The sequence below is a fragment of the Aethalodelphis obliquidens genome, unplaced genomic scaffold, assembly GCF_003676395.1.
Source record: "Aethalodelphis obliquidens isolate GAN/ISIS:26980383/991018 unplaced genomic scaffold, ASM367639v1 scaffold28, whole genome shotgun sequence".
Lineage (NCBI taxonomy): Eukaryota > Metazoa > Chordata > Mammalia > Artiodactyla > Delphinidae > Aethalodelphis > Aethalodelphis obliquidens.
In genome coordinates this window covers 5,563,617-5,707,795 of record NW_020837972.1, presented here as the reverse complement: position 1 = coordinate 5,707,795, position 144,179 = coordinate 5,563,617, and the positions used below count along the sequence as shown (strand labels likewise).

The 144,179-nt window shown below is 46.5% G+C and overlaps 4 protein-coding genes across 7 annotated transcripts in view; 2 read left to right on the top strand and 2 right to left on the bottom strand.

Annotated features, from left to right (window-relative positions):
* Positions 1-9,822: 9,822 nt before the first annotated feature.
* LOC113630078 (piwi-like protein 1) lies at positions 9,823-26,556 on the bottom strand. The gene is given in 14 exon segments (XM_027125286.1): positions 9,823-9,939; positions 10,625-10,778; positions 11,884-12,012; positions 12,721-12,826; positions 12,829-12,873; positions 13,259-13,329; positions 15,539-15,642; positions 15,768-15,835; positions 15,838-15,952; positions 21,902-22,013; positions 23,666-23,687; positions 24,086-24,194; positions 26,406-26,469; positions 26,471-26,556. Coding segments are annotated over 14 exon segments (1,302 nt in total).
* An 18,702-nt stretch (positions 26,557-45,258) lies between these two features.
* Positions 45,259-125,708, top strand: SGSM1 (small G protein signaling modulator 1). Its single transcript, XM_027124449.1, has 25 exons — positions 45,259-45,363; positions 45,461-45,504; positions 67,178-67,253; positions 70,633-70,795; positions 73,241-73,393; positions 76,265-76,332; positions 76,609-76,754; positions 76,887-77,018; positions 78,317-78,441; positions 83,103-83,170; positions 84,337-84,500; positions 84,689-84,821; positions 91,472-91,601; positions 94,082-94,146; positions 96,024-96,169; positions 99,592-99,720; positions 104,623-104,805; positions 106,049-106,117; positions 107,435-108,025; positions 109,578-109,702; positions 111,939-112,021; positions 115,345-115,454; positions 116,798-116,894; positions 117,992-118,159; positions 121,114-125,708. Exons 1-25 carry the CDS (start codon positions 45,345-45,347, stop codon positions 121,200-121,202), a joined length of 3,276 nt encoding a protein of 1,091 aa, XP_026980250.1. The 5' UTR covers positions 45,259-45,344; the 3' UTR covers positions 121,203-125,708.
* Positions 125,709-128,619: 2,911 nt separating this feature from the next.
* Positions 128,620-131,383, bottom strand: LHFPL7 (LHFPL tetraspan subfamily member 7). Its single transcript, XM_027125258.1, is given in 2 exon segments — positions 128,620-129,219; positions 131,257-131,383. Coding segments are annotated over 2 exon segments (390 nt in total). The 3' UTR covers positions 128,620-128,956.
* A 10,998-nt stretch (positions 131,384-142,381) lies between these two features.
* The window catches only part of KIAA1671 (KIAA1671 ortholog), a 186,345-nt gene continuing 184,547 nt past the window's right edge, over positions 142,382-144,179 (top strand). For 3 of the 4 annotated variants that reach the window (XR_003436668.1, XM_027124447.1, XM_027124443.1), the window contains exon 1: positions 142,540-143,041. The gene's annotated coding sequence lies outside the window, so the exon portion shown is untranslated. Of the gene's footprint in view, positions 142,488-142,539; positions 143,042-144,179 lie in introns of those variants that run through there. The other variant, XM_027124446.1, reaches the window with a different exon arrangement.

Genomic DNA, 144,179 nt, shown 5'->3' with positions numbered 1-144,179 from the left:
CCCGTGCAGTCAGCCCATTGGCTATTTTAAGTGCACCCCACATTGCAACACCCTCTTCTCAGCCCAGCTTTGATTCGCTTGACTCCCCTAGACTCCCCTAGGAGGCTGGTGAACAAAGAGAACAGACGTGTGACCTGGGAATGAATTGACACCTCTGCATGGTCTTCTCCCAGCAACATATCAATAGTTCTCTCAGTTTTTGTTGTGTTTTCCAGGATCATGACTCGGGTACCAAGAAGAAAAGGAAGATTATAAAGGAATCAAACACAGGATGCACAAGAATATCATCTGCGATCAAGATAATCTGCTGGCCATCCGCAGCGGTGGTTCAGACACATCAGAATCAGCATCTGGCCAAACAACAGGGTGGGGACACAAATATCACCCCCACTAACCACTCCATTGAAGGTACTGTGGAAATAATACCAGCAGGTAGATTCAGGAGTAATGGCTGTAGTTTGTACAGCAGAACTTGGATCTGGCTGAGGGAGGATTGGGCAGGGAAGGTGCCCACTCAGAGCCCGTGCAGCCACTGCCCGCTCTTAGCCAGGCCTTAGTCCAAGCTGCTCAGACAATTGGTCAGTTTCTAGTCAGTGAGACCCTGGGGGCCTGTAAACTTCATCTGTTAAGCCACCAAAACACCAGCCCAGTAGACCCTGTTCCCAGCTCATGAATATTAACTGCTCATCATCCAGGTTTGATCAGTTGAAGATGATGCTAATTCTCTGTGCAACTGTCATGTGGGCAGTTGGTTTGGAATGTCCTGAGTTCTGAGTCAGTTAGGGAGTCAAGTAGACTACTGGTCATTCAGGGTGGTCACCTGACCACCAGGAAGTCTCACTGCAAGTCAGCTGCTAGAATCAAGTGCTGAGGGGGAAGGGAGGGGAGATGCACACATATTTGGATACCCTGGTCCATCAGGGGGTCTGCATTTGGGGGAAAGGCATTGTATTGGGGGTCAGGAATTGAAACGTAGAGCCAGGAGTTGGGTCCAGATTTGAGCCATTCTCTTGGGCCAGGCACCTCCTCCGAGTACCAGCTGTCTCCTTGCAGCATCCTTGGGGCAGGAGGATGTGGGAAAGGGAGTGAGGAGAGCTCCTGGTTTTTGTATCCAGGGCATGATCTCATGTCCATGTGTTCAGGAATCTCTATCCCCAGGGAATCAACTCCCTCCCCTGCCTTAGACCCATCACTCATCAGTGTTGTGACTCTGGGCAAGTTACTCAATCTCTCTAAATTTCAGTGCCCTGAACCATAGAATATGGGCCACAGCTCCTACTCTGTCCAACCCATAGTGCTGATGTGAGAATCCCAAGAAATAACAGATTCTCTCCACTATTGAAAGTTGAGTATTGAAGTTTCTCACTATTATTGTTGAGGAGTCTGTTCCTCTTTTCAATTCTGTCAGTTTGCTTCATGTATTTTGGAACTATCTTGTTAAGTGCAAAATGTTTATAATGTTTCCTCCTTGAGAAATGGACCCTTTTGTCACTCTAAAATGTCCTTACTTGTCTCTAGAAAAATTGCCATAATGTTTATTTGTCTTATACAGTAAAGCCAGTCTAATTCTCTTTTGGTTAATATTTGCTTGGTATATGTTTTCCCACCTTTTTACTTTAGATGTCTTTGTATCTTGAATTTAAAGTGCAACTCTGTAGATAGCATACAGCTAGATCATAGCTTTTCATCCATTCTGCCAATGTCTGCCTATTGGATTGTGTAAACCATGTATGAATACATTTAATTTAATCACTAATCAGGTAGCATTGAAATCTGTCATTTTGCCATCTGTTTTCTGTATGAGTTATATCTTTTTGTTCTAATATTCCTCCATTGCTGCTTTCTTTTGTGCTGGTTATTTTCTAGTGTACCAATTTAATTCCCATGTTGTTTCTTTTACTATAGATTCTGAGTTATAGTCTTAGTGGATTCCCTGGGGACAATTAACATCTTAATTTATAGCATTCTAATCTGGATTAATACCAAATTAATTTCAGTGACTTACAGAGACTTTACTCATCTGTGGATCTGTTCCACGTACCCTTCTGTATACTGTTACTGTCATATAAATTACATATTTTATATGTTGTGTGTTCAGCAATGTAGATTATTATATTCTTAGAGTGTCCTTTTTAAGCAGATAGAAGAAAATAGTACATTGTTTATATGTTTATACTATATACATCTTATGTACTTATATTTACACTTTCTTTTATATTTACATATGTAACAATTTCTTCATGTAGATTTGCGTTACTCTGTTGTCTTTTCATTTCAGCCTAAAGGACTCCATATTTCTTATAGGCCTGGTGATAGCAATGGAGTCTCTCAGGTTTTATTTATCTGGGAATGTCTTAATGTCTCCTTCATTACTGAAGGGCATCTCTACTAGAGAATTCTTGGCTGACAGTCAATGTCTTTCAGCACTTCTTTGTGTTTTTTTTGGCCACGCTGCGCACAGCTTGTGGGATCTCAGTTCCCCAACCAGGGATTGAACCCGGCCCCTCTGCGGTGAAAGCGTGGAGTCCTAACCACTGGACTGCCAGGAAATTTCCTTTTTTAGCACTTTTACTACGTCATCCCACTGCCTTCTGTTCTCCATGATTTTTAATGAAAGTCGGCCCTTAAACTTAGTGGGGAGCCTTTGCCTGTGATTAGTCACTTCTTTCTTGTTGCTTTCATGATTCTCTCTTTGTCTTTGACCTTGAACCATTTTAGTGTGATGTGAGCTTATTCAATTTGATGATCATCGAACTTCTTGAATATTGATTGTGTTTTCCATAAAATTTGGTGAGATTTTGGCTGTTACTTCACATGGCCTCCCTTTCTCTCTCTCATGCCTTTTTGGGACTCTTCTTTATGCATGTGTTGGTATGCTTGATAGTATTACCCAGGTCTCATTAGGCTCTGTTCATTTTTCATCCCTATCCCCCCCCCTTTTTTTAACTTACTGTTCATCAGACTGGAACTCAATTAACCTGTCTTCAAATTCGCTGATTCTGTCTTCCTGCTGCTCACATCTGTTCAGCCCTATTGTGGGTTTGTGTCCCCCCAATTATATATTAAATCTCTAATGCCCAGTACCTGTGACAGTGTCCTTATTTGGAAATAAGGTCTCAAGTTAAGATATGGTCATATGGGATTACTGTGGGCCCTAACCCAATGGCTGTTGTCCTTATAAGAGCAGGGAAGTTTGGATACACAGACACAGAGGAGAGAAGGCCCCGTGATAATGAAAGCAGAGATTGGAGTGATACAGCTGCAAGATAAGGAAAACCAATGAGTTCCAGAAAATACCAAAAGCTAGAAAGAAGCAAGGAAGAATAATTTTCTAGATCTTTCATAGGGAGCATAGCCGGGCCTACAGCTTGACTCCAGACTTCCAGGCTCCAGAAGTGTGAAACAGTAAATTTCTGTTGTTTTAAGACATGTGGTTTATAGTAATTTGTTACAGCAGCCCTGGGAAAATCTAGCCCCTCCAGTGAAATTTTCAGTTATTACTGTCCTTTTCAACTACAGATATTCCATTTGGTTCTCTTTTATAATTTTATCTTCTTTATTGCCATTCTCTACTTGGAGGAATATAATTTTCATACTATTGTTTAGTTTTTAAAACATGATTTCTTTTAATTCTTTGAACATACTCAAAAAATGTTTCAGGGTTCATAGCAGCACTATTTACAATAGCCAAGACATGGAAGCAACCTATATCTTCATCAACAGATGACTGGATAAAGAAGATGTGGTGTATATATATATAATGGAATAATACTCAGGCATAAACAAGAATGAAATAATGCCATTTGCAGCAACATGGATGGACCTAGAGATTATCATATTAAGTGAAGTCAGACAGAGAAAGACAAATATCATATGATATCACTTATATGTGGAATCTAAAAAAATGATAGAAGTGAACTTATTTACAAAAATAGACTCACAGACATAGAAAACAAACTTATGGTTACCAAAGGGGATAGCAGAAGGAGGGAGTAGAGATAAGTTAGGAGTTTGGGATTAACATATACACACTACTATGTATAAAGTAGATAAACAGCAAGGACCTACTGTATAGCACAGGGAATTATATTCAATATCTTATAATAACCTATAATGGAAAAGATTCTGAAAAAGAACACATATATATATAAACCAAACCATGTTGCTGTACACCTGAAACTAACACAACATTGTAAATTCACTACACTTCAGTTTTAAAAAATGGTTTAAAAAAATAGCTGATATAAAGTATTTGTCCATTGTCAGGAGTTTCATGAAGATACTGTCTACTAGGGTTTTTTTCCCCTTGTGTGTCAGCCTGTTTTGGGGGGGCGTGAAAACACCCCCAGGCTATGTGATTCTCTCACCGAACTCAGTATATTGTCATACTAGTTGCTATCATTTATTACAATGACAGCACACGAAGCAAAATAAGCTCAGGGGAAAAGTGCATGGAGGAGGTCCAGAGGAAACCAGGCACAGGCTTTTAGGAATCCTGCTCCAGTGGAGTCACACAGGCACACTGAGCTCCTCCAACAAAACTTGTGACAGCACATGTGAAATGCTGTCTTCCAGGGAACCTCATTAGAGACTGTGTGCCCAGAGGTTGTTACTGGGGGCTGGTCATTTAGTCATCCTCTGCCTAGCACATACCTAAACTCAAGAATTTCAGCAGGAAACAGATGTTCAGCATAAAGCACAGTGTTTGCAAAAACAGCTTGGGCACAGTGAGCCACTCTTACTGGAGAATGGTGGGGACTGTCCTGATTCCAAGTTCCCAGACTCTGGCCAAGGGCCAATCTAGCAAGCAGGCTTTTCTAAGGAAAGCAGTCTCAACCCTACTATGTCAACTCTTTTCCGGACCACGTAGGACCACACTTTTTTTTTTTGGTGGGTGGGGGGCATAAACTGGACATTTAAAATAATATCACATGGAAACTCTGAGAATCAGATTCTCACCCCTCCCCAGGATTTGTTGTTATGCTGTTTTCTTGTACTTGTTGTGTTTTTGGTTTTTGGTTTTTGTTGTTGTTGTTGTTTTGCTATTGACTTTTCTGAGCGAATTCACTAAGTGTATTCTGTGTCGTGTGTGACCACTGTCGTCCCTGTTTGGTTACTTGGTGGTCATTTGTTGATTGGATAGAGATTTCATTAACAGCCTGGAACCAAGAAGTCACCCAGTCTTTACTGAGGGGCTCTGTGAGCATGGGGATTTTTGTCTTAGCACTCAGCCAGGCAGCGGAAATCCCCACCTAAGCCTTCACTTCCTGCTTGTGCAGAACGTCAAGGTCAGCCAGAGGTGAGAGCTTAGAACCTTCGCAGGTCTTTCCTGAGCATGTGCACAGCCCTGAGTATGTGAGCCAATTCCTCATAATAAATCTCCTTCTACCTCCTTCTATCTCTGTTTGTTTCTCTAGAGAACTCTGACTAGCCCAGGCTCCACATGACCTCTACAGCCAAATGCATACTTCGTAGGGTGTGTCATCTTTACGACATGGCTGCACCCTTCCTTCCTCTCATCCAGACTCATCTAGAGTCACTTCTCCTGACCCTGTCCCCACTGCCATCTGCCACACTTAGGCCCAGTGCAAATTCTATTATTTACTTGGATGAACAACCAAAAAAATTTTTTGTTGTTGTTGACATATGCTGTTACCAACACCTAGAGCATTTTCCCCCTCATTTCTCCTTCTAGCTCATTTCCATAAATCCTAAAGATATCACCCTCTGGGGTCAGGTTTTTGTGTCCTAAATGCTTCCCCCAAGCCTAAACCCTCACTGGGGATTTAACTCAATATGTGCTCCCACGGCACCCTTCTAATTCTCACACTGTTGTGTTCAGGGACTGGTAGAAAAAGGTGAAGGTGGGGCTTTGGAGGCACAATTGAGGAGACTGACATCCAAAAACATAAGCTGTGTGAGAGCATTACTGTTCTAGTGTTAGGGACCCCAGGAAGTGGCCAATGTATGCTGTAATGGTGGGTAATCCACAGGACTGAAAAATTAGATGATTGCATGGAATTTAAAGATTGTTAGGAAGAAGTTGGGTAAGTAAATGTCCCTTTAGCTATTCTTGGCATTGTTTACAGTTCCTTTATGGAAAAAATCGGAGGTTAAATAAACATATTTAACCTAGCTCCTCTTCATTAATAAATACATGTAATACACATCATCAAGTAGATCCCAGTAGGTTTAGAACTGTGCTGCATATAAATATTTTTGAATGAGTAATTCTAAACATCCTTAACTGGATTTATTGAGTTTTGTTGGCAGTCCCAACTTTAAAAAGCCCCTTCAAGTACCCAGTATTGTCTACTCCATATCTCCTCAGGGATCCGTTGCACCCCGATGCTCTGGGCAGCGAGTAGGTAGCCTGAAGCCCAAAGGTCTTTCTCTCACTTCCCTGTGGACCTTGAGCGCAATGCAAGCACTCAGCTGCTGTCCCATGCTGAGCAGTAATAATTAGCCTCATCTCCAGGCTGGAGACCAGAGAGAGAGAGGCCAGTCTGCCTTGACCCAGAGCCCACGAATCTCTCTGTGATTCCTGAGAGTCGGTTAACATAGTTGTGGGTCAGGAGTTTGAGGACACAGCCTGAGTGTTGCTGCAGCCAAGCTGCTCCCTGGTTGCCCATATTGTTGCTATTTCCAGTACAGGTGATGGTGGCCATCTGTCCTGGGCCCTTGGATGCTGAGGGCGGCTAAGTCAGCCCTGCCTGGGCCGTAGACCCTAGAGGGAGAGAGGGAACAGTGAGCCAAGTGAATGAGGGTACAGGGCAGAACTGAGGGGTCCCCCACAAATATTCCACCCAGAACAGGTCAGCCCTCACCTGCTGCAGAGAGGGAGGAGAATGATGAGGAGAGGGGTGCAGGTCATGGGGCAGGTGCTCAAGAGCTGTGCTGCCTGAGACTCCAGTGGGTGCTCCCCTAAGTCTCTCTTATTCTGAGGCACCCATGGGAGGGAGGAGTTCCTACATTCACATGTGTCCCTGTTCCCCGACACGCTCAGCCCTGGGCAATGTCTCTGTGGCAGGTTGATGGCCCCTCCAAAGATGTCTATATTCTAATCCTTGGATTCTACCCAAATGTTGCCTTATATGGGGAAAGGGAATTAAGGTTGCAGATGGAGCTAGGCTGCCTATCAGCTAACATTAAAATAGGGAGAATATCTTGGATTATCCAAGCGGTCCCAACATCATCACAAGGGCCATTAAAAGTGGAAGTGGGAGGCAGAAGAATCAGTGTCAGTGGGATATGAGAATGACTCCATTGGCCATTGCAGGCTTTGAAGATGGAAGCGGGGCCAGGAGGCAAGGAATGCAGACAACTTCTGGAAGCTAGAATGAAGGAAACAGACTCCTAGAGCCTCCAGAAAGGAATGCAGCCCTGCTGACATTTATTTTAGCCCAGTAATGCCCACATCAGACCTCTAACTCAGAGTCAGGAAATTCATTATTCTTAGATTATATATTGTATTGCTGCTTAGGCCAAATTCATTCCTAACCTACTCAGTAACGTGAAACTTAGGTACTATGATACACTGGAGAAAGTCTATCTGTAAGCCTTTGGAACAATAAAGCTTTCTCCTAGAAATATTTGATACCCAGTTTCCTTCATCTAATTTATAAAGGACTAGTAGGCTAATAAAGTCAGATGGTGTCCTGGTCACAATACTTCTGTTCATCTTACAAAAGCAACAATTTTTTCTAATCAGTAGATTAAGAAGCCTAAGACCATATTTTTAAGAACAAGACTGAATTCAGTGATTTTAACATGAATACCTTTATTGAATCACATTTTAAATTTATAATTCTAGACATTATAGTTTTATGAATAATATTTGTATTGCATTTATAGGAAATGTTCAGAAAGTGCTCATTACTTTGAATTTGTTCCAAGTGATTTTTGTAGCTCTCTAAAAATGTACTACCATAAATGTATTATCATAAATCAAATTCTAGCTTTAGAAAAGAATGTGTTATCTTTAATCATGGAGACCATATCCTATATTTATCATTATTAGCAATACAGCTAGGTAGGACGTTACCTGGATTACAGTATATTTAAAAGACTTGTTTTAATTTTATTTCTTATAAGATGGGTTCAAATTGCAAACCTAAATTGATTAACCTATAATCAAAGCAATTATATTGTTTTTAAACATATCCTTTCCGACGTATTTGAAGCCCCCTAACTACCCTACCTCAAAAGGAAAAAATACCACTCTAGGAGTATAAGAGAATGAAAGTTTCACATATTGTTTTTTTAGTTAATTAAGTTATTTATTTATTTATTTTTGGCTACGTTGGGTCTTTGTTGCTGTGTGCGGGCTTTCTCTAGTTGCGGTGAGCGGGGGTTACTCTTTGTCATGGTGCGTGGGCTTCTCATTGCGGTGGCTTCTCGTTGTGGAGCACAGGCTCTAGGCGTGTGGGCTTCAGTAGTTGTGGTGCGTGGGCTCAGTAGTTGTGGCTCGCGGGCTCCAGAGCGCAGGCTCAGTAGTTGTCACGCCCGGGCTTAGCTGCTCTGCGGCATGTGGGGTCTTCCCAGACCAGGGCTTGAACCCGTGTCCCTTGCATTGACAGGCGGATTCTTAACCACTGAGCCACAGGGAAGTCCCACATATTGTTTCTTAAGTCTATTTACAGATAGTTTTAAGTGGAGAGAGAAAAAAATTGTGTCTGCTTTCAGGAAAAACATGATAGCTTCATTTAAACAACTTATTCAAGACTTTCTTCTGATGATGGTACAGCTAACACAATAATGTCACACTTAGAACATGCACAAGAGAATGAATTAAACAGAAATGCTAACAAAGCCCTTAATTTACCTTCTTTGTGGAAAAAGTGACAAAATGTTACATTCCTGAGCCACCAACTTTTAAATCGCAAAGCTCTCCTTACTACAGCTCCACCAGAAAAAATTCAGATTGCCATGCAGGTACAAAGAACAAACTATTTCATATATAGGTTGTTTCTTTCATACAAAATATTAAACACAAATAAATTCCCATTTAATTTTGCCACTTTTATGTCTTCGCTGTCCTTGAGAAAAAGGATGTTACAAAAATAAAGTGCGTATGATTTTCCAAGTAGAATTTACTTGTTCATAGATATATATATTCTCCATGTGACTAATGCCCAACCTTTTTTTAAAATTAATTAATTTATTTTTGGCTGCGTTGTGTCTTCATTGGTGTGTGCAGGCTTTTCTCTAGTTGTGGTGAGTGGGGGCTACTCTTCATTGTGGTGCGTGGGCTTCTCATTGCGGTGGCTTCTCTTGTTGCGGGGAATGGGCCCTAGTGTACATGGGCTTCAGTAGTTGTGGCATGTGGGCTCAGTAGTCGTGGCTCGTGGGCTCTAGAGCACAGGCTCAGTAGTTGTGGCGCATGGGCTTTGTTGCGCCACGGCATGTGGGATCTTCCTGGACCAGGGCTCGAACCAGTGTCCCCTGCATTGGCAGGTGGATTCTTAACCACTGCACCACCAGGGAAGTCCCCCAACCTTTACAATTAGAGCAGCATTGCTTGGAGTACAGAATATTCAGGCATATTTAATCATAAAGTCCTTGTAACACATTTGAGAGGTAAATTCTAAAACAAAACTCTCACTGTCAGTTCTCCAGCCTGGAGAAGAGAAGCCTCATGTTAAGTTAGTGGTAGTATTGAAAATAGCATAACACACTTGGAGTCTCGTCCATGTCCAGTCAAGAATGGTTTTAAACTCTGATCGTGCATCTAGGAAAAAATTTCAGATATACAGATGCAGAATGAGAAAATAAATTTACAAATTGTGGTTTTCAACATCCCATCATGCTTTCTTCTCTATGTTAAAGGTAAAAGAGACGTTTTGACAGAGACCCATGTGGTTCTTGGTGAAGACTCTGGCCCACCAGGTAAGCCAGCTTATGGGCATAATGGCAAGGAGCAGGGACTCAGATGATACCCTTTAGGAGAAAGATCAACCAAAACAATTTTCTCACCTTTATGTCTACTTTCCCTAAGTTTAAATTTTTATAGATATCCAAGGTTCAAAAAGCAGATTCAATTTTGAACAGTTTCACAGATCTGAAGGAAAATCAGTATCAAAAAATACTTACCACAGCCACTATGGAGAACAGTATGGTGGCTCCTTAAAACTAAAAACAGAGCTACCATATGACCCAGCAATCCCACTCCTGGGCGTATATCCAGAAAAGACGGAAGCTCTAATTCAAAAATATGCATGTACCCCAATGTTCATAGCAGCACTATTTACAATAGCCAAGACACAAAAGCAACCTAAATGTCCATCAGCAGATGAATGGACAAAGATGTGGTATGTGTATACAATAGAATAGTACTCATTCAGAAAGAATGCAATAATGCCACTTGCAGTAACATGGATGGACCTAGATATTATCATACTAAGTGAAGTAAATCACAGACAAATATTATTTGATATCACTTACATGTAGAACCTAAAAAATAGCATACAAATGAACTTATTTTTATTTACAAAGTAGAAACAGACTCACAGACACAGAAAACAAACCTATGGTTACCAAAGAAGAAACTGCAGGGGGGAGGGATAAATTAGGAGTATAGGATTAACAGATGCACGTTACCAAATTAAAGAAAAAAAGTACTTACTGAAAAATTGTAATACATGTGGCATAGTTTGTAAGTTAGACTCTGTACTGCATCTGGGCTCAAGTAAAGCGTGTCATGGATGACATTATAATGAGTGGGAGTGACAGTACCAGTGCCTTCTTTCACAGACTGACTCACAATAAAAAAGTCATACCTAGAATTATAGAACCTAATTGGTATCAAGCTTATTTTAGAAGAAAAACAATGTAGCAAACCTAGTCTCTGAAGTAACAATTTACAGAAATCTATGATACAGAGTTTCCTTTATATTTAGAAGCCTGGCTAACTGTTGAGCAATGATTTGCTAAAGCAAATCTACAAAGGACAGTGAAATCATTGACAATTAATAACGCTCATGGGATTTAAACTCAAAAGCATATGCACTGATGCCTAGAGGCAGCAAACCTCAAATTAGCACGTTAGACATGGTCATAGGTAATGTGATTCAGAGATTCAGGGAAAGATGGGAATATCCATCCCTGCATATCACCAGAATATATTCAAACTCCCTAAGTTATATAAGTGGTAAGCTTAACCAATTTATTGTAAATATTGAATGTTTATATCATTTTATGTTATACTTTATGTTAATTGTACTTTTCATTTGCTTTGTTTTCTTCAATCCTTTCATGCCTTCTACTAGAAAAATCAGTGTTTCTGCCTTTCTTCAAACTTAATTCATTTCTCCCTATCTGTTGGTATGAATGTCCTGTTTTATTTCTTGCTGTGGTTTTGCATAACTTTCTCATTTGCATAATTCACTTTACAAGTCTAAAGTTAACCAGAAGTTCTAGCCTTCTTCCTAACAACGGAATCATCTTAGAATGATCAATAAATATTTGTCTGTTTTTAAAATTCTCTGAGAGGGCTTCCCTGGTGGCGCAGTGGTTGGGAGTCCGCCTGCCGATGCAGGGGACACAGGTTCGTGCCCCAGTCCGGGAAGATCCCACATGCCGCGGAGCAGCTGGGCCCGTGAGCCATGGCCGCTGAGCCTGCGCGTCTGGAGCCTGTGCTCCGCAGCAAGAGAGGCCACAGCAGTGAGAGGCCCGCGTACCGCAAAAAAATAATAATAATTAAAAAAAAATAAAATTCTCTGAGAAACAAAATGATTGAAGACAGAAAAAATTATCATCTAATATACCTATCATTTTTAACCTTCTTTAGGTCAATTCTTCCCTTTCTCGTCCAAATCATGCAAACCTTAAAAAATTCTGTTACTATTTGAATAAAAAGGAATCTTTAAAATAAAGATGGCTTACCATTCCATCCTAGTCACCTCTAAATCAATAACCGTTCCTGGAGATGGATTGTCAAGTCTTCCTTCATCCTTTTCAATAAAAAATCTGATGTTTATTTGTTTCTTCACCACGATGAAAGTTACTCTGATACTTAAAAGATTATGATCAGTGTCACTCTGTTTGCTCTGCGTTATCTCAGAAGCATTCAGAATGTCGAAAACAGCCCACACGTAGGAGTCATTAAAAGGAGTCTGCAGATGTTAGCTCTCCACACACCCCAATTTTACTGTCTTAGATCCAAGAGCCTAATTCAGGAAGTAAAGGAGGAGGTTTCTATTCATAGCCATTCAGATCCTAGGGGAAGGGTCCCTTCCTCCCAAGGTCAGGATTACTTGTACTGTCTATGCTGGGCACCAGGCTTCACTGACAAACAGGTGAGGCCAGAGAAGGGAACTGAGAGTAATCCCCAGTCCTGGGACGTACAGAACTCCAGGATAAAGGAGCTGGATAAGTACAAACCATTGATTGGCTATGTTCATGGACTTTTAGGAATATCTGAGGTTAGCAAGCCCTCCTCCATCAAGGTTTGGAAGGAGATTGGAAACAGAGAAAGAATCATGGGGTTCCATATGGGGAAACAACCTGCTACTGCAAGGCTTCAGTTCTGCTTTCTCCTCTGACGTGGGCGTGGAACACAAAGGGGGAAGGGTCTGTTTTTTCTCCCCACCCCATCCACTGAAGCCCTCTGTATCCAGCTTTCCAATTCACACATCACAATTGTTGTAGATATTTCCCCCTGCCCCCGGAAACTAAAATGTAAAGCTTACAAAATCTGCACTTCAAGAGTAATATACCCACTTTTGTCCTCTGTAAGCATTTTCTAAGTAGGACTCCATCTGTCTTAGTTCTTGGTCAGTCAGTGCTTGAAGCTGTCCATCTCCCACTCCATCTCGATACACAATGGTGAATGTGGCAGAGATGAATTTTGTTCATACCAGAGCTTCAAGGCAGCTGAAAGGAAGTCAGAAACACATATAAATAAACCATAACTTGGAACAAAGTGGCCACTATTTTTGACAACTTCTGTGTTCATTTGTCAACATGGTAGCTTTCAGGACACTGCTTAAGTCCTCAGTCTAGTCCATACTTAACAAGAGTATGAAAATTTTGAGCCAGATAATTCTTTGTGGTGGTCAGGGGCAGGGAGTGTTGCTGTCCCATGCATGGTAAGACATTTAACAGCATCCCTAAACTTCTGTCCACTAGATGCCAATAGCACCTCTATCCCCATTGTGACAACCAAAAGTGTCTTCACTCATTGCCAGATGTCCCAGGTGGGGGAGCAGTATCTCCACCAGTATAGACTCAAGCCCTCCAGCCTCCACCAGGCACTGACTGTGCAAGCAGGTCGTCAGCCCATTGACAAGCTCCTGCCCCGATTGCTGGATGATGCATTGAGAGAACCACCTGTATGGAGAAAAATAAGCCATTAGTTTGGAAAACAAGATTAATTCAGAATCAAAATGATGACATTAATCTATGACCAAAAAAAAATTCACTATCAGTAGTTGAGGATCCAATTAAAGATCCTTTTTTTTTTTTTTTGCTGTACACGGGCCTCTCACTGTTGTGGCCTCTCCCGTTGCGGAGCACAGGCTCCGGACGCGCAGGCTCAGCGGCCATGGCTCACGGGCCCAGCCGCTCCGCGGCATGTGGGATCTTCCCGGACCGGGGCACGAACCCGTGTCCCTTGCATCGGTAGGCGGACTCTCAACCACTGCGCCACCAGGGAAGCCCTAAAGATCCATTCTTCATCCCGCTGCAGAGATCCAGGTATTGGTCTCTTCACATATCTTAGGCATTTTGTAACGTTTTGAATGCACAGAAGGACTAAGATAGAATGGAAACATTTGTTAACGTTAACTACAAATTATACATGCTTTGAATACATATGACTCATATTGTTTCAGCTCCTGGGGAATCCCACAAAGTGCAAACCCAGTGTTTTTCTGGAGACTCCTACTTTAGTTCAGTGTCTTAAACAATGGTTCATCCACATGAATCTGCTTTGGAGGGAGCAGTTTGCTTCAAAACAGTAATAGCTATTGTGACCACTGCTCGAGGTATCGAGTAAAATCACCTGTTTGTCTCGAGTTTCTATCCCCTTATTGCGTTTTTGTTTACTTCAGAGTATTAGGATGACGTGATAGGGTATGATGTATGTTTGCCTCTTCATCTGAATCTGTACTCCAATGGATGGGATCAGGTATTTTGGCTTTATATCTTCACTGCTGCATTCTCAGTATTTACACATAGCAAGTGCTCAAAAATATCTATTGCATGAATGCAAGCTTAACTTTTTACCTATTATCACAGCATTTTCTACTAAAAAAGGCAGAGTAAATCCATGTTACTGTATTTAGAGTATGACTAGAAAAAAAAAGATCCTTAAAGGATACTGTGGAATTATACCTGGTGGGCCACAAACAGCATTGAACATAGTAGTGGTTTGTGACTGTCCCACATACCATAATGCACAGGAGAAGAATATGCAGACCCATCTGCACTATGGGTTTTATTTTCTACTCTAAGCACAGAAAATAAAAGGTCCCTGGAGAAAAGGAGAATCATAGGATATAGAAGCACATCTCCTTATTCAGGTACATTATATACAAATGTATGAAGACAAGATCTTATTATACCTACAGGCCACTGAAGGTATAATATGTGTCTTCACCCACATATATCCTAAGTGCTTCCTCATGTGTCCCTATGCAGAGGCTTACTGATCAAATTCTGCGGTTGGCAGAATTCTACCTGTCCTCATCCTTGGAACTTGTGAACATACTGAGATCTGGCCCCTGTGGTGATGTTATATGGCACAGTTGACTTTAGGATAAGGAGAGTCTCCAGATGGATGATATCTGACCTCATGAGCTCCTTTAAAATCAGCAAGTTTTCTTTGGCTGATGACAGAAGAGGAAGATGGAGAGATTCAAAAGAGAACAATAGCACAGTGTGAATTGGCGGGTTGGAAGTTGGAGGGGAGGCAGGGAGCACATCAGAAGGAACGTGGATGAAACTCTAGAAGCTGAGACTAGCTGTAGGTGACAGCCAGCAAGGAAGTGGGGTCCTCTGTCCCACAATCAAAAGAAAATTGACTCTGCCACATCGACGTATGCTGGGAAGAGGATCCCAAGCCTCCAGGTGAGAATGTGGCTTATGTGACACTTTTCACTCAGCCTTGGGACTTCCCTGGTGCTCCATTGTTTAAGAATCTGCACTTCCTCCGCAGGGGCCATGGGTTCGATCCCTGGTCGGGGAACTAAGATCCCGCATGCTGCGCAGTGCAGCCAAAAAAACAAACAAAATCTCGGCCTTGTAAGGCCCTGAGAGCCATGCAGTGCCCAACATCTGACCCACAGGACTGTCCATGGTCATGTGAGTGTCGTCTTAAGTTGCCATATTTTGTCATGGTTGTTAGGCAGGAATAGAGAATGATCAGAGGCTTCCATACAAAATGTTCTGGGAGCCTAACTTTGCCAGAAGATCAGGAGAGCACATCTCTAAGAACAACTTGTCCATGGAGCTTGCCAATAATGTGTGTTAAGTCCACCTCTCCTATCTGGCCTCCAGATAGCTCCCCACTAAACACTGTCTGCCAAAGCTTACCCACCGCGTCAAGTCTGGATCGATGCTTGCCACAAATCCTGCGACTGACTTCCATCGATGTACAATACCGTGGAAACAATCGATACCGATGAACATTGCATTCTGCAACTTAAATTTTAAACAAGGTAGCAGATTGAGTTAGAACACGAAGCAAATTTCCAATTAAGTAGGACCATAACAAATTCTACCAAAGATAGATGAAAGCAAGAGAAGGCAACAAAATCCCCACGTACTTCTCTATCCACCTTCCAGAGGGCACCTCCTAGCTTGCAGTTCATCTGCAGGGCAATCTTTGTAGCGGTGGTCTCTCTAAGGTCCGTTTCAGCACACACTGGCTTGGAATCGGGTAATTGACACACAGGTGTCTTTTTATGCCATCACAAATTTCTTTATTTTCAGTGGGCAGCAAGAAAAGGACCTTGAAAGAAAGCAAACATGACATTCCCCAAAATGCAAGAATGCAGTGACGTGAGAAATGGATGCGTGTCGAGGAAGCTATATAGGTGGAGCACTGACAAAGTAGAGACTATTAAATAGACATCTGAATCCATGAGGGTGAAGGGTCTAGAATCACACTGCATTCAACAAGTGTGAGTGTGAGTGTATGGAAGAGACAGGCTGCGAGACAGGCATTTGGAAATATGCATCGATCCTTTAAACTTGCAAAACGCTTTCATCCTAGTCATTCCATTCCCAGGAGTCGTTCCATTTCCAGAAGTTTATCATGAAGTCAACATGGATGGGTTAAAAACATAGACTGAACTATACCGTCCTCAGGACAGTCACCGTCGATGGGATGATCGCTGTGTGTGGGGCACTTCCCAAGCATTCTACTTGATTCAGTTAATTCTCTCACCAATCAACTGAGATAAATACTGTTATGTGCCCCCACCAGCAAACAAGCTTGGGGGCTGTTGTGGAAACTGCCTGATTTACAAGCAGCAGAGCAAGTTTCCAAACCCTCGCCAGGACCTCCAGTAGGACACTGAGCAGTTAGGAAGAGAGGCTACTGCTTGGCTTGTTTCTGACTAATGGGAAAAATCATCAGTGTATATATATATATATATATATATATTTTTTTTTTTTTTTTGTGGTACGCGGGCCTCTCGCTGCTGTGGCCTCTCCCATTGCGGAGCACAGGCTCCGGACGTGCAGGCTCAGCGGCCATGGCTCACGGGCCCAGCCGCTTCACGGCACGTGGGATCCTCCCAGACCGGGGCACGAATCCGTGTTCCCTACATCAGCAGGCGGACTCTCAACCACTGCGCCACCAGGGAAGCCCAGTATATTCTTTTTAACATAATGATGCTTATAGAAGTTTTTGGCAGACGTTCTTTTTCAGATTAGGGTAATTCTTTTCTCATTGTAGATTAAGTGAGTTTTTCTTTTCACATGAAAAAGTATGAGATTTTATTAAATGCATTACCTGCGTGGACTAAGAGAAATATTCACCACACTATAATTCACCACACTAACCAGTTTTTAGAAAAATATAAACAACCTATTTCAAACTTAGTGGCCCACTCTAGCCCATGGTGTTCTCCTAATATTTCTTTAACCCCCAACTATGAACTTTGGAAATCACACTTCCCATTTCTTATAGCTTTTGTAAAAAATAAACAAACCTCAATTAAATAGAGTCAGGAGACCAGAGGGGGAGCTCTCATACCCTGCAACGATAGCAGAGCCCAACAAGAAGAAGAAAGACTTCTTTTCTTCCCTGGCAAGACCTTGGCCAATGAAAAGCAATGGACTCTTTGTTTACTAAAGCCCTTCCAACTTGCTTTTCTCTTCTATGAAGGGGTTCTCCTTTCCTCATCAAGTGGGACTTGCACGTGGCTCGCCAGGGTTGCAGACCCCAAATTGCAATTCTCCACTGATCCCAAATCAACCCATCTTTGCTGAAGAAAAAACCTGCAGTCTATTGTTTTAGGTCCAAAAAACAAGTCAGTTCTGTTGTCCCTATTTCCATTATTTGAAAGGTAGGATTGCGCTTACTTTCTAATGCCTCATCTATGAATTCAGCAGTTTTCCCCAGATCTCATTACAACCCTATGACAAAGTTGTCATCTCTTATGAGACTCAGTTCCCACCAGGGCATCCTGAGACTACCCTAGTCATTCAACTATTTCAGCACATCCATTTCACTCAAGTAAATCTGCTGGAACCATTTTCTTACGTTTACATGTAAGACTCTATATATCAACACATGCCATGAAGGTAGTTTGCCTTAATGTGACACACTCCCTCAAATTATTACTAATCCCACTACTCTGTGATGCTAACATGCATGAATTATCTATTACAACCTATGTGTATGAACTACTATGTGCCAGTCATGGTGTAAGGTATAAGAGATATGTATTGCAAAGAGCAGAATCATAGCTCTCCTAGTCCTATGAAACTCATAGTCTGTTGGGGAGGGGAGAGATTAATAAAATCACCCAAATATATAATTACAAACTGGGATAAGTGTTATGAAATACAAGTACATAACAGAACAGGGTGACCTCACAGAGGCCTGATGTTGCAGGTCAGTGTATGCACGAGAGGGAGGGGTACTGTTGGGTTATCCAGAATGGCTCTTTTTAAAAACATTTTATGAAGTATAGTTGATTTACAATATGGTATTAATTTGTGCTATATAGCAAAGTGACTCAGTTATACATATGTATATTCTTTTTCATATTCTTTTCCATTATGGTTTATCACAGGATATTGAATATAGCTCCCTGTGCTATGCAGTAGGACCTTGTTGTCGTTCCATCCTATATATAATAGTTTGCATCTGCTAATCCCAAACTCCCAATCTTTCCCTCCCCCACTCCCTCCCACTTGGAAACCACAAGTCTATTCTCTGTATCTGTGAGTCTGTTTGTTTCATAGATATGTTCATTTGTGTCATATTTTAGATTGCACATATAAGTAATACCATATGTCCATCGACAGATGAATGGATAAAGAAGATGTGGTGTATACACACATACACACACAATTGAATATTACTCAGCCATAAAAAAGAATGAAATAATGCCATTAGCAGCAACATGGACGGACCCAGAGCGGCTCTTCTTAGTCAAAGATCTTTGAGATAAAATTTGTAGGATGAACAAGCAAACGTCAGCCTAGGTGGAGGAATCAGCACACATAAATTGAGGAGAGAGGTCCTTAACTCTCTCACAGCGTCACCTCCCTTACTTCCCCAGCTTGCATTCCATAGCCTGTCACAATTACGTCCTCACAAATACCATTCATTCCTTGACTATGCCTTGATCATGCTACGTTGGCAAGTCTCAAACCCTGGTAAAACCCAGCTGTCTGTTCTGCCCATGCAACCAACAGCCAAACCCTGCTGAGTGGTTCTAGAGTTAGTCTGCCACAATCTAAAAGGGGTGCTCTGTTCAGATGCCCTAGTTATGCTTCCTACCCATTCAAAAAACCAACATTTCACACTTTCTCATCTCTTCTCAAATCTCCTATACATCTCCCTCATCGCTGCCCATCAACTAACTCAGCCGGTGATCTTGCTTCATACTTCACTGAGAAGTGAATATCTGAGGATTCAGACAGGAATACACTTATATTCTGCCCGGTGTTTGCCTTCTCTCTACACATATGTATGTTCTTCTTGCCTTCCGATTACTATGGAGGATATGTCCTGCTCCAGAAAAGGGTCCGTAATCTCTACCACAGCTATGGATTCTAACCTCTTCTTTCCTTCAGGGATTTTGTTCCTATCATTACCCCTCATTTATCTTGCCTTCTGTATTAACAATTTCTCCTTCTCTATCGGACAATTTATACCAGGATAAACACATACTGTAGTATTCTCTAACTTAAAAAAATCCTTCATCTACATAACATTTCTCTTCCCTTCTACAGCAAGCGTTGCTAAATTTTTCCTTCAGTACCTTCCACCTGGACTTCAATTGCCACCATTACACAATTTGCTCTTGGCAGTGAACTCCATGCTATCAAACTCAATGTACTCTTCACTGTGTGTTTTTCCCCCAGCTCTATTGAGGTATAATTGGTATACAAAAATCTGCCCATAATGGGTACAGTTTGGTGAATTGGGGCATATGTATACACTCTCATTTAACCTCATCTTAACATTCTACAGAGACGCATATCCTTCTTTCCTGAAATATTTCATTCTCTTGGTCATCTATATATTCTGCCTAGGTGACTGATTATCAAAATCCAAGGACTAGGTAAGAGCTAATAATTCCCAAAATGAAAACTCCAGGCTTTACACCCTGGGACTCCTGACTCATCCGCATGCCCAAAGAGCATACTTTATTTACACCCTTTGGCAGAGAGATGATACTGAACTCACCACATCTGTACACGAAAGAAAAGAGTGTCCACTTAGGTAGGTTCAGGCTGTAGGACTGAATTTTAACAAAGAAATATGAGTGAAAGTAGTGCATCAGCCTATCACTTTCAGTCTAAGGGACCTAAGAGCCAGTATGCTGCTTCTACCTCTTTTCTTCTAACATGACAACCTTGGAGTCCTCTTGTTGAGATGGTAGAGCCACAAAATGGTAACAGATGAGATCACTGAGTCTCCCTGACTCTCATTAGACTTTATTCAAGCCAGAAATAAGCCTTTTAAAATTAACTTACTGATATATCAGTTTGCAATTCCATCTGTGCCTATCTCATCCCAGAACAATCCCCTCACTTATTACAACCAAGCCTTCACTATGTCCTCTCCATTTTCACCTACTTCTCCCACCCTGCTCCAGGCCACCATCATCATTTAAGTCAACTGATTTAATAACCTCCTCACTGGTTTCCCTGCCTCCATTTTTACCCCCATACAGCCCATTCTCTGTATATTAGACAGAAATCTTACAAATATCTACACAATATGATTTGACAATAAAATCCAATTTACTTCTCTAGAGAACACTCCAGCCTAGTTTGGGCTCTGGGTACACAATGCCCACCCCGAAAATAGTGCCTTTGTACTACCTCTTCTCCCTCATCCGCACCTAGCTTGCTCCTTGCTTCCATTTACATATCAGCTTCGCAGAGAAGCTTTCCATGACCTTGCAGACTAATAGCCACCAGGTATTCTCCATAATACCACCCGATTTTAATTATCTCCATATCCCTTATAACTGTTAGAATAGTTTTCTTCTTGTTTGTCATCTCTCTGTCTGCCATGAGAATGCAAGTGCCTTAAGAGCTGAGAACTAAATTGTCTTACTAATGTATACCCAAGATATACAATAGGCACTAAATGCTCTTGGGATTGAATGAACAAGTAATAAGTGTGAAACACAAATGAGGATAATGTCATAATAACCCTCCCTTGAAGGGATGTCAGAGGGCTGTGTACCTGCAATTGTTCCAAGTAGCTATGTTTTGAGTCCCAATATAATACAAGCTTTTTTTAAAACATCCATTTATAAGTTCTTTCCATTTGCCACAAATATCTGCCATTCCTTTAATTACCTTTCTCTCATCTGCTAAAGCTAGAAAACCAACCTCACCAACTGGCCTGAGTTTATTTGTGAGCACGCAAATTAAAAATATAGGAGGGAGGGCTTCCCTGGTGGTGCAGTGGTTGAGACTCAGCCTGCCGATGCAGGGGACGCGGGTTCGTGCTGCGGTCCGGGAAGATCCCACATGCCGCGGAGCGGCTGGGCCCGTGAGCCATGGCCGCTGAGCCTGCGCGTCCGGAGCCTGTGCTCCGCAACAGGAGAGGCCACAGCAGTGAGAGGCCCACGTACCGCAAAAAAAAAAAAAAAGGAAGGACTTCCCTGGTGGCGCAGTGGTTAAGAATCCGCCTGACAATGCAGGGCACGCGGGTTCGTTCCGTGGTCCGGGAAGATCCCACATGTCGCAGAGCAACTAAGCCACCGCAATGAGAAGACCACGCACCGCAATGAAGAGTATTCCCTACTCGCCGAAACTAGAGAAAGCCCGTGCACAGCAACGGAGATTATGAGATTTAGCACGTAATAGACATCATTTCAGATTGTAATTGGTCATTTTTTTCTTCTTTTTGAACCAAGTTCTGTAGGGCTGAAACTCCTACATAAAGTTCTCATTCCTGAAGTCTTACCATATTTTATTTTCTACCTAACAATCCATTTACATGTTCAAAACTACCATAGCCACTTCTAAGCCTGACAGGGAGGGCCATCTTGGAGCCATTCTAATTATGTGACATTACCCTATACACAAAACACTCTATACATGGATAATAGATATAAGCCAAGCTATAATACCCCAAAAGGAGAATATATACAAATACATATATATGTGTCTAAATAAGACTTGAGAAATATACTTAACTGTATAATATGAAAAATTTTAAGACAAGTATGTTTGAAGAAATAAAATTTCATACCTCCCTGTAACAGTCTACAAAGGAGGTTTCACTGCCATCCGATCTTGTAAATGTAGAGCTGGGAGGCTTCTCCCAAGTAATACCATCCACCCTATAGGTTCTGTTGTCATACCTGTGGAATAATCGTAATATATGGTATTATTCCTGACGTTATTGCATGGAAGCATGTAAGAAAGAAGTGGTTTAAAATCCTACAGGTAATTGCAGGATATATAGCTTTACTAAGATTAATTCACATAACATGCAATTCAGCCATTTAAGTGTGCAGTCCAATGGTTTTTAGTATACTTACTGAGTGGTGCAACCATCACGCGATTTTAGAATATTTTCATCACCCAAAGAAGAAACACCTGAACAATGAGCAGTCACTCCTTGTTTCCACCCAATTCCCCCGGTCCTTAAACCACCACTAGTTCACTTACTGTCCCTATGCATTTGCCTACTCATCACATTTCATATAAATTGAGTCATATAATATGTGATCTTCCCTGACTGGCTTCTTTCACTTAGCATAATATTTTCAGGGTTCATTCATGCTGTAGCATGTATTGCTACTTCATTCCATTTTATTGACAAATAATATATCATTGTATAGATATACCACATTTGTGTTTATCCATGTACCAGTTGATGAACATTTGGGTTGTTTATGCTCAAGCTAGTATGAATTGTGATGTTGTGGACATTCATATACCAATTGTGGTGGATATGTTTTTATTTCTTTTGGGTATATAACCTGGAGTGGAATTGCTGGGTCGTATGGTAATGCTATATTTAGCACATTGAGGAAATGCCAGACTGTTTCCCAAAGAGGCCATACTTATACCAGCAGTGTATAATGGTTGGTTTCAATTTTTCCACATCCTTGCCAACACTTGTTAACATCTTCCTTTTTAACTTTTAGCAATCCTAGTAGATAGGAAGTGGCATTTCATTGTGGCTTTAATTTGCATTTCCCTGATGGCTGATGATGTTGAGCATCTTCTCATGTGATTATTGGCCATTTGTATATTTTATTTGGAGAAATGTCTATTCAGATCCTTTGCCCATATATATGATATATGTATATATCATATATATCCTCACATATGAGTATATATAATAGTTTAAGCCCTGGTCCGGGAAGATCCCACATGCCGCGGAGCAACTAAGCCCGTGCACCACAACTACTGAGCCCACGTGCCACAACTACTGAAGCCCGCACGCCTAGAACCCATGCTCCACAAGAGAAGCCACCACAATGAGAAGCCTATGCACCACAACAAAGAGTAGCCCCCGCTCGCCACAACTAGAGAAAGCCCAGGCATAGCAACGAAGACCCAATGAAGCCAAAAATAAATAAAAATAAATTTTAGAAAAATCTTGCAATATGTAACAACATGAATGAACCTTGAAGACAGTCACAAAAGGACAAATACTGCATAATTCCACTTATACATTGAAAATAGTCACACTCAGAAGCGGAGAGTAGAATGGTGCTTTTCAGGGAGTGGGAGAGGGGAGATAGGGATTTGCTAATCAACAGGTGTAAAATTAGAGTTATGCAAGATAAGTTAGTTCTTGAGACCTGCGGTACAACATTGTGCCTATAGTTAATACTGTGCTGTACATTTAAAAATACAATAAGAGGGCAGAGCTCTATTGTTCTTACTACAATAAAAATTTAAAAAATGTTTTAAAAAGGTGGTTGGAGAATCAGATCTAAGGTTTCACTGCATTACCCAAATCCTTGGCAAACGACAACATCTGAGTCTGTGGGCTTACCTGTATAATGATAACCGTTCACCTGTGAGGATAATACAATGTAGGTAAACATTTGAGGAACTGCTCAACCTTTCAGTATAGCGATTCACGAACCCAAGAAAAATCTTGTTCCCCGAACTAGTTAACTTATAGTTGTCATATCAATGCATTTTCTAAATTTGAAAAGCAATTACATTGAATTAGCTAATGAATAATGACCTCTATTTCTTTTTCCATAAGCCTTAAAGTATAAGGGGAATAAAGCATTGATAGCCAGATAATTCACTGCAGGAGATAGTTGAGAGCTGTACCTTCTTCCCATCCTGCCAAACATCACGGGAACACCGAGGCTATCTGTCTAGAATTTTATCGCTGTCATGTACCGTCACATATTAAGTATCCTCTGCCCCTCAGCATATCTTTCTTCTTCCCTCTTTTTACCTGAAGGCTGCGGTGTTCCTTCTGCTTCTGTTGGTGGTCCAGCCCCAGCCACGTGGCTAACACCCCACAGCTGCTTGAGTCTAGGCTGGATTTGATGAGGTTGCTGAGCCTGCAAGTTTTTGGAGATAAAAATAAAGAGTAATGTTATCCATATGTTCGACCGTCACCCAAAAATTATCATATGCCTGCCATGTGCCACGATGCATGTATCAGAGCATAAAGCAAAGGAACTTCCTTGAAAATCTCATATTCCAGTGACAGAAAATAAATTGATGACTAACTTATATGGCATGAATATGATAATTGCTAGGGAAATGAAAAAAGTAGAACAAAGCCAAGTATGGAAAATTGGGAGTTATTGGGAAGGTGGGGTATGAAAAGGGCTGGTTGCATTAATTCATGGGAGACAAAGCAGAGCCTCAGTGCAAAGTTGACGCTGAAACAAAGACTCAGAGGCAGTGAGTTAACAAGGTTACACAAACCTCAAGTGGAGGAAAGAGCAAGCTCCTAAGGAAGAAATGTTGAAGGGAGAGCAAGATGAACAAGGGAGGGGGAAGCAGGGGGACCCGGAGAGGTAGTGGGAGGGAGGCCATGTTAAGGAAATCTCCTGTGACTCTGAGAAAATGGGAACTCTTACAGGCTGTGGGTTGAACGTGAATCCAATTTACTGGCTCTGTGCTGAGAACAGACTGAGGATGAGACCAGGGCAGAAGCAAGAAGACCAGTTATGAGGCCATTTGTGGGGTCCAGCCAGGGATGCTGGTGGTTTGGCCCAGAGGGTAGTAATAGAGGGGATGAGAAATGATCAGAGACTGGATATTTTTTGAACGTCAGGGACAACAGTATTTCCTGGTTGTTTATGTGAAGGGTTTGAGGTCAAGAGAGGATGAATCCAAAGACTTTGGCCTAAACAACTGGAAGAAAGGGATTTCATCAGATGAAGTAGTTAGGAATTGTCTGGGAGGACAAATCAGGAGCGTGAGACATGCATGGGGATGTTCGTTTAGTGCAGGAGAGGGAACTTGTCCACATACCAGATTGCACCTAAAGCCATGATACTGAAAAGATGACCAAGGGTGTGAGTGCATGTACCAAGGAGAAGAGGCCCAAGGACTAGGTCCTGGGCATATGGACAGGACAGGAGGAGAACCCAGCCAAGGGAAGCTACAGCAGTGGCCAGTGAGGTTGGCGGAAAACCAAGGGTGTGTGGTGACCTGACCACTACATGGAAGGAGTTAATCAAGGAGAAAGGAGGGCTCAACTATTCCAAGTACAAGTGATAGGCAAGACCTAGGACGGACCTGGGGATTTGACAAAGTGGAGGATACTGAGGAAGCCTGACAAGAGCCATTTCAGTGGAGCAATGGGGAGAGCACCTGATTGGAGTGAAGGGACAAGAGGGAGATAAGGATTGGAGTTCAGAATAGAGACAAGACTTCGTTGATGAGAAGCAAAGAGAAAGGAAGTAATTGTGAGGAAAGCAGATCCAGGAGAGCATTCTCGTTGGATGGCAGTCAACTCAGCTGGTTGTAGGCAGATGGGGATGATCTAGGACTTGGGAGATAGGAGAATTGCAGGAGAGATGCCAGGGGATAGAGAATTGGCTAAGGGGCCCAGGAGATTTTTCCTTTAGGTAGGAGCAGAGCCAGTGCCCTAGGGTCTCGGGTGAGGGGCCAAGGCCAGGATGTGGAGATTCAGTGAAGACAGCATTGAAGTTCTGCTTTGATGCTTTATTTGTCTCAGTGACATAGGAGTTGATGTTAAAGGCTGAAAATTAAGACGGGGGAGGAGCAGCAGGAAGGATTGAGGCTTGAGCAGGTGGGGGAGGCGAAGAAACAGGACCTGATGGGGTCATGTGACTGCTGGCCAGCACTGGGACCCATCAAAGTTCAAAGCAAGACCCCCTAAAGCATGCAAAGTGGATGCGGGATAAGAGAGGACAGAAGTGCGTAGAGACAGCAGGGATAGCAAGTTTTAAACAAGACTAAAAAATTCTATCCAACTCAGTCTGTTCAAACACTCGCCTGAAATTGCCCATTTTGAAATCACTCCCCAAAGAGAAGTCACTGGCTGAGACCAAGAGATGTAGATGACTTTCCATCCACTGGGGTTTGGAAGAAAGTCTGTTTGCATCTATGAAGATGCACATGAAAGGGAAGGGGTAGAGAGGATATCCAGGTAGATAAAGCCTACCCACATCGACAGCCGTGGAATCTGACTTTTCTTACAAGATGCATTACTTCCCTCTCAGCAGGAGAGAACTCTAAACCTGAACTGTACTGACTCAGCAAGGCATCTTTAGGAACATTAGGAAGCTCACTGCTGTGCCACGTCTCACTATGTCAGCGAAGCTCCGTGGTGGGTCGGTTCTGGGTACTTCAGGACCCCCTAGCCACCTCAGGCTTAGCAGGCTCCACGGATGCTGGATTGCGCGCTCTGCCTCGGGCTCGAACCCTGGCCCTGCCGGTCATTGCTGTCCTGAAGGCGATGACCCTGAAGAGGGGAGGCCCTTAAAAAACGTGGTTTTGTTAAACATCTCTGCGTAGTTGCCTGGGAACTTTTTTTTAAACTACGACTTCAAATAAAGCATCAGGTTTCTAGCTACACACGTTTTCCAGTCACAGCAACAAGAGGGACTGCCCCTAAATTGTCAGAGAAGTGTCCTGTAGTAAAAGACAGGGGACCTGGGAAGATACTCATGGGAATTTAAGAAAATTGTTGATTATGATTCTTTTCCACACACAGATTCACGAGACACTATGGTCAAAGTGCTTGCTAGTACAAGTCAGGTGTGTACTGGGTTCTTCTTACCTACTAGGCATCCCCATAGCACAGTGAGGAGCCTGGGTGTCCCCTAGACTTTCTCTAACACACACACACACACACACACACACACACGGTGTCCCCTAGACTTTCTCTAACACACACACACGGTGTCCCCTAGACTTTCTCTAACACACACACACACACACACACACACACACACACACACATCTCTGAACTGCTACTCCACCCACCTATCTCCAGTCTTGGTCCTAAGCCCACACAGCTCACCTACCCTCCTTCCTCTTCTGCAATTAGGAAGATCTGTGCGTGATGCACCCACAGTTTTGTGCCCTCGGGTCCCTCTCCTCCAGCCCCACAGTGTCTGAGCGCCGATTTCTGCAGGGTTAGAGGTGCAAAGCTCCTTTCTAAAAGGGTTAGCCCTTCCCAGGACACAACCCTGTGCCCCCAAAGCAGTCACCAAGCAGGGGTGGGATTGGAAGGAGAACTAGCCTGGCCGCTTTGTGGGATGCGCCTCACCCCAAGCAGGGCAGGTGCCCGGTGCAGGCCCACCTCAATTTCGTTTTCAACCCTGCTGCCCAGCCTCTTCCGGCGCCGCCTCCATCCTGACCCAAATGCAGCCAACTCTAAGCTGCACCTGGTGAATTAAGAGATGCTCCGAGTGTCAGTGGGATGGGAAGGTGGGAGGGGGAGTGGCTCTGCCTGCCCTTGAGCCCACCTGATCCCACCCATCAGCCATCCGCGGATTAACCTGCCGAGTGACTTTACCAAATGATGTTCACTTGGAACTCCAGAAACTTATGTCCTTAGCACTTGACACTTGAACTAAATCCCTGCTGTGGCCAATATAACTAACTCAGTTGTAGCTACTGTGGCTGTCTTTGGACTCAAACCTGGGCTCATCCCTAGTTGTCTCCCTGGCACAGATCCCTACAAGTGGATTTGCAGTGATATTTAAGCTAACTATTGGAGGTTGTTTTTGTAAATGATATTTGTTTTATCAGTCCTTTTGTTAATTGCCTCCAGGTTCTGTCATTCTTTGGCTTTGCCATTTAAAAATTTTATTAGGGCTTCCCTGGTGGCGCAGTGGTTGAGAGTCCGCCTGCCGATGCAGGGGATGCGGGTTCATGCCCCGGACTGGGAAGATCCCACATGCCGCAGAGTGGCTGGGCCCGTGAGCCATGGCCGCTGAGCCTGCGTGTCCAGAGCCTGTGAGAGGCCCGCAGCAGTGAGAGGCCCGCATACCGAAAAAAAAAGAACTTATGACTTAAAAAAAAGTTATGACTGAGAACCATAAACAAAATGAAAAGACAACCTATGGAATGGGAGAAAATATTTGCAAGAGCTTTATTTCCAAAATATACAAACAACTCATACAACTCAACAACAACAAAAAAACAAACAACCCAATTGAAAAATGGGCAGAAGACCTAAATAGACATTTCTCCAAAGAAGACATACAGATGGCCAATAGGCACATGAAAAGATGCTCACTTTGTTATAAAGCAGAAACTAGCACACCATTGTAAAGCAATTATACTCTAATAAAGGTGTTTAAAAAAAAGAGAAAAGATGCTTAACATCACTAATTATTAGAGAAATGCAAATCAAAACTACAATACAAAGAGGTACCACCTCGTACCAGTCAGAATGGCCATCATTAAAAAATCTACAAATAACAAATGCTGAAGAGGGTGTAGAGAAAAAGGAACCCACCTACACTGTTGGTTGGAATGTATTAATAAGTTGGTGCAGCCACTATGGAAAACAGTATGGAGGTTCCTCAGAAAACTAAAAATAGAATTACCATATGATCCAGCAGTCCCACTCCTGGGCATATATCTGGACAAAACTATAATTCAAAAAAATAAATGCACCCCTGTGTTCATAGCAGCACTATTCACAATAGCCAAGACATGGAAACAACCTAAATGTCCATTGGCAGATGAATGGATAAAGAAGATGTGGCACATATATACAATGGAATACTACTACTCAGCCATAAAAAAAGAATGAAATAATGCCATTTACAACAACATGGATGCAACTAGAATTATCATACTAAGTGAAGTAAGAAAGTGAAGGACAAATACCATATTATATCACTTATATGTGTAATCTAAAATGCAGCACAAATGAACCTATCTATGAAACAGAAACAGACTCACAGAGAACAAACTTGTGGTTGCCAAGGGGAAGGGGGGTGAGGGAAGGATGGACGGAGTTTGGGGTTAGTAGTTGCAAAATATTACATGTAGAATGGATAAACAACAAGGTCCTATTGTATAGCATAAGGAACTATATTCAGTATCCTGTGATAAACCATAATGGAAAAGAATATAAAAAAGAATGTATATATGTATAACTGAATCACTCTGCTGCACAGAAGAAATTAACACATTGTAAATCAGCTATACTTCAATAAAAAAAATTTAAAAAAAGAAGCTATGACTGAAAATCTTGGAAACAAGGAGAACACATATGCTTGTTATGTCAGTAACAACTAAGGAAGCCAATTACAAGTTCTAGTAAAATAAGTCTATGCAAGAAAGTCATGGGCCAAATAGGAGGCCAATTAAAATGAGGCATGACTTTGAGCCTGTGATGGGTTATAAATTTAGAAAACCGTTTGATACTTGGATGGAACAATTTCCTTAGAATGACCCAGGACTGGTATTTCATTGTGTCCAATGGAATATTATTCCATTGTGTGTGTGTGTGTGTGTGTGTATGACATATATATGTGTATATATATATATATATATATATATATAACATTTTCTTTATTCATGCGTCTGACGATGGAGATTGCTTCCTTGGATTAGCTCTAGTAATTGATGCTGCTATGAACATGGGTGTACAAATATCTCTTTGAGATCTTGCTTTCAATTCATTTGGGTATACACCCAGAAGTGAAGTTGCTGGGTCATGTGGTAATTCTATTTAAAATTTTTTAGTAACCACCACACTGTTTTCCATAGTGGCTGCAGCATTTTACATTCCCACCAACAGTGCACAAAGTTTCCAATTTCTCCACATCCTCACCAACACTTGTCTTTTGTTTCTTTGATAGTAACCATTCTGATGGATGTGAGGTGGCACCTCCTTGTAGTTTTGATTTGCATTTCACTAATGATTAGTAATGTTGAGCATCTTTTCACATGCTTGCTGACCATTTGTATACACTTTTTTTTTTTTTTGCGGTACGCGGGCATCTCACTGTTGTGGCCTCTCCCGTCGCGGAGCACAGGCTCCGGACGCACAGGCTCAGCGGCCATGGCTCACGGGCCCAGCCGCTCCGTGGCATGTGGGATCTTCCTGGACCGGGGCACGAACCCGCGTCCCCTGCATCGGCAGGCGGACTCTCAACCACTGCGCCACCAGGGAAGCCCTGTATACACTTTTGAACAAATGTTTATTCAACTCCTTTGCCCGTTTTTGAATGGTGACATTAGTTTTTTGTAATTGGATTGTAAGAGTTCCTTATATATCCTATTAACCCCTTATGAATGATTTGCAAATATTGTCTCCCATCCCCTGGGTTACCTTTTTCACCCTGTTGATTGTGTCCTTTGATGCACATAAGTTTTTAATTTTGATGTAGTCATTTATCTATTTTTATTTTGTTGCCTGTGCTTTTGGTGTCACATCCCAGAAATCATTGCCAAACCCAACGTCATGTAGATTTTTGCCCTGTATTCTTCTTCGAGTTTTATAGGTTTAGCTCTTACGTTTAGATATTTGATCAGTTTTGAATTAACTTTTGTATATGGCATAAAGTGAGAATCCAACTTTATTTATAATTCCATGAATATTTGTGGCTTTTCTGCTTATTTCTCCCTCAGCCTTGGCCATTACACATGGTTCCCACTCACTGCCCGTGTGGATGCCTCCTCCGAAGCAGCTTGTCTGTACCTGGGATGAAGAGCCACTAGGTGGCGCTGTTTTCACTCGTGAGTTTCGGCGACGATACATCTACACCAGCCTCTGTAGCGAGGGCTTTAATTTACATAGGTTAAATCATTTAATCCTCACAATGACCCGGAGAAGGAGACAGTGAGGCACAGAGAGGCAAAGTTGCTTACTCAAAGTCACACAGCTAGGAAGTATCAGAGACAAGATTCAAATCCATAAGCCAGGGGCAGAAGGTTTCTGCAGTGAAATTGTCAGTGTACAAACACCAGCTGTCCCTGCCCGGGAAAGGCCTTTTTTTTTTTTTTTTTTTTTTTTTTTTTAGGGCTGAAATTAGGTCCTTCCTATCCTTTAGGTGTTAAGATGGTTTTTCTTTTCATTTTTTAATTTATTTATTATTTTTGGCTGCTTTGGGTCTTCGTTGCTGCCCGCAGACTTTCTATAGTTGCGGAGAGTGCGGGGCTACTCTTCGTTGCGGTGCGCGGGCTTCTCATGACAGTGGCTTCTCTTGTTGTGGAGCACGGGCTCTAGGCGTGCGGGCTTCAGTAGTTGTGGCACGCGGGCTCAGTAGTTGTGGCTCGCGGGCTCTAGAGCTCAGGCTTAGTAGTTGTGGCACACGGGCTTAGTTGCTCTGCGGCATGTGGGATCTTCCCAGACCAGGGCTCGAACCCCTGTGCCCTGCATTGGCAGGCGGATTCTTAACCACTGCGCCACCAGGGAAGTCCCGGTTTTTCTTTTATGAAATGATGGAGACAGTGGATGTGTGGTGGTTTTTTGCGTCCTTAACAACCAAAATTAAAAATTTCCAGGAATTCCCTGGTGCTCCAGTGGTTAGGACTCCACGCTTTCACTGCTGAGGGCACAGGTTCAATCCCTCGTCTGGGAACTAAGATTTTGCAAGCCACGTAGCACAGCCGGATAAAAAAAAATTTTCCTATCCAATACATATTCCCCTGCAATTTTCAGGCCCCAAATATGCAAGATCAGGAACCATTTCCCTTAATGAACAAGCTATGGTGTTCAGTTAGGAAATTCAAGTGTGTACAACAATTCTGTTGGTCACTCAGTCCAAGTGGAATACAGTCAGTAATGTGGCACATATATTTATAAATGCACCAAACAATGAGAAATATAACAAAAATTTTTTGTATCATACCCAAAGCAATAATTTATGAAGAGGAAGAGATAAATTTCAAACAGAATCAATGATTAGGCTCTTGGATTATTTGATAATCAAGTTAAGAAGAGGAGTAAACCCTAACATATTGAAGGAATATACAAATTTCTGACCGGTTTCACAAGAAATCAGGATAACAGAAAACTATAGGTTTTCATTATAGGTTATTAGCATTTTTTATGTATATTTATTTTTTACCTTTAAAAAAAATCATAGTTCATTTACAGTGTTGGGTTAGTTTCAGGTGTACAGCAAAGTGATTCAGTTATACATACATATATGTCTTTTTCAGATTGTTTTCCATCTATGTGGAAAGAAAAACAGACCTTTTTGAATCAGGAGTTTGTGACAAACCACAGCAAGGCATTCATGTGGCATTAGGACATTTAAACAAATTAATCCTGTAGGTGGATAGTTGTGGCTTCCTCGATGTCACTGTGGGATTCCTCTTCTGAATGACAGTAAAACCACTTTGGTACACCACCACCCATATGTGCAAGTGTAAGGCCATCTTCCTAGGAATAAATGCTCAATTTGAGTTTAATTTCCTTACCATTTGTTTTCCTGATTTCACAGGGTCACCCCTTTAAGCCTCCAAAAATCACATTAACTGGATCCTTTTTTTTTTAAACATCTTTATTGGAGTATAATTGCTTTACAATGGTGTGTTAGTTTCTGCTTTATAACAAAGTGAATCAGCTATACATATACATATATCCCCATATCCCCTCCCTCTTGCGTCTCCCTCCCTCCCACCCTCCCTATCCCACCCCTCTAGGTGGTCACAAAGCACCGAACTGATCTCCCTGTGCTATGTGGCTGCTTCCCACTAGCTATCTATTTTACATTTGGTAGTGTATATGCCACTCTCTCACTTCATCCCAGCTTACCCTTCCCCTGCCCCATGTCCTCAAGTCTATTCTCTATGTTCCAAAATATAGTAGAGGGAGGGACACTCCCAAACTCATTCTACGAGGCCACCACCACCCTGATACCAAAACCAGACAAAGATGTCACAAAGAAAGAAAACTACAGGACAATATCACTGATGATCATAGATACAAAAATCCTCAACAAAATACTAGCACACAAAATTCAACAGCACATTAAAAGGATCATACACCATGATCAAGTGGGGTTTATCTCAGGAATGCAAGGATTCTTCGATATACGCAAATCAATCAATGTGATAAACCATATTAACAAATTGAAGGAGAAAAACCATATGACTATCTCTATTTAGGTAATATTGATTATCTATTGAGATGCAGAAAAAGCTTTCGACAAAATTCAACACCCATTTATGATAAAAAACCCTCCAGAAAGTAGGCACAGAGTGAACTTACCTCGACATAATAAAGGCCATATATGACAAACCCACAGCCAACATCATTCTCAATGGTGAAAAACTGAAACCAATTCCTCTAAGATCAGGACAAGACAAGATTGTTCCTAACAAAGGCTCTGATGCTAATCCTAACTAAGGCCTGACACTACTCCTAACTCAGGCCATGGCACTAATCCTATCTCAGGCCCTGACACTGTCCCTAACTAAGGACCTGACACTGCTCCTAACATAGGCCCTGACAGTACCTAACAAAGGCTCTGATGCTAGTCCTAACTAAGGCCCTGACACTGTCCCTAACTAAGGCCCTGACACTACTCCTAACTCAGCCCCTAGCACGATAACTAACAAAGGCTCTGATGCTACTCCTAACTAAAGCCCTGACACTGTCTGTAAGTAACGCCTTGACACTACTACTAACTCAGGACCTGATACTGTCCCTATCTAAAGCCCTGACAGTACACCTAACTCTGGCCATGACACTGACCCTAACTAAAGCCCTGACACTACTCCTAACTCAGGCCCTGATATTATACCTAACAAAGGCTCTGATGCTAGTCCTAACTAAGGCCCTGACACTGTCCCTAACTAAGGCCTGACACTGTCCCTAATTAAGGCCCTGACACTACTCCTAACTCAGGCCCTGCTAGTCCTAACAGGGCTTTGAGAAGGATAAGTGTTAGCTCATCTCTAAATGTTTGATAGAATTCACCTGTGAAGCCATCTGGTCCTGGGCTTTTGTTTGTTGGAAGATTTTAAATCACAGTCTCAATTTCAGTGCTTGTGATTGGTCTGTTTATATTTTCTATTTCATCCTGGTTCAGTCTCAGAAGGTTGTGCTTTTCTAAGAATTTGTCCATTTCTTCCAGGTTGTCCATTTTATTGGCATAGAGTTGCTTGTAGTAATGTCTCATGATCCTTTGTATTTCTGCAGTGTCATTTGTTACTTCTCCTTTTTCATTTCTAATTCTATTGATTTGAGTCTTCTCCCTTTTTTTCTTGATGAGTCTGGCTAATGGTTTATCAATTTTGTTTATCTTCTCAAAGAACCAGCTTTTAGTTTTATTGATCTTTGCTATTGTTTCCTTCATTTCTTTTTCATTTATTTCTGATCTGATCTTTATGATTTTTTTCCATCTGCTAACTTTGGGGTTTTTTTGTTCTTCTTTCTCTAATTGCTTTAGGTGTAAGGTTAGGTTGTTTATTTGAGATGTTTTTGTTTCTTGAGGTAGGATTGTATTGCTACAAACTTCCCTCTTAGTACTGCTTTTGCTGCATCCCGTAGGTTTTGGGTCATCGTGTTTTCATTGTCATTTGTTTCTAGGTATTTTTTGATATCCTCTTTGATTTCTTCAATGATCTCTTGGTTATTAAGTAGTGTATTATTTAGCCTCCATGTGTTTGTATTTTTAACAGATTTTTTCCTGTAATTGATATCTAGTCTCATAGTGTTGTGGTTGGAAAAGATACTTGATATGATTTCAATTTTCTTAAATTTGATATGTGACCCAAGATATGATCTATCCTGGAGAATATTCCATGAGCACTTGAGAAGAAAGTGTATTCTGTTGTTTTTGGATGAAATGTCCTGTAAATGTCAAGTAACTACATCTTGTTTAATGTATCATTTAAAGCTTGTATTTCCTTATGTATTTTCATTTTGGATGATCTGTCCATTGGTGAAAGTGGGATGTTAAAAGTCCCCTACTATGATTGTGTTACTGTTGATTTCCCCTTTTATGGCTGTTAGCTTTTGCCTTATGTATTGAGGTGCTCCTGTGTTGTAACTGGATCTTTTAAGGCCCACGTAGCTTCCCCAAATTGTCTTTTGAGCTTCAAAATTAAGTTGTTGAGAGAACTCTTCCAGCCCAGGAATTCTTAAGGACCCCCTATTTCCTATGGGATAATGGGCGGGGGGCTCACCTAAAAATAAGCCATGAAGGAGGTGCATCCAGGTGTCAGTGACGTGGTTCCCTGGTGAGCAGATTATTGTTTGTGTGATGGTTCTTCTTTTGTTTTTTGTTTGTTTGCTTGTTGGGTTTTTTTGCAGATCTGCCCCAGATATGAACTGCCCCTTTGCAGCATTCAGCATTACAGCAGAAGTGAGTGGGTCCCTGAGAACCACAAGCTGCAATGGGGGAAGCGTGGCCTGAACACCTGGGGCCCCCCTCAGCAAAACACCTCCATAGCGACCACAGGACCTGGCACTAAGAATAACCCTGTTTTTGCAGGCACGATTGCCCCTGCCTTAAGTCAGAACCTGGAGGTACTCCAAGGCAGAGCCCCCTTGTTGCAAGTAGGGAGCCCGGTGACACCAAAGGCAAGACTGTGCTGAGATGTAGGCTCTGGCCTTTGCTACCGGTGGCCCTGCTTCTGCCGAGGGCACAGTGAGGAGCAGCCTTGTCATTAGGGTCCCCTCATCACCTGCCCAGGCTCTTTTGGACACAGAACTGTCAGGCCATCACGCAGCTCATTTTCCTCTGGTTCAGGATCCACACTTCTGGAGTCTAGGAAGCAAAAGCCGACCTGAAAGAACAGTTTGCTTGAGAAGCAGCCAGAGCTCGGGTTCGGGTATCCTGGACCTGGCTTCTGCTCTGTCTTCGTTTCTTTTATAATTTTTAAAAATTTATTTATTTATTTATTTATTTTTGGCTGCATTGGGTCTTTGTTGCTGTGCACAGGCTTTCTCTAGTTGCGGAGTGCGGGGGCTACTCTTTGTTGCAGTGCACGGGCTCCTCGGTACGGTGGCTCCTCCTGTTGTGGATCACGGGCTCTAGGTGCTCGGGCTTCCATAGCTGTGTCATGCAGGCTTCAGTAGTTGTGACTTGTGGGCTCTAGAGCGCAGGCTCTGTAGTTGTGGCGCACGGGCTTAGTTGCTCCGCAGCATGTGGGATCTTCCCGGACGAGGGCTTGAACCCGTGCCTCCTGCATTGGCAGGCAGATTCTTAACCACTGCACCACCAGGGAAGCCCTCTGTCTTTGTTTCTAACACAAATTTATCTCTCATTTGTGCATTCCTCCAGGAAACTGGAAACCCAAGACCTCGAAGGGAGTGTGAAGAGAAGGAGGCAGAATGAGGCCAAGCAGAAGATACCTCGTGCCCAGATCTTGGTTTCTAATGCCACACTCCAAAAGAAGAAACTAAGGTGTCCTGGAGAAGTAGCTGATTCACAAGGAGGCAAGATTCACAAAACAGGCCGGTACTTGCAATTCCTGCTGAGACCCTACCCCATCATCTTTATTATTATCATTATTATTTCCTATTTTGTGAAAAGGTAACATATGTTCATAACAATTTTTTGAAAAGCACACTGCTGGAGGGACTTCCCTGGTGGTCCAGTGATTAAGACTGTGCTCTCAATGCAGGGGGCACAGGCACGGGTTCAATCCCTGGTTGGGGAACCAAGATCCCACATGCCGTGTGGTGCGGCCAAAAAAAACCGCAAACGTACTGCTGGAAAGAGCACACAATTCAAAGTAAGTCTCCTTCCCATGCATTAGTAAAGGGAGAAAGACCCATCAGCAAAGAGAATGGAGCCACACACAGCAAGAGAAAATCATTAAACTTCACACAGCCAGAGATGCTATTTGGCTTGTCCTTTTCTTCTGTCAAATCCACCCCCCATATCTTTCCATCAATTTAAGTGACTCAGAGTGAGTGTCTTTCCTGTCTCAAGAGCCTTGACTGAGATCTGCTTTAGCAGCTCAATAACATAATTTTATCACTTCAGTAAATTAACAGTCATATGTACTTACATGGCATGTACACCAAGAGTCTCCATAAACACGATGTCATTTGATCCTTGTCTTCACAGGTGCACTGGGAGATAGATAGACAAGTAGAATTAACACCACTCCCATTTTATAGATGAGAAAAGTGAGGCTTAGAGGATAAGGAATGATGTTCAGAAGGCAATGCCTGTGGCACAGGAACCAGGACATCCTGGAGCCCTCAGAGACCATCTGGAACACTTTTCTCTGCCACCTTCTCTAGGCCTCACTCATAGGCACACTCCTGAGCCACATACTCTTCGTTCTGCTTCAGTAACAATGTTCACACCAAATAACTTCAGCCCTCTGGCTACAGCTGACTGGAGCAGATAGGGCCACCTGACCCAGGATAGAGTCAGTTCATTGGCTAGGCTAAGCCAATCAGATTTTGAAGTTTGGAGACTGGAGACGGGTTTTTTTATAAATTTATTTGTTTATTTTTGGCTGTGTTGAGGCTTTGTTGCTGAGTGTGGGCTTTCTCTAGTTGCGGCGAACTGGGGCTACTCTTCATTGTGGTGTGTGGGCTCCTCATTGCAGTGGCTTCTCTTGTTGTGGAGCACAGGCTCTAGGCATGTGAGCTTCAGTAGTTGTGGCATGCGGGCTTAGTAGTTGTGGCTCTTGGGCTCTAGAGCACAGGATCAGTAGTTGTGGCGCATGGGCTTAGTTGCTCCGCAGCATGTGGGATCTTCCTAGACCAGGGCTCGAACCCATGTCCCCTGCCTTGGCAGGTGGATTCTTAACCACTGCGCCACCAGGGAAGTCCCTAGAGACTATTATTTCTTGAGCATTTTCTGTATGCCAGGAATATAGCACTTGGCATCCATTTCATTCTCACAACAAGCTTATATTGATCATTATTGCCCCCATCTTATAAATGAGGAAACTGAAGTTCAGGAAGGTTAAGGGACATGATCAAGGTCACACAGCTGGCAAGTAGCTGAGTTGAAATTCAGTCTTGTGTATGTCTGACCAGAGACTGTGGTCTTAACCAGTATATGGTGCTGCCTCCCTGAGTGGACCCCAGAGCTTTCTCAGCCACCCCACTTTCAACACCCCAGTATTCAATTTACTGACCAACATGTAATTCCCCAAATGTATCATACTGGCTGTCACCTCTGAACCCTGCATGTATTATTCCTTCTGCTTTCCATGCCCTGGATCTGTCACCTCCTAACAGCCAGACCTTGGGCTTTGTTATTCCATCTCATTGATCTCAGTTTCCTTGTGTGTAGAATGGGAAACACTGATTGTAACCTTTACCTCGTAAGGACAATATGAGGACCAAGTGATGACTGTGAAAACACTTTATAAACTTTGGCAATACTCCCCCAAACTGTCTACAGATTAGTACAATCCTTAGGGAAATTCCCAACACTATTTTTGCAGAAATGAAAAAACTGGTCCAAAAATTCATATGGAATATCAAGAGTCCTCAAATAGTCAAAACAATCTTTAAAAAGAACAAAATTGGTAGATTCACACTTCCTTACAGTTATCAAAACTGAGGTGCTGGAATAAGGATAGTTATATAGATCAACTGAATAAAATTGGGGGCCCAGAAAGGAGACCACACATCTATGATCAATTGGTTTTCAAGAGGCTGCCAAGACCATTCAATGGAGAAACAATAGTTTCTTTTTTTTTTAATTGGAGTATAGTTGATTTACAATGTTGTGTTACTTTCTGCTGTACAGCACAGTGAATCCGTTATACATATACATATATCCACTCTTTTTTAGATTCTTTTCCCATATAGGTCATTACCTAGTATTGAGTACAGTTCCCTGTGCTATACAGTAGGTCCTTATTACTTATCTATTTTATATATGGTAGGGTGTATACGTCAAGCCCAATCTCCCAAGTTATCCCTCGCCCCACACTCCCCCCCTTGCTAACCATAAGATTGTTTTCTACATTTGTAACTCTACTTCTGTTTTGCAAATAAGAACTTATTTTGTAAATAAGTTCTGTTTTGTAAATAAGTACCATTTTTTAAAATTCCACATATAAGTGATATCATACGATATTTGTCTTCTTTGTCTGACTTACTTCACTCAGTATGACAATCTCTAGGTCCATCCATGTTGCTGCAAATGGCATTATTTCGTTTGTTTTTATGGCTGAGTAATATTCCATTGTATATATGTACCACATCTTCTTTATCCATTCCTCTCTTGATGGACATTTAGGTTGCTTCCATGTCCTGGCTATTGTAAATAGTGCTGCAGTGAACACTGGGGTGCATGTATCTTTTTGAACTATGGTTTTCTCTGGATATATGTCCAGCAGTGGGATTGCTGGATCATATGGTAGCTTTATTTTTAGAAACAATAGTTTCTTGAAAAAAGGGTACTGGGACAACTGGATATCCAGATGCAAATGAAGTTGGACCCTTACCTCACACCATATATAAAACTTAACTCAAAATGGATTGGAGACTTAAATATAAGAGCTGTACCTATAAAACTCTTAGAAGAAAACATAGGGGCAAATAGGCATAACCTTGGTTTTGGATATGGTTTCTTAGATATGGCATCAAAATCACAAGCAACAGGGACTTCCCTGGTGGTCCAGTGGTTAAGACTCCATGCCTCCAATGCAGGGGCACAGGTTCGATCCCTGGTTGGGGAACTAAGATTCCACATGCCCTGTGGAGCGGACAAAAAAAAATTTTTTTTTAATCACAAGCAACAAAAGAAAAAATACATAAATTGGACTTTATAAAAATTTAAAACGTTTTTTGCACTATCTCAATAGGCTGCTATCAAGAAAGAGAAAAGATAACCCACAGAATGGAAGAAAATATTTGCAAGCCATATATGTAATAAGAGTCTAGTATCCAGAATACATAAAGAATTCATACAACTCACCAACAAAAAGACAATTCAATTTAAAATGAGCAAAAGACTAGAATAAAACTTCTCCAAAGAAGTTATACAAATGGCTTACAAGCATATGAAAAGATGTTCAACATCATTAGTCATTAGGGAAATGCAAATCAAAATCACAATCAGATACCACTTCACACCCACTAGGATGACTATAATTTTTAAAAAGGAAAATAGGTTTTAGCAAGGATGTGAAAAAATTGAAATCCTTGTACATTGCTGGTAGGAATACAAAATGGTACAGTCACTATGGAAAAGAATATGGAGGTTCCTCAAAACGTTAAGCATAGAATGACCATGTGACCCATGTCTTAGTCAGTTTGGACTGTTATAACAAAATACCATAGACTAGGTGGCTTATAAACAACAGAAATTTATTTCTCACAGTTCTGAAGACCAGAAAGCCCAAGATTGAGGCACTGACAAATTCAGTGTCTGGTGAGAGCCCACTTCCTGATTCATAGATGGCTATCTTCTTGCTGTGTCTTCACGTGGTGGAAGGGGCCAAAGAGCTCTCTGGGGTATCTTATAAGGGCACTAATCTCATTCATGAGAGTTCCATCCCCCTGACCTAATCACCTCCAAAAGGTCCTACCTCCAAATACTGTCACACTGGGGATTAGATGTCAACATATAAATTTAAGGGGAACATCAACACTCAGTCTATAGCACCCAGCAATTACACTCCAAGCTAAATAAAAATATTTGTCCACATAAAATCTTGTACACCGAAGTATACAGCACTATCCATAGCAACATTATTCACAACAGCCAAAAAGTGGAAACAATCCAAATGTCCGTCCACTAATGAATGAAGAAACAAAATGTGGTATGTCCATAAAATGGAAATTCTTAAGCCGTAAAAAGGAATGAAGTACTGATACATGCTACAACATAGATGAATCTCAAAAATATGGTGTGTCAAAGAAGCTGGACACAAGGCTACCTACCTACTGATCATTTAACTTACATAAAATCTCCAGAACAGGCAAACTGATAGGTACAAAAAGCAGATTAGTGGTTGCCAAAAGTTGGGGGAAGGGGGAAATGTGGAGTGACTGCTTAATGGGTACAGGGCTTCCTTTTGAGATGAAGAAGTGTTCTGGAACTAGAGAGTGGTGATGGCTTCATCACATTGTGAATGTACTAAATACCACTGAATTGTCCACTTTAAAATGGTTGGAATGGTGAATGTTATGTTACCACAGTAAATTAAAAAGGCTTGCTGATGGATAGAATGTGGAATGAGAAGGTAAGAAGGAAATCAAGACTCTCCTGGGTTTTTTTAGGGAGTTATGGACTGGAGGAGCCTTAAGTACTCACTGTGTTACAGTCTCCACCACATCCATTCTCTTCTTTGTCTAGGCATGCTCATTCCCGCCCCAGGGGCTTTGCACCTGGTCTTCCATGTGCCTGGAATGATCTAGATCTATATTTATTGACATAGAGAGATGTTCTTTTTTTTTTTTTTGTGGTACGCGGGCCTCTCACTGTTGTGGCCTCTCCCGTTGCGGAGCACAGGCTCCGGACGCGCAGGCTCAGCGGCCATGGCTCACGGGCCCAGCCGCTCCGCGGCATGTGGGATCCTCCCAGACCGGGGCACGAACCTGTGTCCCCTGCATCGGCAGGCGGACTCTCAACCACTGCACCACCAGGGAAGCTCTAGATGTTCATTTTCAAGTGAAAAAGCAGGTCACTTTTTTTTTTTTTTACAAATGTTCATGTAAACAGATGAACACATTACATAGAATAATTTTATCAGCAAGGTGTTTTCAACTGCAGGTAAGAGAAAACTCTAGGTCAATGACTTCACAATAGGGTCATGCCGTTGTGCCAGTAATCAGTGTATTGCTTTTCAACTCCAAATTCTTTCTTCCATAGTGAATGGAAGTATTCAGGGGTCTTTGGCCATAAGCCACAGAAGCTGACTTTGGCTACCTAAGAAGAAAAACGGGCATTCCCGGAGTCCAAGGGAGGCTCCTCCATAATAATCAAGACTGCATTAAGATTGTCTTTTATACTGAGCACGATGCTGAGTTTTCTCAGTAGAGGGCGCTAAAGAGACACTGCAGGAGAAACAGGCCTTTCTCGCTGGTTCCCGCAGCTGCACCAGTGGTCAGCAGCACAGGTATGAGGCAAAGCCTGGGTAGCTGTGAGTCAGATGGTGGAATTCTCAGACCCTGAGGAGGGCTTTGGGATCTTTCCAAGCTGATCTTAGGTGATGGCGCCCCAAGTGGTGAGCGGTCTAACTTCAGCGGAGAGAGCCAAGCTCGGTTCAGAAACCTGAGCAAATCCAGGCCCCACAGATGCCCATCTTCCTGTTGCTATTAAAGCAAGCTTCATCAAGTCCTTCTTTTTGGAAGAAAAGCTCCAGGTTTTCAAGGAGGGACCATCACAGGTCACCTATCCATGCCTAGTGCTTGGCAGAAGGAAAAACGTGGGTTTTGAGAAATGGCTCCCCATAGTGGGACCTGGGCATCCTACTTTTCTAAAGTACCACAATTATCCTAGGGGCACAGTCAAGGATAGAACCACTGGATCAATCTCTTGAGCCCTGAGGTCAGAATTCTGACTGCTGTTCACTTCGTATATTACCTTTTCTTTTTTTTTCTTTTGCCAATAGACAACTGTTTCTCATATTCTGGGCACCTGCACTGGAGATAGTGAGGTGCTGAGGTTCTCCCACAGAAGGAGCAGGCTGTGTGACCCAGGCCAGACCAATCAGATGCTCCCTCTCTGGAGCAGGGCCTTAAATAGGTGGAGCTCCTGTCACCTGAGTGGTGGTGCTCTAAAGTCTTTGTCAGACGACTATTCCCAAGAGTCTCTTTCTGGCCTTCCAGAGCTGCCTTGGTTTTCATCCCATTTCTGAGTCTTCCAGCCTCCCTTGGACTCTGGGAATGCCCATTATCCTTCCAGTCTATTCCCTTTTGCTAAGTTAGCCAAAGTCAGAACCTGTGGCTTATGGTCAAAGGCCCCTGACACTGACAAATGGAAAAGAGGGGACTCTGGATCCACGGCTGCAGGGAGAGGGCACACTCTGAGCTGTCCTCAGTCCTTCTGAAAGGAAAACTGAATAGTGGGGGCCCCTCTGGGGCAGGATGCAAACCCTAAAGTGGACTTCAAGGCCTTACAGGACTTTGGCCCACCATTGTGCTCCTTGTTTGTGCCACTCCAGCCCCACTGGCTTCTCAGCTTGTCATCACACTCAGTGGGTGCACTCCCACCTCAGGGTCTTTGCACTTGCTGTTCCCTTTGCCTGGAATGCTCTTCCTCCAGAAATCCCCCCAGCCTACTCCTTTGCCTTTGCTCAAATGACATCTCTTCAGTGGGGCCTCTCTCAGCTACCCCACTTCAAAATACAAAGCCCACCCGTCTGGGCCCTCCCTCTCTGCTTTGCCTACTTTATTTTTCTCCAGAAGCTTCCATCCTACTATATCATCTGCTTATTTATTTTGTTGTCTATTCCCTAAGCCCCACAAAGTGAGGCATTTTGTCTGTCTTGCTCACTTCAGTATCCCCAGCACAGTAACCTGGCACATAGTAGGTGCTCAATAAATATAGACCTGCGATGCATCCTGGGTGGATGCAGTCAGGAACTTTGTGGAACAAACCTTGGTCCCAAAGAGCCCATTGCCTGCCCAGCCCTGGAGATCCTGGCTGACAGGTGCCCCTATTGGGGTCCTGCCAGGACCCCACTCTCCCAATGACCTGCATGTGGGGGAGGGAGCCCCTCAATGCCTGGCATCTCCTGGATGGAGAACCAGTGTGCCTTGGAAGATTCTTTTTGCGATACGCGGGCCTCTCACCGTTGTGGCCTCTCCCACTGCGGAGCACAGGCTCCGGACGCACAGGCTCAGCGGCCATGGCTCACGGGCCCAGCCGCTCTGTGGCATGTGGGATCATCCCGGACCAGGGCACGAACCCGCCTCCCCTGCATCGGCAGGCAGACTCTCAACCACTGCGCCACCAGGGAAGTCCCGGAAGATTCTTAATAATACTGCATACCTCAAAGATATGGTGGCTTCAGTTCCAGATCATCACAAAAAAAGCGTGAATAGCAAAATAAAGCAAGTCACACAAATGTTTCAGTTTCCCAGTGCTTATAAAAGTTATGTTTACACTATACTGCAGTCCATTAAGTGTGCAATAGCATTATGTCTAAAAAAATGGACATATCTTAATTTCAAAATACTTTATTGCTAAAAAATGCTGTCATCCAAGCCTTCATTGAGGAGTCAATCTTTTTGCAGGTGGAGGGTTTGAAATATTGTGAGAATTACCAAAATGTGACAGAGACACAAAGCAAACGAATGCTATTGGGAAAATAGCACCAATACACTTGCTAAATTCAGGGTTGCCACAAACTTTCCATTTGTAAAAAACAAAACCCACAATATCTGCAAAGTGCAATAAAGGATATAAGACACAAGCAATACTTTAGTTGAAAATAGACTGAAATCTATAAGTTGACTGGGAAAATGTGAACACTGACTCGATATTTGTTGTTATTAAGAATTTAGTGTTAATTTTTAGGTCTGATAATGAGATTGGGGTTTTGTTGTAAACAAAAAGAGTTCTTATATTTCAGAGATACACTGAAATATTTATAGATGAAATGATAATGGTGTCGGGGGTAGGACACAAATGAGGTATAAAAAAGAAAAGATTGGCTGTATATTAATAATGGGTAAATCCTGTTTATTATGCTATTCTCTCTACTTTTATATATGTTTGAAAATGTCCATGGTAAAGTTTTTAAAATGAAAAAAAAAGCAAAGCAGAATAAAACGAGGTATGCCTGTAATAATAATAACAACAACAGTAATAGTAGCAGCACAGCTATCTTTTATGGTTGCTGGCCTTTTTTTCCTAGGTGTGTGCTAAGCGCTTTACATTCAGTACTTCATTTAAGTCTCATATTATTCCCATGAGGTGATCATATTATACCCACTTTAAAGATGAGAAAACCGAAGCTAGTAGGGTGTCGATAGTAGCCCCACCGTCTCCCGCCACTTCCAAGCCTCGCACACAGCAGACATTGAATAAATGATGCCGTCCTTCCCGGCCGCATAGAAGGCGGGTGGGCATGGAGGTGGGGGGGCGGTCCCTCAGGAGGGAGGTCCAGGCGCGGGATGCGCGGGATACGCGGGACGCGCCGGATGCGCGGGGGTGAGCGTGTGTGTCGGGCCGCGCGGAGCCTCAGCTAGGGCCTGGGCGGCCCAGCGTGGCTCTTTGGAGGGTGGGGCAGCCGCGGCCCGGCCTGACGTCTGGCGCCTTGACCGTCACTCGGCGCTCGCCCCGCCCCGCCGCGGCCGCAGCAGCCGGGAGAAGCCCCTAGGAGCCACCGCCGCCGGCCGCACTCGGATCGCAGCGGGCGCAGCCATGGCTTCAGGGCTGGCGGGTAAGGGGACGCGGGGCGCGGGGGCGGCGGGAGGGCAGCCCCGAGCCGCGGGCCCCAGCCCTCGGCTGAGCGGCAGTTCCCCCGTGTCACCCCACAGAGGCGGAGACCCGGCAGAGGTTGCTGCGCACCGTCAAGAAGGAGGTAAGTGCCGAGCGGGGGCCGGGGGCGCGACCCACAGGGCAGGGAGCCACCGCAGCCAGCCCGGAAAGCGTCTGCAAAGGAGCGGTGGCCTCCTGGGATGTGGAGCTACCCTGCGTGGGTGCTGACCCCACGGGGCTAGAAGCGGGTGAGCTTGGGGGTGAGATTATTGGTGGGGGGCCCTGGGTGTTTTTGTGCTGTGTGCAGGGGCGACTGCTGTGTGAGGGCCCTCCAGGTGGAGGCACACCTGGATGTGTCTGAGTAGGACCCCCTCTTGTGGAAGAGCAGGTTGGTGGGTCTCGCCAAGGTGAGAAAAGCACTTGGCGGGGCTGACAGGGCATGTTGCTGGGGGCGGGCTGGATGGGACTGCAGCAGGAGCACCAGACTTTGGGAAAGGGGAGGAAGTCACTACGGGGAAATAAAGCTCCCCACCTACCCCTCCCCGAAATTCTCAGTCCTTGGAGCCACCCCCAGGAGCCAGGGGACTCCCTCCCTGAGAGTCCCAGGTCAGTGGGTTACTCCATTTGAGGCATGTGCGCATGCTCCCCTGGCAGGCAGGCCCCCCCTGACCCCCACCCCACCCCACCCTCGAACGAGGGTGAGAATTAGTCAGGGTTCAGCTGCCCCTCTGCCCCTTCACTCTCCCTGGGGTTAGACGGAAGCCCAGTCTAGCCTTAGAGTTAATAGTTCATGACTTCTCGGAGAGTGGGAGAATCTATAGTGATGGGTGCCTGGGGAAGCATTTAGATACCTGGACTGCGTGTGTTTTTTTGTGTGTGTACGTGCATGCACATGTCTGTGTGGGTGAGGACATGTAGCTGTGAGTATGTGTATCTGAGAACATGTGTGCATCTGCCTGGAGATATCTAAGTGTATCTCTATGTGTACATGCATCCGTGTGTCTGTGTGTTTATCTGTTTTTGTGATTATGATGTGTATCTGTGTGATGTGGGAATCTCTGTGAATGAGTGAGGTTGTGACTGTGTGTGTGCATGTGACATGGGATGCATGAGTCTGTGTGTGAATGAGTGAGCTGTGACCATGTGTGTATGAGTGAGGCTGTGTCCGTGTGTGTGCATCGCCCTCCTCATGTCACCCGCATCCCTCCACGTGGGACCCCATTGCTGCTGAGCCTGCCTCACATCTGCATCCTAAGTGCTCAGCCCTAGACCAGGAATGGCCGCAGACCTCGGGGGCTGACCTGATCCTGTGCCTCTGTGTATGTTGAGGGTGTCAGTATCTGGTAACAGTGCTGTCCACCAAGAAGCCCCTCCCCGCACGGTGGCAGATACCACCAAGGGCAGCCTGGAGGCTGGAACCTGTTGCTGCCCCTCCCCGCTTGGGGAGCGTGGGCATGTGTCTGTGCATATGTCTCAGTGTGTGGCATGTCCCATTGTTGCTAAAAGAATCAGCTCCAGGCTGACTGCCCATTCTAGCGTTTCTGAATAAGGAGACATACAGGCTACATGGAATCCCTCAGAAAGGCCCAGAACTTTTCAGCTCAGGCCTCTTAGAGACCCCTGTGGGGACCTGAAGAAAGCTCTGTCTAGACCCTCTTTCCATCAAAACCTACATATTCTGATTGTTTCGGGGGGAAGTATGTATAGACCTCCCGCCCAAAACCCTTCAGGTTAAAAACATACAATTTTTTTGTTCATTGTTTAATTAAACCTAGGTGTAATATGTGCTCCCCAAATGTTTTCACCTGGAGTGGCTGTGTTTTTAAGGAAATGCTTGACTGGTTCAACAAGAGGTTGGGGGAGGGGACCTACAGGCAGAAGAGCTTGTGAACATCTTGGAGGGAGTGCTTCCCTGGTTCTGGGCAGGCCTCCAGCTGGGGCCCTGAACCCAGCTCTGCTACCAGCTCCCTCGATGCCCTGGACGAGTTCCTTCCCCTCTCAGGGACACAGTTTCCATATCTGGAGGAGGGAGCATTGGTTCAGTGTCCCTGGAGGTCCCATCCATGTCAGTCTAGTTTGGGTTATTGGCCAGGCTGTGGGGGACTTTTCCCCTGGTGGCCAGCGGTCTGAGGCTGCATTCTCTCTCCTGGGAGCAGCTGAGTTTGGGGCTTGGGATGAGCTTTCTGCCTGGCTCGAGGCCGAGGCCATCTCCTGGTCAGAGGGACCTCTTGGCATCCTGCTTGATGCCTGGGTGGGGGGCAGGGGGGGCGGGGGTGCAGAGGCAGAACCTTGCAAGTTTCGGCAAAGGACCTCGAGTGCCCATTGACCCCGATCTGCAATCAGAAGGCAAGACTTATAGTTGCAAGTTGATAGCTGTTTCTAAATTTTGCATTTCGTGGGGCACATCGTTTTAGTAATTAGTGCTTCCACTTACTGGGGGCTACTCTGTGCCGTATCCTGTGTGCACAGTAATTTTATGAAGTAAATGAGGTTGTTCCCATTTTCAGACAAGGAAACTGAGGCTCAGAGAGGAGGAGTGAATTCCTCAAAAGCACACAGCCCAGAAGGGACTTATCCCCCTGGCCTGTCTGGTGTTAGAGCCAGGCTGTCTTACCCCCTAAATCACAAACATGCCCATCCACATCTACACAGTGCCACAATCTCAGCATGTGTGGGTGGTATAATTTCCATTGTACACAGATAAGAAAACTGGCCCAGAGAGAGTAAGCGAAGTGTTTCAAGGGCACAGAACCAGTGAAGGGGAACAGTCTTCTGTCTGTGAGCCCCCTGTTCAGCATGGGTGCCCCCAAGGGCGTGGTGACAAATCCATGCCCCCCAAAGCAGATCTCCTCTCTCCTTTCCTTCCTCTGCCTACCTCTTTGGAGAGCATCTCCAATGGAATGGTGAAGGGGAGCTCTTTGCTTAGAAAACTGGGAATTGATTGAGGTCTTCCTTCTCTCCACCCTCTGGGTTCAGAACCACATCCCTGCCTGTCACAGCCTCGCCCAGAGGCCCCTCCCATCCTTCTTTCTGGAAGGGGCGGCTTAACAGTCAGTTTCTGTAGATAAGCCAAGCAGGTCTGCAAACTTTGTCTGAGCCACTGAAGCTACAAAGGCTAGTAGAGCCTGTGGGGCTGGAAGTTCCGTCTAGTGCTGACTCAGCTGGGCTCTGTGGATCCCACAGTGAACAAGATCGGCCCTGCCCTCTGGGGGCTTACATTCCAGTACGGTGGACAGACCCTGACAGACATCCGAATGTAATTAAAAGGATGATTGCAGGCTGTGCACTGAGGTCTGAAGTAGAAGCACTTGGCATCACAAGAACATATAACTGCATGCAGGTGGCTCAGGAGGGCTTCTCGGAGGAAGTGATGTTTAAGAAGATGTGTGAAGGATAAGTAGGCTTTTTAGGTGAAGGTATGAGGTAGCAAGAGACAGAGGAAAACCATTCCTGGCAGAGGGAACTGCACATGCAAAGACTTTGTGGCTGGAGGGAGCACTACAGACAAGGAATGGAAGGACTAGGAAGTGGCTGGAGTGCAGAGAGAAAGGACAATGGTGCCACATGCAGAGGGGGCAGAACATGTGGTCCTCTCCTAAAAGCAAGAGGAAAGGAGTGGGGAGGACATGAGGAATATGGAAAGAAGAGGGTGGAGCCGAAACTCATTGCTTATCAATTGTACAACTTGGACAAGCATCTGTCTTTACCTTCACACGTATCTGGGTTTCAGTTTATTCATAATGGGGGTGAAAATTACTCACCTATCAGGGTAAACCATGTGAAAACACCCACCACGTTAGTCTGAGCTTCTCCAGGACAGGAATCTTTTTATTTTCTGTCTCCCCAGCACCACCCAGGGAAAGCTGGGGACAGCGTGGCCTCAGCATAATTTCCTCCAGTTAAATCCAACCAACTCTATCCTGGCTCCTTCCTGGCTCGATTAGCCCTCCCCTCCTTTTCCCTCCCCGCCTCCACCCCTTAATTTTGTTTTGGTTCCCAGAGCCTCAAGGACTGGCTTCCCGTTGCCATGACGACTGCCACTAAAGGAGCTAGCCACCTGACACGAGTTGATAAGGGAAGCAGAGTGTCTAACTGCCTTGTTTTCCTGCCTCAGGGCTGGGCCTGGGAGGCCTCTTAATTGGAGGGGAGAAGGCAGGGGCTTGTGGGCCGGAGGAGAGACCCTGGGAAAGAGGCAGGGGGATGAGGTGGGTGCTAGAGAGGAAGCTACGCTCTGCACACTGGAGCTGGTGTGAGGGCTGTCCTGGGGAGCCATCCTCACAGTGGCTGAGCTGGGCTTGTCTGGGGACTCAGCCTCCCAGCTCCTGAGTGGGGGATCATGAGAGGGGAGGTAGGTGGGACGTGTTGAGAAGGTTGGAGGAAATCAAGAGGGAAACAGCTGATGTTAGTACTAGGACCCTGTGGTGGTGTCAGTCTAACCCGGTGGCTCTTAGTGAAGGAGGGGGCACAATTTTGCCCCCCAGGTAGGATTGCCAGATAACATACAGGTCACACAGTTAAATCCAAATTTCAGATAAACAACAAACAATGTTTTAGAATGAGTATGTATTGCTAAATCTGGCAACCCTACCCCAGGGGACATTTGGCAACATCTGGAGACATTTTTGGTTGTCATAGCTGGGGGTGCTACTGGCATCTAGTGGGAAGAGACAGGGATGCTACTCAACATCCTACAAAGCACAGGACAGCCCCTATCACAAGGGAGTATCCAGCTCAGAACAGCACTGCTTTACTGATTGGTCCCCACATGCCACCTTCTTTACTCAGAAAGACAGCCCTAAGAGGGAGAATAACCATCTCCTTCACTTTATAGAAGAGGACCTGGAGGCACAGAGACGGTAAGCAGCTCGCTTTAAGGTTGCACAGCCAGCCTGTGGAGAAGCCAGGATTCAAGTCCCACATTCTCAGGCTCTGAAGGGTGGCCTCATGGCCCCTGATTCACAGAGGGCAGAGGTAGGGAGCTACAAGCTACAGCAGAGTCCCCGGAAGCAGGCTTGGGGGTCAGATGTGTGTAGGGGAAGGAGATGAGTCAGGAAAGGTCCATTAGCCCCAGCTTGTGCAGGGCTGTGGATGCCAGGCGGCAGCCTTTGCTCCATCAGATAGTAGGGAGCTCTAGAAGATTTATGAACAGGGGAGGTCTTGCTTGGAGTTGTACTTCAGGAAGTTTCATTTGGCAGCAGGGGCCAGGACAGACCCTTTCTGCCAGCTCTTAGAAGAAAACTTCCTCTCTTCTTTCCTTCTTTCCACAAATATTTATTGAGCATCTACTAGGTGCCAGGCACTGTTGTAGGAACTGCAGATTGAGAAGTGAACAAAGCAACATCCCTGCTCACGTGCTCTCGTGAAGCTTACAGTCTAGTTGGGGGACAGATAACACAATAAATATAGTGACAGGAGCTATGAGGAAAATAAAGCAGGAAAGGTGGTGGAGAGTGGTGAGAAGTGCGCTCCAGAGGGGGCACTCTGGGATGGCCTTTCTGACAGGGTGACATTGTCTGCTTGGCAGACGTCTGTGGGAAGAGTGAGGGAACAGCATATACAAAGCCCTTGAGTGGGGAACAGTGAATAGCGAGGAGGCCAGCGATGCTGGAGCAAAGGGAAAAAGAATGAAGGAGGATGAGATGAGGTCAGAGAAGGAACAGGAGGCCCATCGTGCAGGGCCTGTGGCCCTCGGAAGCTTTGGCTTTTACTCTGAGTGAGATGGGAGCCGTGGGGGGATTTTGAGCATGGGGGGAGTGTGAGTTCACCTATGTGTGGCTGCAGGTAGGCAATACATGGAGGGGACAAATGAGGATACAAAGTCATTAGGCAAGAGAGGAAACTTTTATCTAGTTCTTTCCGAGCTTTCCATTCTTGGGCTGGAAATCACAGCCCCACACTCCTCTGCTGGGCCAAGTGGAGGTTCCGAAAACTCTTGCTGATCGAATGAACAAAAGCAGGAATACTGGGTGGGATATTTTGGGGCTCCCTGTTGCTTGCAGAGTTGACTCAAATCAGTCGGTGTGTGTCGTGTTTTCGAACTTAAAACGGCAGAAGTTCTCATGAATAATGCAGCTATATCCACACATAGTCTGGTTTGATGCTTTTTTTGTATCTCTGGCAATGCGGCTTCCGGGAGCTTTGGATAGTGGTGGGCTTGGGTTCAATGTGATGGGGGTGGCAGGAGGGACTCTGGCTTTCCTGCCTAGATATGTCTCCCGTGAAGTCTGGCTGGGTCCCCCCTGCAGTAACATCCTGAGGGGCTCTGCGAGAGGGCAGTAGCTTTTGCTGCTGGTTGGCAGGTGGGAAAGTGCATTTCTGTCACCCAGTTGGACCCACAGTTGTTGGCTGCAGACCCCAGGATGGGAGGTGAGGACACCTCAGTCCTTGTCCCAACTCTGCGCCTAACGACCTGTGGCCTCCTAGCGGGTCCCTTCTCCCTGTCTCATTCTCCTGCTTTCTAAGTGGACAAGGTCGGACGGCTCAGGGATTCTAAGAACATCGAGCCATCTAATTTGACCGGCATCTCTTTACAAGAGCCAAGTCTCTCCTGTGTTTTCTCTACTCTGAATTTGCCAAGTCTGTATTTAAGACTCATTATACTCAGTAGCTGATAAGACTTTTGGGGAGCCTTCACTCAAGGAAAACAAGGGCTCGACTAAAGCCATTCTAATGGGATCAAGTTTTTTTAAACAGCATTTACTGAGCATTTTATATGAATGACTTCATTTAAGTATCTCAGTGCCCCGTGGAGTGGATAAAACGTTCTCCCTAATAGAGAAGGATATTGAGGCACAGAGATGGCAAGTAACACCCCTGCGGTCGTGGAGACTGTAAGTGGTACAGCTCGGGGGTCTGGCTCCAGGACCCAGCTCTGCACTCTGGAGCCAAAACCAATGTGGTTATAAGCTGTGATGAGAGTGTGGAGTTAGGGATAAGGCCAAGCTTTGGAGCCAGACAGCCTTGAGTTCAGGTTGCAGCCCTGCCGTTTAGGAGCTGTGGGAATCTCTCTGGCTTGAGTTTCCTTGTGTATCAGATGGCCAGGGCATCATCTACACTCGTTTATGCTGTCACACGGGGGTTTGACAGTATTTGTGGAGGGACCAGGCACAGTGCTTGGCTCACGCAGTTAAGAGTGAGATGGAACTCGTTTGCAGAAGGACATTTTGCTGCCCTTTCTGGTCACGTTGAACTTGCAGATGCTCTCAGCATGGGATCTTGATCTCCTTGGGTAAGCCTCGGGCTGGGGGGTGCCAGGACCACAGCAGCAGTGCTGTAGCCTAGGAAGGGGATCCAGTGGGACTGAGCCCTTGAGTAGGAGTCTGCAAGGCTGAGTCTTGACTGATGGCATTGCCATCCTCGGGTGGGCAGCTGGAGGTTCCCTCTGTGTCTGACTGCTCATCGACCCCCGTGGAGGTAATCCCTCAGCCTCAGAGGTCAGAAACCCTCGTGAGCCTGCTGGCCCTGCCGCTTAGCTGCTGTGAGCCCCCAGGTGAGGCAGCTAGGAGGGCTGAACTCCAATGGGGGCAGCGTATTTTTCTTTCTTTTAGTAGTACAAGAAGATAGGAGATGAATAGTTTTTTTGTGCTTTTTCTTTACAAAATCTTGAAGGAACTCAGATTCTGGGCATTTGTGAAGGACAGTAACAGGTCCTGTTGCCGTAGACCCCATACAAAAATCGGATAACTGAAGCACCAAGAGATCCAGGGACTTGGCGATACTTGGGGCATTGAATGAATTCTCCTCTAATTATTGTTATTTAGTGAATTATGTTGAAATAGAAAGTTAGAATTAGAGCAGCTATCATTTCTTTTTTTTTTTAAGAAATAAAGACATTTTTACTACTACCATTTATTAAACGCTACTCTAAGTGCTTTACTCTGTCTCATTTAATCCACAAAGCAATTTTCCTATAGAGTAGGTACAGAATAGCAACTCCTCTTTACTGAAGAGGAAATTGAAGCTCATAGAGGTTGAGAAACGAGACTAAGGTCACACAGCTGCAAAGCAGCAGAGCAGGGTATTTTAGCCAGCCCCGTCCAATTCAAGTTGGATGATAACTTGCTAAAAAAAAACTAGTTAAAACAGTAAATAAACATATAAATATAAAGCAGAAAGGGAAAGAGAGGCTAAGAAGTGGATCTATTGGTTCAAGGGTTTGGGAAGTTTGTAGTGATCCGGCTTTATGTACAGCTGTATCCAGGGGTTCCAGTGATGTTATCAGGACCATCTCTCTCCATCTCTCTGTGCTGCTTTTGTCTGTGTAAGCTTTATGCTTCCTCTCTATGGGGAGGTAGAGGGTTGCCCAGCTGCTCTCAGGAAACAATATGCCAGGTTGACATCGAGACAAACAGAGCTTCTCCTTCCCCACGGTTCTAGCAGAAGTCTTAGGATTATATCTCATCCGACCAGCCTGGGTCATGTGCTCCTTTTGCGCCAATGGCTGTGGGATGGATTGCTCTGATTGGTCAAGCCTGGAGGGGTGAAGTGTGGAGTCAGCCCTGTGAGAGTAAAGGAGGGGACCCAGAGGAGAGTCAAGGTGAAATGACCAGACAGGGAGATGGTAACTAGGCCAACAAACCACAGACATCCACCTTCACAGCCTGAGGGTCCTGCATTTGGAGCTCAGCCCCTAACAGTAGAGGTGGCCACTCTGATGCTCCGTGCCTGGCTGTGATCCCAAGTGCTGCCTGGGGACCTGCTGTGCGCAGGTGTCTGCTGGATCAGAGATTTTTACTCTGGGGTGTGCAAAACCCTGAAATTGTACAAACACTTTGTACTTGCTGTATGGAGAGGGTATCCTCCATCATCCTCAGGACCTGTAGAGGATCCACAACCCAGATACCCTAATACAGTTGGTGTCCTTTAATATGGTTTTAAATAAACCTTTCACAGATTAAAAAAAAAAACAAAACATCCTGAAAGATGCTGGGATACAAAGGTGAATACAGTACAGTTTCCCAACCTCCACGTGCTCAGAAATGAAATAGTGTCTCCTAATTTCTAACCCAGTGAGTCCTCTAATAATAATATCAATCTCTAATAATAATCATAATGAGCATTTATTGGGCACCTACTATATTCTAGACCTGCACTGTCCAATGTGGGCTACTAGTCACGTGTGCCTATTTACATTTAAATCAAGTAAAATTACATTTTAAATACTGTTCCTCAACGGCACTAGGCACGTTTCAATAGCCCCACGTGGCTAGTGATACCATATTGGACGATACAGGGATACAGCATGTCCAGAAAGTTCTATCTTGTTCTAGACGTTGTGCTAAGTGCTTTATATCCATTAACATATTTGATCTTTAAAAAATCCTTAATAAATAGGACCTACCCCTACCTCAGAGGTAGGGGTAGGTCCTATTTATTGTCCCATTTTACAGATGAGTAAACTGAAGCACAGAGCAAGTGAAGTGACTTGCCCAAGGTCGGAGAGCCCGTAAGAACCAGGATTCTAACCCAGCCCTTAAACACACTATCTCACTGCTTTTCCTCTTAAGGTTGGCTGGAGGTGGTTAGTCCATTTTCCGGTCCATCCTGAGTGTGAACCATCTGGGAATTCCGTTTCTTTCTTTCCTGCAGCCGCCCAGACCCCCAGATTTTGGACAGCTTTCCAGAGAATCTCGGCACCCTCTGGAGTCCGTGTGTGCCTTCCTCATCCTTGAGGCCCGTGGGTCTGTGGAAACGGGGCATGTTGCCAGGGGAGCCGCCACACGCAGTAGGCAGAGCAACCGGGAGAAAGCTGGCGGGTGTCCATGGTGTGGGCTGAGAATGTGAAACACGCGGGCCCTTTTTCCTGGGGATGGGGGGCGGCCGGGGGATGGCCTTCAAGGCTTCTCCATGTCCATCGGGGCTGGGTGTGGGAGTGTTGGCCGGAGGGACCTTTTGGCCAGGATGTCCCCAGGTGAATGGTCTTAGAATCAGGCACTGGGGAAGACTCCTTGTCGAGGGGTCTGGGGCACCTGTGCAGGGTGGCGATGACAGACCTGTTGGTGGGAACCCCATTCTCAGCCCCGGAACACCTCTCCTTCTGGGCCCCGCTGGCTGGCGGGTCTTTCTGCTCTTCGGAAACAATGCCTGGTGCCTATTTATAGCACGTCAGTAAACTATTAACTGGGGCGGGACCAGCAGCAGCCCGGGAGAGGCATTTGCTTCTCCTGCAAGCCCCATAGCCACCTTTAGGGCGTTTAAGAGTGAGGAACCGGAGGGAGGGCTTTTCTAACCCTCTGAAAATCCACATGCCACCACTTCATCATTTATTTATTTATCTGCTCATTCCCATCACACGGATGGGACTGCAGAAGGACACCCCTGTGGCTTTGCCTTCCTTACCTGTGTGGATGTGGTGGGCCGGGTGGAAGGATGTGGGCGTGAGGGTGGGGCAGATCAATCCTGGAACTGCAGGCGAGAGAGAATCCGGAAAAGGAAGCTTGATCCATTCCCTGTGGTTGCTGAGGTCCTAGTGCCAGACACCTTCAGACCCCTGCTCTGCGAGGCCCCAGAGCGCCCTGCAGACCACACAGGCTGAAGGCAAGGAGGAGTCTCTTTGAAAGGAGACTCAACCTGTTTGCCCAAAAGCTGGGACCCCCGCCGACATCCTCCATGAGTGGCAGAGTAAGGTAAAGACATTTTTTTAAGAAACAGACTTTATTTTTTTAGAGTAGTTTAGGTTCACAGTAAAAATAAAATGAAAAGTACAGAGATTTCCCTTACACTCCCCACCCCACACATGCACAGCCTTCCCCACTATGGACCCCCCACCAGAATGGGACATTTGTTACAATGGAGGAATCTGCATTGACACATTATCACCCCAAGTTCACAGCTACGCTAGGATTCAGTCTTGGTGATGTGCATGCTGTGGGTGTGGACAAATGCATAGGGACGTGTATCCACCATTAGAGCATCACACAGAACAGTTTCACTGCCCTAAAATCCTCTGTGCTCCACCCTAGTCATCCTTCTCTCCCCCCAACCCCTGGCAACTACCCATCTTTTTACTGTCTCCATAGTTTTGCTTTTTCCAGAACGTCGTACAGTTGGAATCATACAGTATGTTGCCTTTTCAGAGTGGCTTCTTTCATTTAGTAATAAGCATTTCAGCGTGGACATTCTTTTCATGACTATGATTTTCCTTCGGGAACCGACGTGTGGCAGAGAGAGGGAGCTAGGAGGTGCCTGGCGAGCTGGGAGAGATGGGTCATGAAAGATGATGGCTGGGGCAGAGGTGGAGCTGGCAGGTGCTGCTGGACCCTGGCTGTGACTGTGACATTGGGCTTCACTGGGCTGAGGGAGCTGGTGCATTGGCCACCTGGCTGCTAGCGTCCCCACCGTGACTTGGGACTCTGGAGCAGGAGACCTTGATTCAGATCCCAGCCTCTTCACAGGCCAGATGACCTTTGTCCCTCCCAGGTCTGCTGCTTCGTTGGAAAAATGAGAATAGTAGCAATGACACCTATATTATTGTGAATCTTTGGGCTCACATATGTAAAGCTCCTACCCAGCTTGTGGGAAGCATCCGTAGGTGTCTGTTGAATGAATGAATGAACCTACTGTGTGCCAGGGTCGGTGCAGAGCAGGTAGTCATGGGTTTGAATCCCTGCCCTGCCATTTGAAAACCTTGTGCTCTTGGAAAGTCATTTAATCTCACTGAGACTCAGTTTCCTCGTTTGTAAAATGAGGAGGCTAATTGTATCCATTTCTCCAAATTGCCACAAGGATTGGATGAGATAAACCCCCTATACACAGTGCCAGGCACACAGTGAGCACTTTATAAATAAATGCTGGTTGTTCTTACATAAAACAAATGCATAAAGCACCTACTATGTAGCTGCTATTGTGTTTAATGCTTTATATTGAGTTGTCTGAGGTGTTTATATATATTTTGGATATCAACCCCTTATCGGTCATATCATTTGCATATATTTTCTCCCATTCCGTAGGTTGTCTTTTTGTTTCGTCAATGGTTTCTCTTGCTGTGCAAAAGCTTTTAAGTTTAATTAGGTCTCATTTGTTTATTTTTGCTTTTATTTCTTTTGCCTTCAGAGACAGATCCAAGATATATTGCTACAAAATGTACAAAATGTATTATTTTATGCCTTTGAGACAATACTAATCTCTAATACAAATACTAATATAACACTAATATGAATAACACCATTTTATGGATGAGAATGCTGAGGCTCAGAGAAGGGACATGAGTTGCCCGAGATCATGCGTGCATGAGCTGGGATATGAATTCTGGAAGTTTGATTCCAGAGTCCAGTGCTCATGGCTGTGCAGTGGGTGTTACTCTAGGAGTTGGGAAAGGGAGGGGGCATCACATCAACTCGAGGGGGTCTCAGGAGGGAGTAAGAAGGTCACATTATCTGGTTCTGGAGCACTGGGTGGTTTTTCCAGAGCTGGAGGTGGATGTAAGGGTGGGTGGGGATGTCAGGTGGAGGGTACTGCAGAAGCGAATGTCAGGTGGTGGGAGTCACATGGGTCACACAGAAGGAATGCACGTGTGACTGGGAAGGGACAGGATTTGGCAGGAAAGGCAGGTGGAGCCACACCATGGGAATAGTTATAGCTTGCCAGGCGGTCCCATCCAGCCCCCACATCTGTGTCTGCTTTGGAGCTTCCCAAAATATTCCTTTCCCTCCCCCCGCCCCGCCCCACCCATCAGCCTCAGCCCTGTTCCAGCCCCTCCCAACTCTCACCTCCTGCGTGCCTCGCCCATATCAAATTAAAAAATACAGAGCCGCCAGCTATTCCCATGTAGTGCTTTTCCCTGCCACACTGTCCGTACATCTGTTCCTTCCTTTGAGCTCCAGGGCACCTCTGTGGGGGCAGTAGCAGGAGGAATTTTTTTTCCCTATGCTTTAGAGTTGGTGAATCCGAAGCCCAGAAAGTTCATTTCTACTTGTACTTCATATCTTGAGCGTCACCTCCTGCAGGAAGCCCTCCCTGACCTCCCCACCCACCCAGTTTCCTTGTTATCTGTTCTCATAGAACCAAGTTCTTTCACTGCAGAGAACTGGTCTCACTTCGTCATTATCTACCCGTTGGTGTGATTTAGTTAATGTCTTTCCACCTTGCTTGACTGTGACCTCCATGAGGACAGGGACTCTATCTGCTTGCCACCTAATGCTGCACACATAGGAGGCGCTCTGTGAATGTTGACTGACTGAGCAGTCAGTTTTGACAGTTTTGGTTCATGTGATACGTTATGGGAAGGCAGGTGTTAGCGGAACGTGGAAGAGGCATGCTTATCCCCGCTTGGGGTATGGAAAGTCCAGGAAGGCTCCCAGGAGGAGGGGACCCCTGGGCTGAAGCCTGAGTTGCAGTTAGCCAGCTGGAGCATGCAGGGAGGGGCATCTGGCAGAAGGCACCACCTAGGCAAAGGCGTGGAGGTGAGCCCATTGCGTTGCCTTTGGGGACCTACGTTCTGAGGCAGAGCTGGAAATACTGGCCTCTTAAGGTATCGGCTTCTTGTTCTCAGCATCCGGGGTGCCTGCAGAGTGGCCCAGCCTATCCACCTCTCACCCCCCTCACCCCAGTCATTGTCGAGGGGGCCTTTGAGCCACCCCCCTTTTCTCCCCACTTTCCCCACATGCTGAGAGTTTTGTTTTGTTTTTTATTTATTTTTGGCTGTGTTGGGTCTTCGTTGCTGCACGCGGGCTTTCTCTAGTTGCGGCGAGCAGGGGCTACTCTTTGTTGTGGTGCACGTGCTTCTCATTGTGGTGGCTTCTCTTGTTGCGGAGCACGGGCTCTAGGCGCGTGGGCTTCAGTAGTTGTGGTGCGCTGGCTCAGTAGTTGTGGCTCACGGGCTCTAGAGCACAGCCTCAGTAGCTGTGGTGCACTGGCTTAGTTGCTCCGCGGCCTGTGGGATCTTCCCAGACCAGGACTCGAACATTGGCAGGCGGATTCTCAACCACTGCACCACCAGGGAAGTCCCTGAGAGTTATTTTTAAAACCATTTCGAAGGCCCTCCAGGCATCCTAATCTAACAGTCCTCTCCACCGTGAGTTTCTTGTAGATGTAAGAGTCAGGCTGCCTAGGGGCCTCCATCTCAGAAGCTGTTGCTACCTAAGCATTACTCACCCACCTGCACCACCAGGCACCTACCGCCTGAGACCCCAGCTGGTGTGCGGATGCTCTAAGGCCTCCGCCGAGCAGGTGGCAGCTCTGGTGATGTTTATTTAGGCCTCCTATGTGCCACAGGCACTGTGCTGGGTGCTTTAAAGCAGGGGTCCCCGTGGCCCAAATGCAGCCTGTTTGTGTGCTGCCCTTGAGCCAGGAGTGCTTTTTACATTACAGAGGGTTGTAAAAGCAGAAGAGACTCTGTGACGTAGACTGTACGCGGTCTAAAAAAGAGGTTTGCCAGATTTAGCAAATGAAAATTCAGAAAGCCCAATTACATTTGACTTTCAGGGAAACAGTAATGTTTTAGCAAAAGTATTTACCATTCGCTATTTGGAACATACTTATACCAAATATATATATGTATTTCTTGTTTATCTGAAATTTAGATTTTACTGGGCATCCTGTATTTTATATGGCACCGCTATCCTAAAGCCTGAAGTATTTGCTGTCTGACTTACTACAGAAGAAGTTTGCTGACCCCAGCCTTACACACATAGCAAACGAGATCAGGCATCAAAGGGGCTTAGGACACTGCCTGGAACCCAGCTCCATAAGCATCGGCTACTGGTATTCGTGTTATTGGTATAATCAAAGTGATCACCAAATATATATTGAACTGCTTGTCCGAGGGGCTCAAGGTTTACTTGGGAGAGACGGACACTGAACGAATAAATCCACAGACGTGTAGTGACGATCAGACTGTGATAAGTTCTAGGGTGCCATGCAAGAGACTCCGTTTTAGACAGGGCGGTTCTGAGCACTGTGCCTGTTTTGTCTGTGGAATCCTCACATAGCACCCCTGTGAGGTGGTGCAAACATCATCCCCATTTCACAGATGAGGAAACCGAGGCCCGAGGTCCCCCAGCGAACAGCAGAGCTGGAGTTTGACCTGGGCCTGGTGGCTCCCAAGCCCATGTTCTTACTCACGTCACTAAAATGCCTCCCTTTATATGGTGCCAGCTGTGTGCTGGGTCTCGTTTGAGGTCCCCTGCCTGTATTTTCCGTAATCCTTGTGACAGCCCTGCATACTGGGCCATGTGATTCCCATCGGGGCTTAGAGGAGTGAACACAGCACAGTGTGGAGAGTCAGGGAGGAGGAGCAAGTCGATTTGGAAGCTGGCAGGGTTCCAGGTGGGCAACATGAGGGTACCTGGGTGTGCGCAGGTGGCAGGTGTGAGGAGGAGAGACACAGGGCAGCCCGGGGAGCCACCAGGAGCCCCCCTTCCGGCTTTGCAGATTGGTCCGGATTTCCCTGTCTCCCTCCTGAGATTAATCCTCCTTTTATGCTGTTTAAATATTTGCAGGTAGAGGGAGGGAGGGATGGGGGAGGGCAGGGCATATTTCTGAATGGTTGCCGGGTGGGGCCAGCGGTGGGGTGGGGTAGGTGCTTTGAGGCCTGATGTGGAGGCACGGCTGGGCCACAGCCAGAGGAAGTTGGGGTTGGTGAATAGAGCTGAAAGGGCCCCTTAGCAATTGGCCATTCACCTAACTAACTAACCCTCATGGATATCCACCGTGGGCCACTCAGTGAACCTGACCGTCACTGTCATGTCAAGAGTCATTACTGTTTGTAGAATCCCTACTGTGTGCCAAGTACAGTCTCCACAGTCTCATTCAAGCCTCACATTACCCCTGTGAGGTAGGGGTGCTAAGACCATCCACCCCATTTTACAGATGGGGAAGCTTGTCTAGCATCATGTGGGCAGTGAGTGGCCAAGGATTGGACCCCAGGTCAGTGACTCCACCTCTTGGGCTCTTAGCCTCTCTCAACTGCCTCCTCACATCCTGTCCTTAGAGCTGAGAAGCTGGTTCCAAAAAGAGTGAGCTCCCCGTCGTTGGAGAAATGCAAGCAGTTGTTGGAGGACTCCTTAGAATGGAGCTGGAGAGGGATCACAGTTTCCCGACCACTGTGACCTTTGAGGTCCCCCTGCCTCTGAAGGGTCCCCACAGTGGGATGTAGTTGGCAGAGTCACATCCAGGTGACCCAGGTCTTCTGACTCCCAGTTCAGTGCCTCTTTCCATCCCCAAGTTGGGAGACACTGGAGAATCCCTCCTCACAGGTTTCTCAGCACCTTGGGATTTCAGAGGGCCTGACCCAGCATTGGGCAGGGCTGGAGGCAGGGCTTCAGGTCAGGCCGTCAGACCTGGCTTCAAGTCCTGGCTGTGTGACCTACAGGCAAGTTGTATAAACTCTCTGTGCCTCACTTTATCCATCTCTAAAATGGGGATAATAATGCTCTCAAGAGGATTAAATCAGACGTTCTATACAGATCACCTGGCACTTCGTAGATGCTCTTAGTATACATTCTCTTTTATTCTAATAACAAAAGCAGAATGACAAAACAAAAGGAGAATAACAGAAGCATTTGGTTCACAGTGGCCTCTGCTTCTGCAGTGACAGACAAAGTATTTGTTAGAACAAAGGCCCTGGGTCTGAATCCTGCTGCCTCTGCATGACCTGGGTCAAGTTAGCTAATGTTTGTGTGTCAGTTTCCCCATCTATAAAATGGGAATAACTTGGGAAATGACCTCATTAAGGTTGTGCTTACAGATAGTCCCCGGAACACAGCGAGTGCCCAAAAAAGTGAGGGTAAGCTTTAGCGTCATAAAGCTTCTACTGTGAGCTAGCCCGGCCTGCCCTTTCACCAGTCACATCGCATTTAATTCTCAGCACAGCCCCAGGGGGTGATAGGTTCCCCTTTACAGATGAGGAAACTGAGGTGCCAGCAGGGGCACGACTCGACCGAGCTCACACTGGACGTGAGTGGCCGGGCTGGGATGAGAATGCAGGTCTGTGTGGCTCTAGAGTGGCGCCAACCATAGTCACTGCCTCTGTGCCGCCCAAATGGGGCGGGATTCCTGGTCCAAAGCTTAGAAAATCACACTGCCACTGCCACTGTCTCCAAACCACCCCACGGTCCCTCAGTCTGTCTGCCTCCAACGTGGACCAAGTTCAAGACCATGTCTGGGGGTGTGAGAGGGGGAAGGTGGTTGAGCTAATTTCAGAAGTCTTCTGCAGCTGCCAGACCCTCTTCCCCCACCCCCAGTGCTGACCTGTCCCCGGGGATGGGTCCCCCCCTCGCAGGAGTGGGCAGCAGCCTCTTTCTTCTTGCGGCGAGACCATGCCCTCTTCTGCAAGACTCTCAGTGACCTTCTGGGGGAGGCTCCCACAGCATTGCTTTTTAATTTCCTCTCCTGGCCTCCGGCTGTCAGCCTGTTATGAAATTCTGGGAAGATATTCTAGCCCACAGCTGGGAGCCAACGGAGGTGGGGAGGGGCCCTCACTCGCTGGAACCCCTTGTTCAGGCTGAGAACACCCTGGGTGCTGCATTCTCCCCTCCACCACCCACCCCCAGATCCATCCCCAGGACAAGAGGCCCAGAGCCAGGCAGCCACGGGCTCCTCCCTGCAGCCGGCTTCCCAGCTGTGTGACCCTTTGAATTTCAGAATCCACAGCTGTAAGCAGAGGGCCTTCTCCGCTCTGCAGATTCTGGAGTTGAGACAATGTGTGTGTGCAGTCAGGGTGCCGATAGGAAGCAAGTGCTTCCCAAGGTGAATTTAATAAAGGGCTGTTGACTAAGGCAAGGGAAGGATGCTGTGAGGCCCCAGGAAGCATGCAGCACCCCGTGATATTAACGTTGGGGAACCAGGACCCGCTACTGCCCCCAGTCTGATCAGGGTGGGAGGGAGAGGTTCCCAGAAGGGGCAGCCTGTGTGGGGAGGGTCCCCAGAGACAGCTGTGACTGCTACACCTCTTTCTTAAGGATTTGGGGGCAGCTCCTTATTTTATATTTTATATCCTCCCCCACCCTTCCCCACTTTCCCCGCCTCTCCTTTTCCATCCCCTTAGATCCTTGAGTACAGTCTGAGCGTGCTTGAGATCACCTGGAGGGCTTGATCACCACCCCAGAGTTTCTGATTCAGTAGGTCCAGGGTGAGGCCGAGCATCTGTATCTCTGACCAGTTCCCAGCCGGTGCCAGTGCTGGTGCTTCTGGGCCCCACCCGAGGAGCTCTGCTGGTCCCCATCGCACTTACCTCCCACCTCTCTTAGCTTGTGGCTCTTTGGACTAAGGGCCCCTTCAGGGCAGGACTGTCTTACTCCATCCCTGCAGCTCTCTCCACCTTGAACTCAGTATCCGAGGGCTGGTTCTCAGAGGGGAAGCCCTCTCCTTTTTTCTTAGTCAGTCCAGCTTAAAGGTTTGTCAATTTTGCTGATTGTTTGAACCAACTCTTGCTTTTGTTAATTTTTTCTGTTCTCTATTTTGTTTATTTCTAATCTTGATTCCCCTCTGCTAGCTTTGGGTTTAGTTTATTCTTTTATGGTTCGTTAAGGTGTAAAGTTAGATTGCTGATTTGGGATCTTTATTCTTTAAGGTAAGTATTTCCAACTGTAAATTTCCCTCTTATCACTGCTTCCCTTTCATCCCATAAATGTTTGCATGTTGTGTTTTCATTTTCTTTTGTCTCAAGACGTTTGTTGATTTTTCTTGTGATTTCTTCTTTGACTCATTGTTTAAGTGTGTGTTTAAATTTTCAGTTATTTCTGGATTTCCCAGTTTTCCTTCTGCTGTTGATTTCTAGCTTCATTCCATTGTGATCGGAAGAGATACTTTCTTTGATTTCAGTCTTTTAAAATTTATTAAGACTTGTTTTGTGCCCTAACACACTAATCTGAAGACTATTCCATGTACACTTGAGAAAAGTGTGTATTCTGCTCTTGTTGGTTGGACAGTCCATGTGTCTGTTAGGTCCAGTTGGTCTATAATGTCGTCCAAGTCCCCTGTTTCCTTATCGGCCTTCTGTCTGGTTGTTCTGTTGACTTACCTTTTAACAAGATCCTTCTGGACACTGTTAAGGCTGTTAAGACAGCCTCTAGGATGTAGATGCAGGGAGACCAGTGAGAGGTTACAGTGTCAATCTAGGAGAGATATGACTTGGACCAGCATCACTGGCACCTGGGCAGTGCTGGTGGAGGGGAGGAAAAATGGTTGGACTCTAAGTCTGTTTCAATGGTGGAGCCAAAAGAGTCAGTGAAATGATTCTGTAGAAATTGGAGCTATAGGTAAAGGAGTTTGCCTAAGCTCCTACAGCTAGTAAGTGGCTGAGCCAGGATTTGAACCCACGTCTGCTTGGCTCCCGATTCTTGGCTGTTGATTACTCACTGTGCTTTCGAAAGTCCTCCCGATCCAGCTGCCTGGACACCCACCCCATGCCTCCCTGACAGTCTACTGTCGCCACTATTTGGCCTGAACTCACTCCCTCTGCCTCTATTCCCAAAGGATGTCCAAGTCTAGGTGCTGGGAGCAGAGAAAAGAGGGAGGCAGGTACCTGAGGCTGAGGAGGGCAGAGAGGGGGACAAATGCTCTGAGACCATGTGGGCTTAACGGCATGTTGTAGAAGGGGCTCAACCCCTGGAGTCGGATAAACCTGGGTCCAAGCCCTGAATCCGTTCGTCACCGGCTGTGTGACTCTGGGCAGGTTACTCCGCCTCTCTGTGCCTTTGTTTGCTCCAGGGGTCATTATACTGCTACTCCGTTTACCCATGATTATAGTGACAAGAAAGCATGTTTTTCAACTAGAATATTCTACCAAAGCAGAAGTCAATCATGATCTTTCAAGCCATTCATTCCTCAAACAGAACTTTATTGAGCACCTACTATGTGCTGGAACCACAGTTGTTAAGCAGAGAGACACGGAGTGCTTGCCCTCATGGGGTCCACAGCTTGGCAGGGGGAACAGATGCTGACAAAATCATCACAAATCTGATGGATGTTACAAAAAGCAGCCACTGTGGGCCCCCAAGCAAGGAAATTTAATCTTAACAGGTGATGTTTCAGGCAGGACCAGAATAACGGTAAAGGAGGCCAGGTGTGAGGTTCTCGGTAGGGCAATGACCTGCATGCAGCTAACGTTTATCACAGGTACACTGCACACCAGGCTCTGTACTCAGCACATGCGGTGCATTACCTTGTGCAGTCCTCCCATTGCCCCTTGTAGGTGCTGTTCCTACAAGCCCTTTACCCAGTGAGAAAACTAAGGTTCAGAGAGGCGACATGAGCTGCCTGAGGAAATACAGCTAGTAGCTAGACGGGTCAGGATATGGCAGCTGGAGCCAAAATGAGAAACATTTTTATAAGTTGGAATTCCAGCTCTGCTGCTTCCTAGCCGTGTGGCCTTGGGTGGGCTAGTTCATCTTCCTGAACCTCAGTTTCCCCATTTGTAATTGGGACCAGTTCCACAGGCTCAGTTAGATAGTTTTCAGACTTTGAAATGCTGCTGGCAAAACCAGGCTTAGAGCTTGCTGGGCTTGGTGGCCGGGAGCTGTTCACGGTGCGGGTGCTGACTTGGTTGTGTCTGGGGAGGTGCTGTGTCAGCTCTCAGGTGGTCACTGCCATGTGTTTTTCCGGAGAACATGGCCAAGGATGCTTTGGGTTCTGTCTTCCCCTCCAGAAGGCAATCAGAAGGAAGGGAGAGAGGGACACTGAGAGCCTGAGACTACTCTCAGACAGGCGCATGGATGGGCTGGCCAGGCCGAGTGTAGGTGGGCTGCAGGGCAGCCAGAAGGGAGTAGGGGCTCATCGATGCGGGTGGATTCCGAATCCCCACGTCACAGCCCCAGAGATGTAGAGCGGGGACCAGGTTTTGAGGTCATCTCTTCTGACCTCCTCAACCTCCAGGTGGGCAAACTGAGGCCTTAGAGGGGAGAAACACTTTGCTAAAGTACTACAGTGACTCCAGACACAGTGGGGCCCAGAATCCAGCAGAGCAGAAGGACATTCAGGCCACCAAAGGGCCACCTCCATAAGCAGGGGCATGACTGCCCTTTCAGCGCTGTGTCCCCTGTGCCTGGCACATCACAGGTGTTCAATAAATATTTGTTGAATGAGTGAATGTAGTATGAAAAACACACAGCCTGGGGGGTCAGACCCAGCTTGGATTCTGTCTCCACTCTGGGCCAGCTCTACGTTTCTGGGTGAATTTCTACACGTTGCTAAGCCTCTGTTTCCCAAAATAAGATCACAAATCCAGCTGGTAGGTACCTGAGCAGGGGTTTGAACTGTGGTCTACAGGATTCCAGGGCTGATTTTTCATACTACACCTTCCTGTTTTTTGTAATATACCCCTTTCATTCATTCATTCATTCATCCACTCACTTAGAAAATATTTATGGAGACCTACTGTGGACCAGGCACTGTTCTAGCCTCCATGGATACAGCCGTGAAAAAAGGCAGACAAGGCCCTGCCCTTGGGGAAATTATATTGTAGAAGATGGAGACAGACAATAAACAAATAGGACAGGAAGTACTCTGAAGAAACCATAACAGGGGATGGAAGGAGTTAGAGGTGGGATGCCTTAGATGATGTGGACAGTCAGGAAGGAGAGGACATTTTTCGTGACACCTCAAGAGAAGCCCACTGTGCAGAGAGCCTGAAAAAATAATTTAGTTCAGTGTGAAGTGTGCAGCTATCAGAGGCCACAGGCCCTAGCCCTACAGAAAACACAGCAGGGAGGATGTGGAAGGAAAGCAGTTACCAAAACATCCCAAGCAGCCTGAGAACACCGTGGGGGGTGATGTAGCCCTTTGAGTGTCTGCACCCCGACTGGGTTTGGGTCTCCCCCTCTGGTGCCTCTGCCTTCCAGGTGAAGCAGATTATGGAGGAAGCCGTCACGCGCAAGTTTGTCCATGAAGACAGCAGCCACATCATCTCTTTCTGTGGTGAGTTAGTGGCCCGTGGCCTTGAAAAGCGGCTTTTTTTTCCCTCTGTGGGCTGCCTTGGGGATGTGGCGTCTTTCTTTGAGCAAAGTTCTCATGTCATTCTTTTGCTTTTTAACTGCGAAGTTATTTTTGGATTCTAAAGGGACTCCATTAGGGAATTTGGAAGTAGAGAAAAGATTTGGAAGTAGAGAAGAAATTAAGAATGACATCTGCACCCTGGGAAAAGGTAATCATGGTTGACACAGAAGGATGCCTTCCCTCCCGTGGGTTCCGTTCGCACTGACCCTACCCCAAGCGACCAAGGGTCTTGCATCTAAGGGATGGGCTCTACATCCTTTCCTCACCCAGGTAAAGAGAGAGGATGAATGAGGACTTAAAAAAATGAAAGGAATCAAGAGCCATAGACACATCCCGAGGGATCTCTTCCAGCTGGCTCAGCAAAGGAGGCAGGCTCAGAGTGTGACTGAGACTTTTCTCCTTGAACCTGCGAGGCCCACAGGGTTCCAGGAATAACCTCGCTGCCAGGTTCTTACTGTACTTTCACAATGGCTAGAGACAGGTGTCTTACCGTGTCCCTGAAGTCAGATTCAGTGCCTAAGCAGTGTGTACGTATACGTGGGAGTTTTTCTTTCTCCCTGAACACCTTTTTATTTCGTGATTGGAGTCTCATAACAAAGGACAAGCTGTAATGCCCCCCTCACGGTCTTGGCCCTAAAGAGGGGCCCATCAGCCTCCATCCAGATGGCCGGGGACACCACCCATGGGCCTGCAGCTGGCCGAGCACATGCCATGACCTGGGAGACCACTGACGTCAGCTCAGCCCCTTGCAGCCCACCTCTGTTCACATCCCACCGCTGCCATTTCTTGGTTGGGTGACCTTGGGCAAGATCTTATTTTTTTAGGTGATAATGCATTTATTTAAATATATATATATATATATATATATATATTGGCTGCACCTCCTGGCTTGTGGGATCTTAGTTCCCTGAGCAGAGATCAAACCTGGGCCCATGGCAGTGAAAGCGCCAAGTCTTAACCACTGGACTACCAGGGAAGTCCCAGAAATATGTTTTATGTATATACTGGGTTGGCCAAAAAGTTCATTCGGGTTTTTCTGTAAGATGTTACGTTATGTATAAAAATACACATTTATGGGCTTCCCTGGTGGCGCAGTGGTTGAGAGTCTGCCTGCCGATGCAGGGGACGCGGGTTCGTGCCCCGGTCCGGGAAGATCCCACATGCCGCGGAGCGGCTGGGCCCGTGAGCCATGGCCGCTGAGCCTGCGCGTCCGGAGCCTGTGCTCCGCAACGGGAGAGGTCACAACTGTGAGAGGCCCGCATACAACAAAAAAAAAAAAAAAAAAAAAAAAAAAAAATACACATTTATGCGTGCACATATATATACACATATATATGGGAATATATATCTCTCTATATAAATATAGATATGTATCTCTGGCTTTCTTTTTTCTCCTGGACATTTTTATTTGCAAAAGACATGATTTGCATGTCTATTTTGGGACTCACTAGCATACCTACCAATTAAAGACTTAGAAGACTAGAGAGTGATAAAAATCATAATAATTCTCTAACTCTGATCAGAGTTTGGGGGTGAGAGAAATCTGCTGGCTCTAAATGAGACCTGAGGGATGTCCCTGAGGTTTCTTTTGTCCATTGTTCCTTATGAGCCATTGTTGGAAAGAATGGAATAATGTCTACCAAGCCAGAATGGATCATGAACTTAATCAGTATAAAGAAATGAAAGTTCTGGGTATGTAAGCAAAACTGAAGATATTTTAGAGATCATCACCCAGAATATTTTAAATCCATGAGCAGATTAGGCAACATGTGAACAATCCTTCAAAGCCAAGTCATTGCTAACAACAACAACAAAAGCAACACAAGCAATTAAACTGAAACCTCTCAGTATTTCTCCTTGCACATGGCATGACCTTGGCCAACCTCCTTTTTTTTTTTTTTTTTTTTTTGCGGTACGCGGGCCTCTCACTGTGTGGCCTCTCCCGTTGTGGAGCGCAGGCTCAGCGGCCATGGCTCACGGGCCCAGCCGCTCCGCGGCACGCGGGATCCTCCCGGACCAGGGCACGAACCCGCACCCCCTGCATCGGCAGGCGGACTCCCAACCACTGCGCCACCAGGGAAGCCCTTGGCCAGGCTCTTGAGTGCTGGTGTGCTCTTCTGAAAAGACAGTAACTAGAACACTTGCTTAATGAGTTTTGCCACGGGGATCAGGGAAGGTAAACCTTAACACTGGCTGAGTAGATGCCCAAGAAGGGGTAGCTCTTATTATAAATTAACATTTTCCCATAAACATTGATTATGCTCCAGTGCATACCAGAGAGCTCCCAGTCTGCTGTGTAAGACGGAAAGTAAGAAGATAAATAAAGGCTGCTGAGAGTATCAGATATAAGATAGGGGCCATCAGAATGGCCTGCACAGGGTCTGTTTCTTAGAAGGGAACACTGAGGACCAGAGGGGGAAAGTTATTTGCCTAAGGTCACACAGCAAGTTAGTGGTAGAACCCAGGCTACACCCTAGGTCTCTTATTTGAGGAGGACTGGGCAGGGCCTCCAGGGGAAACACAGAAATGGGAAGATTATGACTAAATCCTCTCTTCAAAGGCCCTTTGTGGAGGCACAAGTGTTGTGAGCACACCTTGGGTTCAGATGTGGGTTTGAATCCCAGCTCCATCACTCATTTGCTGGGTGGCCCTGGACAGTTCAGTTTACCTCTGGGAGCCTCAGTTTCCACATCTGAAAAATGGATGGTTTTACTTTCTGCCTGGCTGTGGCAGAGCTCAGATGAGATCCATGATGTTAGCTGTTACTGGAGTCACAGTAGTAGTGACAACAGTGTGACTCCCTAACCGGAATAGAGCTCAGCAGTCACATGGTCCAGGCTCCCCTCCCTCACTGACAGGAGTAATAGCTAACATTCGTAAAGCACACACTATGTGCCAGGCTCTGGCAAAGTGCTTTCCGTGCATTTTTTCCACCTCATCCTAACAGTAACCTCACGAGGTTAATGTTCATACCATCCCCGTTTTACAGATGAGGAAACTGAGGCACAGGGAGGGGAAGTAATTGACCCCTGTCACACAGCTGGTTATTGGCCAGGAGAGAATGTGAACAGAGATAATCTGACTTTGGGCGGCCTGCGTGGGTTCACCACTAAGCCCCCTTGCTCCTTTTTGATGGGCTGGATGGTGGAGAGGTATACATGCTTTTTGCTATGATGCTGTCACGAAATTTGTGATTCTGGGGTCCCCGGATCTTCAAGGTACCTGTGTGTGTTGGAAGCTCAGAGCCAGGCTGGGCACTGGGAAGCATGGGCAGGGCCTGCTGATCATTGTGTCCCTGCAGCGGCTGTGGAGGCCTGCGTCCTGCATGGCCTGCGGAGGCGAGCGGCTGGCTTCCTGCGCAGCAACAAGATCGCAGCTCTCTTCATGAAAGTGGGCAAGAGCTTCCCGCCAGCAGAGGAGCTGAGCCGCAAGGTGCAGGACCTGGAGCAGCTGATCGAGAGCGCGTAAGTGCTGAGAACGGGGTACAGGCTAGGGTACCCCCAGAGGATAGCCCCTGCTCCTCCCCGGGCTCGGTGAGAGCCTGCACCCTCTCCACTCTCCATTCTGCTTCTCCAACCCGCCAGGTCCTTTGCACACACTGTACCCTCCACCCAGTTCACACCCCTCATCTTCCATGGCTGGTTCCTTGTCATCCTCAGGCCTTCCGCTAATTAATGGTAAATTTCACCCCTCACCCCTTTTCTCTTTTATATCCCTCTGTGTATTGTCTTCCCAGGTGTTATCACCGTCTGTAATTCATTCATTCATTCGTTTACTGTTTACTTGATTGTTGTCTGTCTCCCCCACTTGACTCTGAACTCCTTGAGGGCAGGCAGCTGCACCTGTGCTATCCCCCATTAGGTCCCCAGTGTCTGAGACAGTGCTCAGCACCTGGGAGATGCCCAAGAAACAACTGTAAAATGAATAAGTGCCTACCCTGAGCCAAACCTGTGCCAAATGCAGGAAGATCAAAGTTTAACATAACCAACATGGTCTCTGTCTGTGTGGACAGATGCTCACAGTGAAGCAGCCATTGAAGGGGATGTTGTCTTAGTGGCTGATTGTGTGTACTGGGGGGAGGCTCATGGCCTGAGAGTGTGCACATGAGGGCCTTCCACCCGAGCCACCCCCAGCGTCCCAACTGCACAGCCAAACCCTCTACCTGGAGCCTGGTCAGGGATAGCAAATAGGTTTCAAACCCATTTGGTCCTAGTAGCTGCACAGAGAGTTGTGTTGTGAAAGATTCTGGAGCTGTGAGTGGACTACATGGGAAAGAGGGCATGGATTGATTAGCCATGCCTGTTATGGGCAACAGAAGGGAGAGAGAGGCGTGCATGTCATGTGTTTGCCCTCTCTGCCATGAGTGGTTACTCTACTTCACTGGATGAGAAATGGCCCTTTCCTTGCCCTTTAGGCCCTGCCAGCCCCGGGCTGCTGGCCAGAACTGCATGATGGGTAAGGCTGTGGATTTGGCATTGCCAACTCCCATTTGGAATCTGACTCCTCAGCCACCTGGTCTTTAGGTGCCTTCCAATCCATCTGCTAAATTCCCAGGTGTTTGCTGATAACTTCTTAAAAGGGATGGATTTCCATGGACCTTCCATAACATTGGGAGCAACTTTCTAATGGAGGAATGAGAGATGTCCATTCCAGGTGTCCATTCATTCATTTGTGCAATTATTCATTCATGGACATATTTACTGAGCCCTTTGTATATGCCAGGCACTGTGCTGGGCCCTGGAGATACAGGCGTGAAAAAGGGCCAAGGCTTGCCACTTGGTAGACTCAATATTTTATTTTAAAAGCAGTTGCATTGTCCATACCCTCAAGGTCACAGTGCGGAGGGGAAGACAGAGAAGTGAGTGGGAAGTTAAGCTGCAGAGGTTGAGGGAACACAGAGGAGGGGCCCCTCCCCAGCTTCAGCTGGTGCAAGAGGGCTTCCTGTAGGAGGGGGTGCCCTCGCTGAGACCTCAAGAGTGAGAAAGAGTCAGGCAGGGAATAGGGTGGGCGGGGGAAGCCGGGAAGAAGCAGCAGCTCACGAAAGTCCTCATATGAGAGCTTCACAGCCTCAGGGATCCACAGATATCTCTGTCTGGCTGGATCATGGGGTCAGAGGCAGAGAGTGGTAAGGAGGTGGCTGGAGAGGCAAACGGGCAAGGTCATGGAGTGCCCTGCTAGTCATGTTAAAAAGCTTCCTTCTCCAGGGCAATGGGGAGCCACCAAAAGATCTATAATCCAAGACTCTTCTTGGCCAGCACTCTTTTCCAGCCAAGAGAGAGAGAAAGTAAGAGAGAGACAGAAATTTCAATAGGAGCAAGACAGGAATAAAGACACAGACCTACTAGAGAATGGACTTGAGGATACGGGGAGGGGGAAGGGTAAGCTGTGACAAAGTGAGAGAGTGGCATGGACATATATACACTACCAAAGGTAAAATAGATAGCTAGTGGGAAGCAGCCGCATAGCACAGGGAGATCAACTCGGTGCTTTGTGACCACCTAGAGGGGTGGGATAGGGAGGGTGGGAGGGAGACGCAAGAAGGAAGAGATATGGGAACATATGTATATGTATAACTGATTCACTTTGTTATAAAGCAGAAACTAACACACCATTGTAAAGCAATTATACTCCAATAAAGATGTTAAAAAAACAAAGACATTTCAGTATGAGCATCTGGCTCACCCATCCACAATGTAGGAGAGCGTCAGTTTTACCACAGCTTCACACTCACTCGGTATTATTTTTTCAACTCTTTTCCCATTCTCCAGGAGCAATATGGGCTCTTGTTGTTGTTCTAATTGACATTCCTTGATTTCTTAGAGAAGTTGGACACTTTCCTATTTGCATATTGATCCTGTTGGATTTCCTCTTTTGTGAATATCTATTCTCTTCCTTTACTGGTCTTGAAGGCGAAACCAGATACAGGGCCTCCAGGAGAATGTGCGAAAGCTGCCAAAACTGCCCAACCTGTCCCCACTCGCCATCAAGCACCTGTGGATCCGTACAGCCTTGTTTGAGAAGGTCCTGGACAAAATTGTTCATTACCTTGTGGAAAACAGCAGGTGAGCGGAAGACACCTGGGTGCGCTCTGCCACCACCTGCTGGCCTTCTTAGGAATTGCACTCTCTCACGCAAAGCTCCTTATCCTTTGCCCCCTTGATATACACTTGATGTGAAGGTGATTAAATAAGGGCCTTCTGGATGTTTGACTCTGAACTAGCCTAGCTTAGAACCTTGGGAATATTTGGGTGCTTAATAGCAATTCAGGGTCTCTGGAATTGGGGTGGGGTGTAAGGATCTTGCAATCTTAGAGATGTTCCTTTTCCCATGAACGAAGCCCACAGTCTATTCACTATGTGGCCCTAGGGGACTCACTTAGCTTCTCTGTGCCTCTGTTGTCTCTTCTGGTGAATGGGACAGGATGGGAATTGCTGCCACTCTGGAGAAGAGGTGAGAAAAGGAGTTAGTGAGTACACAGCATTTTGGAAATGCATAGTGATATTTTTTACATTTTCTCTCCTAGCTCAGATTGACATGGTATAAAGGTTTTACAGTGTAAGTCCTCTTGGCAAACATTCATCCGTGCATCCATTCATTCACCCAATAAATATTTAATGAGCATATACTATGTGCCAGGCACTAACCTAGATGTTGGGGATACACTGGTCTTGCCTGTCATGTTTAAGAACTTGGATATTATGAAAAGAACAGTGGAGATCTACTGAAGGATCTATGATCTGAGACTCCTCGTGGCCAGCACCCCTTTCCAGCAAGAGAGACAGAGAGGATGGAAGAAAGAAAGAAATATATCTGAGAATCTTTCCATCTTTCAGTATGTGAAAATGCCTGTTTAACCACATCCTCACACAGAGTGGGTATCATTGTTCTCATCTTTTATTCTTTGCTAGGAAAATATGTATGAAAGTACAAACCAAAGTCCTTCCCCTCATGAAGCTCACATTGTAGCAGGGAAAACAGGCAAATAATAATTGTGATAATTTGTGATGAGTGTACCAGGACAGGTGGGTGGTGTTTAACTTCCTCTGGGTGGTCAGGGAAAGTATCCCAGAAGATGGGATACTGTGAAACAGTGTGGGGAAGAGTGTTCTCAGCAAAGGGAACAGCAGGTGCAAAGGCCCAGAGGCAGGAGAGGAACTGAAAGAAATCCAGGCTCTGGAGTTCCAGTTCACCTCTTCACCTTCTAGTAAATTATAACACATCTCTGCCCCCTGTCTTGTTATGGGTCCAGGGTCTCTGTAGTTAATTGCCTTTGGCATATGACCTTGTGTTTTCCCGCTGAAAAAGTTGGTCATATTTATTTAGTAATTTATTTGAGCAGCAATACCAACCTACTATTTCTTCATTAACACTGTATTTTGAATTTTAGGTTCACACAGAATTGAAACAGTAGTACAGAGGGTTCTTGCCTACCCTCAGTGTTAACATCCTACATAACTGTAGTACAAGTCTTAAAACCAAGAAATTGCCATTGATGCAATACTGTTAAACCAACAGTATTGGTACATTCTTTTTTTTTTTTTTGCTATATAATTCTATGAAATTTTAACACATGCATAGTTTCATAAAACCAACACCACACTCAGGCTATAGAACTGTTCCAAAGAAACCCATCACCCGGAAGAAACTCCCTGGGGCTACCCTATATAGTCACATCTTGCTCCCAACCTACCTACTATTTGAAGGCATTATTTCCAGGTTACGATCACATAACTGTGCTGATTTTTGGAATAGAATATGAGTGGTGGACTGGAAAGTGTCTCAAAGTATTAGCTTCAGATCTGACACCAAAATGTATAAACTTGATGTTGAGCATGTCCAGGATGTGTCATTCTGCCTCAGTCAATTTTATGGTTGATTGAAGATTTCTTTGGGGTAAAATTACAATGATATTGCCACATTTAGTGAGAACTTCACGGTGTTGGGACTTAATACATGCAGTTGGACATTTGCTCCTCCCAGCATCCGCAAGTGGGTGAGTTCTGTCATTCTTCCCACTTTACAGCTGAGGGCACCGAACGAAGCTTAGAGAAGGTAGTCACCTGCCCAGGGACACACAGCGAGGGAGGGAGTGGCCGAGCTGGGCTCCCACTCAGTCCGACTCCAGATCCTGTGTTCTTCACCCCCTGTTGTAGGAAGGGAAGAAGAGCTAAGCTTGCTGGGTGTAGGCTGCATCCACCTGCTGTGTGGCCTCCAGCAAGTCACTTACCTTCTCTGGGCCTGAGATCCCTCAGGAGGTCAGAACAAGGTCCTTTCCAATTCTGAAGTTCTGTTAGTTTCTAGATTGTATGAGTTTGCAAAGAATTAGAAACCAGTGCACAACAACTCAAAAAACAAAACAGCACGAACGTATTGACAACATTGCATGTTATTTTGGAGAGTCAGAGGCCGGAGGCATTTTTGAGCGTGTCAGGCCAGCGTCATCTGCTTTAGTTTTCCAGACAGGAAGGCCTATGATTACAGCTTTTGAGGACACACCACAGCTAAAAAGCATATGTTTGCCTCAATAATATTGGAAGGGCAGACATCATCTGAGCCTCTAAGTGACTTCATGTTTGAAATGGAAGATGCAAGAGAAGCAGAACAGCCAGGCCTCGGCAGCCTTCTAATGATTTTTCCTGTTACTCTCATCATTAATAATAATGTATTATTAATAAGCCATGTATTAAGCAGTTATAGCCAAGCACTGTGTTAAGTGCCTTACATCTGTTGTCTCTCTCAAACGTCCTTTGGCAGCCCTATGAGACATATTATTATTATCCCCATTTTACAGATGGGGCAGCTGAGGCTCACAGAGGTACTGGGTGACCAGAGAGGCATTGAACCCAGTCTGCTCTTAACCTTCAGGTTGTAGTTGATTGTGCACCCTCCGCTGGTCACCATACAACCCTGCATGTCCTTTCCTCTCTTGCTAGTAAGTATTACGAGAAGGAAGCCCTCCTGATGGACCCCGTGGATGGCCCCATCCTTGCATCTTTGTTGGGTAAGTGGTCCAGTGCTCTGAGCTTCCTCTGGATCTCTGGTCTCAGCTCCAGGGGGCACCTCCTAAGGGCCTCTCTCGCCTCCCTCCAGCCTCTCCCTTCAAAACTGCTCCCTGCCTCTTGCTTTCAGGGTCTTGTGCTGGTTTCTCTTTAGCAGGACCCTGGGTCATGCTAGCTGCCTGGAGGGGAGAGATGGTGAAATAAGTGGTCCATCTGGTGGTAGAAGGGAGGGAGGACTTTCCAGGGAGATGGCTTCCCAGCCCCTGTCTGCTCCACAGTAGGGCCCTGCGCCCTGGAGTACACCAAGATGAAGACTTCCGATCACTTCTGGACGGACCCCTCAGCTGACGAGCTTGTCCAGAGGCACCGCATCCACAGCTTGCACCTGCGACAGGACTCGCCCACCAAGCGTCCGGCCCTCTGCGTGAGTGGGGTGGACGGTGGGGCACTGGGAGGGAGTCTGGCTGAGTTCTGGACTTGGTGTGGAGGTGGGGAGTGGACCGGGGCCTTGGTGGTCACTCCAGACCTCATCTGCCACCTCCCCGCACATTGCCAGATCCAGAAAAGGCATTCGAGCAGCAGCATGGATGACCGGCCGTCCCTCTCCGCCCGTGACTACGTAGAGTCCCTGCACCAGAACTCCCGGGCCACCCTGCTCTATGGCAAGAACAACGTTCTGGTTCAGCCGGTGAGAGTTCATCTTGGGCCCAGTTCTTCCACTGGGGGTCTGGCTCCAGGTTGTAGAGGAGGAGTTCCCTCTGGCTCCTGGTTGCTCATCTATCCATCCATCCACCCATTCACCCATCTATTCATCCATCTGTCAAAGTCTCCACCCACCCACCAGTCTCTGTATTCACCCATCACTCTATCCATGCATCCATCACTATTTCTTTATCCATCGGCCTGTATTTATATCCACCCAACCACCCATTCATTCATCCATCCATCTACCCATCATTACGTCCATACAGCCATCTACCCATTATTACATCCATCCATTCATCTACCCATCGTTACCTCCATCCATCCACCCATAATTATATTCATCTATTAATCCATCCATCTACCCATCATCAATCCATGTCTGCACTTGTCCATTTGTTTTCCAGTTCATCTGTCCATCCATCTGTCCAGCCAGCTGTCTATCTATCATTCTCTGTTGTAATCACTCACTCATTTAGTTCACTCATTTGTACTGAACCTGCTATGCACCGTTTCAGGTGCACTAAAATGTGAAAAAAAATTGTGTATCTTAGAATCGATGAAATACGGCAAAGATGCTTCCTCCCGGGGTTGCTGGCATGTGTGGTTGAGATATTTATGGAGTGGAGCCGTGCTCGGTACACCCTCGGTGCTCAGTAAATGTTAGTTGTCTGTCTCCACATGTTGTGGGGTGAATCTGGGGGGAGGAGGGCTGCCTCTCATGTGTGAGGCTTGGAGACAGCCCCCTCCGCCAAACCCCGCTTGGGATAGAGCAGAGCAGGTGAGAAGCGCTGCAGGCATATTGGGAAGGCAGAGGATGGGGCTCCTGGGTGGGGAGTATGGAGAGGGTATTTGGGGAGGGCGTTCTGGGCAATATCTGTGGAACAGAACTCGGCTGCCATCTCTTTCTCCCTTAAGACTGGACACAGTGATGGCAGATACATGCCTTCCGTTTTGGAAAGGGTGTTATTGAGAGGACAGAGCCCCCTTCCTGGTTCTGAAGATCCCCCCCGACTCCACCCTTGCATCAGGGCTCCTGAGCCACATGAAAGGGTGGGGTGGGCGGCTTTCACAGCTGGACTCTGTAGAACCAAACCCATCGTGGTGGTTGGCTTAGCACAGCCATCTGGAGGGAGGCTCGGGGTCTTCCAGATGGACATGGCCGTGGAGGGAATGAGCCAACCTCTTGGTTCTGGTTGTGTGCCCTTGAGTCACATGGGCCAGGGCCCGTGTCCACTGTGATGCCAGCGCTATGATCAGGCCTGAGTCCTGCTGTCTCTGCAGAGGGATGACATGGAGGCTGTGCCGGGGTATCTGTCCCTGCACCAGACAGCTGACGTCATGACCTTGAAGTGGACGCCCAACCAGCTGATGAACGGGTCTGTGGGGGACCTGGACTACGAGAAGAGGTAGGGTGCTGGGAGCCTCCCTTCCCCTCGGCGCAGGGATGTTTGTGCCCTGTCCCTTGTGCCCCGCCTCTGCCCCTGCTCCGTCTGGTTGTTATGGCCACTTGGTCCAGCCTCCCTGCAGCTGTGGCCTTGTGGGTAACTCAGGAGGATCTGGGAACTGACTGGAAGAATCTTAGGATATAGGTATTAGGCAGTGCCCTGGGCAAACACCACCCGGAGAGAGAAATCGTAACAAAGATCTCGTAAGCCCGCAAATGGCAAATACTCCCCAGTCTCCTGCCACCTTACCCATCACTCAATGCAAAAGGAAGGCCAGAGGTGTTGGTTGTGAGGATCTGGTCCAGGTCTGTATCTCCTGTAATACCCTGCGAGTTATAAGACCCAGCAAAGGCCTTGGAGTCACACTTCAAAGAGACCCGGGGACCAGGGATTCCCTGCCTGCGATCCCCTGTGTTCCAGCGCAATTAGGGAAAGTTTAGGAAAAACACAGGGAAGCCGCCATGCAGAGGTGCAGCCCGCCCGGTGATTTCAGCTGGGGGAGTGTTGGCTGCCGGTGGGGAGGAGGGATGATGGGTTTTGCTGCTCTGAGCCCACATCGGGCTCTATTATTATTATTATACATGTTCTCGATTTCTTCAAAACTTTTGATTATGAGGAATTTCTAACATAAAAATAGAACTCAAGTACCCATGATGCAGCCCTAACAGCCATCCCGTCATCCCCTCTGCCTTTCATATTGTCCTGCAGTAGCAAACAAACATCATGAAATTATAGGATTTCATCTATAAATATATATACATATTTGTAAGTATAAATATATATATTTATATATAAAAAAGAAGGACTCTTTCCAAGAGCCATGACCAGAGCACTATCATTGTATTCTGTGTAGTGTTAAGCCTCAGTGCGATTAACGCCAGGCTTTGGTGTGATTAATATCATTCTCTAAGCTGATCACTTCCTGGGCAAGGGTTACCGTCTGTCCTCAGAGACGGTCATTGGGAGGTGCAGTCAGTCCTCAGCTGGGCCACGTAATTCAGCTCCAGCCAGACTCCTGAGTTTCTGATGGCAACACCTTCTGGGAGGAGCAGCGTGGGAGCCGAGGAAATGCTTCTGCCCTTGAACCTTATATCAGCTTGTTCATCTGAAATCTCTATATCAGGCCTTCCCTGACCTCCCAGCTGAGTTCAGGTCCCACGGAGGTCCCCTGAATCTCCTTCTTAGCATTTACAAAATCATAATAAATCTGTTACTACTTGTGTTCCGACTGTCTCACCCTTTAGATATCAAATAACTGTGAAGCAAAGCAGGGAAGTCAGGGGACCTGGATTCATTCATCAAATGTTAACTGAGTACCTACTGTGTGCTAGACACTGTGCTTGGTCCAAGAGAGAGAACAGATGTGTAAAAGGAGAGGAAAATCGATCTTTCAGAGCTTACACTGTATTTACATTGTACTGAAGGAGACAACAAATAAGCAATGAATAAATGGATGTGATGGGAACCAGTCCTTGCTCGGTCCTCACCTCACTGGATGACCTGGGGTACATCACTCCCCCTTTCTGGGCCTCAGCTTCCCTCTCCTATCAAATGAGGTGGGTGGACAGGATAAGCTCTCCAAAACATGAAGGGTTCCCCAAGGGTCTGCAGGGGTTCCTAAACATTGACGTGTCTTCCACCAAACATCAAAGCTTTCAACAACACAAGGACTCTGTTTGTTGGTTGGACCTAAGCCCAGGATTGTGTGGGCAGGAAACTTTTGATGTTAATGTTTTGGGAAAGACATTGGACCAAATGGTTGCCAGGCACCTTCCCTCCAGCTCAAATCATCGGGACTCTGTTTCTGCCTGTTTCTGCATCATCTTTTCCTCTGTGGACAGGCATATCATAAGTGCTTCAATATTTAGTTCCAGCTGAATCTGCACGTCGAAGGTCACTGCTAATGGGGTTGGGAACTTCCCCAGCCCTGGGCTCTGAACCCCCATCTATCCTTGTTATCCTTGCCTGGAACTGAGGCTCACTGGAATAAAAACAGCCAGGGGTCAGAAATGTGTGTGTTGGCATGGGCAAGGGGGGAACCCAGGGGCTCCAGCATCCCTCTGGGGATCAAGGGACAATGACGATAAGGAGGAGGAGGTTCAGGACCTCTTTCCTCTTTTCCCAGCCAGACTTCCCTCTTACACAGCCAGGATCATAACTCCCCAGCTGGGTTTCCTGATGTTTGAGGGGAAATACCACCAGAAAGGTGGATATTTGGTCTCTGGGGTCAGCCCAGACTTGGCTCAAATCTCAGCCCTGCCATGTGGAACAGCTGGAACCCTCATACACTGCTGATGGTCCAACCACTTTACAAACAAGTTTGGAAGTTTCTTATAACATACCCTTGCTATATGACCCAGAAATTCCACTCTAGAAGCCGTTAGAACATGTAAAACGAAAACAGAAACTCAACTCTTGTTCCTTCCCAGTTGAGTGACCTTGGATAATCAACTTCACCTCCCTGAGCCTCAGTTTGTTCATCTGTAAAATGGGGATGTGGTAATGGAACCTCTGAAGAGACATACAGGGAAGAGTCAATAAGAAAATGCATATAAAGCCCTTGGCAGGAAACCTGGCAGCTGGAAAGGCATCCCGGTCATGGGGTTTGTTGGTGTTAATTTAGGTGGATCCAAAGGACCGTGGCCACAGAGATCCTCCTTGCTGGTGTCTGGTGGTAATTGGAGAGTTGCCTTGTTTCCTGGGCATTCCAGGATCCAGCATTTACCATTCATTATGAACATTCTTTAAGCATTTTGCAGAAGTGAACAAAAAGCCCAGTCCCTCTCCAGGAACTGGGGGCACTCGTGTGGCCCCCACAGCACCCCTTGGAGAGACAGAGGAGAAAACAGGCAATTGCAGCCCTGTGTGATGGGCCTGGTGTGGAAGCCCTGGGAAGGAGCTCCTCACTGAGACTCGCCTTGTGAGGGGCTCGGCAGAGGCCGCTTCTCGGAACAACGCTTGTGTACTTGACCATCGTCCAAGGACATTCACTCCATGGATCCTGACGAGACTGATTCTGGTATAGACCTGTGCAGGAAGGACCCTCGGAGAGCTTATATTCCAACTTCCTTGCTTCACATCAGAGGAAACTGAGACCCAGAGACGGGGAAAGACTGGCTCAACGTAGGTGGCAGGAGTGGGATTTAAACCCTGCCTGACCTTGACGCCTGTGTTAGTGTCTCCAAGAAGCAGACACCAAGACAGGAGTAGACGTGCAGAAGAGATGTAATGGGGGAAGAACCTGCAAAGGATCAAAGTGAGGAGCAGGACGAGGCGGGCAGACCGAGAAGCTGTTCTTATTACTGGGAAGGGATGGGGAAAGGAAGGAAGACTGGCCAAGAAGAATCTCGGACACAGTGCAGTTCTAAGAACATTTGGCCAGATCAGTAGGGAATCCCTGGGCTAAAGTTGACCATTGGAGGAGTCTCCCAGCCCACAAGAATAGACCTACACTGTCACCCCCACGTGCTCAGTCCTGACTAAAAGCAGCTCAAGTGAAGCATGACCTTAGCACAGATGTGGCGGATCCACAGGGGCGGCCTCTGAAGCTGTTGGTTGGTCAGCTCTGCTCCCCACAGCAAGATCTGAAGGAAACTTGAACAGTGCACTCCTGTGGCCCCCACTGTCCATTGTGTTCTGAGGGGAAGGGCAATCTGTTTCAAGACAGCAGTAGGCATTGAGCTGGAAATGGAAAACCTTAAGTAAATCATCACAGGGACTGTTCACCAAGTACCTTTTCATGCATCACCACTGTGTTAAGCCCTTCAAATATGTGATTCCATTTAATCCTCACAGCAACACGATGCAGTAGATATTATTATGAGCCCCGTTTTATAGAGGAGGAAAATGAGGTTCATGGAAGCCTTCAAGTCACCCTGCTGAGACCTGTGCAGTTAAGGCTGTTGAGTGGCTGTTCTAACCACATGGACACATGGTGGCCTGGAGTTGGTCAATACTCTTATCTTAGATGCTGGTGACAGAAAACCAAACTCAAACTGCCTTAATCATTGGCTCACATGAACTGAAAAATCCAGGGTGGTGGCTTCAGGCATGGCTGGATCCAGGGACTCAAATGAGGACCTGAACTCTTCCCATCTCTTGGCTCTACTTTCCCAACTGTTGACTCCATTCACAGGCAGGCTTTTTCTTGCCATGGCCCTCTACATCTCCAGAGTTCTATCTCCTAACCACTACTCTCCTAGCAGAAAGGAGCATCTCCTTCCCAGAGATTTCTAACATAAATCCAATAATTGAGTCTCATTGGTTCTGCTTGCATCATGGGGCAATCTGTGAACCAATCACAGTGGCTGGAACAGTGTCATATACTGAGTGGCCAAGCCAGGGTCAGGTGCCCATTCCTGGAGTCCTTGAGGTGGGGGAGGGTAGGAGAGGTCAGCCTTAGCCACATGGACTGGGGTTAAAGAAATGTGTGTGTAGGGGGGATTCCTTGGAAAATTGGGGTACTGGAACCAGAAGAAGGGGAGATAGAGTCTGGGAAGACTGGGACATGGATGTTGGGGATAGGTGGTCCTGGTGAGGAGGGTGGAGGAGCCCATGGATTGGGCTTCCCCATGGCAAGTTGGGAAGACGTCCTGCAAGCTTGACCCTCCCTCCCCTTCCAGCGTCTACTGGGACTATGCCATGACCATCCGCCTGGAGGAGATTGTCTACCTGCATTGCCACCAGCAAGGTAGGGACTGAGGGTGAGCATGGGGCTGGGGTGTGTTCCTCCTGGACCCCCTGCCTGCCCCACCCACTTATTACCTGTGCAACCTCAGACAAGTGACTTCACCTCTCTGAGCCTCAGTTTCCCCATCTGTAAAATGGAAATCATAACAGTGTCTATTCATGGGGTTGCTGTGAGGATCAAATGGCATTTGTTAAGGGCTCAGCATTAAACCCATGTATCAGGCACAGTTCTCACTATTCACATACTTGTTATCTAATCGTTGCAACAACCCAGTGGTAGGGGCTCCATCGTTCCCATTTTAGAGGGGAGGAAGCAGCGTGGCACATTGATATACTTCCTAAGCTCCCCAGTCTGGTCTCAAACCCAGGCCTTTGTCCCTCCAAAGTCAGTGTTCTGAAAATCAAAGATTTATAGCTAGCGTTCTCCTTTATAGCTCAAGGAAGCTATATTCTGAACAAGCAGAGGGCCATCTTGCTTTATTAAGAAAGGAATCTGTACATCACCAAGACACAAAACACAGTGATTTAAATTATTTAATGAGACAGACGTGGGTTCAGATCCAGGTCCTGCCACTCACCAGCTGTGTGACCTTGGGCAAGTTACATAACCTCTCTGAGCCTCAGTTTTATCATATGCAAAATAGGCAGTAATAGATATGCCTCGTAGTGCTCTTTTGAATATTACAATAAGACAGTGCCTTTAACGTGCTATGCATGTATATAGTAAATGCTTAATACATGCTAGCAAGAGTCAATTACTAAAATAAATGAATAAATAAATAAATTTAAAAAAAAACGAGTCAATTACTGCCCTAAAAATGGGTCTGTCTGAAAGCCTCCATACAAAAATAGGTCAGGTCAATTTGTAGAGTGTGTTTGAGGGGCATAGGGTGTTTGGGGATACCTTTTTCCTTTGGTGGGTGAATGCAGGGAGGCCAAGCACCTTCTTCTTGACCTCGTCCTGTAGTTCCCCAGTTGATGACCTTGGTGGGTGGGATGAGGGGGACTCAGAGGAGGTGACAGCTGCCCCTGAGCTTCTGCCCAGACCTTTCCCAGAGCCTTAGAGCAGGACCGCTGGGTCTGGCTGGGCATGCCTGGGCGGGGGCCCATCACCATGTCTCATAGTGACTTCCTGCTGGGTCTCCTCTGGCCGGGTCGCGGTGGCAGTGGACAGCGGTGGGACAGTGGTGTTGGTCAGCCAGGACGGGATCCAGAGGCCGCCCTTCCGCTTCCCCAAGGGAGGTCACCTCCTGCAGTTCCTCTCGTGCCTGGAGAATGGGCTCCTCCCTCACGGGCAGCTGGACCCGCCACTCTGGTCTCAGCGGGGGAAGGTGAGTGATCGTGGGAGCCCCAGGGAGGCTGGGGTAGGGGTAAGCCATGGGGAGTGGCTGGCTGTTCTTGCCCATGGGCCCTTATGTGGCTGCATAGGCTCTTGCATGCCCCGCAGAGACCCTCGGGCTGTGCAGGTTGTGGAGACAGGTGAGTCCCAGGGACCACGCACTGGGATTTGTTCTTTCAGGGCAAAGTATTTCCCAAACTGCGCAAGCGAAGCCCTCAGGGTTCGTCCGAGTCCACGTCTTCAGACAAGGAAGATGAGGAGGCCACGGATTACGTGTTCAGGATCATCTACCCTGGCATGCAGTCCGAATTCGGTAAGCTGCCCTGGCCCTGGGCCCAGGGATCCACCTGTTAGCTGGTCCTGAAGTTGACTTCAGCCGTGTGGAACTAGAGGACAAGAGATGTGGATTCTGGGGCCAGCAGGGGGACCTGGAATCAGGAAGTTGGGGTCTTGGCAGCCTTGATTTTCCCCAAATGAAAACAAATAAGCACTCTCTACTTAGCTAATAAAGATGTCCATGGGCACAAGGTGGCATGGGGTAGCAGCAGTGATATGGGCTCTGGAATCCTGGTTGCACTTGGGCAAGTCACTTCACCCCTCTGTGCCTTGGTTTCCTCATCTGTAAAATGGGGACCTATTCATAGCACCTATTTCATGGGACTCTTGCGAGGATCAAATGAGATAAAGCACTTGGCACAGAAAGAACATTCACATGCTATTATGTTGTTATTATTATTTTACTTCAATGTATTGTTGTAAGGATTCAATGAGATAATAAGCTGGTCAATGTAATGCCCATAGAATGAGGCCTCGCATACACTAGGCCCTCAATAAATGGTTGTCAAGACAGCAGAGGGGGGGAATTTCCTGGTGGTCCAGTGGTTAGGACTCTGCGTTTTCACTGCTGAGGGCGCAGGTTCAATCCCTAGTCGGGGAACTAAGATCAAGCAAGCCGCGCAGCGCGGCCATAAATAAATAAACAAACAAATAAATAAATAAAAGCCAGCAGAGGGGAAGGGAAGCCCTGGGCGCCGGCACACAAGGTTAAAACATGTGTCCTACAGTTTGCGTGGTGACTGCCATGAAGTAGATGCTTAGTGAATGGGAACTGTTGCTATGAAGATCTTCATTACCAGAGGGCTGTGGTGACGATGAAATGAATTAATATTTGAAAAGTTCTCAGAAGGAGGCCTGACATTTGTTAAGCACTGTGTGGATGTCTGTTAAACAAATCAATAATAAGTTATAGGCTCTTTCTATAAACCTTATTTTAAATATTTAACCCTCTGCAGCCCTGTTCCCATTTGATGGATAATGGCTCTGAGATTCCCTTTGCTTAAGTGACCACGCTGGGCAGTGAGAGGCTCTTTTGAAAGCAGACACCCTCCCTGGCTAGGCTGGACTAATCGTGCCAGGCTGCTTAACGCTCCAGTTCACGTCCACTGCTGTCGGAGCTGGGACGTGGGCAGGCTGGGTGGTAAGGTCTTATGTTGCTTGGGTTAGCCTGTGTTTTCACGTGTATTCAGTTAGGAGCAAAGCCTCATGTTCCTGTGTCTTTAAGAGCCATGGAGCGTCCTGACGTGTATTGCCATATCCGTTCCTGCCCAGGATCAGGGGCTGAAGCCATCCTAGCCTCTCTGCGGTACTATGGCTCACATGGCGCACGCCCCCACCCCCCTCCGCCCCCCACAGAGAGCTGATTTATCAGAGAGGCCAGTGCCCTGTGGCTGCCTTCCCAGGCAGCTCTCTCCACAGGGCCTCATCCAACAAACAATTTGTAGGCTCTTGCTGGGAGCCAGGCTGGGTGCTGAACGTCTTACTTATTTGGGGAATATCCACGTTAGCCTGTTGTGGCCCTGCACGTGCCAGGGCAACAGATGCTAGCTGCACCCACCCACACCCTCTGTGCAGGCAGCTCCACTGCCAGCTGCCAGCCTTAGTGTCTCCAGCCACCAGGGTTCCTTCTGCCCTGGTGGGTGGGTGGGGTGGATTACAATCAGTGCCTCCCTGGAGCAGTCCTCAGCCAGTGTCCGGTAGGAGCTGGTGTATAAATGCCCCAGCTTCCTCACCCCTCAGGTGAGAACACTCTGAAATGTGTGTTCTGCACATGTCCTGGAGGTCCCCCACGAGATCAAGCGCCAGGTGCCCATGATGGTAACTGATGCAGTGACCAGCTTGTTACGCTCTTCGCCCTTCCCCTCCTGTGTCCTTTCACTTGTCCCCTACCTGTGCTTCTTGGGAACATCTCCCAACTTGCACTTGAATCCTTGTCTGCCTTCAAGGAAACCCCAACCAAGACAGTGTATTTAGAACAGGGCTTCTCAATCTTAGCACCACTGACATTTCGGCTGGAGTAATTCTTTGTGGTTGGGGGCTGTCCTGTGCACTGTAGGGTGTTGAGCAGCATGCCAGGTCTCCACTCACTAGGTGCCAAGTAGTAAATCTGCCCCCACCGCCAGCACCACGTTGTGACAACCAGAAATGTCTCCAGACACTGCTAAGTGTCCTCTGGGGGCCAAATTGCCCCTGGATGAGAACTGCTGGTTTAGAGAAAAGAACACATTACTACTTTCAAGTCTGCCACTGCAGTGTGGCCAAGTGACTGGCCCTCTCCAGGCCTCATTTCCTCATCTGTAGAACTGGGATAACAGCAGTCCCCACCCGGGATCATATTCTTAGAAGTCAGCTCAATGATACATCACACACCTAATATGGCAGATGCCCTGTGAGCAACGGTGGGTCTCATGTACTAAGTGACACTGTGTGCTGAGCCCACTTCTGTGCTCTCTCCATGTCTTAATTCACTTAATCCTCACCACAGCCCTCCAAGGCAGGTACCACTGTCATCACCATCCCCCCTTGTTCAAAGGAGGAAACTGAGGCACAGAAAGGTTAAAAAACTGGTCCAGGATTGCCCAGCTAATCCTTGGCATGGCTGGCATTTGAACCCACATGGTCTGGCTCCAGAGCTTGTGCTTCTTACATCCACTCCATGCAGATTGTTTTGATGGGAGGGTAGGGGAGGGCATTGTGGTTTCACTCCCTTCATCCTCAAGGTCAGGTTCAGCCCACATGGAAATGGTGACCCCCATGCTTGGTTGATTTTCTCAGGACCCTGAGCGTCACAGAGTTTACAAAACAGTCATGTTATGATTTTCATCTGTAAGGTCTGTAAAGTTCTTTCTGAGGAAGTGCCTAAATCTGAAATCAGCAAACCCCTTCTTGTGGGCCAAATTCAGCCCACTGCTTGTTTTTGTAAATAAAGTTTTATTGGAACACGGCCACACCCATCCATTTACATATGGTCTGTGGCTGCTTGAAAAGCCACAGCCGCAGAGTTGACTAGTTGGGGCAGAGACCACATGGCCCACAAAGCCAAAAATATTTACTGGCTGGCCTTTTGCAGAAAAAGTATACAGATGCCTGCCTTAAATGATAAGAGAAGAGTTTTCCCCTGTGGGAGGAAAGATGTGGCCACAGATGGTTCTAAACTCCCTTTCCGTGTCTTCTCACCCCTGTCTCCACCACCTGGTTCTGTGCCTGCTTCTTGTGCACAGAGGAGGCAAAGACAAGTTCTCAAGCATTTAGGTGGGTTCACAGTCAGAGAAGGGCATTTCCAGACCCCTCTGTCGCCAAGACAGTCTCTGTACTGTCTGGTATGGGAGGTGTGAGCCGCATATGGTCCTGAGCACTTGAAATGGGGCTAGTCCAAATTGTAAGTGTACGATGCACACTGGATTTTGAAGATTTTGTACCAAGAAAAAGAATGTAAAATATCTCATTAATTATTTTATATTGATTCTGTGTGAAAATGATAACATTTGGTGGGACTTCCCTGGCGGTCCAGTGGTTAAGACTCTGCACTTCCACTGCAGGGGGTGCGAGTTCGATCCCTGGTCAACAATGGTCGGGGAACTAAGATCCCACGTGCCACGCCATGCAGCCAAAAAAAAAAAAAAGATAACATTTGGAGTTTATGGGGTTAAACAGCACATATTGCTGATTGATTTCATCTGTTTCTTCTTACCCTTTTAGTGTGGCTACTAGGAAATTTTAAATTATGCTTGTACCTCACGATGGATTTGTATTGGACAGCACCTGCCCAGTGCAGGGTTTCTCAGCCTTGGCACTGTTGACATTTTGGGCTGAATAACTGTTTGTGGGTGGAGGAGGGAAGAGTCTTATATATTATATAGGATGTTGAGCAGCATCCGTACCCACTAGATGCTAGTAACATCTAGCTAACTCCCAAGTCACGGACAGAATGTCTCCAGACATCACCAAGTGTCCCTTGGGAGGCCAACATCACCCCAGTTGAGAACCGCTGGTCTAGGGCAAGGATGGTTTGGGGAGACAACAGCCAGTAGGAAAACAGCTGAGAGAGTATGAATAGGATCTCGGGGTCTGATCCTCTAGGTTGGAATCCCGGCTCCACCACTTATTAGCTGAGTAGTCTTGGGCATGCTGCTTGAACTCTCTGTGCCTCAGTCTTCTAATCTGTAAAAGGGGATAATGATAGGACTTGAGCTCGGGAAGTGACAGCTCTTCTTAGTGGGAAGAGAAGGGGGGACTTTAGTCAAAAAGGTGAGGCTTTGAGTAAGTTGTTACCATTCTGAGCCTCACTTTTCTCTTCTGCAAAATAGGAAAAAAAAAATGCATCCCTTACAGGGTCGTTAGGGATAAGGCAATCCCCTGCATATAGTAGGGGATGTGCACCGAGCACAGAGTAGGCACTTTATAGGTAACAGCATTCTTTCTTCCTCTGATCAAACACAATCCATGGGAACTAAGTGGAACAGGACAGGGGAAGGTTTCAAGCCCCAGGGAATTGGTTCTTCTCGCCTGTTCCTGTCACCGCAGACCTTCCATTTCACCAGGGCTTTTTATTTTGCCTCTTAAGTTGCTTCCAGTGCTGTGGGTGGCACTTCCCCTGTCTCCGTGGGCCCTGCCTGGATGGTGGTTCCTGCGGGACGGTCCGCGTTAGTGGTGGCCAGGGGCAGTCGGTGGGCGCAGACCAAATGGGACACCACCCTCCCCACATCAAGCCAGAAGCCGCAGCCCCCCAGTAATGTCTGGGCTCTCCCCACCCCTGGGACTGGGTGCCAGCCACCTCTGCCATGTTGTCATTTGAGTCTTGGTCCCGGGGGAGGTGGAGGCAGGAGAAATATTGATGCCCTCACACTGTCCTACCTCCGTGCTGCAGGACGCAGCTTGGAGTGTTGCGGGTTCTGTAGCAGAGGGATCCATTGATGATGTCTGCAGGGTGTGAGAGGCTGGGGGTGGAGGCATGCTTGCCACATCTGCGTGAAACTGATCAGTGCTTCCCTGAGATTGGCTGAGAACTGGGACTTTTTCTAGAACATTTTACAGGGGCCTACTGGTCTTTCTTGTCCAGCTCATTGGTGAGTCTATGGGGAGGAGTAGGGCAACAAGCCACTTTTGGTGGCCTCAAGAACCTCATTCTGTAGGCAGCTTTCTATTCTGTCAGTGGGTGGGGGCAGACGCTGTCAGCTACGGATCTGTGGCGACTAGGGGGCCAGATCCACAGCTCCCCCTCTCCTTAGAGCCCAAGGGAAGAGGCCAGGTATTACCAGTCATCCTTGAGGAGGCATGGCTCATGGGGCAAATGAGTACCCCTCTTAATTTCCTAAAGCAGGGTTTGGCAGACTATGGCCCACGAGCCAAATCCAGTCTCATTCTGTATAGCTCATGAACTAAGAATGGTGTTTACATTTTTTTAAAATCGAAAAAAAATCAAAAGAAGAATAATATTTTGTGACATGTGAAAATGATATGAAATTCACATTATAGTGTCCACAAAGGAAGTTTTATTAGAACATACCCGTGCTCATTTGTTTGCCTTTTGTTTTTGGCTGCTTTTGCATTACAGCAGCAGAGTCAAGTGGTTATGATAGTGGCTTGCAAACCCTAATATATTTTCTACCTGGCCCTTTACAGAAAATATTTACCAAGCCCTGTCCTAGAGAAAACAACTTTTTTGCACCAAGAGGCCAGGAAATTAACTGTAGAAATTCTAATGCCTGGGTCACCGGTGTGTTTGTTCTGCAGCATTGCAGATGCTGAGGTTTCCATGGACCTGGGAAAGAAGACAGTAAGGGAAACTATAAGTGCTATATCCTTGGGAGCAATTGATCAGGAACCACCAGTGTCCAAGAGTTAGGAGATCATTTGTGCCCTCTTGGTTCTCAAATGTGGCTGCTACCTCAAAACTGTTTTTGAAGCACGGACTCAAGGGCTGTATCTCCAGGATACAGCCTGCATATAGTAGGACCTACTTTACTTCAGTAGGTCAGGGGTGGGATACAGGCATATGGCTTTTCCACATGCCACCTCAACATGATTCTGGGGGGTTGCCAACCTATTTGAGGCTCTCTTGGTAGAGCAGCTACAGGCCCAGGACCATGGACAGTGCAGGCACCCTCATCAGTGGGGACTCCACTGGGTCCCCTTGCTGTTGGGTGGCCTGCCTCACCTGTTGAGTCAGGCTTCCTTACATCTCACCACCAGGAGCTCCCCATGAGACCTACCTCTGGGGACTCGAGGCCATCAGCCTTCCCCAGACGTCCCCAGCAGGCTCCCCTTCCTTCCTGCCAGCCTCCTATGAGGACAACTGAATGACAACATGGTGAGGCTTGGCCTCCTGCTCGGGGATTGGGCCTGTTTCCTTGGCTCTGATCTCTTTCTGTCTGTTCTCCTTCTGTCTCTTCAGCTTTCATCGGCTCTGCCCATCTGCTGGGGGCCCGAAATCTTGGTGGTGGCTTTCATTGGCTCGGATGGGCTCAAGGACCTGGTTTGGGGTCGCTGTCTCCTGCTGTGACATTCAGAGTCTTTCCCTATCCCTGTGCTGGTCTAGGGGTGAGCTGCTTGCTTTGGGGTGAGGTTTCTGTGACCCACATAGGCTTTTAACCATGGCTCTTCCTCTGCCCCTGCTACCCACCACAGTCCCCCAGGACCTGATGGATGTCTCCGTGAGCCACCTGCCATCCCTATGGCAACCCAGCCCACGGAAATCTTCCTGTTCACAGAGTGGCTCGGCTGATGGTGGCTCAACCAATGGCTGCAACCATGAGAGGTATGAGGGGCTCGGACTGTGGTTGGAGGGAACGGAAGGATTTACCAGAGATTTGCAGATGCCCATTTCTTGCCTTGCCTTGTATTCAGAGGAGTGAACATAGGCTATAGAATCGTCCATGTCTGGGTTAAATCCTAGCCATGTGAAGTCTAGCTGTTGGAGCTTCCTTACATATATCGGTCAGCATAAACAAGATTATGACGCTGTAACAAACAATCCTGAAATCTCAGTGGCTTATTACAATAAAGGATTGTCCATCGTGCATATTCATGCTGTGTGTCTATCCTGGGTCAGCTGGGGGCTCTGGTTTCTCCACATTAAAGGGCCCGGCAGATGGAGCCACCACCATCTTGAACATTGCGAATCACGGTGACTGAGGGAAATGGAGCTCTGGATGGGGTTTAACCAGTGGTTAAATGCTCCAGCCCGAGTGCAGCACTTACATTTTCACTCACACCTCATTGGCCCCACCAACAAGGGACCAGGAAGTGTGTCCTACCACACTCCTGGAAGGCAGAAGCTGGAAATATTACTTAATGACAACCAAACATGCCTCAGTTTGCTCTTCCAACAAGTGGGGATACTAATGCTTACGTCATGTAGCTGTTGTAAGGACAAATCACATACTGGTTTGAAGTGGCCAGCACGTGTACCTGGCACATGGTGATGTTCAATAAATGACGCTTTTTAATTTATTGCATAAAGTTAAATCCCCAGATCACCTCTCTCCTTGCCCACAGGGCTTTGTCTCCTTGGAACTACGCAGCCCATTCCTGAGACTGGTCATGTTTCCCATTGACCCCGCCTGGCCTGGCCTGGGAGAATGGAATTCTTTTTTCCTTGCTGGGCCTCTGTCCCAGTGGGCGGTCCAGTCTTCAGTCATGGGCGTGTAAATGGGGGCCAGCATCAGATAAAGCCATATACTTACTTCCTGGCCTTCAGGGTGTGGTCTCCGCGCCAGCAGTACCATCACCCGAGCAGATTCTCTGTCCTTCACGCCAGACCTACTGAAGCTGATTCTGCATTTAACAAGGTCCCAAGATCGCGTGTGTACTTTTAAGCTCGATAAGCACTGAAATGACCAGAGATTCTCACATTTTCATAGGCATCAGAATCACTTTGGGCATCACGTACTGCTTCCTGGACCACTTACTGGAGATCGTGACTGAGTAGGTCTGTGCAGGACCTAGGAATCCACATGCTGGAGAAACCCCAAGTGATTCTGTGATGATGGTGCATATGGACAATTGACAAATGCTGCTCTAACCTAGTACCTCTCATAGTATCTGCTTCCACGTCTGTAATGATAGGGAACTCACCACCTTGCAGACGGCCAAGGCCACTGTGGGGCAGCTGTCAGTGTGGTGCTGTCCTTATGTAACCCGAGGAAGCCAAGCCTCACCAGCCTGAGGGCACAAAGAGGGTGACTTTAATGTTTAATGCCTCCACGTGCATAACTGGAGGACTTCAGCCATGCCTCCTTCCCAGTCTCGCTGGGTTTTTAACGGGTGTAATATTCCTCCACTCTGTTTTCTCCAAGAATGCACAACGCTACCTTCAGCAGTCCTGTTTTCTCCATCAATTCTGAGGCCTTCTTTCAGCCAAAACAGTTCCCCCACCCCCACCCCCGCAAATTCCCATGCAAGGAGAAGCTCTGAGGCATTACCGCCTTTGCAGTCAGCCAGAGTCCGAATCGCAGTCTCGCTCCACTTTGGTTCAGCGGGGTCACTTTAGAAGTCGGACATGTGGCTGTGTATGTATGGCTGATTCATTTTGTTGTGCAGTGGAGGCTAACACAACATTGAAAAGCAACCATACTCCAATCAAAAAATAAAAAGATGTCAAAACACTTTCTGCTGCTGAAAGAAACCCACTTCAAACTGGTGCAAATGAAAATCTCTTGATAGAACTGAGACATCCAGAGGTATGGTGGCTTCAGGCATGGCTGGATCGAGATGCTCCACAGAGGGATGTCTGTTTCTTTGGCTCTTGGCTCTGCTTGTGTCTATGATGGTTTCATTCTCAAGCTGGCCCTTCCTGTGCAGTAGTAAAAACGGATCCCAGCAGCTGCTGCCCTACATCCCACTGGCTTAGGAACTCAAGCAGAGAAAAGAGTGTCTGTTTTCTAGTAGTTCCAACAAAAGTTCCAGGGCTGATTTTCATTGGCCCAGGTTGGATCATGTGACACTGCCCCCCACCCCCGACCCAATAACTGTGACTCCAAGCTGAGTCATGTACTGGGTAGAATCAGCTCTACCCAAACCTTAGGGACAGAGTTGGGGAGGAGGTAACTCCCAAGCTGATAGCAGAGGAAGGGGCAGTGATGCTGTGTAGATAGAAACAGTAACACCCCCAGTCTACTTGACTGGCTGGTTGTAATCTGCTCCCTAGAGATAACGAGTTATGCTCCTCTCCAGCAAACCTGGGCTATGTGTGGATCTGTACTAAGTGTCTTTCTTTCCCTTCCTTCCTTCCTACAGGGCTCCCTTGAAGCTTCTCTGTGACAATATGAAGTACCAGATTCTTTCCAGAGCTTTCTATGGATGTGCGTATTGGCCTTATTTGCCATTGTGGTCTCCAGGGAGCATTTATTCAGTGCCTACTGCATGCCATCAATATCAGGGGAAGGAGCCTGACTCCTAGTTCCTAGGTGTCTAGTTTTGGTGAAGTTACATTAACCTTTCTTAGCCTCAATTTCCTCATTTACAGATTGGGCATAAAATGTCTCCCTTGGTCCTAAGGGGAGGCAGTGAACACTTGCTGGAAGGGGTTTGGTTTAATCACCATTGCATCTCCAGTGCCCACCTTAGAGGGTTTGTTTTCAGGATTGAATGGAAAGCGTGTATAAAGCCCCTAGCACCTGGCATTGCATGCAGTCGGTGCTCAGTAAGTGTCAGTCCCCTTCTCCTATAGGCAGGAGCAGAAGAGTAAGATGGCCTGATCCCTTCCCCAAAACTTAAAAACTAAATTCATAATACAGGTGCTCTGATTATTTCCAATTAACAGATGAGGAAACTGAGGCACAGAGAGGCAAAGTGACTTGCCCAAGGTTACACGGCTAATAAGCGACAGAGCTGGGACTCAAACCCAGGCCTGCCTGGTGGCAAAGCCTCTGTTTTTTCCACTCTGCTATTTTGATTCTTAGCAGGTTTTATTTCCTCTGTCTCACAGCCTAGATGGGGAAGATACAATGTGTGTATTTTCAGGGATTCTAGGAAAGTGTTAGTATATCCTGCTGGGGCCTGCGAAAAAACAGTGCAGGTCGTATCGGCCTGGAGAAACAGGGAAAGCATGAGCTCCCCAAGATCAAGGTTTTTGCCTGTTCTGTTACTACCCATCACTAGTGCCTAACACAGGGTCTGGTGTGAAGAAGGCATTGGGTGAGTATTTATGGAACCACAATGGAAGAGCCTCCTGGTAGAAGGGTTGGGGGTTGAGATGGGTCTTGATGTCATCACATGGTGTGGCTCCTCCCTGATGATGGTTGAGAGCCCAGGTTCTGGAGCCAGACAGTCTGCATTCAAATCCCAGCTCAACACCTAGCAACGTGACCTGGGCAAGTGACGCACGCAGACTGTGCCTCAGTTTCCCCACCTATAAGATGGGCGCAGTAAGAGTGCCTGCTTCACAGGGTTGTAGTGAGAATCAACTAAGTTGCGTAAGCTCTGGAAACAGCTCCCTGGAACAGAGTGTGCTATATAAATGTTAGCTATCATATCATCCTCATCGTAATCATCATGATTACCCCTGTTGTTGGTAGGGGTGAGTCCTCAGGCTCCAGATGGTCCAGGGTCCTCTCTGGGACTCGAGGATGAGTTGGGGGTCAGTAGCCAGAAGGAACGGGCATGGTCAAAGCGCACATAGGCCAGCACCGGCTGAGTGCTTCCTGTGGACCCGGCACCCAGGGTGGAGCAAATGAAGGGGGGCAAGTTGGTGGGAATTGCTCGAAGGGCCAGGGCCATCTTTGAAAGCAAACCAGTGCCCTCAGCATCTCCCCAGCTACTGATTGGCCAGGGTCTTCTTTATCCCGCTGCAGTTTGAACGAGTCATCCCCTCTCTCCCATTCTCTTTCTCTTGGTATGGATTGGAGGCACCCCAGGGCACAGCAAGCCCGTGGAGTCACTGGCCTCTTCCTGCCTCCAGCCTGTGAATTAAATGCCTGGTTTCCAGGAGAGGAGGTGCTGGGGCTGAGAAAGGTGACATGACTTCCCCAGGGTCACAGGGCTGTTAAGCAATTAGGCCAGCAAGTGACTTTGCCTCTCCGAGCCTCACCTTCCTTATCTGGAAAAGGAGGATGATGACAGTTTGCTGGTCACGAGGGTTCAATCAGATTGTGGGTAGGACAGTACTTTGGAGACTCCGTGAGACAAGGCAGGGGGTGTTGGATGGTGGACAATGACACTTTTCCTTCCTCCCCGGTAGGGCTTGCCTACTGCAGACACCTGTCCACTGTGAGGACCCACCTGTCAGCCCTGGTCAATCACATGATCGTGTCTCCGGACTTGCCCTGCGATGCTGGACACGGGCTGACGGCCGAGATCTGGGAGCAATACCTGCAGGACAGCACAGTAAGGCTTGGCCTGGCTCGGCCTGCCGTGGGGCAGAGACTTTGCGGGGACAGAGACTATGGGGGGACTTCTTATCATCTGAGGAATAGACCCACCTGCGTGGGGACTCAGGTGTTGTGACATCCTTGGGTTCTCCATACACAAATTGAAGGTCCCCTCCTCGAGAGTTCCAACACCCACAGCCTGCTTCTGCCCATTGGGATGAGGATCAGGGAGGGTGGAAAATACATATGTTTGCCTGGAAGGAGTAAAGAATGAGTCAGCCAGTAAGCATTTATTAAGCATCAGCTGATGCTTGGTCCTGTATGATGTGCTGTGACTTAGCGGCCAGAAGAATTTACAGTCCAGTTGGCTACTTAGAACGATGAGAGTAGCTCAGTTAGAGGGAGGCATCTGGACCAAGGAAACCCCACCACTACATGAAACCCTTTTCTCTCATCTTTGTCTTAGGGCTCGAGAATTCTACCATTAGCTATTTCACCTGGAGATAGATTTCTAAGATTTTCTTATTAGAGTACAAATATTCCTGGAAGGGAAATGTTTACGTGTGAAAAGAGTTTCATGGAGAAATAATTTGGGAAACAAGCTTAAACAGCTTTCTGTATCCTGCAGGACTTGTCAGAGCCTTGGCTATGCTGATATGCTTGTCACGCTCAGGAAATTGGGGGAGTGTGGGAGAGCATATGGAACGTTCCTTCCAATGTATGTGGCCACAGGGACCTTCGTTGGAAAAGTACCACATATGGTGGAAGGCAGAATCCACTCTAAGAAATACTGGTTTGCTGCCAAGTGCAGGCTCTCAGAGGAGATACCCATTTCCTCCACGCTGGGTAAATGCGGTGGCTCCGTCAGCTGCGTCCCTCCTCCCTGGGGAGGGCCAAGCTGGTGAGCACCTGGCTCAGCCTGGCTTCCCCACGTTGGGGGAAGGTGCTATTCTGTGTATTAATCTGGGGATGCCAGGAGACTCAGTGGGAAAAACAAGCTGATTCCCAAACCTGGACAAGCAGAAGGGTGCTTTTCTTTTTTTGCCAGAAATAGTTGTTTTTCTAAGTTACAGGAGGAATGCCTTCTTACTGTAACAATTCAAAGAATGCAGAACACAGGCATACAGAATTTTTTTTAAGTTTTTAAATATGATCTCTCTGCTGCACCCCCGCTAGTTCTGATCCCCTGAATTAATGAATAGTATCAGTTTGGTGTAGACCCTGTTATACATTTCCCGTACTTATACATCCACAGATACGTCTATATAGATAAAACTGAAACTCATTTTTTTAATGAGGTAACATATTTTAAGTGACCAACTTACTTTTATATCAAAGGCATCTTTCAGATCTCTAAGTAAACTATTACACGTTAGAACCTTAGCACCTTATATGTGGGTGGACCATAATTTAGTCAAATCTTCCTCTAATGATGGACTTCTGGGCTGTTCCTTTTTCTTTTTTTTTAATTATTTCAAACAGTGCTGCAGTTAACATCTTTATAAGCATATACCTTTCTGTACTAGTTCTCTTATTTTGAGGGTAGTCCTAGAAATGTAACTGTTTGATGTCCATTTTAAATTTAAATAGATATGCCAGCTTACCTTTCTTGAAAGGTTATAGTGTTCATAATCCCTGGCAGTCTGTGAGAGTGAGTGCACATTTCCTGAGGAATTCGAAAGATTTATCGACTTCTGGGCTCCACTCCAGGGGCTCCAGCTTTACTGATTGAGCACCTCTAAGGGTGGAGCCCAAGAATTTATATTTTGAAAGTTCCCCTTCCCCAGGGAATTCCCTGGCAGTCCAGTGGTTAGGACTCCGTGCTTTCACTGCCAAAGGCCCGGGTTCGATGCCTGGTCAGGGAACTAAGATCCCATGGGCTGCGTGTTGCGGCCAAAAAAAAAGAAAAGAAAAGTTCCCCAAATGCTCCTCGCAATCTCTCCAGTTTGGGAGGCAGTATCCGAAGGACAAATTGGCTGAAACAATAAATAGTCAAAAATGAATATTTTTCATCTAACACTCCTCCAACCCTTTCACAATCTGCTTGGTTGCATCGTTGTGTCAGGGTGGACTGCACTGCAGTAACACATAGTCCCCACTATTTTAGTTGCTTGACACCATAGAGGTGTATTTATTGCTCACTTAACAGTCCTGGGTGGGCATTCCTGGTGAGTGGGCATCTCTCCTCCCTCTCGAGGGTCAGGGATCTCTCAGTCTTGTGGCCCCACCATCTTCTGGGGCCTTGTGGTCATCTGCTTCCAGCCAGCAGAGGGGAAATGGAAAGCGTGAAGGGAGTACACCCGCTTCTTCAAAGCCCTGGCTTGAAAATGGATTACATCACTTCCTCTTACATCCTTTTGGCCAGAACCCAGTCACATGGCCACACCTACCTGCGAGGGAGGCTGGGGAATGGAGTCCAGCTATGGACTCCGGGAGAAGAGAACACAGATTTTTGATGAAGCGTTCACAGCCTCAGCCCCAAATAGCTCCCTAATTTTTATACAGCATTGACAAGGCTGTCAATACAATATGAGTAAAAATTCCTAACAGGAACAAAATGGCTGGTTTTGCCATTGTGGTTGGGTACATTTAAGACTAGTGTTAAGAAATGAAACATGCTTTTAATTTTATAATGTGAAGTAAAGAGGTGGGAGGAAACAGGACCCTAGTTCCCTTCAGGGTAGCCTTCTGGCAACCATTGGCACTTTACACACACACACACACACACACACACACACAGATAGGACCCTCTGGTCCTCCAGCGTGACTGCTTGACAAATTGTATCTGCAAAGCCTTTGCCTGGAAATGAATTTTTAAAAAGAAAGAGGACAAATCTATTCCACAGTACAACAAACAGTTGCTAAAGTCATTCTTGTGTGCACAAAAGCTATTAGTGTACGAAGAATCAGATGGAAATGGTTCCTTTTTGGTTTAATTCGCTTTAAAACAATTTTCTTAGTGCTGAGTCAAGATTAATAACTCCAAGATAATATTCCCCAATAAGCACAGTACACAAAATTGACTAAAAATTAAGTAGAAATGTTAATTCATTATATTCTGACCTTTGGGGTTTGTTTTTGTTTTTTACAAAAGTGGGTTCACCCTCGACCTATTCTGCATCTTATTTTTTACACTTAACAATATACACTGAACGTCCTTTTATGTAGGTTCTCATAAATGTGCCTGCTGCCCAGTTACTCTCCGTGTGGTATTCCCACGTGGGGATGCAGCATTCCCCCATTGGTGGGCAGTTATGGGGGTTCCTGGGGTTTTGCTTTATTGTATGATGCCGCGATGGATATCTGGGCCCATGTGGCTTTGCTTGTTCACAGCATGATCACTGAGGGCTAAGTCTGAGAAGCGGGACTGCTGGGTCACAGAGTCCATCCCCTGGTTTCCTGTTGAGCAAATCCTTTGTTTCCCCGCACCTACCACAGAGTTACCAGGAGCGGGAGCTGCTGCGTCTCATCTACTACGGGGGCATCCAGCCAGAGATCCGCAAAGCCGTGTGGCCCTTCCTCCTGGGCCACTACCAGTTTGGGATGACAGAAACAGAAAGGAAGGAGGTTGGTTACCCCTGATGGGCAGTGGGGTCTTTGGCAGCAAGAAGACCCAGGTAATGTGGGGCTGGGGGAGCTCTGGTCCCATGGTGGACCAAGGTGGGGCAGGGAGATGTTGGGGAGTCAGGAAGCTTGGGGGCAGCGCAGTCCAATAGAAACACAACAAACGCCACAGATGTCATTTTTTTGAATAACTTTTTCATTTTGAGGTAGTGATAGATTCACATGCACTTGTAAGAAATAATGCAGAGATATCTCATCCTTTATCCAACTTCCCCCAGTGGTAACTTCTTGCAAAACTATAATATCACAGCCAGGGTATTGACATTGACATAGATATACTGGCAATGTATCAATCTTTATTTTTACATTAAAGTCCATATTTTATTGCATTTCTTTTTTGTTGTTTACAATAAATATGTATATATTTTTAATTGAGAGATAGTTTATTTGCAATATTATATTAGTTTCAGGTGTTCAACATAGTGATTCAAAATTTTTATAGATTATACTCCATTTATAGTTATTATAAAATATTGACCATATTCCCTGTGCTGTATAATACGTCCTTATACATATGTATGTGTGTGTGTATATATATATATATATCAATCTTAATCAGGCTTTCCATTTTACTTGTACTCGTGTGTGTGTCTATTTAGTTCTCTACAATTTTATCACACGTGTGGGTTTGTGTATCACTACCACAGTCAACATACTGAACATTTCCAGTGCTACTAGGGTCCTCGTGTCCTTTTATAGCCAAACCTCCCTCCCTCCCACTCACTCCCATCCCTAACCCCTGACAACCACTGATCTATTCTCTGTTTCTATAACTTTGTCATTTCAAGAATGTTGTAGAAATGGAATCGTACAGTGTATAACCTTTGGGGATTGACTTTTTCCACTCAGTGTAAATCTGTAGCAGCTCATCTAAGTTGCTGTGCGTATCAGTTCTTGATTCCTTTATACGGCTGAGTAGTGTTCCACAGTATGGATGGACCACAGTTTAACTCCACCTGTTGATGGATAGGCAGGTTGTTTCCAGTTTTTTGGTGATTACAAATAAAGCTGCAGTGAACCTTCATATACAGGTTTCCATGTGAGCATAAGGTGGAATAAATGCTCGAATGCAGTTGCTGGACCCGATGGTAGTTCACACTTTGTTTTGTTTTATAAGAAACCACCAAACTTCTGCAGTGGCTGTACCATTTTATCTTCCCGCTAGCACTGTAGGAGCAATCCACACCTGCATCCTCACCAGTGTTATCACTGGTTTTTATGTTAGCCACTTACAGGAATGTGTACATGGTATTTCATTGTGGTTTTAATTTGCGTTTCCCAATTGACTAGTGATACTGAACATCTTTTCACGTGCTCACTTGCCATCTGTGAATCTTCAGTGAAATGTCAGATCATGGCTTCTGTTCATTTTCTTGTTGAATTGTTTCATTTTTTTATGGTTGAGTTTGGGAGTTCTTTTTATGCTCTAGATATTAATTCTTTGTCATATATGTCATTTGCAAATATATTCCCCCAGTCTGTACCTTGTCTTTTTGTCTTCTTAACAGGGTCTTTTGCAGAACAAATTTTTAGATTTTTGAGGAGGTTCAGTGTATCAATTTTCCCTCTGAGGGATTGTACTTCTGGTGTCAAGTCTAATAATTTTTTGCTCAGCCCCAAATCCTGAAGAGTTTTTCTCCTATTTTTTCCTAAAATGTCCATGATCCATTTTGAGTTCATTTTTGGATATGGTGTGTCATTTAAGTCAAGAGTTTTTGTTTGTTGGTTTGGTTTGGTTTGGGTTTTGCCTCTGGATGTCCAGTTGCTTCAGCACCATTTGTTGAAAAGGCTATCCTTCCTCCATTGAACTGCTTCTGCACCTTTGTGAAAAATCATTTGGGGTACATTTGCAACAACATGGATGAACTTGGAGGGTATTATGCTTAGTGAAATGTCAGGCAGAGAAAGACCAATACTGTATGATATCACTTATACTTGGAATCTAAAAAATAAAGCAAACTAGTGAATGGAACAAAAAAGAAAGAGACTCACAGATATAGGGAACAAACTAGTTGTTACCAGTGGGAAGAGGGAAGAGGGGAGGGGCAAGATAGAGGTGGGGATTAAGAGGTACAAACTACTATGTATAAAATAAATAAGCTACAAGGATATATTGTACAGCACAGGGAATACAGCCAATATTTTATAATAACTATGAATGGAGTATAACCTTTAAAAACTGTGAATCACTGTGTTGTACACCTGAAACTTACGTAATATTGTGAATCAACTATACCTCAATTTTAAAAAAAGTGAAGGAGAAAAAATCAGTGGGGCTTATAGAGTGGCATCTATTTCTGGATTCTCTATTCTGTGCCTTTGATCTAATGCCACACTATAATTAGTAATCTTCAGGTAATACCATACTGTCTTCATTACTGTAGCACATATGGAATTTTAAATGTTTTAGTAGTTACATTTTAAAAAGTAAAAAGAAACAGACACAATTAATATTTTTAAAGTTTTAGTTTTAACATAATTTTAAGTTCATGCCAAGTTGCAAAAGTTGTGATGCAGAGGTCCTAGGTACCCATCACGCCGCTTCCCCCAATGGAAACATCTTATAGAACTATTATATATAGTGTATTATCAAAACCAGCATATTAAGGAAATTCCCTGGCGGTCCAGTGGTAAGGACTCGGCACTCTCACTGCCGGGGCCCTGGGTTCGATCCCTGGTCAGGGAACCGAGATCCCAAAGGCCTCGCAGCCAAAAAACCCCCCAAAAACAAAAAAACAGAACATTAACATTGGTACAGTACAACCTAGGATTTCATTAGTTTTTGCATCCGCTCCTCTGTGTGTGTGTGTGTGTGTGTGTGTGGTTCTATGTCATTTTATCAGGGTGAAATTAATTAATAACATTTTATTTAACCCAGTATATCCAATATATTACCATTTCAGCATGTACTCAATATAAAAATTATTAGTGAGATATTTTACATTCTTTTATTCATACTGAGTTTTCAAAACCCACTCATACTTTACACTCCATGTCTGTGTACCATCCGTGCTACGATTTACTAAGTATTTGTCTCTGAATTGATTCACTTAAAAATTTATATAACTTATTTAAAAAGGCATTTTATATCCCTGCCATCAATGGAAAACCAATATGACTTGCCAAAAGAGAAGGAAACTCCAAAAATAAATAGAATGTGACAAAATGAAATAATTCAGTTCTACCTAGATGTCACAGGCTGCCCGAGGCCTCTCTCTCTTTGTTTAGAAGGGAGATTATAAGGTATTAAGGATGGATTAAAGACACGGTAGTGCCAGACTGGCCTTCCTCATAATCAGAAAAGTTGAATATGGAGACTTTCTCACACTGTGGTTCCGTATGCTGAGGCTGTGCCACGAACTGTCGAAAATGATCTCAGGACCAGCATGAGGATTCCGGTGTGGCAGGCCCCATGCTCGGGACTGGGAACCCAGAGGTACATTAGATGAGGTCTTTGCCAGTTTAGGGGGGTTCATGCAAAATCAGATGGAGGCAAACTCAGGGGCTTTAAGAGCACAGAGGAGGCACCTCCACCGGGCAGAAGCCTACCTGAATTCTTTGAAGAGGTTGCTTTCCAGGCGAGGAGACTGAGGAAGGGCTTCTAGGAAGAGAGACGCCTGCATGATGCGATGTGTGTGTGTCTGTGTGCATTTGTGTGGGGAGGGGCGGAAGGGCGTGCGGATGTGGGTAGCTGGGACGAAAAGGACGAGGCGGGTGGGGGCAGCAGTGAGAAGCAGGGCTGGAGAGGAAACAGGAGGAAGACTGCAGAGTGGGAGATGGACAGGAGGGGCCAGGCTGGGACAAGCAGGTACCAGGAAAGAAGCTCATCTGTGTGAGGGGTCCTGGAAGCCTAGCCTAGGATGGCAGTGGGAACAGGGAAGTGGGCTTAGATGAGTCTTCGGGAGGTCAGTGGGAGGGAGCTGCCCATGACAGGCTTGGGCAGGGTGGACCCAGGTCCTCTCTCTGGAAGTCCTGACTAGCTAAAGGATGCCCGCCCCTCCTAACCCTGGCATGGGGCAGGCTCCCTGCCCTCCCTCTTCTCCTTCCTGCCCCCTCACACCCTTTCGTCAGCTTGTCTGCCCCACATGTGCCCAGAGGTCTGGCAGATTCAGAACCTCAGTTACCTGGGCTGTGCAACACAGAAATGAAGTAAGCTCCGATCTTCTCTGCTGAAATCTCACAAGGGAAACACTAGAAACCTGTGGCCCTTCTCTAAAGCCATTGCTGTAAGTAAAGGAAAGGGTCACTTTTATTCATCTTTGTGTTCTCAGCACCTACCCCCATGCTGGGCACCTGGGAGGCCCCTGGTAAGTGCATTGAGTGACTGGAGGAATGGACAAATGAGGCATCTTGCTCATCTTATGTTTCGTATGCCTAGGTTGGTGCCTAGCACATAGTAGGTGCTTATCAACTTAGATGAACAAGTGAATGAATGAATGAGTGAATGAAGTAGGAAAAAGGAAAAGAAGGTAATAAAGAAGGAAAGGAACAGTCTGCTCACTTTAGTATCCCCAAGGCTTAGTATACTGCCTGGCACAGAGTAAGTTGTCAACAAATACTTGAATAAGTGTATGAATGAATGAATGAATAAAAGAAGGAAGATAGGAAGGAAGGAGGGAAAAATGGAAAGAAAGAAGTTGGCTTGCTCACTTTTGTGTATCCCCAGGGCCTAGCCAGTGCCTGGCACGTAGTGTTCAGTTAACGTCTGTTGGATGTTAACTCCATGAACGTTGGATGGGTGTTTCTAGGGCTCAGGGTCCCAGGTCAGAGCCACCATCTTCTGGGTTGGGTTGGTTGTCCCCTGGGATCCCACCATTCCAGGTGACCGTGCATCTTCCTTGGCAGGTGGACGAGCAGATGCATGCCTGCTATGCGCAGACCATGTCCGAGTGGCTGGGCTGTGAAGCGATTGTGCGGCAGAGGGAGCGGGAATCCCACGCGGCCGCCCTGGCCAAGTGCTCTTCGGGGGCCAGCCTGGACAGCCACCTGCACCGGATGATGCACCGGGACTCCACCATCAGCAATGAGGTGACGGGTGGCTCCCCTCAGGGAGCATGGGGCGGGGCTCTGCTCCATCAGGCTGTTGTAGGAAGGGTGAGGGCTGGGTGTTTGGGGCCTTGGGACAGAGTCTCACCCCTGGCTCTTAGGTGGAAGGTGACTTTGGAGTCAGACAGACCTGACTTCAAACTCCAGCCCCTTCATTTCTTAGCTCTGGGGCTCAGACAAGCACCTTTACTTCTGGGCCTCAGTTTCCTCATCTATGAAATGGGAATGATCATTTGTATAGGGGAGATTTGTGTACCACTCAAACAAGCTAGCATATATAAAGTGCCCAGCACAGTGTTAGACTTTCATTTGTTCAGCAAATGCTGTTGAGTACCTACTATGTGCCAGGTACTGTCAGGAATGTCAAGAATGCTCCAGTGACCAGGTCAGACATATCTGTCCTGATAGAATCTCCAGTTTAGCATCCCAAAGCAGGGGATGAAAAGAAAGTCAATTCCCTTCACCAGTGGTAAATCCATCAATTGCCACACTAATACTGTGTCACAAACAACCCCCCAAAGCCAATGATGTCCAACAGTAAACATATGTTTTTTACTCATGAGTCTGTGGGTCAGCCGGGCAGTTCTGCTCAGCTAGAAGGTTTGTTGATCTTCATTGGCCTCTCACATATCTGGGGTGACTCGGCCCTGCTCCTCACTTCTCATCCTCCAGCAGACTAGCCTGGCCATGTTCTCGCAGTGAAAGCAGATCTTAAAGAGAGAAAGCAGAAAGGCACAAGCATTTTTTTTGTGTTTGCCCTGTCGAGTTTGCTAACACCCCACTGGCCAAAGCAGGTCACTTGGCCAAGCTTAGCATCAGGATAGACAGAAACTAGAAGTTATAGGGCAAAAAGCACGTATACAGGGAAGGAGTAGAACATAGACATGCATACAACCAGTCCTTTGAGTTGAACTAAAATATTAGTTGGAAGTCTCAAGTGCAGAGCAGTTAAAGGTGGGGTTCTCTGGTTGTGGGTGGGAGGTGGAGGTCCAGTGGCTGCTGTGGCCTCCGAGGAGGCTCCAGGGAGTAGGGAGTGAGCCGCCGCCCCACTTTTATTTGATAGGTAGGAAGCTGAGGCCCTGAGAAGGGACTTGCCTGAGTCAGGGGCAGAGATAAGACCACACTTACTGACTTCCAGCCCAGCAGCCCCTCCTGAGCTCAATGTGGGGACCCTGAACCCGGATGCAGCCTCACCCTCACTCCATCCTACCCCTTTTTCTCTCAGTCCTCCCAGAGCTGCAGTTCGGGCCGCCAGAACATCCGCCTGCAGAGCGACTCCAGCAGCAGCACACAGGTGACCTCCCGGAGGCTCCGCCCCTCCCCACCCATCCCCCTCCCTCCAACCTGGAATAACGGGACTGGAGGTCCCTCATATACAGGTCACTCATGGTTGATCTGTTTTAGCTTTTTATGCTAGCATTAAAAATTGAAGTTTTACCTACACGAGTAATACATGAATCTCTTTTGCCTGTTAAAAAAATTAAAATATTACAGAGAAAACTAAATTTGGCTTTGACCATCCCTAATCCCCACGTGCCCTCCCTAGAAATAACATTGCTATCTTCAATTTGCTGTGTATCCATCCAGACCCTTCTGTATGCCTTTACATACACAGAAATACATAGACAGTATGTAATATATTGCGATGTTTAGTAATCTTTTAAAATTTCTAAATAAATACCATCAGATGTATTGTTCAACAGCCTTTCATTTCATTCAGTGCAAAGAAAAGTTAACACATTCTCACTCAATATTAAAGAAAAAAACAAAGTGAAAAAATGTGCAAAGTATGTCACCTTTTGCATAAACAGAGGAAATATTAATATATGTATGTATTTGCATCTATTTTCTAAAATGATGGAAGGATAAACCAGAAACTGGTCAAATGGTTACTTAAGTGGGGTGAGGGGCACAGGGAAAGAAGCTACATTTCCCTGAATGTACTTTGTTTTCTAGTTTTGACTTTGGAGTTAGGTAAGTTAACTCCAAAAGCAATTTAATCGAAAAGAAATCTTTTTAAAACCAGAAGCACATGAAATTAACAGTAAATCAAGTTGGTGACATAACCACACAGAAGAAATATTTCAAGTGATCTTGGGACATGATCTTATACAGTCTGCCTTGACGGGATATGGCCTACAGACACAAAGAACCACAAATAAATCTTAGATATGTGTCCTGGAGACTTGTCCATGATATTTCATATGCATCTAACTAATTTTGAAAATTGAGCCATAATAGTCCACCACACGGATGCTTTTTAGCCTGTTCCTTATGTGGTTAACTAATTTTTTTACTTTAAACAATTATGTGCACATAATTTTGTATGATAAAAGATATTCTTCCTCAGAGTCAACTGCAATGCTTCCTTGTTTCTTTCTGGATTATTCTACGCTTATGTGTGCATATGGAGCAATTTTTTATTTTCTACACATGGGAGCATATATTACACCTTGCTCTGCCTCAGTCTTTTTACTGACTGTATAGTGTTCCCCTGCAGGCATGTTCCGTATTTGAACCAGTCCCCTGTGGATGGATATTCAGGCTGCTGCTGGAAGTAGCACCACAATAGACATCCTAGTCCATCTGTCTTTGTGCACCTGGTCTGCAGGTCTTCGAGTCTGTGGACGAGGTGGAGCAGGTGGAGGCGGAATGCAGGTTGGAGGAGAAGCAGCCCAAGATCCCCAATGGGAACCTGGTGAATGGCACCTGTTCCCCAGACTCCGGCCACCCTTCCTCCCACAACTTCTCCTCGGGCCTCTCGGAGCACTCAGAACCCAGCCTGAGCACGGAGGACAGCGTCATGGACGCCCAGCGCCCTGCCCCACTGGTGATTCGACCCAGGGACAGCGGTGTGGATGACGGGCAGAGCAGCGAGGCCACCACTTCCCGGGATGAGGTCCCCCGTGAGGAGCTGGCTGTGCAGGACAGCCTGGAGAGCGACCTCCTGGCCAACGGGAGCATGGACGAGTTCGTGTCCATCACTGGCAGTATGGATGTAGCTCTGCCCGAAAGGGAGGGCCCTGCGATGGAGGGCTGGAGGGGCATCGAGGTGGGGAAGCAGAGCCAGGTGGGCAGTGAGGACGACCTCTCAGAGGAGCCCGAGATGGAAAGTCTCTTCCCTGTGCTCGCTTCTCTGGCCGTGACCACTTCTGCCAACAACGAGGCATCCCCTGTGTCTTCTAGTGGCGTCACCTACTCTGTAAGTCACCAGGATTCTCCTCCACTCAATTTTCTGCAGCCTCAGGAGGGTGGGAGTGTCCCACAAACCTCAGTTATCCAGAACGACCTCTGGTTCATTGCCTTTTCCTCACGGAGGGTTCACTGTAGAAACCCATTTGGGAGAGAAGATAATATAATACTTAAAGAACACAGGCTTTGCAGACAAACAGTGCTGGGTTCAGATCCCAGCTTAGGTCCATCACTTTATCTTTCTGAGCCTTAGTTTCCCTATCTATCTCGTACCTTCCTCCCTGAGTTGTTTTCAGAATTAGTGAGTCAAGGCCTCTGTGCTCAGCCCATAGCGATCAATAGAAACCTTGATGGTGAGCATCCTGATTTACACTCAGGTCCAAAATCTTTTAAATATTTTACTTTCTTGCCAAAAAGCCCAAAGCAAAGGACATCAACTGAAAGGGAGGTTTTTCTGGGCCAGGTGTTGTATATCCATTTTCTTTTAAAGGACTTTTTATTTCTATCACAAGGAGTCAAACAGTCAGACAAGGCTGGATCCAAACACTGGAAGTTGTGCGCCCCACCTCTGCCCATTAGGCTCTCCCCAGAGGCAGTAGTAGTTACTTATTCTGCCCCAATTATCTGGTGTTTACCCTCATGTCTGTAAATAATACACTTGTATTGCTACTTACTGATCTTTTTTTGTTTTTCTTCAGTTTTTGATATCTATTGACTCCCCACTGAGGAGGAAGAGGATTCGGTCTTCTTCCTTCCCCCCCCCCCGCCCCCACCCACCACACGAGTGAAACCGTCCCAATCCCCATCCATTCACTATGGTTATAGTAATTTTAGTTAAATGACTGTTCGGTGGTTATATTATTATACGAATTTAATGCATAATCCATGTAGTAACCTGTATATGTTTTTTCTTTCCTGCAAAAAATTTTGTTTTTCCTAGAAGTATTTTCATTTCTTTGTTTGCTTTTTATTAGTTTGCTACATATATATTGTAGCATATAGATACACATATATATCAATCTTACTTTTTTCATCTATAAAATGGGGGTAGTAATTCTATACATCTCATAGGATTGTGTTGTTTTATTTTTTTTTGGTTTATTTTTTTTAATATATTTGGCTGCGCCGGGTCTTAGTTGCGGCATGCGGGATTTTCATTGCCGTTTGCGGGATCTTCATTGTGGTGTGCAGAATCTTTAGTTGCAGCCTGCAGGCTCTCTTAGTTGCAGCATGCGGGATCTAGTTCCCTGACCAGGGATCAAACACGGGCCCCCTGCATTGGGAGTGTGGAGTCTTAACCGCTGGCCCACCAGGGAAGTCCCAGGATTGTGTTGTTTTATAAAGGAAAAAAAGAGAATTTTCAACATACAAAGTGAAAGAGGCTTTCTCAGGAAACAATAGCAACAAAAATAAAGTCGAACATCTGACTGGTCCAGGTAGAGGAAGTTTTTTTCAGTGATGACAGGAGAGGGCTAGGAGGAGGAAAGAGAATCTCTGGAAGACAGCCTCTGTGAGGAGTTGGGGTGTAATTGTTCTTTTCCTCCCTTCCTGGGGGCCCACAGCCAGAGCTGCTGGATCTGTACACGGTGAACCTGCACCGCATCGAGAAGGACGTGCAGAGGTGTGACCGCAACTACTGGTACTTCACACCCGCCAACCTGGAGAAGCTACGGAACATCATGTGCAGGTGGCCGGGGTGGGTGGGGGGGATGGATCAGTCAGGGACTGGGAGGGGATGGCACAGGTGTGGGCTACGGGGAGCCCATTTAGAATTGCACTCTCTGCAGCTGGCACCATGCCCACCTTGAATCTCATTCCAGCCCATCCTGACAATTATATAACAATTATAGTAATGATAATAATAGAGAACATTTATTAAGCACCTACTGTATACCAGGCACTGTCCTGAGCCCTTTACTAACATCATTTCACTTGGTCCTCAGAACAAGCCTATGAGGTAAGTGTTATTCCCTTTTATAGGTGAGGAAATAGAGGCTCAGAGGGGTACCACATTGCTCAGGGTCCCTCCAGGTGGGCAGTGGCTGTACGGGAACTCACCCATTTCTCTCGGACTCTAGAATCTCTGCTTTATTTCTTTAAGCCAGGATTTGGGGCTACTTGTTACTTTTCATTAAATAGTAAATATTTTATTTCTTGATATATGAAAGTAACCCATGCTTATTAAAAACCTGAATCAACCAAAGAAATCAGAAGTTCATAAAGTATAAAGAGAAACTTCTCCTTTTATATCCAGTCATTAATGCCACTCACCTAGAAGAAGAAACTACTGCTAACAGTTTAGTGAATATCCTCCCAAGCCATATATATGAGATATCTATATATACACATATATAATAGATAGTATATTATATAATATACAATGTTATACTATATAACATATAATTATGCTTCATATGTAGTATATAATTATATAAATATAGAGTATAATATGAATATACACATGTTAATATATTGATATTTATTTAGATAGTAATTAATATTTAATGTAATATAATGCCATATAACTATATAAATATATAGCATGTAATTATACTATATAATATATAGTTATACTATGTAATATATAGCATAATATGATATGAATGCACACGTTTTAATTTTTTAAAAATGTTTATCTGCGTTGGGTTATACTATAAACTGTTTTTCTACAACTTGCTTTTTACACTCAACAGTGCATCCTGGACTTCTTTACATGCTACTTTAACTCAGGGGTTTGCAAGCTACTACCACAGCCCATGGGCCAAATCCAGCCTACCACTTGCTTTTGTAAATAAATTTTTTTTTAGAATTTATCTATGCCCATTTGGTTGCGTATTATCTGTGATTGCTTCTGCAAAGTTATGTAGTTGAGAAAGAGAACATATGGCCTACACAGCTGAAAATACTTCTTATCTGGACCTCTCAGAAAAGGTTTGCCAAACCCTGTTCAAACCGTTCTTATTAATAAATACCACCTCTTAACTATTCTGTCTTATGGTCTCCCAAGCAATTACTGCCACTCAAAATTTAGTTGATGAGATACAAACATAATTAACTTTAATATAGCATGCTACCTTAAAACTAAATAGTGCTGGGGGGGAAGGAAGGATAGACTGACTTTTACCTAGTTATGGCACCAGGAGAAATCATGGAAGGCCTCACGGTGGTGTGACCTTCAAGATGAATTTTGGCAAAAAGAGAAGACACTGAAGAAATAAATCATTTAGCACTGAAGTTAAGAGCACATACTCTGGAGTGAGGCCACCTGGGTTCAAATCCTGTCTCTACCATTTATTGTTAGGTGTATGACCTGGTGCATGTCACTTGGTTCTCTGTGCCTCATTACCCCTACCTGTGAAATGGGATAATAATAGTAACTTTTTCATATGATTATTTTGAGAATTAAATGATACAGTACATGTATAGTGGACAGAGCATACGGTAAATGCTTAGTAAATATTAGTTATTATTATTAAGGGACAGATGGAAATTCCAGGCAGAGGAAACTGCTGGGACAAAAGCACAGCGGCATGAATGTATGCTTTATTTGTACAAAGGTAAATACCTCTGCAGCTGGAGGGGAAGAAGCACTGGGAAGTGATGTGTGAGACTGTAAAGAGGGATTGGGAGGAAACTATGAACTCCTTGCACCCCCAGTTAAGGAGTATGGACACTGTCCTGTCATGCAGTGGGGTTTTTGAGCATGTAGTGGTCTCCTTGAGCTGAGCTTTAAGAAGGACATCCTGGTGACTGAGCATAGGATGTTTGAAGAGAGTGAGACTGGGGATGGGGTTGCAGGCAGGAGGTTGAGGGAGTGGTCCAGGTGAGAGATGGGGACCAAACCAGGATGGAGGTAAAGGAGGAGGGGGTTGGAGAGGCATATTGTGGGGGCCATCACTGGGCATCTTGTGTCTCTCTTGTAGCTACATCTGGCAGCACATTGATATCGGCTATGTCCAGGGTATGTGTGACCTCCTGGCTCCACTGTTGGTCATTCTGGATGACGGTGAGTGTATCCTCCCTGCCCCAGACCTGGGGATGCAGTTTCCTTCCCGCTACATGGAAGAGAGGTTAACCTGACTCTGTGACTCCATGGAATGGGTCAGTACAGGTGCTCAGAAGGCCTTTCCAGTGAACACATCAAGGTCCTAGTGAAATAAAAAGTTCTCTTATTGCATGTTGACCAACACTTATTTCCAGGTGTCCAACACCCATCCAACCTTTTGCTAGCCACTGGTTTTATAAACATGAGTGAGAACAAAGGAAAACTCTGACACAGACAGCTTCACTAGTGAATTCTACCGAACACTTAACAAAGAATGAATACCAATACTTCATAAACTCTTCTAAAACAGAGAAGAAGAGGGAACACGTCTCAACTCATCCTATAAGGCAGGTCCTTGTATGAGGACCCACTGGTACCCTGATACCAATACCAGACAAAGGCATCACAAGAAAAGAAAACTGCAGGCCAACATCCTTTATGAAATCAAAGGCAAAAATCCTCAACAAGACACTAGCAAACTAGAATCCATCAATATATAAAAAGGATTATATTTCAAGACCAAATGGGATTTATCCCAGGAATCCCAGGCTGGTTCAATGTATGAAAATCAATCAGTGTAATTCACTACATTCATAGAATAAAGGGCAAAAATCACATGATCATCTCAGTTGACAAAGAGATGCCATCTGACAAAATTCAGCAGCCTTTCATGATAAAAACTTCAGCAAACTTGGAATAAAAGAGAACTTCCTCAACGTGATAAAAGGCATCTGTGAAAAACCCACAACTAACATCATACTCAATGGTGAAATACTGAACGCTTCTCACCTAAGATCAAGAGTAAGACAAAGATGCCCACTTTTGCCACAAAAGGCCCTCGCCTTTACAGTTAGGGAAGAAAAAGAAATAAAAGGCATCCAGATTGGAAAGGAAGTAAAACCATGTATATTTTCAGATGGCATGATCTTGCCTATAGAAAATCCTAAGGAATCCAAAACACATTAAAACCAATAAACAAGTTCAGCAGCGTTGCAGGATAGAGGACCTATATAAAAGTCAGTTTTATTTCTATACAATTGCCATGAATAATCTAAAAATGAAATTAGGAAAGCAGTTCCATTTTCAATAGCATCTAAAAGAATAAAATGCTTATGAATAAATGTAACAGACGAAGTGCAAGATTTGTACACCAAAAACTATAAAACACTGCTGAAAACAGTGAACCAGAAACACAAAAACTTAGTTATTTTTCTTCCAGTGAGCATGTAATTCTTAATTGATTTGAGTTTGCAAATAGACAAACAGGTAAAAAAAAAAAAAAAAAAAGAACAACAAAGAAAAAAAGACAACAAAATTGGATTCTCTGTCATCTCTCGCCCAACAGAGAATAGGCTTTCATTATACACCCAACAGAGATCACCAAATAGTCAGACCATAAGAGCAAATCCCCAGTCATTGCTGCCACCAATTCAGATTAACTTATTGAAGGTATACAAGCCAGAAATGAAAACAAATACATAACATCAGTAGAAAAAGAAAAAAAGAACTAGAAGGTCAGAAAAAGTTCTGTTGCCACCGAGGATGTACAGGTAAATTGATTTAATTTGTCTCCATTGGATTAATCCCCTCAAACATCTCAGTGGATGACCTTCAGAACTAATAAAATATAATTTTCAAAAAGTTAATGTGTCTCTCTCATACAAATAAACACATGACAAAGATTTTATTCAACTTATTAATGAGGAAACCAGTAAGATATGAAAACTGCCTCCAAGAGCATGTGAGGAGCTGGGCATTTTAGCAACAGTAAAATAAGATTGCTGGCAGAAGGGACAAATCTGTAGAGACAGAAAATAGACTAGTGGTTGACAGGGACTGCAGAAGAGGGAAATACGTGATGACCTCTGATATAGAGAGAGTGTCTTTGGGGGGTGATGAAAATGTTCTGAAATTAGAGATTTTGGTTCACAGATGTGAATATACTAAAACCAGTGAATTATACATTTAAAAGAGTGGATTTTATGGTATGTAAACCTCAGTAAGGCTGTTTTAAAATGGGAAGTATGACTCCCAACTCTTCAGAGCTTAGCATAGTGACTTGCTTCCAGAAAGTTCAGTGTAGAAGGGGGTGGGAGGTGAGAGAGAAACCATGCAGTGGGGAAACCTGAAAACACTGCCTCTATCAGCTGGCCAAGGTCATCAGCCATCCTCAGTCACATTGATACAGTATACCCTCGATATGATGTGATTAAAATGGCACCTTACCTACGTCTTTCTCCCAATAACCCATAATTCCAGTCTTATCGTGAGAAAAACATCAGATAAATTCCAATAGGGAGGCATCCCGTAGAATACCTGACAAGTATTCTTCATAACTATCAAGGTCATCAAAAACAAGGAAGGCCTGAGGCGCTGCCGTAGCTAAGAGGTGCCTAGGGAGAGATGACAGTTGTATGTAATGTAGTCCTTGGATGAGTTCTTGGCACAGAAAAAGGACATAAGAGAAAAAAAACTATGGACTTGAGTCAATTATGTATCATCAGTGGGTCATTAATTGTAACAAACGTACCATACTAATGGGAGATGTTAGTAATAGGGGGAACGAAGTGTGGGGTATATGGAAACTCTCTGTACACTCTTCCCAATTTTTCTGTAAATGTAAACTGTTCTGAAAAATAAAGTCTTTTAAAAAATAAATGAGATCCTACTGTGCCTCTGGAAACCTTCTCATAACTTTCCCCAAAGTTACTAGGTGTTAAGAGAGAAAAAAGGTACTATTTTCAAATAAATTTTTTAAACACTGGGTTGAACAATATAAAAGATTTTTTAAATTACATGACTTCTCAGAGCCTTTTCATTCTTAATATAGGTAGTGGCTCTCTAAGCAGCATTTCTCAATGTTATTTGGCCCTTTCTTTGCATAAGGCCTGCAAACACCCTTCCAGTATTAACAATTGCTCTTTTAATACAGTGGTTCCCAGACATGAGAATTTCATGAACCCTGTAGAATTTTTTTTTCAAAAAGTTTGGGACCAAACATTGTCAACTTTTCATTATAGCAAATAGGGATCTTTAAAACAGAGCATTTTGCTGTCACCATTGTTTCCTAAAATAAAACACTTCAGTACCTCTAAAGGTGGGAAGTATGTAATTAATTGGAGAGTGTTCCTTGAAATGGTATACATTTGTACTCCATTGTCCTTATGTTTCTCATTTGGCTGTGGACTTTGTGAACCAGCTCAGGGCCTCGGACCATCACTTCGGGACCTCGGGTTCCTTGGGCGGTGGCGCAGTTGACTGTTCCTCCTGTGCTCTTCCCGCAGAGGCGCTTGCCTTCAGCTGCTTCACCGAGCTCATGAAGAGGATGAACCAGAACTTCCCCCACGGAGGCGCCATGGACACGCACTTTGCCAACATGAGGTCGCTAATCCAGGTAGGACCTTGTGCTTCTCAATAATATAACTTATTCCGGCTCAGCCCAATGGACCGCAAGCCAACTTAATAGCCACGCCTTGTTTAACTTGATTCAGTCTCTCAATCCTACTTAACTCAGCCCAGTTGAGTTAAACTAAAAAACTCAATTCAACTCAACCTTCACTCAACAGCTCAACTCCACTACATTCATTCTCACTGAGCATTTATTTGTTCAGGCACTGTGGCTACACTGATGAACAAGACATGGCCCTCGCCCTTAACAGGATGTTTGATTGTATTGGTCCTTTTCTGCAAAGAAATATTTGAGTATATTTCTCTCTCGCTCGCTTTCTCTCTCTCTCTCTCTCTCTCTCTCTCTCTGCGTCTCTGTCTCTCTCTCTCTCACACACACACACACACACATGCATACACACACCTTTTTTAAGATCAATTCATGTACCATAAAATTCACCCTTTTAAAATGTTCAATTCAGTGATTTTTAGAATATTCACGGGTGTGAAATCATCATCACTATCTAATTTCAGAACACTTTCATCACCCCAAAAAGAATCCCCATACCCATTAACGTCAATCCCTCCCCAGCTCCTGGCAACTACTAATCTACTTTCTGTCTCTATAGATTTACCTATTCTGGACATTTCATATAAATGGAGTCACACAATATGTGGCCCCTTGTGTCTGACTTCTTTCACTTAGCATCATGCTTTCAAGGTCCATCCAAGTTATAGCATATATCTGTACATCATTCCTTTTTATTGCCGAATATTCCATTGCATGGATAGACCACATTTTGTTTATCCATTCATCCGCTGATAAACACTTGAGTGGTTCCCACTTTTTTTGCTGTTATGAATAATGCTGTTGTGTACATTCATGTACAAGTTTTTATATGGACATAGGTTTTCATTTCTCTTGGGGATATACCTAGGAGTGGAATTACAGCTGCACCAGTTTGCATTCCCACCAGCAACATATAAGGGTTCCAGTATCTCTTCATCCTCACCAACGCTTTGTTGTCTGTCATTTTTATTATAGCCATCCTAGTGCATGTGAAGTGGTCTCTCATGGTTTTGATTTGCATTTTCCTAATTGCTAATGATGCCCATTTGTTGCATCTCTCGTGCTTATTGGCTATTTGCACATCTTCTTTAGAGAAATGATGGGGTTAGGTTGAGCTAGGTTGACTTCCACCTCAAATCCTTTGCCCATTTTTAAACTCCACCTGGTTGTTAAGGGCTGTATGGTATCTGGTGTGGGGAGGTAGCATCATTTATTCAGCTGTCCCCTCTAGTCTAGCCTTTGCCCAGGAGACTGATGCCTATCTTTCCTTTCTCTGACAGATCCTGGACTCAGAGCTCTTCGAGTTGATGCATCAGAATGGGGACTACACTCACTTCTACTTCTGCTACCGCTGGTTCCTGCTGGATTTCAAGCGAGGTACAGACTTCAAACTGGAAACTTGTTCTCAGACTCTTTGTAGCAGAATCTCAGGGGAAAAGGTACCAGGGAGGTGAGGCTGGGAGGTGTTGTAACAAAGCCAGTGGAAGAGAGTAATGCCCATTTGTTGAGTTCTGACTATCAGTTCACCCAACTTATCTTGCAGAGACACTATGCAGTAGGTGTTGTCACAATCCCCATTTTACAGATGAGGAAACTAAGACTGAGAAGAACTAAATTCAGAGCTAGGAATAATAAAGCCAGGATCTGAGCCCCACTCTGTCTACCTAAGCCCAGTTCCCTTACATTCTATTAAGCTGCTTATGAGAGGCCAAGAACTCTGAAGCCCATAGAGCCTCTTTCACACGTGACTTAGAAATGATGTCTGACACGGTGCGTTGCTGTCATGCCAATTTGGGGTGATGCTAATAATATCTAACCTGTATGGAGGTGTTTATTAAGGTCCAGGCACTGTGCTGAGCCATTTCTATGTATTATTTCTTCAGTCCTTTATTACTGTTAGTATCACCGCACTTACAGATGAGGAAAGAGAAGGGCTCATGGAGGGGAAGTAACTAGCCCAAGGTCACCTTACTAGTAAGTGATGGGGCCAGGATTCAGACTGAGTTTATTGGACATAGGAAGCCTTACTTTTCATCATTGCTCTATTCTATCTCTTTACCAGACCCAGAGGCAGCAGCCAGCCCTGCCTGCGTGCAGGGGGAAAAGGAGATACCCCCATTGGTGCTAAAAGAGATGGAGGGAGCAGGGAGAGAGGGGGACACTGACCAAGGGGCAGGGCAAGGACAGGTCAATGTAAATCAAATCTGCATGTGCCCGGTTCCTCCACTTACAGGATGTCAGAGTTGGAAACTTACAACCCACCTGGTTTGCATAGCCTATTCTACAGAGGGGAAAACTGAGGCTTCTGTCAAATGACAGCGTCCAGGTCTCCTGTCTCCTGGCCTGAGCTCTGTCCACTGCTCCAGGACAGAAGCGCGGACCATGGCTGGCCTGGGATCTTTCCGGAGGGAGGGCAGCACCGTGAGCTCAGTGACTGACCCTTCCCCTGCGCGTGTGTCTTGGTGTCCCGGCAGAACTCATCTATGATGACGTCTTCTCTGTTTGGGAGACCATCTGGGCAGCCAAACACGTGTCGTCCGCCCACTATGTCCTGTTCATCGCGCTGGCACTGGTGGAGGTCTACCGTGACATCATCTTGGAGAACAACATGGATTTCACAGACATCATCAAATTTTTTAATGGTATCCATGTGACCAGGTCTTATCTGAGGGATGCAGGCTTCTGGAGGGCCCCTTCCTGGGGCCTGGAGAGGGATGGAGGGTCACTGAGACTGATACACCATGAAGGGGATGGAGGAGGGTTCTCCCCACTTCTTGCAGCTATTTCCAAATGGATGAGTTAACATCTTGTAATGCTGAGTGATCCCTGTGTGTTTTTCTCAGGGATCTGGCAGAAGGGGCCTAGGTGTTGAAATCAGGCTCAGGGAGCATCCCTGGCTCTGCCATTAATCAGCTGTGCCATGGACACGTCACTTCCCCTCTCTCTAAACATCTGCTTCCGCATCTGGGAAATGGAGTAACAGTGTCTTCTTCAGAAGGTTGACGTGTGTAGGGAAAGCAGATACAGGAAAGCAGTTGAAATGGCATGAAAAAGGCACAGTCTTCGCAATCAAACAGAGATGGATTCTGATCCCAGCCTTGCCACCTGGGAGCTGTGTGACTTGGGCAAGTGACTTTATGTCTCTGGGCTTCAGAGTCCTTGGGGATAAAATGGTACTAACACCTCCCTCACAGAGATGTCAGGAGGATTAAATGAGACCACAAGGATATAAAGCCCATCAGTCAGATGGTACTTGGCTCATAGCTGTTACTATGAATAGAAGCTGTTGCTACTATCAATATTATCACTATTAAAACATTTTCTTAAACTAAGGAAGGTTTTGGAAAAAGCAAAAGAAGAAAAAAGCCACCTGTGATGACCTTACACTGGAAACATTATTAGTTTCCTTTAAAGAAGCTGTTTTATTTTGGAATGATTTTAGATTTAGAGAAAAGTTGCAAAGATAGTACAGAGAGTTCCCAATACACTTCACCCAGCTGCCCCTAATGTTAATATGTTACCTGATCCTAGTACATTTGTAGAACAAAGCAATTAACATTGATATATTATTATCAACTAAACTACAGACTGACTTGATTTCACTTGGTTTTTAACTAATGTCCTTTTTCTGCTCCAGGATCCAATCCAGGAAACCACGCTGTACTTAGTGGGTTCATTTTTTAAAAAATGTTTTTTCCATCTAGTCTTTCCCAAAGTAATGGATATTTTTATGTTGTTACCATTTCAGAATCCAGTTGTATCTAGGGTTTTTTCCGCTTAATGTTTTAAAAACCATCTTCTATATAATCATTTTTTAAGACAGCAGAATATACCTCAAGTGACTGTTCATAACTTACTGAACCGTCCCTTGTGATTGGGCATCTAGGTTGTTTTTGGTTTGAGGGTGTGATTGAGAACCCAAAGCAATTCCTGTCTTAGCGTGGAGGTTCTCAAACTTTCTCAGTTCATGGCACCCCTGATGTCTCCGTAAAGTTTTCGTGGCACTCGGACCAAAAGTTCCATTCACTAACTAGTTAGGTCCAAACCACCTAATAAGTATATCTCTCCTAACAACTTAGTAGCCATTTGAAAAAATAATACGTGTAAGTCAAAAGAAAATCGTATTTTTATTTTATATTTAAATAAGTACAGTTACTGGGACTTCCCTGGCGGTCCAGTGGTTAAGACTCCGTGCTCCTGATGCAAGGGACATGGGTTCAATCCCTGGTCAGGGAACTAAGATCCCACACGCCACACGGCGTGGCCAAAATAAATAAATAAAAATAAATAAATAAATAAGTACAGTTACTAATGGGTGTGTTCACCTGTTGGGCTTTGCACGACTTCTCAAACCTTGGAATCATTTTGAACCCCACCACCTTCATTTCCTATTCCACAGTGATTTTCACATGATAGTTGCTTTTATCACGGCAACTGCTTGCTGAAAACCTAGTTTTTGCAAAGCTAGAAAGCCGTTAATAGGAATGTCATGAAATTTGCAAACTCACTTGCATTAGCAGTTTATGTGGTGTTCAGTAGATGTGGAAGATAGCTGTATTTCCCTCAAAGTTTCCATGTGTTCACTGTGGCACCCTGGGATTCCTCAGCACCCAGTTTGGGAACCACGGTGTTAGTGTTTTTTGTTTGTTTGTTTGTTTTTCTTCTACCAAATCATTTCTTTCTCTCTTGTTTTGTTTTTTCTGAGGTTTTTTTTAATGTTACTTATCCCTATTTTTATTTGTTTTTATTTCAACTTTTATTTATTTATTTATTTATTTATTTACTTGCCTGTGTCGGGTCTTAGTTGTAGAATGCAGGATCTTCGTTGCGGCATGCAGGATCTTTCATTGCAGCATGCGGGCTTCTCTCTAGCTGTGGCATGCAGGTTGTCTCTCTCTAGTTGTGGTGCGCAGGCTCCACAGCGCGTGGGCTCTGTAGTTTGCAGCATGTGGGCTCAGTAGTTGTGGCACGTGGGCTTAGTTGCCCCATGGCATGTGGGATCTTAGTTCCCTGACCAGGATTCAAACCCACGTCCCCTGCACTGGAAGGTGGGGACTACTACTGGACCACCAGGGAAGTCCCCAAATGAGTTCTTTATGATAAATGTCTAAGTTTAGGATTATTCTGCTTTGAAGAGCTGATCATTTTATGTCACTCTCGACAAAGTGATTACTGGTCCTTTCTCCCCTCCCCTCCCCCTCTCCTTCTGTTGCTTCCTTCCTTCTCTACTTTTAAGCACCTACCATGTGCCTGGCATTGCTTTCTTAAAAGGTGTCCAGTCATTATGTTTGTAGGAGGGTGGTGGGAGGACCTAATTTTTTTTTTAAACACACACACTGAGAGTCAGCTTCGTCTCGTTTGATCGCACAGTAACCTTGTGAAGTAGGTACTGTTATGGTTCCCATTTTACAGATGAGAAAACCGAGGTCTGGAGATGCAGGCCTTCCCCAGAGTCTCTGCTTCCAGAACTGCTCTGGGGGTGATGCCAGATGATGATGATGATGGGGATGCCCCAGAGACCTCTCTGAGCACTGAAAGTGTGTCCCGAGGATGGACACAGAAGGAGGCTCATGAGATCTTACTTCCGCTCTTTCAGAAATGGCCGAGCGACACAACACCAAGCAGGTCCTGAAGCTGGCCCGGGACCTCGTGTACAAGGTGCAGACCCTGATTGAGAACAAGTGAGGACCATGTCACCCAGGCAGCGTCACCCAAGCCTCTGCCCACCTGCCTGTCCCGCCTGCTTCTCCTCCTGGCCGCCCAGGGAGCAAGGTCCTGGCATCTGTTCCCGAGCATGGACCTCTGTGCAAAGAGAAAGTACCCCAACTTTGGCCACCAGGCAGGTGGGATCGAGGGATTGCCCCTTCAGTTCAGCCTTACGTTTTTCTGTTTGACCAAAGATTGCCCAAGTCTGGGATTTCTCCCTTGTGGGAGTTGGGAGTTGTTGGTGTGCGGAGGGAACATCTTCGTTCATGGTCCCCAGAATGGTCTCCTCCCTCTTCTCTCCCATCCCTCCAACTGTCTTGTCAGATGAGACTTGGGGAGGGAACTTTTTGGAAACTGGTATAGGAGAGGTCTGTGGGGCTACCTCTGTACTTTGAAAGGGGCCTTTGGAGATGTTCCAGAACGTGGCTGGAAGGTTGGCCTGGAGCAGAGCACTGTTGACATTTAATGCTTTTTGGAGGGATGCTGCCCTGTGCACTGTTGGAATTTGAGCAGCATCCCTGGCCTCTACCTACTACGTGCCAGTAGCACCCTCCTCCCCAGCCCCTTGTGACATCCCGGAGCACCTCCAGACATTGCCAAATAGCCCCATTTGAGAACCACTGGCTTGGAGGAGGGGCTACAAGTGTATCTCCCTCTCCACTTTCTTTGTACCTGAGCCGCCTACATCCTGAGATTTTCTTCCATTTAGAAAAGGCACATGGGGTCCTTTGCACATCTCTCTTGGGGTCCGGGATTTCAACCATTGTATATTTCTCATTTTTTCTCCTCCACCTGGCCCAGGAGAGACTTTTTTCTTCTTTTAAAGAAAGACGTCTGCCTGTGAGAAGTGTCTGTAAGCATGAGATAGGCCTCTTCCGGGTCCTGCTCAGGGGCCCCCGGGCAGGGCAGAGTCCACATCCCCTTCCTCTCTTCCTAGGAAGGACCTCGCCTCTCCTTCCATACATCGGGTCTGATGTTCCAGAAGCTTGGAAGATGTGTGTTGGTGCAAGCCACTTGTTTAGGGAGGCTGGCTTTTCTCTAAGTGCCCTTGCTCACTCAGGACAAAGGAGGGAAAGGAGGACAGAGGTTGGCCCAGGTAGGGTATGGCGGGTGTTTTCCTTGGGAAAGAAACATCAGCTGATGAACTGGTGCCAGGGTCACAGACCAGACTGGAAATGGTCCCCTCCATGTCTTCACACAGAGGGTCACCAATCCCCAAACAGACCCTAAGCAAGCTAGTTTACCTGCCTACCTGTCCTCCCAAGAGAGTGGTCCTGCCAGCCCTTCTCTTCCGAGAGTGTACGAGAGTCGAGAGTCGGGAGAAACAGTGAGAGTTGGGGAGGGATGCTCGTCCCAAGAATGGCAGGTAGGATTTTCGAGAGGGTAGGAGACTCGTCAAGCACTTTGAAGCATTCGCTCTCGAGAGAGTGCATTAGTCCTTCCGTCCTGAGCAAACCAGGAAGGGGAGCAGTCCCTGCCTGGCGTGCTTGTGAAGGCACTTCCCTCGGACCCAGCACTTTAGGTTGCACTGAACTTCCGCCTGAGTATGGTCTCCTGGGCAGGATGGATGAGACTAGATGGCCCTCGCTTCCAAAGAACGCTCCGTGAGAAATGCATCTCCTCGCCCTAGTCCCCCACCTTCCCAAGATGGGAGAAAGTGTATGAAAGTCCCCTCCAGATAAAAGTTTATATTGCCATTCAACTGTTCACTACAGAGGATGTTATTTTAGCAAGACCCAGGTCCTAGACCTTCCGATTCTTATTTTATTTTTTGACAGAACTAGTCTGAAAGTACAGCACAAAATCTCTTCTCTGCCTTCTCTCGTGGTGTTCCAGAGAGCGTCGTGGTTGTGATTTGGAATAACTCCTATTTATTCGGCTTACTGTGTTTATTTGGATCTTTGTACGTTGTGTGTGTCCTTGTGTCCCTGAATCGTATGCGTGCGAGTTGTTTTATCTATGGAGTGCCCTCCTTTTCTCAGTGTTGCCAACATATCTTGTTACAGTTTACTACAGAGTTGTGTCTATATAGAGAGAAAATATATAAACAGAAACATGTGAACCTGGGTTATTTTTTGTTTCTTTGTTTGGGGATTTTCTTTTTAATTTGAAAAAAAGAAATGCTTGCTTCTGAAGACTGTGTCCTCATACCCCACCCTCCACCCCACCTCAGTGACCCAGACACAGAGAGGGACGTATTCTTATGATAGCTCCCTGGTCTTTCCCCTGAAAGTTCAAGGCTGGTGAATCTCATCTCATCCTTTGTATCAGTTAGCTGTTACCACAAGTAATGCTGTGTAACAAACCACCCCAAATCTTAGTGGCTTCAAACAGCCATTTATTTAGCTTGTGATGATTCTGTAGGTCAACAATATGAGCTGGGTTCAGCTGGGTGGTTCTTCTGGTCTCAGCTCGACTTCTTTGTGTGTCTCTGATCAGCTGATGGCCAGCCAGGCAACTCTGCTTTTGACAATTGGCCAGCTGTTGGCTAGGATAGTGGGAGAAACTGGGCCATGTATCTCTCATCCTCCATTAGGCTAGCTCAGGCTTGTTTACATGGCCATGATGGCAGTTTCTAAGAGAGCAAACAGAAGTGTGCAATGCCTCTTGAGACCTAGGATTGGAATTGGCATAAAGTTATTTCTACTATATTCTTTTGGTCAAAGAAGTCATATGGCTGAGCTCAGATTGAAAGGATGGAGAAATAGATTCCGCCAGTTGATGGGAGGTTTTGAAAAGTGACAATGAAAAGGGCTGTAAATACAGGCACGGAAATAATTGAGTATTTTTGCAAACAGTCTACCATGTATCCCAAGGTCCATGCACAGGAGGGGTCCCAAGATGGTCAGCCATTGGACTCAAGAGTGTACCTCTAAGTTGATGCCTCACTGTATCCCCACTGCTGAGCTAGCTCCTCTCTCACCCCCAGTGTTCCCATAGACCATCAACTTATCTCCTCAATATCTATGATTCCCACTCACGGCTGCCATTCTGAGCCACAGTCTTTGGGCAGTTGAGACCTCACATGGATCTCCACCCCCATGCACCAAGGGAAACTTCTGATTTTCCGCTGCAGAAGCAAAGCTTGATTTAATCTAATGAGCACCCATCAAAACTTCAGGTTTTCTATAGAAAAAGTTAGTTTCCAAATAAGCCAGCAAAGTAAAGGAGTTTCAGGTGGCATTGGTGGCCTGGCTGAGCCCAAGTCACCACTTTCTTGGAAGATTGTCAGCAGAGATAAGTCTGAAGCCACACAGCAGCGGGAAGGTGGGGACTTGTCTTTTGCTGGCCCACATGGGGCTCTCTTAGTGGGAAGGTCTGCTTCTTCCTGGGAGAAGCTTCTGAGAGCAAAGACTGGTCCTGATGTTCTGACCATCCTTTGAAGCCACTGGTCTCATTTCCCCAGCTCCAGCCATAGCTTGGTACACATGGCCCTCCTCCTGGAGGACCCCACTATTCTTGCAGCTGCCTGGCACCACCAGACCTGGGTACCACCAGCATACCTGTTATGTGTGTACCAATGTGCAGTTACATGCACTATTGACTTACAGTAAAGGATGATGTATTTTGTGGGAAAAAAATCCTAAGAGAATGTTTTGCTTTTGTAAAGTTTTTCCTAAACACATGCATTTGCACCTTGCATAGATGTGAGAAGACGAGTCTTGGGCCACTAGGCACGTTTTCGTGACTCGAAGCAGGAATGGAGAAGGGGTCTTTGCTGCCATGCGTATGGCACACACAGTTGTCACTGTGGACCCCTCCTCCCCCCTTTTTCTTCTTCTTCCTCCACCACCTCCGCCATCTTTTCCTCCATTTCTTTATCTTCTCCTTCCCCCATCCCTCCGATTCCTCTCCTCTGCCTTCTGCCTCCTTTCCTTGTAGCCATGGGCATGTGGACACTGTCCGTCACCATGTCTTCTGACTGAATGTTGCTGTTCTCATTCAGAACAACACTGCTGGGTTTAGACCCTCTGGCTGCTCTATCATCTCTCTTCTAAATCACATTCCACTTTCTTTTCACCTTGAGCTTTCCATTTGGCTTGTGGGAGAGGCCATGGGGCAACTGAGAAGCACTCATGCAAAGAGTTTGGGAGGCCCCGACCATCCCGTTTCAGAACGGCTGCAACCATTTATGCCATCCTGTTTCATCTTCCTTCTTATCCCTCCCTCCTTCTCTCCCAGGCCTGAGGTCCCAGCAGCCCATCGGAGAAAGGAGGTGAGGGTACAGTCAAGGGCAGTGGGAGGAAGTAGTTTAGATTTCTTTCCTTTTCAACAGATACTCAAGTTTGAGAGACATTAGATCCATCAATCAATGAGTCTTCTCCCCAGGTTTTATGACAGCATCAAACTCAAGTCACCTGCAGTCCACCTTTATGATTTGGACCATATCTGTGTACCATCTGTACTATTATATCTTTACTAGTCTTCTTTTTTCTTTTTACTTTTCGGCCACACCGTGTTGCATGTGGGGTCTTAGTTCCCCGATCAGGGAGCGAACCTGCACTCCCTGCAGTGGAAGCGTGGAATCTTAACCACTGGACCGCCAGGGAAAGTCCCTTTACTAGTTTTCTTTAAATCAACTCATTTTTTAAAACTTCAAACTTATGGCAAGCCAGAATCATTTGCATAAACAGAAGATGGTTGTAAAAATAAATCTTATTTTGCCAAAATACTATTTCCCACCAAAGGCTTTCTGAAGCTTGCTCTCTTGCCGTTAAGAAGAGATGCGCTAAGGGTTTGAGAGGTTAAAGACGTGCTAGCACCAGACGAGCCTTTCTTCTTGGAGGACTTCAAGGAGGATTGAAGTGGGAGTGACTTTCTCACCACACCAACTAAAATCAGGTCCTATATCTTTATCCACATGCTTGGGGAGGGATGACTTAGGATCCCAACTCTGCCGCTTCCTGGCTGTGTGGCTTTGGGCAAGTGACCTTGCCTCTCTGAGCCTTGGTTTTCATTTCTGTGAACTGGGGGTAATAATGCCTCCCTTGGGTCTGGATTCAGTCCTGGTCGCCCTCTTTCCACTGGGACCCTCTGCCCCTAGCATCACTGGGGATGATTTCCTGGTTGGGACCTCAGTTTCCCTGAGTTCCCGTCATCTGTCTTGCTCAGGTTCTCAGGTGAATCTTTGACACAGCTCCTGAAGGAGAACTGGGGAAGGGATGAGCTCTGAGCCCTCTGGGGCTATGACAGAGCAACTGGAGTTAGGTGTGGTGAGGCCATCAGTTCTTGGCAGGAGCAAAACCCACTCTGACTCTGCAGTTTGCATCGGGTTCTGCTGAGTCAGGGAAGGGCTTTCGGGTCTCTGTGCTGCAGGCTTTTAAGCTGCTGCACACATTGAGAGCTTGAGCCCAGGACAGGTATAGACTCTAGAAGGAGCACAGTTTGATCCTTTTTGAAGTGCCAGCTTGCCAATCCGTTGCTAAGTCAACCTAGTAGAATTCAAATGACCTACAGAACGATGCCGTTCCCTAGGGACTTTCCATTACATCGGGGTGCTGGGCAGAAATCCTGCAGTATCTTCCTGGCTTGCTTTATTCAGTCTTGTGGGCACAATGATTTCCAGCCTCAGCAGGTAAAGGGCTCCTGCAAATAAAGAATACCTCTTATGCTGAACAGAAAATAAGACAGACAGATTCCTCTGGCTCTTGTCAAATAAAGACAGTGTCTGTGTAAATGCTTCTGCTTCATAGCCTGCAGATTTGCTCCCTTTGGCATTGCTGAAATTGCTGAAGGAGAAAATTAAGGAACTTGGGAGCTACTGTAAGGTTATTACATAGAGGAGGCGGCTCATCCCTAGCGCAGGTGGGTGACCTGAAGCTGAGTTTGGGCTTCTTCTTGGCGGCATCTACTTGCTGCTTTTTGCACTGGGATGCTGCCTGGGCCTCCTGGAATCTTCCCACGGAAGCCTGACTCACATCAAAGTGCTGATGACACTTGAAACATACCACTGGTCTTCGAGTCCATTTGGATACCATGTGGTGGCTTCCTGGGTTTTCTATTACTTTATTCCATTATTCTATTACTTTTTAAAGTAATTATTGTCCTTATTGTTTTTTTCTGAAAGACGAATGCGAGCTGCATTCTCTGTGGTTTGTGTGTTTTCAAAATAATAGAATCGCTCTAATAATATAATATTGTTATTTACAGATGTTCTTAGTTGAACATTTAAAACCAAAAGAGTTTGGTGAGCTGGGTCGGGGCAGAGATCACAAATTCAGGTGTTATTTTGCCTCCATCACAGAGTCTGACAGACCTGGATTCAAATCCCAGCTCTGCCACTGATCAGCTGTGTGACTTTGGGCAAGTGACTTTGTCTCTCTGAGCTTCAGTTTTCACTTTTGTGAAATGCAGATAATAAAGCTTCCCTTAAAGAGAGAGTTTGGTATCAAATGTTTTTGCTTGCCTGGCATCCTTGCCCCATTCTAGGACCAGCAACTTCTCCCATCTTCTGGGGAAATGTATCTCCTACGTTATAACTATAGTTATGGTCTATTGAGATTGCTGACAAGCCCCTCCCCCCAAGTGGGCACATGACTCAGTTCTGGCCAATCAGATTCCATCCCTGGGAAGAGAGCAGTTCACTCTTTCTTCTGGGCAGTCTAACTAGAGGGGTACCGGCCTGGAGCTGCCTGTGACTGTGTCTCTTGCAGGTAGCGGAGCAGGCGTGGCTGCATCCAGCTACTCAAGTGAAGTCTTTAGAGCTCCATCTTTGTCTATCTGGTGGTTCCACTCTTGTCCATGTTGGCTTATACAGGTCCCATGCCCATCTCTGAACCAATCATTCTGACTGGGTTTGACTGGCCAGAAGGACTCATTTGTCCATCCTAAAGCCTGGGGTGGTCAGAGAGTTGCTGAGGGTCATTCCCCAAGGGAAGATTAGGGTGCTTTTCCCAAAGAAGGGCAATGGGTCTTGATAAGCAAAGGCAACAGACTGATTCCATCCCTGGCAGAGAGAGCAATGTGTACAAAGGGGTGGAGCTGTGAAGAGACCTACTGTGAGCTCAGAATTCAGTGTGGCTGGAGGGAGAGGCGCAGGGTTGGGTGAATGACAAGAAAGAAGCTGGAGAGAGAGGTTCGGACTGGATCGTGAGGGGCCTCATGTTCCCCAAATAACAGTGAAGTTTCCACGTCAGTGGGATTGTCCACGGAGGGGTGAGATAGGTCCTTACTGCCTGACACCCCCTCAATCCCCACCCCAGCACTGGACCAACTCTCATCTATAAGGGGCACTCACTAGACGTTTGATGGGAAAATGAAAAATTTTCAAATTCTCCAAGAGGAGGAGTTATAAAAAGGGAAGGATATTTTTATTTTATTCTCTCATAGAGAATATGCACATACTTATTAAAAGATGTAGTATTTGAGTGGTGACCACGGATTCAGAATTGCCCCAGGCACTTTTCATGAATAGATTTATCCTCACCACAGTCCTGTGAGATAGGGATTATAATAATTATAGCTAAAGTTTATTGAATACTAGTGCCTAACATCATGCTAAGGGCTTTATTTATACACAGCATCTTAAGTTAATTCTCATAACAACCCTATGAGGTAGGCATTATTTCACACACACTCCCATCTTACAGAAGTATACACCGAGGCCCAGAGAAGTGAAGTGTCTTGTCTGAGGTCACACAGCAAGGAAGCAGCAGAGGTGGGATTTGAACCTGGGTGCGTGGTGATTTCATACTACTGTTGCATGGGCTCTTTTTGCTCCTCCTGAGATATTTTTATTTGCTCATTTCTGGCACAAGGATGATGCTCTCAGTGTCACTGGAGAAGAGGATGGTCCTCCGCTGGACCTCGGTCACGTGGAGCCACCTGAACATGGGCAGGAGGCTGGCCAGGACTGTGTGGAAGATGGCAGTCACATAGCCCCAGCCCAGCTGGCACTGACCACCGTGGTACACAGAGGAGGCTGAGCAGGCTTCCTTGGCAAATGGGGAGGCCAAGCTGATCGGGAAAACCAGCAGGCCCACAATGGTGGCGATGGCTAGAAACAGCAGCAAGGAAAACCAGTGTGTCGGTCAAGGGGCTCTGGGCTGCCTTTCCATCCCAGGACTCACTCATCCACCCTCCTATCCCCCCACCCATCCATCCATCCACTCACTTATTTATTGGTTCATCTATCCTTTTATCCACCTATCACTCAGCTTAGCCTTCCACCCATCTGTCCATCTACTCACCCATCCACTCATTCTCTCCATTCCTACACCTACCTATCCATTCACTCATCCATCCATCCATCCAACCATCCACCCACTTAGCCACCTGCCTTGCACCAATTCATCCATCCATCCATCTATCCGTATTCCAGTCTACCCATTTTCCCCATCCTTCCATCCATCTATCTATTCATCCATCCTTCCAGTAATATGTTTATTGATGCATCCATCAGCTCGTCCACCTACTTACCCACCTACTCCATCCATTCACCAACCCATCCATCCATCCATGCACTCTTTCATCAAAACTGTTAGGCACTCTGTCAAAGGTACTAATGATACTAAGAAAATGAACCGGACACCTCTGCACCTAGAAGGCACTCCCCGTGCAGGAGAGTCACGTGACCTGCAGCCACCCTTCAGCCACTCTCGTCCACTTGAAGTTCCCTGCACATGCCTTGCTCTTTTCTCTATGCCTTTGCCCATGATGTTCCCATTACCTGAAACACCCTTCTACATTTGGTTAACTCCCACTCATCCTTCCAGATTCATCTCAGTGATGCCTCCTCAAGGAAGCCTTCCTTAACACCTTCCACACACTGGGTCTGGTACCTCTTGGAGTTTTTCTTTGCATCCTGTGCTCATCCTCTTGTGCCAAATATCCACTGAGTTATAACTGCCTAATACACCCCATCCCCAGTAGACATTGGAGGACAAGGACTGATTTTCCATCCATTGAGTCAACAAATATTTAATGAGCAACTATTATGTGCAAAGTACCGTGTTAGATGCTGGTGATATCAAGGCAGACATGTCCTTGCCCTCATGGAGCTGATGTTCTAGTGGAGAGAGATGCACAGTAATCAAGCAGGCAGATAAGATATTATCAAGCAGGCAGGTAAGAGCTATGAAAAATGGAAAGCAAGGTAAGAGGAAGGAGACTCTAAGGAGAGGGAAGCTCCCTTACCTTGAGGTCATGAAAGACCCCACTGAGGCAGTGATATTTGAGCAAAGCCCTTAATGAAGTGGGAGGAGCAAGATGTGAAGATCTGAGAAGAGAGAATTCCAGGCAGAGGGAACAAGCTTGGTTTTCATGAGCAACAGAAAGCAAGCCAGTTTGGCCGGAGCATGCTGAGCCTGGCGGAGCAGGTAAGAGATGAGGTCAGTGAGCGAATGAGGGCTTCATCAGTGGAGCCTCATCGGTAACAGGAAGTCATTGGCGTGGATAAGCCAGTCCGAGTGGCATGGTCAGATTTCAGCTTTAACAGGACCCACTTGGCCAGAGTGTGGCAAACAGACTCTAGGGGGCAAGGGTGGCAGCAGGGAGACGTGTGAGGTGGTCACCTCTAAACCAGGTGAGAGATGGTGGAGAATTAATTGGATGAAGGTTCAGTCAAGACCTGAGCTAGATCATCCCAAGCCGATGTGTGAATTAGAGAAAAGCAGATGCAGCTGGGCAGACGCAGCCCTGCAGTTTCACAGCTTAGGAATTGGAGCATGGCTAGATTTCAGCAGCTCTCAGCCCTCAGCTGGATGCCCTTGTGCAGTGCACAACCTGCCCAACTGTATATGATGGTCCTGGTAAAAATGATGCAAAGTGGATGGATGGGAGAGAAACAAAGGAGGACAGACTATTAAGACTGGGTTTGGATAAGGGCAAGAGAGGGTGATGTTAAGGATACCATTCCCTACCTCCAACTTCTGGCTTGTTAAAGGACCTGGAATAGTCTACAATCCTAGGGTTTATCTCTGAGATTCAACTAGGAGACAAGACTCTGCTTACAGGCTCATCCATCCATCCATCCATCCATTCATTCATTCATTCCACAAACATGTCTGGACCACATATGTGATAGAAGATTTACCTGCTGCTGCCTGCACCCCTGGCATTGGGCCGCTGCCCCTCCTTGGGCACAGCCCTTTGGGGGCTAAGGCCCAGGACAGGAAGAGAATTGCACTGAAGGCCAATAGGAGTCAGCCTCCAAGGAGCATCACAGCTGAGACCTGCCAGGAAGAGAAAGGAGGGAGGGTGTTGTCTGGGGTGGGGGCAGTCTCTGCTCTCTCTGCTTAACTGATCAGCTACTGAGTCCTCAAAATCCCACAAGGTCTGTGCTATTATTATCCCTGTTTTACATATAAACAAACAGAGGTATAAGGAATTGGAGTCATTTCCCTCAGAGCACACAGCTACTTAAGAGATAGAGTCAGAATTAAGATCTAGATCTACAACCACTATACCCTCCGTTTATTGAGTACCTGCTATACAGCAGAGTCACCAAGAGAGGCACCTTTGTAATCGGTTTTGAAGGCTGTGTAATCTTCCTTAGAGGTGCTTAACTGGGAGTCCCAACCCATTGTGCCCATTGTTGAATTTGGCAATTTGCAGTGACTTTCAACACCTTAGCTGTGGTTTTCAAACCTAGCAGCGCTTAGATAGAGGATGACCAGGTAGGTGTGTACAGGTTGTGCACTGCACAACTCCAGCAGATGCGTTTGGGAGTCATCACAGAAATGCATATTGACTACAGTACTTTTCCAGCAGGTGGCAGTATAGTGTCCTGAAGAAGGGGCGCCCTTTTCCTAATTTGTACAAAGGCACTGCATGCTGGCACCTGCTTTCAGGATCATCCTGGGTGTTTGCTAAAATGCGGATAGCCAGACCCCACCCCACACCTACCGAGTCAGAGGTTAGAAGGAAGGTGAGCAGAAATTGGCTTTTTTTTTTTTTTTTTTGCTCTGATGGGTTTAAGAGTGCCCCATCGCCAGGTCCCAGTGAATGGATGAGACCACGCCTCACCTTCCAGGCAAAGTCAGGAATATCATCTGGGGACCTGAAGGTCCCACAGCTCTGGTTCCAGCTGTTACCCTGAGGCCAGGAGCAGTAGGTGAGGACACCAAAGGAGAAAGTGGTGGTCTGGAACCAGGCAGGAGAGATGAGGCTGAGGGCTGAGATGCAGGTTAGGGAAAGCCCCAGAGTTGCCCACACGCTGCCCACCATCAGGGAATGTCAGTGACCTAGAGGTCAAGGGACAAGATTAGTGGAAGGAGAGAAACAGGGGCTGGCAAAGGTGTCCCCCGCTCCCCGGCCAGCCAGGGATCTGGTCCTGTCTTCAGATCACAGGTCATTAGCCTCCCTTCGGCCTGGGATGCACTTGGAGGTGTTAATAACTGGGGTGAGGGTGGGTCTTTTCCCTAACAAGTTCTGGAAGTCGAAACTCCAAATTTTAGAATGAATGTTAGTGCTTAAACAGACCTTGGAGCACAACCAGTCCTCGGGAAATGATCATCACTGGTCCATGTGAGCCCCCTCTCGTGTTTCATTCATTCACTCTGCCCATCAAGGCTTGCACTTTCCAAAACTCTGCTTCTACCCTGCCCATCAGCTATGTCCTCTCAATCCCTAACCATTATTTAATGTGTATCTTTTTGTATGGAGGTATTTTTGCAAAATCAATATTGTTCAGTATATGTGTATTTTTCATGTATGTAAATGGCATTGTTTTATATATCGCTGTTTCATGCAGTGCCACATATGACCCTTGAGGGATAGTCAGGTGGCACCTGAACCCAGCCTTAAATGCTGAGAGTTACTTAGTTTTCAATTCTCCTTCAATCCTTCTCTTTACACCAAGGAGAAAATGTCTGTTGGAGCTAAAGGGTCTTAATCATCTCCCAAGCATCTGTCAATCTCCTCTTTTTAAAAGACAGGGAGCCCTGAGCAAGCAGTGGGGTCTAGTGAGATTTGGGGGATGTAGTTGGATTTTCCTTGTATTTGTCGTGGTGTTTTTGTTCTATTTTTTGGCATGATACTGGTTATCCATCTTAAACTAAAATCTATTTTAAGGAGAAAGAGAGTTGATTTCAAGTCCAGTCTTACCAAAATAATAATAGAGGTTGGATGAGATGCTGAGGCAGGATGGTGGTTTGCTAATAGCCAGCATTGTCATTGATGGTCAGAAGTGAGGCCCAGAAGGGCTGAGGCAGCCTAAGGGCACCCGGGATCAAAAGCAGCTGAGCCAGCCAAGGGCACCTACACAGACTTTCCAGGACTTCAACCTTGGGTTTCACTTTGGGACTCTAAGCCCAGCCAGCACTTTAAACGTGGCCGGAATCCTGGGCTTGGAGGCCAGCCAGTCCCTCTACCACTTCCCAGCTGTGTGACCTGCAGCAAGTTGCCCCATTGCTCTGGGCCTCAGCTTCTCCATCTGTAAAAGCAGATTCTAAATCCCAGGGGGCACGTGGTGTTGGGTTCAATCACTGAGCAGGATGATGTGGTAGAAAGAAGCAACAAACCACGTTTCCCCCCTATGACCTTGGGGAGGTCACCTCGTCTCTCTGGAAATGGGGGTAGGGGTGTTGTGAAGGTTCTAGGGGGTCAGATGCAGGTGTGCTGCAGGGAGAGGGGCTGAGCTAAGCCTGGGAAGGTAGGTCAGGGTAAGGTGGCACAGACATTTTATTCCCAGGATTAGAAAAACCTCACGGCAGCTAGCCAGCAAATGAGACACGGCCCCTTGAGGAAGGGAGGATGGATTTTTGTCCTACACCAAAATCAGCCTCAACTTTGGGGCTGGCAGGATCCCGAGGGGTGTAATTCCAGCCAGGAAGCTGGGGAGCCCAGAGCTGACTGAGGCCCGTGATTTTGCCTCTCTCTGGCCGCCCCAGTGCCTCTCCGGGCGTTTCTGACCTTGAAAGAAGTTTTGTTCTCCAGATAATGTGCTCAGTGTCACCTGGGAAAATCACACCAACCGTCCAGGTGCCCAGAAACTTAAATGAGGCATTATAACCCGAAACCACATCCGGCCAGGCTTCAATTACCTGGAATCCACCTAAGGGAAACATGAAAGGGATTGAATATTTTCTCCTCCAGCTCAGTGCTTAACTGTTAATGGCAGTTGACAATTCCTGAGCACTCATCAAGCCCCATTCTAAACTCTTTCATTGCCTCATTCAATTCAAGGCTGTGGTCCCTCTGTGATAGGGCGGGTAGTACTGTTATCTGAGTTCCCATTTTACAGATGACAAAACGAAGCCTCAGGGAATGAGTGGTGGACCAGGGACTCAAACTCAGGGAATCAGGCTCCTGACTCTGGGACCGAAACCCAAAGTGATATTAAGAAATTAGTTTAAAAGTCAAATACCCCAGCGTCTTTTAGGAGCTACCCAGGGTTAGAATTTGGTCAACCCTCCCACCTGCTCCAGCCAGTGAGCATGGATGGCCAGGGTAGCCATAGCCAGCCATGGCAGGAGGGGAACTGGGATTCGGGTATTTAGAGGTGGCTGCTAGAGCCTTGGTATGTCCCCATCATCCTGCTGTCCGTGTCCTCGTCTGTGAACTGGAAGGAATTGATCATTCATTCATTCAACTTTTATGTGCCCAACCCTGTGTGACCTTCACAGATACAGTGGTGAACAGAACATAGTGCCTGCCCTCAAGGAGCTTAGGGTTTCGTGGGCAAGGCAGACAAACAGGGTGGAAGAATATGGTCCATCATCCGTCCATCCAGTCAACAAATATTTATTGAGTATCTACTATGTTCCGAGAACTGTTCTAGGTGCTGGGGGTTTAGTAGTGAGGAAAACAGACAAAACGACTGTCCTCATGGAGCTTACACTCTAGTGGGAGAGAGAGACAATAAGGAAATAATATATAAGATGCCTGATGTAAATAAGTGCCACAGAGGAAAATGAAGCTGGGAAGGGAGATGGTGAGTGACTGGGGGATGGTCAGGAAAGCCCCATGAGAAGGTGACCTTTGACTTTTTTTTTTTTTCTGTACGCGGGCCTCTCACTGTTGTGGCCTCTCCCGTTGTGGAGCACAGACTCTGGACACGCAGGCTCAGCGGCCATGGCTCATGAGCCCAGCTGCTCCGCGGCATGTGGGATCTTCCCGGACCGGGGCACGAACCTGTGTCCCCTGCATCGGCAGGCGGACTCTCAACCACTGCGCCACCAGGGAAGCCCAGAAGGTGACCTTTGAGTAAGAGCTGAGGGAGGAAGCCATGTGGATTTATGGGGGAGGAAATTCCAGGCAGAGGGAGGAGCAGGTGCAAAGGCCCTGTGGTAAGCGTATACTTGGCGTGTTGGCAGAAGCGAGGAGGGCCCGGTAACTGGAAGGAATGAGGAAAGGGGGAGAGTGGTGGGCCTTGTAGGCAATGATAGATCTTTGGCTTTTACTTTCTGAGTGAGATGGGGAGTCTGTGGGTGGTCTCGAGCAGAGATGTGACGTCACCTGTCCCAGTGTTTTAAAAAGATCACTCTGGCTTCTGCATGGAGGAGAGGCAGAAGGAAGGGCGAGGAAGAAGCAACCAGAGGCAACTTCAGTCAGTCAGGTGAGAGACATCAGTGGACCCAAGAGAGAGGAGAGAGGGAGGGTGGGGGCGGATTCTGGATCTTTGTTGAAGGAAAAAGGTAGGTCCGGCCAACCGGCTTTGCTTATGGATTGGACTTGGAGTGTGAGGGACCAAGAGGAGGCAAGGATGCCGCCAGGGCTTTTGACCTTGGCCCCTGGAATGGAGGAGCTGCCCTTACTTGAGATAGGGAAGCTGCAGGAGGGACCGGTTTGTTAGGAGGGGTGGAGATATCTGAGTGTGGTGTAGCCTAAATGAAGTCTGAGATGTGTATTTCGCCAACCCATCGATCAACAGATGCAAACAGACACAGCGTCACACCAAGAGAAAGCCCAGGGCGATGTTGGGGCAGGCACAGAGGAGGGGCACCTGATCCAGCCTGGGTGCCAGGTGACATCCAGGCTGAGATCTGAAGATGGGCAAGTCGGGTTTAGGAGAGGACTTTGACCCGCATCCCTTGTCTCATTCTCCTAGCTGCACAGCCAGGTCAGCCCTACTTCTGGTGCTTTTCCAGCTCCATTACAAGTTGGCTGTGTGAGCTGGTCGAATTATGATGTAATGTAATGGCTCCAAGCCTCTGTTTCCCCATTGCAGTGGACTGTTTGTGTGCCCCCCAAAATCACATGTTGAAATGCTAACCCCAGTGGTGATGGTATTGAGAGATGGGCATTTGGGAAGTGATGAGGTCATGAGGGTGGACTTATGAATGGCATTCGTGCCCTTACAAAGAGACCCCAGGGGGCACTCTTGCCCCTTCTGCCATGTGAAGACATAGCAAGAAGACAGCCATCTATATACCAGGAAGCGTGCTCTCACTAGACACCAAAGCTACCTGATCTTGGAATTCCTAGCCTCCAGAACTGAGAGAAATAAATTTCTGTTGGTTATAAGCCACTTAGTCTGTGGCACTATGTTATAGCAGGCTGAGTAGACTAAAACACCCACCTGCAGAAAGATGGCCATATCCTAGACCAGTGGGACTTAACCTTTTGGAGGTGATGAATTCCTTTGAAAATAGGATTTAAAAGCATGGATGCATTCTTCATGCAGACTTACTTGTATACACCCCCCCCACACACACACACAGTATTGTAATTTCAGGGGCTCATGGACCCTTAAAGCCCATTATGGTTCCTGGACAATACTTTCCTCTCTCCCCATCCTGACCTCACATCCCTCTTCCCTCCAGACTCACCACACTTCAGGTCAAGACCCTCCAACGTGGCCACTTCTTCTCAGGCTCCAGCTTTGAACATACGTCTGCGACCTCATAACAGGTGTCCTTCTGTTTGAAGGAAACATTCAGGCTGCTGAACAAAGCCCAAGTGTGTGATAAGCTGGCCTGAGGGGTGTGTGGGTGTGTGTGTGTGTGTGCGTGTGTGTGTGCGTGTGCATGTGCGCGTGCATGTGTGTGTGTATTTTCCTTCCCAGTTCCTTAAACCGACAGGCTTTCACTGGGCTGCTGGGTGGGTTGAGCAAAGAGGGAAAAGCCAGCCCCAAATCAGGATGGGGTGAGGGTATGGGGTTTCCTGGGTAGGAGAAGGCATGAATAGGGATTAACCGATCTACGATTAAACACCAGGTGTTGAAATTCTTGCCACTGTGCTCTCTACTTTTCTGCCTTGGTAATTCTAGTTGAGGGATATTTCTCTGGGATCTGGATACCTACCCTGCAGGCTGTAAACCTGCGGAGAGTAGGCACTGGATCTGAAAAATCTTTGTCTCCCACATTCAGCATAAAACTTGGCACAGAATAGGCGCTTGTCTTGTCTTTGCGGTAAGTGATGGAAGTGCAGCTCCAATTGGCTCAACTAGAAACGAGAAATGCATTGGCTTACATAACTGAAAATTCTGTGGGACAGCTTCAGGCACAGCTGGCTCCAGGTGAACAAGCAATGGACCTCTCTTTCTCTCTCCATCTCTCAGCTCCATTTTCTGCTGAGTTAGGTTCGCTTTCAGGCAGATTCTAACAGTGTTGGCTTCTGGTGCCTCCAGGCTTAGCAGCCCCAGAGAAAAAAAAGCTCCTCTTTGCACATAGTTGCCGCAATTGCTGTGATTAACGCTCACTGGACAAGCTTGGGTCCCATCATTGTGGCCAGGTAAATGGGATGCTCTGATTGGCCAGACCTAGGACCTGGGCTCAAGGATTAGGGATTGAGAGTTGGAGAATGGGGATTAGAGTAAGCATGTCATGAGGCTCACCGCGCTAGAACTACATGGACTAAAGGTGGGGGCTGGGTTGGTTTCTAGGAGGAAAACCAAGGTGCTGTTAGCAGAGGATGGGCCGCGGATGCTGGGAAGGTGAGAACAAGAGGCGTCACTCTGATGCTATGAATGCTGACACGACAAATGAGACACATCAGTTGGTGCTGTCAGAAGCAGGAAGGTTCAGTGATGCCTGAGACCGAGCCTGGAGTCCCAGCTCTGCCACCCACACTCAGTGTGGCCTTGGTCAGGGGATCTCTGCTTTACTGGGCCTCAGTCTTTCCACTGTAAAATGAGAGCCTCTGGAATACACCAGGGTTTTGAAGAGATGATTGCCAGGGTTTTTTTCCCCACTCATTCAGTCACGTATTTATTTTTTCTTTTTCTTTCTTTCAATCAGTATTTGTGAAGGGCTTTGGAGCTAGTCTGAATTGGATCTGAATCCCAGTGTGATATCGCTCAGGCTTGAAGGATGCACCTTCTCAGGTGTGCTTAGCTGTGTCCTTCCTGGCCACCCAGCAGCACTGGATGCCGTAAGCCTCCGCTCACCTGCCCCTGCAGGCGGCCTGGGTCAGTTGCTGCAGCCACTTGGCCAGCTCAGCCTGCGGTGATGAGGCCTGAGTCGTGGCTTGGTCTCCCAACGACCCCAGCTGTGGTCCAGTCCGACCTGACTGGATCCTTGGCTGGGGGCTGGGAATAGGGTTCTGCTGCCTCCTCTTCTAGACTCAGGTGAAGCTCTGGGTGTAGAACTGGCTTCCCTCATGGCTGCCTGGAGGTGTAGGTAACACAGCTCAGACATGAGGAGCAGTTGGGCCCAATGGTCACTAATGGCAGACAGGAAAGGGGACGGGCCAGCAGATGAAGTTCTTGCCCTTTATCCCTGCATGTTTCACGTGGCTTCTCCAGAGATGCCCTGAGCAGTGGAACTTCCGGCCGTATTTTCTTGGAAAGCTGTGGCCAACTTAGTAAGACACGTCTTATACTTGCTCTCCCTCCTTCTCAGTCTCACAGTCCCTTTTCCTTCTCTCTTGTTAAGCTGGGATTTCATCCCTAATAAGGCATTAGCTTATAAATCTTGCCTCAGGCTCTGTTTTCTAGGGAACCCAGGCTGTGATCCTAGCTGTGTGACCTTGAATGATTTACTTAACCTCTCTGAGCTTCAGATCACTTACCTGTGAAAAGGAGATAATATAGTATCTCTTATAGGATTGTTGTGGCGTTTAATGAGACAGCTCAATAAATTACAGCTTTCATTAGTATCACTACTGTGAATGAGGCATTGGACTGTATCATGTGAAAACATTTATTCAACGTTGAACTCCATGAATATTTATTGGGGGTCAGCTCTGATTCAGGTATTATGCTAGTCTCTGCTCCCAAGGAGCTCATAGTCTAGAAAGTGAGACAGAGAAGTAATTGGGCAATTATACTACAGTGTCATCAGTGTCTAGTTGGGGCTAGAAGACTCAGAAGCTTCGGCATGGGGGTCAGGGATGGTAATCAGGGATGGCTTCTTGGAGGAGTTGACTTTAAAACTAAGATCTGAAGGACACATAGTTGTTACAGATGATGGAGGGCAAAGTGTTGCAGACAGAGGCCACGGCATGGGCAAAGGCCTGGTGTTGAGAGAAAACATTTCAAAGAACGTACTGGCTCTCCCCTTCAAGGAGCAGGTAAATAACGGGAGAAACAAAATGAATAAATATACATCAATGAAAATGTGTGAATATGGTCTTTGCCAAGGAGTGTGTGAGTTCTAGAGCTGTCCTGTTCAATACAGTAGCTGTAGCCACGTGTGGTTATTTAAGTTAATTAAAATGAAACAAAATAAAAAATTCAGCTCCTCGGACACAATGGCCGAATTTCAAGTGCTCAGTAGTCATCTGCGATTGGTGTTGGACAGTGCAGATATAGAACATCTCTGTCATTGCAGAAAGCTCTACTGGACAGAGCTGCCAGTTCAGGACAAACATTCTGGAAGAGGGGGCAAACAACGGCAGAGAAGGGGTTCTGGGAAAGTCCCTGGGTGGCACTGTCCTCTCTCCTCAGGAAGAGAAAAGCCAGGGCTGGGAGTGGTGGGTGGGGTGTTGGCTCTGAAAACAATGTACAACCTGACACCTCTTTGGTCAGGGTGTAATCTCTGGGTGTGTGCTGGCTGGCAGCCTCTCACCTGGGAGGGAAGACACAGGAACACAGAGAGAATCAGCTAAGGTGGGGCTGAGCCAGGAAGTCCCGCCCCTTCTGGGGCCAGGAGGGCTCTGGGAGTTGTAGTTTGGCACATCTGGGATTTTCCCCTCAAAGCTTGACGTGGGTAGAACTGACACTGGGCATTTCTTGGGGTGTAGAGTTGGGGGTGGGCTGGCTAGGGCTGGGGACACATCTGGGTTTGGGGTTTCTGTGACAGGTGGCAGAAAAAGGACTGTCTTCTCCCTTCCCCCACTTAAGTTCTGGGATAGAGAGGAGAGGCCAAGATGGAGGACTAAGCTGGATGAGGAGCTGTGAGACATCCAGTTCAACAGAATCCTCAGCCCACATGTTCTGGTTCATTGAGATGTGCCTGGGAGAGACAGGAAGTTCTGATAAGGTTATGGAGGAGAGATAGCAGAGGGTACCCTATCAGCTGTTGGCCATTCATGCATTTAACCCAATATTTATTAAGCGCAGTATTTATTGAGCACTTACTATGTACCAAGCTCTGCTCTAGGCACTAAGAATAAGGAGTGAACTAAAGAGATAAAAGCCCCTGCCTCCAGAAGTTCTAGAGAGGACAGCAGACGATTTGCCTTTGCTCATATAATATACATGTAATGCAAAAGTCCTGCTTAAAGGTTGATTTTGAGGCATTTTAACTTTCAATCCAACCATTCTCTGTCCCCCACCACAAAGACTCCGCCCTGGGTGTGGTAGTCGTATTTAAAAGCCACTCAGTTGGGTCCTACTGATGGCTGTTCTCAAGACATCCAGATACAGGAGATTATTCTAAGATGTAAGACGTTGGGACTTCCCTGGTGGCACAGTGGTTAAGAGTCCGCCTGCCAATGCAAGGGACACAGGTTCGGTCCCTGGTCCGGGAAGATTCCCACATACCGCAGAGCAACTAAGCCTGTGTACCACAACTACTGAGCCTGCGCTCTAGAGCCCGCAAGCCACAACTACCGAGCCCGCGTGCCACAACTACTGAAGCCTGCGCACCTAGAGCCCGTGCTCTGCAACAAGAGAAGCCACCACAATGAGAAGCCCGCGCGCAGCAACGAAGAACCAATGCAGCCATGGGCGTCATGGGGCCACTGCCTCACCACTTCTGGGTTCCATCACTGTGGGCAAGTCTCAGGCTGCTGCTTGATAAAATGCTGATACTTACTCCAAAAGTGCAGATTAAAAGAAACGAGATATGATGTGTGTATCTCCTGTAACAGGGGTGCCTTCTTACACACACACACAAATTGAGAGAAAGACAGGTAAGAGAGATCCCTGCCAATTCTCCTGAAGCCACACAGCGTGATGTTCTTTTTCCTCTCTTTGACTTTATTGAGGTCTAACTGACGTACAATAAATTCATGTATGATTTTAGATCCTTTAGTTAACTCTCCGTACATTTCCTTCCTAAGGAAGAAAGCACGAGTCACAAATACAATTCAATTTATTCGTGCAAATATTGTTTACAATGTCTGTAAGCTCCACGAGAGCCTGTATATTGCCAGATGCTTCACCACTGGGTCCCTGACATCCAGCATACTGCAGGTGCTTAATAAAGACCTGTGGAATGAAATGAGTAAAGGATAGCAAAACAGGCATTTTCCCATTCAGGAGCAACTTCCTTCGATTCTCTCAACTTGTCCAAAAAGTCTCTATATGCCTCACACCTCAACCCCCACCTCAACACAATGGCAGCAGGCGTGGCATACAGTAGGCGCCCCAGCGGGAGTGAACAACCTCCTGCCAAGCCCCTGGTCGTGCGGTCCCGGGTGCAATTCCCCTGATTGCCGCGAGGCGCCGCGAGCGCCTCGCGCAGACCACCCCTCCACCCCCACCCACCCAAGCCGGCGCCCGCAGCCCAAGAGATTCAATGGGCGAGGCTCTAACCGTGCGCCTCCTGAGTTCCCGGGCTGCATTAGGCTCTTGGGGTCGCAGACCCGGCGGCCGGTCGGTGTCCATTGCGGGGGATCCCAGCCAGAGCCGCGGGCTGACCCCGGGAATGCGGGCGGGGATCATGAACAACGTTCTGAGTCCGGCGCGGCGGGGTCGGGGCTCGAGGGCCGGGACCGCTTCCGGGAGGAGTGTCGGGGCAAACTCGTGACCCCTGACCTGTCTCACCGTCCCCCGGCCCCGGCGCCGGCCGAGAGCACGGGTCCGCCGGCAGCGCTCCGCCCCGGGGCCCTCCGCGCAGGCGCCGCCGGCCACGGTTCCCACGGCGACGGGGGCGCTTCCACGCCCGAGGCCCCGCCCCCAGCAGGCTAGGCTGCGCTGGGCCGCGGGCGGCGCGGGCAGGTGCCAAGGGCTGCGGGCAGGTGGAGGCACGGCGGGCCGGCGGCGGCGGCTCTAGGGTAGGTTGAGCGGCGGCGGCGGTAGATGGGGGCAGGCCATCCGCCCCCTGTCCCCGGCCTGCGAGGGGGCCGGGGAGGCGGCGGCCGGCGATGGCCGCCAAGTTTCTGCTCGGCTGAGGCCCCGGGAGAAAAGTTGGCAAAGTTGGCCGGGGAAGAGGTGGGGACCCGGTGGATCTCCCGGGGCTTTGGGTCTGCGGGGAGGAGGCATCTCGATTTGGGAGCCGGGAGGTCTGTCTCTCGAGACTTGAGAGTGGATCCCGCGGGAAGATCCCTCACTGGGCAGCCAATGGATCCCACGCCACCCGGTTGAAGACTTGGGAGTCGATCCCAGGAGTGGATCGGGCGCTGGTGGCCTGGGGTCCCATACGATCCCCAGCCTGGGGGTGACTGTGGACGGTGATTGGAAACTGGAAGCTAGTTGATCCCTCTCCTCTGACCCCCACTGGTCCGAGCCTTGGGAGTGATTCCGAGATGAGATCTGGTGGCCGGGAGCTGGGGTATCGCTGGAGATCCGTACCCAGCCTGGAACTGCTAGGATCCGGACGTCTGTGCAGGTTGGAGGCCCAGGAGGTGGACACTGGGAAGCGGGGGTGCTGATCGAGGCGGAGCCCGGGGCGAAGGGATCCTCCGGGCACCTGGGGCGGTGGAGAGAGCAGCGCGCGGGGCCCCACGGGCTCCGGGGCTCCGGACGCGCCCTCCCTGCAGGGCCTGCGCACCCCTCCGTGCGCCTTCTCAGGGCAGAGGTGCCCTGATGGGATTAAGGCTCAATCCCCCTGCTCCCGGTAGGCTCGGGTGGCCCCCACCCCGCTGGCGGCGCTGCCTAAGCCTACAGGCGGGACCCAGGGGAAGGGAAGCGGCCCGTTGACCCCCGAGCCGGGCCCGACCTTTCCACACCCTCCTAGCACACACTCGGCACGGAGCCGCGGCGCCGCGCCCTGAAACCCTGCTTCTCCGCTGGTCGGTAGCCGGTCGGTAGTGGGGCTGCCGTGTGACCTCCGCGCGCCGCCTAGGTGGCCAGGGCTTCCTGCCCGCGGGACTGAACTTTCTCCAGACAGGAGCTGCCATTACCTTTTGGAAAGGAAAGGGCTATACCTGTTGCACAAAGAAAGTGCTTTTTCTTTGCAGCTTCTTTGTGACCTTGGACAAAACACTTAACCTCTCTGAGCCCAGGTCTCCCTTTCGGGCAAAATGGAGTGGGGGTGGGGGTCACAGTCCTCTCTCGTCTGGGTGCCTGGCAGGATTAATAGGTATAAAAGGTCTGAAACAGGTACAGGCTCTGTAAATATTAGTGGGCCCTCGTTCTGTGGTCTCTCCCTTGTCTCATGCCCTGCCGCTTCCCCTCAGGTATCTGAAGAAAGGCTCCAGAAACCCAACTTGCCGCCTTTTTAAACTGCAGGATTAGGCAGATATTTAACTTAGTCTTTCTTCCAAAGGGGTTTAATTGCCCCTCTGATCCCCCTTGCAGAGAGAAGCTCTAGGGTTTGGCTAATCAGTAACCAGGGCATTTGGACAAGACTTCTCCCTTGGCCCAGCTTTCTCTTTGCTAATCCATCGAAGCTCCTGGACAAACATGCATTCACCCCCAGACACCGGTGTCTCATCCTTGGGACAGTTCCAGAGGGAGTTGTGCATCCACTAGGCACGGTCCTGGTGGTTTTATGGGGAATCCTTTTTAAAGGATTTGCATGCTTG

What these genes read in the sequence shown, in the direction of transcription:
- SGSM1 (XM_027124449.1), top strand. An exon ending in AATACCTGCAGGACAGCACA is followed by an intron (nt 96,170 to 99,591) that starts GTAAGGCTTGGC and finishes CACCTACCACAG; the next exon opens with AGTTACCAGGAGCGGGAGCT. An exon ending in GTTGGTCATTCTGGATGACG is followed by an intron (nt 112,022 to 115,344) that starts GTGAGTGTATCC and finishes CTCTTCCCGCAG; the next exon opens with AGGCGCTTGCCTTCAGCTGC.